At 42.9% G+C, this 141,444-nt stretch overlaps 1 protein-coding gene and 1 pseudogene across 1 annotated transcript; one reads left to right on the top strand and one right to left on the bottom strand.

The window, feature by feature from the left end:
- Window positions 1–56,243: 56,243 nt before the first annotated feature.
- On the top strand, window positions 56,244–117,512 carry RAB7A (RAB7A, member RAS oncogene family). The gene is made up of 6 exons (XM_063114109.1): window positions 56,244–56,469; window positions 101,695–101,755; window positions 103,449–103,575; window positions 111,191–111,409; window positions 112,577–112,705; window positions 116,074–117,512. The coding sequence occupies exons 2-6, from the start codon at window positions 101,703–101,705 to the stop codon at window positions 116,167–116,169; spliced, it is 624 nt and encodes a 207-aa protein (XP_062970179.1). The 5' UTR covers window positions 56,244–56,469; window positions 101,695–101,702; the 3' UTR covers window positions 116,170–117,512.
- On the bottom strand, window positions 104,282–108,454 carry LOC134390864 (small ribosomal subunit protein uS8-like; annotated as a pseudogene).
- Window positions 117,513–141,444: the final 23,932 nt, after the last annotated feature.

The raw sequence follows: 141,444 nt of genomic DNA, 5'->3' as shown, positions 1-141,444 counted from the left end.
GAGACGGTAAAATTTAGCACAGAGAAAGTAAAAGTCTGCCTTCTCCACCATCCACAGATGGATGCTAAAATTAGTAAGCACAAGTTTAAGCAGAAACAAGACATCTGCAGAGTCTCAAAGTATTTCCGCTAAAATATTTAGTAATTACAAAGGGGAAAACAGTGAGTGTTAAAATGAAGAATATTGGCAGGCACCACCTTTCGAGTGATCAAAGATCCGCAGGTACAAGATACAGTGACATCAGGCACGTACTGATAGGATCCGCTAAGAAGAGTACATCACTTATGTGGTATTGCCAAACTTGCCAAAGATGCATAACCTAAATCTAATTATAAATATCAGACAAACCAAAATAGAGGGACATTCTACAAAACAATTGATGCTTCAAGTATTAATCTCTCTTAACTCTGTGTCCCCTTGTAAGTTGTCTGTGCACCTGCCTTTCTTTATGGAAAAGGGAAACACCAAGGTTTGATTCATTCCTTCCCCATAATGACTCCCAGAGTGCCTGGGTGTTTCAGGTCCTCAGTAAAAAGGTGTGGAAAAGTGATTCCACTTGGTAAAGTAAGTGTGAGAAATACCTCTTCTGCACATTAGCAGCTCAATATGAAACCTGATTATTCCCCTATTTTGGAAAGACAGAACTAGCCAGGTATCACAGGAAACAAAATCAAACACTGAGCCCATCAATCGCCCATACAAGAATGTTCAAAACAGTTCTTTATTTCACACACCGAATTCCTATTGTTATCTATATTAGTCAAAGCTCTTTTGGCGGCAAGCGACAGAAACACAACTCAAACTAGACATAGTAGCATGCAGTATAAGCTGCTATTACAAAACCCCAAAACATGGATCCCCACACCAGCCAACCGCAAAAATAACAACAAAAAAGCCCAAAACGATGATGAATTAAACAAGAATGATGTTTATTTCTTTCTCATGTCAAAATCCCGTGGAACCCAGGAAGCAGGTTCCTTCAATAACTGCTCTCCCATCCTTAGCATGTGGCTTCCATGTTGTGATCCAAGAAGCTGCTCCTGCTTCCTCCATAATGTCTATGTTCCAGCTGTCTTAATGTGCTGCTATAACAAAACACCTGAGACTAGGTGATATATATATATATATATACATATATATATATTTTTTTTTTTTTTTAGTGACTGGTAAGGGGATCTTAACTCTTGACTTGGTGTTGTCAGCACCACGCTCACCCAGTGAGCCAACCAGCCATCCCTATATGTGATCCGAACCTGTGACCTTGGTGCTATCAGCACCACACTCTCCCGAGTGAGCCACAGGCCAGCCCGAGACTGGGTGATTTATAAAGAACAGAAATATAGTTCTCATGGTTCTGGAGGCTGGGAAGTCCAAGATCAATGCACCAGGGGATGGGACTGTCTAGTGAGGGCTACTCTCTGTTTCCAAGGTGGCACCCTCCAGGGGTAAGAACGCTGTGTCCTCACATGGCAGGACAAAAAAGAGATGAACTTCATCCGTCAAGCAGTTTTATAAGTGCACCTAATCCCATTCATAAGGGCAAAGCCCTTATGACTCAACCAATTCCTAAAGGCCACACCTCCCAATACTGTTGAATTAGAGATTAAGTTTCAACATGAATGTTTACAGGGGACAAATACATTCAAACCATAGCACCAGCTAACGGAAAGAGAGAAAAATTAAAAGGAGGGCATGCTTCTTCCCTGCAAAGCAGGAGTTGGAAAATTACCACCTGCAGGCCAGTCACCTATTTCTGTAAATGAAGTTTTATTGGGACACAGTCACACCCATCCATTTACAAATGGTTTATGACTGTTGCCACACTACAAAAGCAGAGTTGTGTAACTGCTTGTAGGGAAAGTGAAGATAAATGGTCAGGGTCCCTGGGGGTTCAGAATCTTGCTGAGCATTTGATGTAAATATGCACGCACGTCCAGGTGCTCCTTGGTTGTCTAATGTAATTGCGCATGTGCACCCAGGTGTCCTGAGCTATCGGATTTAACTATAAAGGATGAGAGGCTCTGATCCACAGAGCTCCCCTCCTCGCTCCCTTTTACTTTCCCTTTCCCATGGGGAGGCCACTACTGCTGCTGGATCTGTAAGCTGCTGCTGGCATAGCTGAGGACTGCGCTCCTGTTGTCTGCCAACACCTCTAGGGATCTTTCCCAATCACCTAGTATGGATCTGCATGTGAGGGGTCTGGTGACCCAGTCTATACAATGGGTTTGAAGAGTCTGAGAGCCATAACCTGACAATACAATTGGAAAACTTAGTGTAACTAAAATAATGAAACATTTTGGCTTTAGTTATGAATTTGCCTAACCATACAAGTGGCATAGTCACCTAGCAATACACTGCAGAGACTGTATGGCCCACAAAGTGTATTTACTATTTGGACCTTTAAAAAAAATATGACCACTACTATTCTATCATGTAAGATGTTCACATAAGGCACAGCTGGGTGAAGGGTGAAAACTGGCAGATGCGCGCACTGACTGTCCACTATCAGACGGGAATTCTCTCTACTGTTTTTCAACTCTCCTATAAATCCAAAACTAAAAAGATGAAAGAATAAAAGACACCATATTAAGAAAGTGGTAGGGCTGGCAGGTTAACTGAGCTGCTTAGAGCATGATGTTATAACACCAAGGGCAAGGGCTCAGATCCCCATACTGGCATGCCACCAAAAAAGAAAAAAAAAGAGCAAGGTAGAGAGTGGAAAGTAAGCCTCAGAGGGGGAGAAGATCATTGGAATATTTAACAGATGACTCTTATCCAAAATATATACAAAACTACACATTAATTAGAAAAAGATGACACAGAAAAATGAAAAGAATTTCATGAGGCACTTCCAAAAGAAGAATATACAAATGGCTAGTAAGGATGAAAAGGCATACAATGTCATTAATAATTAGGGAAATACATATTAAAACCACAATAAGACACCATTATATGCTCACTGATTGACAAAACTTTTAGTCTCACAATACCAACTGTTGGTGAGAATGTGAATCCAGAGGAACTCTCTCACTCCCTGCTGTAAGTGGGTGTCACCACTTAGGAAAACAGTTTGACACAGTCTACCAGAGATATGCAAACCCTATGGCCTAGCAATTCCACTCCTAAACATATACCCTATGGAAATACAAGCACATATGACCCCAGCTACATAAACAAAAATGTCCATAGAAGCTTTGCTTTTAATGACCAAAAACTGAAAACAGCCTTTGAGATCCCATATTAAGAGAAGAAAAGTAGATTTCTGTAAACATTATATAAGACAACATCACCAGGAATGGCAAAGTAAGGACCTATAAAAATCCTCTCCTCCATAAATGCAATGAGAATACTGGCAGAAATGATCAAAATCGATGTTTTCAAAACTCTGAAAATTAGCTAAAAGATTTTAACCACCCAGGATTGTTTCTTCAAGAAAAACAGCTGAATCTCATTAAGAACAATGAGCCTGATGGCCTTTTGACTTGCCTTAGTCTGATGCCTCTTTCCAACCCTGTGGTAGCCTTGAAAACCAAGAGACACATAATCAAGGTGGAAACCAGCCTAGCAACCTTGGAGAGGAAAGAACAGGGATAGAGCTCTTCCAAAGCTCAATTCCCAGATAACTATCATCATTTGACTGGCTAGCAGTTCCCAAAAAATTCCACTCACAAGGCTTGTCTTTATTTGACCTGACTCAGAGCCCCCCAATGTGAACAGCTTTTTCCCCAGGGGCATTTGTTGAAAACAATCATTCAAAATTTTTAAGAGACACAGCTCCCTGAGGTGGTGATAACCATTGGGACAAACATGGTGACCAAAAAAAATCTTAAAAGGAAAAACAGGGAATTCTTGGGATCTAAAAGTCTACGCACATGTGTAGAGCTTTGCACATGCTCAGGAAACACCTGAAAAGGGTCTAGGCTCTCACCTCTGGCTGACTTTGAGGCTCTGAGCAAATAAGGGAAGGATAAGGAGATGCTGTAAACTAAACTACCTGCCTGAGCATTGAGGGCATGTCCCAAAATGCACACAGAACCCCTCAGCAAAGGTCAAGAAATTTAATGGTTCCAGACATTTAAGGAAATCTGTACTATAATTAGCTGACCACTAAGCAAACTGATCAGAGACTTCAGTGACATGACAAAGAATATAGACTTTACACAATTAATTCAAGAAAGTCACTGCTATGGTTTGAATGTGTGTGGAATATACTATAAAGCAAATGTACTTCACAGGGCCTGGTTTTCCAAAGCCTTGCAGTTTCAAATATTGACCTTACAAAAAACAGGAAATTTTCCCCAGGCTATTGAGTCTCTGTTGTAAGATAAAGAGTTGTAACACATCAAGGCTGCTGGTTCAAAGACAGACAAGTTACTGATTGATATGTAAAGATACTGGGAAATTGCTGTAAGAAGAGAATGTTTGCTAAGAGCAAGCTTTTGTTGGTGGATCACTTAATTGCCTAATAGAATGTCATGTGACTTGTTTTTACTGAATGTTACCAGCTTCTATTGTTAAACTTGTTAAAACTTTAAGCCCACCTATGTCTCTTCCTGTAACTTCCGGGGCTGGAGAATAAATGCAGGAATAGAATCCCAATTCGGGGTTAATTTCCCAAATGAAAGAAATGCCTCTTTCTTGAGGGTTTGGGGAAATTAACCACTTTGGGGCTTCTCACTGCTCAGATGCGATGGGCTTTGAGTAATCCTTTGCGGCTCCGTCACCCAGGGGAAGAGGGGTGACAAATCCATGGGGGGGCAAAGCAACAAATGTGTCCCCTGAATTTCATGTGTTGGAACCTTGATCCCCAAATTCATATGTTGATCGGAGGTGGGGCCTTTGGGAGGTAAGTAGGATTAAGTAAGGTCATCAGGCTGGGGCCCCATGATGGGACTGGTGGCTTCGTGAGAAGAGGAAGAGAGACCTAAGCCGACATGCATGCTATCGCTCTCTCTTCACGTGATGCCTTCCACCAGGTTATGATGCAAAAAGAAGGCCCTCACCAGATGCCGGCCCCTTGATCTTGGACTTCTCAGCCTTGAGAACTATAAGAAATAAATTTATTTTCTTTATAAATTACCCAATCTGTGGTATTCTCTTATAGCAATGCAAAACAAACAAACAAAGAGCCAGCTGGCTTGATACTAAAATCTACTAATGGGGTCCCTAGACAAGGAAGAAGGGACTGGTCCTGTCGTTGGCTCCTGTCTCCCTCTCCTGCAACACTTCTTCACCCCTGCAGTGCCCAGCCTTCTTGCAGCAATAGCAAAACAGACTAAGATCTGTGTCCCAACCCCAGCATCACAAAGCAGATACTAGAAGGTGGGTGTGAAGCCCAGAAGTAACCAGTTAATACCTGGCCTGAGAGGTCCTGGGAGCCTCTGTGGCTGCTTTAAGGCCTTCACTTGGCTCTGGCCACCTGAATTCTGCCCAGGGCAGGACAGTGATGACTTCTGAGCTCAGTGTGTGTGTGTCCTTCTGCCTGCCCATATCAGAGATGGCTGTGTGCCCATATCAGGGACAGACTTCTGTACTGTCCTAATCGCATCTTCCTCCTTCTCTTTCCTCATGTCCATCACTTCACTCATGCCTGGCTTTATCCATATCATGACTGTACAGCTAACATTTTCTGTTTCAAAGACTATTTTTTTAGAGAAGTTTTAAGTTCAAAGCAAAATTGAGAGAAAGGTACAGACATTTCCCATGTAGTCCCTGCCCTCACACATGCACTGACATGTGTCCTCACACATCCCCAGTATCTCTCTTTTTTTTTTTTTTTTTGATAGCTGGCCACTTCAAGAATCCAAACCCATGACCTTGAGTGTTACAAGGCTGCACTCTAAACAACTGAGATAACTGGCCAGCCCTCTCCCATTATCAACATCCCCCATCAGAGTGGTACATTAGTTACAATGAATGATTTTACATTGATACATCATTGTCACCCAGAGCCCATAGTTTACATGAGGGCTCACTCTTGGTATTGTACATTCTATAGGTTTGAACAAATGTATAATGACATGTATCCACCATTACAGTATCATACACAGTATTTTCACTGCCCAAAAATTCTTGTGTGCTCCACCTTTCATTACTCCCTCCCCCACCAACACCTAGCAACCACTGATCTTTTTACTGGCTCCATAATTTTGCCTTTTCCAGAATGTCATATAGTTGGAAACATACGGTATGTGGCTGTTTCCAAATGTCTTCTTTCATTTAATAATACACATTTAAGTTTCCTCCATGACTTTTCATGGCTTGATAACATTTTTTTCTAGCACTCAATAATAATCCATTGTCTGGCTGGCCAGTTAGCTCACTCGGTAGACCACAGTGCTGATTAAACAAGGTGAAGGGTTCCAATCCCCATATCGGCCTGGTTGCTGAAAATAAATAAATAAATAATGATAATATTCCATTGTCTGGATGCACCAGTTTATTTATCCAATCACCTACCGAAGGACCTCTTGGTTGCTTTCTACTTTTGGCAATTATGAATAAAGCTGCTATAAACACCCATGTACAGGTTTTCATGTGGCATAAGTCTTTGACTCCTTTAAGTAAATACTAAGGAGCACAATTACAGGATTGCATGGTAAGGGTATGTTTAGTTTTATAAGAAACTGCCAAACTGCCTTACAAAGTGGCTGCACCATTTTGCATTCTCACTAGCAATGAATGAAGTTCCTGTTGCTCCACATTTGTTGCTGTCACTGTTCTGGATTTTGGCCATTCTGTTTTATCTTTTTTTTTTTTTTTTAATCCACTGCTAAGAGTTGTAGAATTTGGTCATTTAATAGGTATGCAGTGTTATTTCATTGTTGTTTTAATTTGCATTTTCCTGATGACATATAATGTGGAACATCTTTTCATATGCATTACTTGCCATCTGTATTCTTTGGTGAGGTTTTTGTTAAGGTCCTTGGCACATTTTTTAATTGGGTTGTTTGTGTTCTTATTGTTGATTTTTAAGACTTGTTTGTATACTTTAGATAACAGTCCCTTATCACTTGTGTCTTTTGCAAATATTTTCTCCTAGTCTGTAGTTTGTCTTCTCATTCTCTTGATACAGCTAACATTTTATCAGTTTTTAGACTAGAAGAAAAATAAATGTTTTAGGTTTTTTTGGAAAAAAAGTATCATTTCAATAAATGGTTCTGGGTCAAGTGGATAATCATATGGAAAAAAAAAAAAGGAATCTGATCCCTTACACAAAAGTTACTTCCAGAGGGGCTGCGGATCTAAAGTTTAAAGGTAAAACAACAAAGTTTTTAAAAAGATAGAAGTACTTCAAACCTTGTCATGTGCAAATATTTTCAAAACAGGATAGAGTTTGCCTTAGGGAAGGAGGGAGTAAGACTGGGAGGAAACAAGCAGGGACTTCAGGGACTGGTAATGTTCTCTTTCCAGATCTGAGTGGTGGCTACACAGGTGTGTTCACTTTGTGACAACTCAAACTGCACACTTAGGATTTTGGCACTTTTCTGAATGTGATATATAAAAACGAAAAAAAAGACAAATATTGCGTAGGGGAAGCAAAAATAAAAGAATACATACTATATGAGACTATGTATTTATGCAATTTCAAACATACCCAGAGAAACTATACTGTATTGTTCATGGATATACACTTAGGTGGCATGTTATATGAAGTAGTGGTTCTCAAATTTGAGCATGCATAAGGATTATCTGCAAGCCTTGTTAAAACCACAGATGGCTGGGCCCCTCCCCTGAGTTTCCAGCTCAGTACTGTTGGAAAGAGGCCCAGAAATTTTCATTTCCACCAAGTTCCCAGGTTGATGCTGACATGGCTGATTCAGAGACACCATTTTGAGACTGCTATAGAGAAAAGCAAGGAAGCTTTTGCCATACATTTCAGAATAGTGGTTACCTCTAGGGGGTGGGAGGAGTTAATGGTAAAGGAGCACATAAGGGAGCCTCTGGAGTGCTACGCACATTCTCCTTCTTAACTGAATGGTTACACAGATATTTACATTACAATAATGTATTAAACTGAACATCTGTGTTTTATGCACATTTTTTTTTTTTTGGCAGTTGGCCCGTAAGGGGATCTGAACCCTTGACCTTGGTTGTTACAACACCATGCTCTAACCAACTGAGCAAATTGGCCAGTCCCACTTTTCTTTTTATATGACTCACAATGAAAAAGAGCTTTTAAATTTTTAAAAAGAAAAGGAAAAGAGTCTGTGTCCCTGATGACACACCATGCCACATAGCTCTGACAACCCTTGGACTACATACTGTATAAGATAGATTAACCATTGTTTAAACCACTATAGAAGGGTATTTTGTTATTGCAGCCAAATACAATCATAATTATATGTGATAAATCTTGGAGCTTGCTGCATAATAGCACTGCTTTTTTCTTTTTGGGGGCTGTATAATACTCCTATTACGTAGATGTATCATATTTTTAAAACCAAATCGGTCCCCTTTTGATGAACAATTAGGTTGCTTCCAGGCTTCTGCTATTCAAACAACCCTCGATTGTATCTCCTTGTGCACATGAGGGAGTACACCTGTAAGACAGTTTCCGAGGGCCCTAAGTACTTAAAGAATTGGTCCAAAGATTAATTCTGTTAACAGATACTGCCAGCATGGCTTCTAATGAGTTTGTAAAAACGTACACTCAGGGCTGGCTGGTTTGCTTACTTGGGAGAGGGTGGTGCTGATAACACCAAGGTCAAGGGTTCGAATCCCCAATACCGGCCGCTGGCCAAAGAAGAAAAGAAAAAAAAATGTACACTCCCACTGGTAGGTCACAGCCTGTTTTTCCCAGACAGAAGAGCCACACCGAATGATAGTGCAGGACACCAAATCTCTCTCTCGGCCTGATAACCTGGCTAGGTAGCCAAGACAAGGATTCCTATTACTCATTTTTATACCTAAGTAAACAGATTCCCGAGGATAGGGGCCCCCTTTTCCCAACTTCAGCCTTATTTTCTGGGATTGAATACCTTCTAAGAGTAGATATGCCCCTCCCACCAGGCCTGCCCTGACAAGCCCTACTGCATATCACAAGATCCTGCAAGAACTATGATGACTGGTCCATTTCTTTACAACGGCTGGAAGACAGAACACGCTTCGGGCAGGGTCTTATTACCAGAGACAGTGTGTAGCGGTTAAAGCCAGGGCCTCCCACCTCAAACAGCCGGGCATCGCTGCTAGCTGTCCTGTGGCCTCGGCCACCCTTGATCTGTCCATTGGGAATGCTAACATTACCTGCTCAGAGTTGTAGTGGGGGTAAAGACAGCACAAGTCTTGCACGTGGTTGTTGCTATTATTACTATCGTCAATGGAGAGGAAGCTGGTATTGACTGTAATCTGAAACCGCACTCAGCCCTGCAATGATCCCCCACAGTAGATGTTATTTCATCTTACGAAGACAAGGGGCCTCTAATCCCATCTCTACCAGGATTTAGCGGAGTAGGGAAGGGGATGAGCTTCAGTTTCCTCTCCTGTAAATGGGAACAATAACGCGTACCTCACTGGGCCACGGAGAGGAATGGCAGGGACCACGCGGACTTCCCAGCAAGCGCGGGTTTCCTTACTGTTTCCATCTCCACGCCCACCGGCCCCGCCCCGCCGCGCCCCCACCCAGACCCAGCCCCGCCGCGCCCCCCCGACCCAGCCCCCCCCCCCCCACAGCTCACTACGCAGGCTCAGTTCAGCCCCAGGAGGCGAGCCCAAACCTCGCCCACGCTCGGCAGTCACAGCCTTTCGAGGAGACCCGGAAGCGAATACCCAACGGGTCAAAGCCGGCGCCGCAGCTCCAGCACCGCCGCCAGAGGGCGAGGCAGTAGCCATGTGGGCGCGCACCGCCCTCGTCACGTGAGCTGGTCGGCTCCGGAGACAGAGAAGTTCACGGTAGGAGATGACTGCTTCCCTCGTGTTTGGACGAAAGGCGGAGAGGCCTTCCTGCTCCTGGGAATCGCGGCGATCTGAGCGCAGCGATGGTAGCTCAGGCTCCTCGTGAAAGATGGCAGCCGCACGCAGGCATCCCCTGCCTCTCCCGCCCGGCCCCCGTTCCGGAGCTCGGGGTGGGATCAGCGCCCCGGTGTAGGCATAAGGCGACGCCCCAGCTCCTTACGGGCTGGGCAGCACGGGATCCTGCTCACCTCGAGCTGACTGGCACGGACAGGCGTCCTTTCTGTTGTCCCCTCACGATGGCGGGCACTGGTGAAATGGACTATAGAGGAATCATCTGCCATCGTTTATGTAACAACGTGGAACCAAATCCGAGATACATTAAGTAAAAGAAAGCAGAGTGCAGGAAAATATGTACAGATTGCCTTTGTTTTTGTTTTTAAGCAAAAAGGCCCACTTAGGTAAAGATGTATAATAAGCTTATATAGGCGTAGAATATTTTGAGAAGGACCAAGAAAGTGGCCACAGTGACTGCCTCGTCTAGCAAAGGAATGAAGAGGAAGCTGCGTCAGGCTGGAGGGAACCCTGGACTTGGTGTCAGCACCACACTCCGACCTAGTGAGCTAACCCACCAGCCCAAAACAGTTTTCATCTAAGACGGTCTGGGTCTTCCGACGTTTGTACCGTAGACAAGTTTTATAAATTTTGTAAATGTTTAAATTATCATTTAAGGACACTAGTTCTCTTATAAGGTTATCATAAAGGCAAAATAGTACATAGAAAAAATAGTAGACTTTTTTCATCTAGAACCAAGACATTTAATAAAGAGTCATGAGGTCAAATTTGCAGGGATAAAAATTTCATGGTCAGTACTAGTACTTGCAGCAAAGATTGCAAATCCGTGGGACAACCTGAGCTCTCTTGAAATGTGGATGGGGGGGATGGGGGGTGGACAGAGGGTTTGGCCTGGAAACAGAAGGTACTCAAGACCTGTTCGTTGGGGCTGGCCCATTATGTCAGTTGGTTAGAACATGGTGTTATAACCCCAAGGTGAAGGGTTCGGATCCCGGTACCAGCCAGCACCCCGCCCAAAAAGAAAAACCCTGTATTTTGGCGTAAGGAATACCTTTCTACCACAGGCACACATATTCTCAGTGGCCTCTTCTGTTGTTGGTATATCTTACTCCTTTAGTGTTAGTATCATGGAAAACAATAGGAACATTGAGTTAGTGTTTGAGCCACGTTCTGCCTTAGAATCATCCAGAAAGGTGTTTCCAACGCTTAAAAAATAAAGTCATAGCAGTTTCAGAATTGTCACTGATCTTGGGAGTCACAAGTTTGTTTGCTATTTTTAGTGGCTGGCTGGTATGGGGATCCGAACCCTTGACCTTGGTGTTACAACAGCATGCCCTAACCAACTGAGTTAACCTGTCAGCCCAGGAGTTACATATTTTTATATGAAAGAAGTGTCAGTCCTCTATCCTGAAGCAGCTGACCACAGTGAGCCTTTACTAGTGTGCCAGGCACTGGCCAAATGGGCACTCTTACATGGGATAATGACACGTACCACTTTGGGTTGTAGGAGGTATTAAATATGGTAGTGTAATCAGAGTTTAGCCAAGTTCCTTACCTGTAGTACTAAATGCTCAATAAATATTAGCCATTGTTGGTTTATTAAAGCATGAAATGAAAGGTTGAATATCATGCATTCAGGTTCTTTTCTAGTTTTTGTTCTGACCGTGCATGTCTTTGAAAGCATGCATAAACAAGATTAACACAAGTCAAGAAATGCAGAGAAACATTTGTAGATGTACAGCACTGGTTATTGTGTTTTTATAGTGTTTATACCTGGGTGTTGCTTCTAACCCTGCAAATCTTTGTCCCCCTCCCCCAACCCCCAATTCTCCCCAGGTTTCTTAACAATCAGTGAGTACATACATTGTTTGGTGATCAAAGTCTTAAAAGTTAATTTTAATGTATTAATAGTATTCCTAATTTGTGCTGCAAAAATGGCTATAACCCTTTTTTTTCTTAAAATTACATTTTCCGGGCCAAACCTGTGGCTCACTCGGGGGAGTGCGGCACCCTTTTTTTTCTTAAAATTACATTTTCCGGGCCGAACCTGTGGCTCACTCGGGGGAGTGCGGCACTGGAGGGATGGCCAGTGCGCTCACTGGCTGAGCGCGGTGCAGACGACACCAAGCCAAGGGTTACGATCCCCTTACCGGTCACACAAAAAAAAAGAAAAAAAGAAAAAAAAATTACATTTTTGGTAACTTAAAGATAGTTTTAGAAAGGAGTACAAATTGGCTTCCATCTTGCAAGCAATCTTTTTTTTACATCATTATCTTAATTTGCTGTGTCACTCATAAATAGGAAACCATACTTGAGTTGTAAACTAAACAATAAGGAAAACACTTGAGGCTTCTGCCCTATGTTTTTTTGTTGTCTTTACCCAATAACTTGAATATTTTTTAATGAGTTGTAAGACATTGTAGAGTTTATTTCAAGCTGTTAAAAATGGTAATGGACAAGTGTGAATAGACACTTATCTATAATATGGGTAAGTTTTGTTTTGCCTATAACAGATGTTTATCAAAACAAAAACAAAAGACTACAAAAAGATATATTAGCTATTATTGTTTGGGGGCAACCCTGATATGGTGCATTTTTGCCTCTGAGACCTTATGGGGGCTTTAAAAATATGCTAGTTGCTGTAGAGATCCTATTATTTTTATCATTTTAAATGCCTCATGGTATAATGAGAAGAATTTAACTTCTTAATGTGGATCCTTGAGTAAATTATGTAACTTTTCTTGGCTTCAGTCTCCTCATGAGTAAGGTGAGAATCACAAAACCTCCTTCACAGGGTAACCATGAAAATAATAATTAGAAATAATGTATGTGAAGCACTTTGTTCAGGGTACACAGAAGGTACTCAGTAAGTGGTCTCCAATTCTGTAATATTTCAACCTCAGAGTTAAGGAACTAACACTGTACTCAGAGTCAGGAGAGCTTCCCTGGTCAAGAGGCAGGTAGGAGCAGGTGGCCATAGGGTGACAATTAACACAGGAAGCCTACAAGGAGAAGTTGAAGGGATGGCACGTTCCCTGGCTTCCAGGCCTCAGGCTTCCTGTCTCCACTGAGAAGATGGTGAGGCCTCCATAGAGGGGTATATGAGCAGGGCATTTGCAGAGGCGCCCTCTTGCCCATAGGCACCTGCACTTTTCCAGTTTATAGCCACCTCTCTAGAGCATCTTATAATGCCTCTTGGAGGCATCAGCCACTGTCCTGAAACTCACCTTCATACTTTATTATTACTTCTTTTTTTAAAAAATTTTTAATATATCTTCATATTTTAACATTTAATATGTAGTGCCTGCTGCATAAACTTTAAATTTTTAAATTTTTAATCGTGGTAAAATACACATAACATAAAATTTATCATTTTAACCATTTTTAAGTGTACAGTTCAGTAGTGTTAAGTACATTCATGTTGTGTGTAATCCCCAGAATTCTTCATCTTGCATAACTGAAACTCTGTACCCATTCTCCCATCCCCTGAGCTCCTGGCAACCACCCTTCTACTTTCTGTCTATGAATTTTCCTATTCTAAATGGCTCATGTAGATGGGATCATACAATATTTGTCTTTTTGTTTCTGGCTTATTTCAGTCAGCCTAATGTTTTCGAGGTTTATGTATGTTTTAGCGTATATCAGAGCTTCCTTCCTCTTTATGGCCAAATAATATTCCATTGTATGTATATGCCACATTTTGTTTATTCATTCATTCATCAATGAACATTTGGGTTGTTTCCACCTCTTGGCTGTTATGAGTAATGCTGTTATGAAAGTGGGTGGAATACATATTTTAATAAAAAGAAATATCCATTATAATTATGGAGGGTAGGGTATGTTTTATCTGTTTATATTTGACAAAATAATTCTGTCATCATAAAAGATGCAATATTACCAGGCTATTTATAAAGTCATTAAAAGATTTTATAATATAGTTATTCATTGTGCATATCACAGGCCATGACATGGCCCAGGAATGGGACACAGGTTTAAGGTTCTGTGGCAAATATGATCTTCCTTTCTGCCCTGTCAGTGTGTTTAGGGGACTTTGTGGATAATCTTATTTAGAGATGGCATTGAAAATCTAAGAACTAGGTGCACCAAATACTTTTTACAAAGGATGTTAAAGTGAAATATTGGAAGCACCTCGGCCTAATTATTCATATGTGAAATGTGGATAATAACAGCATTCATCTTAGAGGGTCATTGTGGAAGTAGTAGAAGTCATGGTGAGTAAAGGGTTCACCTAGCCAGCAGTAAATATTGCCTGAGATGATAAAGAATTCTGTGGACATGGCAAATAATATGTGCTGGGGTCTGAATGTTTGAATCCCCCCAAAATTCATATGTTGAGATTCCAACCCCCAAAGTGATGGTATTAGGAGGTGGGGTCTTGGAAGGTGATTAGATCAAGAGAACAGAGTCCTCATAATTGGAAATAGTTCCCTCATAAAAGAGACTGCAGAGAGCTAGCTAGCCCCTTCCACCATGTGAGGGCACAGCAAGGAGGTGAATCTATTTACTGGAGAGTGGGCCCTCACCAGAAACTAAATCTGCTGGCACCTTAATCTTGGACTTGCCAGCCTCCAGAATTGTAAGAAATAAATGTCTGTTTATAAAGCTCCCTGGTGTATGATGTTGTGTTATAGCAGCCTAACTGGACCAAGACAATATGCAATTGATTCTAAAGAGGAATATGGGCTGGCCGTTTAGCCCAGTTGATTAGAATATGGTGATAACACCAAGATCCAGGGTTATCAACCAAGATCCAGGGTTCCATCTCTGAAGTGGCCAGCCACAAAAGAAAAAAAAAAGGAATATGGTAAATCTGGGTGAAAAATATACAGGGATTCTTTATACTACTCTTACAAATTTTCTGTAAGTTTACGTTTGTATAAAAATGCGTTTTAAAAACACATCGAGGGCCGGCCCATGGCTCACTTGGGAGAGTGTGATGCTTATAGCACCAAGGTCACGGGTTTGCATCCCTATATAGGGATGGCCAGTTGGCTCACTTGGGAGAGCATGGTGCCAACAACACAAAGTCAAGGGTTAAGATCCCCTTACCGGTCATCTTTTTAAAATAAAAAACAAAAACACATTGAAGTGGCACATGAATACAACTTTGAAGAAAAATTTGTGCATACAAAAAGACTTTTTTTTTAGCAGCTGGCCAGTATGGGGATCTGAACCCTTGACCTTGGTGTTATAACACCATGCTCTAACCAACTAAGCTAACTGGCCAGCCAGACATAATCATTTTATATAAAAAATATTAATTGTGGTTATCTCTGGGAGGTAGGATTACATATTTTCCCCTCCCTTGGTGTTTTCTTGAATTCACCAAGTTTTTTTGTGGTTGTTTTAGTTTAGTAAGTATGTAAAAAAGCATTAATAGTTAAAAAAAAAAAATTAAAATCTTGAGTCTGATAATTATCAAGAAAAACAAATGACTTTTTTTGAAATTGAGTCTGTCTAAATGGCCCCTGGGCTCCAGAAAAGAGCGTGGCAGGCACCAGAGCAAGAATGGGGATAACAGCAGGGAGGAATTGTCATCTCAATGTTGAATGGGTCTTTTTTTACAAGGATGACAACATCACACTTCAGAACCAAATTATATGCCTAGTATATTAGCAGCTCTAGGTTTGAAAGATCTTTAACGGTCATTGAATCTAACTTCCCCGTATTCTGGACATTCTCTATCCCACCACTTGAGTGTCCAGTCTCTGCTTGTATTGCTCCAGGAGCAAAGCACCCTTTTCACAGAGCACCTGTCTCTTTGTTGGGGAGCTCTGGCTGTAGGATGGTCTTCCCCCATTTAGCATCCAAATCTGACCTCTTTTTCTCTTCCTCAGAGAGATACGGATTGTCTATGCCCAGACCAAGAAAGGCATTTGGGGACTTTAAAAGTGTCCAGCATGAATCCTTAGTGATGGAGTTTGGGTGTTTTGTCCTCCCAGAACTCATGTGGACATTTGATCCCCAATGTGGCAGTGTTGGAAACTGGTTGAGTCATGGGAGAAGATCCCTTATGAATAGATTAGTGCTCTCCCTAGGTTGGGGGAGTAATGAGTGAGTTTTTGCTCTATTAGTTCCCATGAGAGCTGGTTGTTTAAAAGACTCTGGCACCTCCCCTCTCTCTCTCTTGCTTCCTCTCGCCATGTGATCTGCTTGTACCCGCCATCTGCCTGCCGCTTTCCACCATGAGTAGAGCAGCCTAAGGCCCCTACAAGATGCAGCTGTCCCAGAATCATAAGCCAAACAAACCTCTGTTCTTCATAAATTACCCAGTCTCAGGTATTTCTGTTATAGCAACAGAAAACAGACTAATACACTTAGGGCCTGTTTTTTTCTACCTCAGATCTATTTCCCAAGCTTCAGACTCCTACATCCTGCTCCAACGGGTACCTCAGACTCAGCATTTTCATAGCATGACTTACTCTCTACTCCTTCCTTATCCAAAACCCAAGTGTAGTGAACACTGTTACTTGTATCCAGTACAAATGACAAAGAAGGCTTTATTCTTCTGTTTTGTAAAAGAAATTTGATTTGTTGCTGGTGTGGCAGTCCCATGATACCATCAAGAAACCAGAATCCTATCTTTTGATAGAAAATTCAACCATAATGCCTTAGCCAAGCATAGATTTCATTTTTCTCATGGATCAAGAAGTCCAGAGAAAGGCAATTACTCAATGGAGCCATCAGGTGCCAATGCTATTTTTATTCTTTTGCTCAGTCATTCTTACCCTGTGGCTTTCTTGCCTGTCATCTCAGGGTCACAAGATGACTGTGCCACCTCCTCTATCATACCCATATTTCAGACAGGATGAAAGGGCAGAGAAAATGGCAAACTGTACTGACCAGCACAGTCAGCCCTTCTTTTTATGAGCTTTTCAGGAAGCCCCACCCAGCAACATCCACTTTTACCTTATCACCTAGAATCATGTCACCTGGCCAACTCTCCCTGCAAGGAATGCTCAGAAATGTAGTTCTTTGTCTGGGTATTAAAAGAGCAAATCATAGAATAAATACATGAGCAGTAGTATCTGTCACAACAAAGATTCATCAAGCAATATTAACCACACTTACTGATTGCAGGATTTCTTTTCCTCTTTTGCGGCTGGCCAGTATGAGGATCTGAACCCTTGACCTTGGTGTTATAAGGCTGCACGTTAACCAGCTGAGCTAACCTTCCAGCCCTTAACTGTGGGGTTTCTCAGAGCCTTTAAAATTCCAATGATCAATGGGAATCTTCAAGGGAAAGATACAATCTGCATGCACAGAGCCCTTTTTACAATGGTTATGTCTCAGAAATAGTGTTTCATGGCACACATTTCAGGAAACACAGAATGAGCCACAATCTCTCTTTAATTCTTTCAATGAGAAATTTTATCTGAATTCAAGGTGGGTTAGTTAATGTATTTATGTTACTGTTAAGAAATAAGAGCAACATCTATAATGACTTTCATTATAACAGCATCATTATTCTCTGAACTTTCCAATCTAGAAAGCTTCTGGTCATTTTTAGCATTTATTTCATTCTTTTTTATTATACTTTATGTTTTTTCCTGGACTCTGGCAATAGAACCCTCACACTTAACATTTTGAAATGTTTCCTTCTAGCCTTTTTTCTATGCATAGGTTAGATATATTTTTAAATATTGAGATTATATACATATATGCAGCAGCAAGCATGATGTTTTTCTCTTCCCATTCCTCTTTTTGGGACCAGGCATACACTGAGGTTAATACAACAGGGAGTCTTTACTCTGTTGGTTGACATTCCGTACTACTACCAACACATACCGGATGTGTGTCTTAACCTAGAATTGCTCATCCACTGTTGAACACCTAAGGCTTTATTCTGAGCATCTATATATTCAGATGAAAACTGAGGTTCTTATTACAATAAAAGGGAGGTTAAGACCTTTACCTTCCTGGAGTTTATATACTCCTGGGGTGATGCAATGAACAAACAAATAATATGTCAGGTGGTAATAAGTGTTAAGAAGAAAATAAAAGCAGGACAAGGAGCAGAGATGAAGATGGTACTTTAGAAAAAGGTGGTCAGGAAAGACCTCATGAGATGGTGATATATAACCAGGGACCTGAAGAGAAGAGTGCTCCTGACAAAAAGGACAGCAAGTAGAAATTCCCTGAGGTGAGAATGTGTTTGCTATGCTTGAGAGCAGCATGGCATGGCCAGGTGTCCAGAATTGGATGAAATCAGAGAAAGAGTGTGAATTAGATTATGTTGAACCCAGTAGGGTAGGATAAGGACAATGATTTTTGAGAGATAAGAAAACTTTGCAAACTTCTAAGCAGAGAGTGACATGTTTGGATTTACACTTCTTAAAGATCACTGCAGAGACCTGTGGAGCAACCAAAGTGAAACACCAGACTAGGAGAGCTGAAGTGTGGCTTGAGACCAGGAGAGTGATAGCCATGGAGCTGCCTAAGGACTTGGGGACCCAACCCCTGCACCACTGTGCAGAGGACGGGGGACATGGAGTCAGGTTTTGTAGGGGTACCATAACAATGAACCATAAACTGAGTGCTTTAAAACAACACAAATTGAGGTTTCCAGTCAAGATGGCAGAATAGAGGGTCCCAGCATCACTTTCTCCCACAAATCAACCAATTTACAACTATAAAAAAGCAACAACAGCCAAGCTGGGGCTGCTAGAGCTCAGGGGAAGATGAGGAGAGACCTGCGAAGTGCACGAAGGTGGGAGAAGCCACAATGAGAGAAAGAAAAAAACACTCTGGCCATTTTGTGCTGCAGCCGCTTTAAGCCTGGAGCTGCTGAGCACACAGAGCAGGAGCCAGCAAAAGCTGCAGCTGTGCCCTTCAGATGGAGTTGCTTGAAGGTGGCAGGGGAGAAGAGGGCCTTGGTGGCACCCAGGCCAGCAAGACCACTAATAGGGTTCCAGTGGACCCACACAGGAGTGAGGAGCCACAACAACTGAAAAAAAGGAGCCATTCAGAGGCCAGTGAGTCATCACAAGGGACCAGTGTATGGCCTGTCCTATGGGAAGTGTTTACAGCATCGGCAGTGGGGGAAACAGGCCCACTGGGGGAACACTGGGGCACAGCAAGGACAACTGATCTGCCCCCCAATCAGCAAAGGACCAATCAAAAGAGACTGGTCAGGAATATAGAATTGCATGGGGTGCAGTTCACTGAAAAGACTCAGGCCCAGACCAGAGTTTCTACACAACCCAGGTGTACCGGGTCGCTGGAGAGCCGGAAGTACCTATAAAGTTAACCATTAAAACCTGAGCTGCACAAAAAGCCTTCCATAGGGAATCAGCAGCAAAGTAGCAGTTTAGCTAAACCACACAGCTCAAGTACTGGTCCCCACAGGAAGTTCCCCCATTTTAGAAGTAAAGGACAAAAAATCAGTTCCAGCCCAGGCACACGACCTGTGTCTTGGGGCCCACCCTGGGTCCTGAGGTAATGGATCTGAGGACCGGACCCCCTCCCACAACCAGGAACACTGCCAGCACCTTGGGGCCCACCCAGGGTCCTGAGATATGGAGTGGGGACCAGATCCCCCCCACAACCAGGCACACCACCAGTACCAAGGAGCATGCCAAAAACATCACCTCCATGTGGATAGCCTACCACAGCCACCACAGTAAACACGGCTGCTGCAAAAGCAGCTAGATGCACAACCACCATGCAGATGGCCCGCCAGCTACTGGAATGCATTGACACGGGAGAGTCACCAGCAGAGACCAAAGAAAAGAAGAGGATGTCTCTCTCCACAAAGCCCATTCCAGAGTGACAGAAGAAGCATCTGCTCTATGATAATATTGGGGGACCTGGACACACCTGTCAGCATTGGACAGATCATCTAGGCAACAAATCAACAGAGTAACCATTACTCTTTCAGAAGGAGAGAAGAAATCTAGGGTAATTAGAGGGGGAAGGGGGGAGGAAGAAGGGGATTGGGAGAGATTGGACAAAGGGCATAAAGAATAAGTATGGTTTGTAACAATATATATACTAGTAATATTGATTTGATCAACATATGTCAACATTGAACCCCAAAATATGCATAATCAATCATGATTCAATAAAAATTAGAAAGTTTCAAAAAAAAATCACCGCAATTTAACAAGTAATAAAATCTATATATTACCAAAAACCTAAATGTAAGAGCTAAAACTGTAAAACTCACAGAAGAAAACATAGAGAAAAAGTTTTATGACTTTGGATTTGGCAATGATTTTGTGTATATAATACCACAGGCATAGGCAACAGAAGAAAAATAGAATAATTGGACTTCATCAAAATTAAAAACTTTTGTGCATCAAAGGAAACTATAACAGAGTAAATGGGCAATTGTTAAATAAAATTTATTGGAGGCCATTGATTTGGACTGAGCTTCTGCACTTGGCCCCATCAGACCAACCCAAAATGGAGTTACTCATGCTAAGGTTCCATTTCATCAAACTGAAACCTAAGCTGTTTATAAGATCTGACCTGCCAAGAAATCAGGAGAGAGATGATAATCAAACCTCCAAACAGGTCAGTTTTCTGAAAAAATAGATTTACAGCAAGTGATCAAAAGAGGCCCTGTCAACCTAAGCTGGCATGATAAGGAAATCCCCTCTGAACTAACCCATACAAGGAAAATAACTGAAAGCAGCCTAATATTAACCAAACCACTTTTTGCGCTATGCCGTTTCCTTGTTTCTGCTCAAGCTGCCTTACAGAAACCTACTGTTCTGCCATGCTCATTGGAGCTCCTATTTGGAAATTGGTCGCTGTCCAGTTCATGATGTTTACTAGTTTATTATAAAGGATATTACAAAGGATACAGATGAACAGCCAGATGGAAGAGATGCATATGGCAAGGATTGGGGGAAGGGACATGGAGCTTCCATGCCTTCTCCAGGCGTGCCACCCTCCAGGAACCTCCACATGATAAGCTATCCAGACACTCTCTGAACTCCGTACTTCTGCGCTTTTATGATGGTTTTGTTAAATAGGCATGATTGATTACATTATTGGCCATTGGGGATCAACTCAACCTTCAGTTCCTCTCCCCTCCCTGGAGGTTTAGAGGTGGGGCTGAAAATTCCAACCCTCTAATCACATAGTTGGATCCCCTGGGAGCCAGCCCCTATCCTGAGGCTATCCAGGAGCCCACAGGAGTTGCCTCAGTGGAACAAAAGATGCTCCTGTCACCCAGGAAATTCCAAAGGATTTAGGAGCTCTGTGCCAGGGACTAGGAGCAGAGACCAATGTGTATATTTTATATTATTTCACAATGTAATTGAATGGTACACTTATAAATGGTTAAAATGGTAAATTTTGTTATGTGTATTTTACCACAGTTTAAAAAAAAATTTTTTAAGCCAGCTGCCAAAAAAAAAAAAAAAAGAAAGAAAAATTTAAAAAGTATAGGCAAAGGACTTGAATACATATTTCTCCAAAGAAGACATATAAATGGACAATACACACATGGAAAGATACTCAACATCATTAATCATTAGGGAACTGCAAATCAAAACCACAATGAGATATCACTGCACACTCATTAGGATGACTATTATTGAAAAAAAAAAAGAAAAAGAAAACAACAAGTGTTGGCAAGGATGTGGAGAAATTGGAACACTTGTGCTGTGCTGGTGGTAATGTAAAATGGTGCAGCTGCTGTGGAGAACTTTATGGTGGCTCCTCATAAAAACAAACATAGGATTACCATATATATGTATACAAACATCACATTGTACACCTTAAATATATACTATTTTTATTTGTCAATTATACTTCAATAAAGCTGAGAAAAATAAAATAAAAAGAACTACCATATGATCCAAGAATTTCACTTCTTGGTATATTCTCAAAGGAATTAAATGCAGGGACTCAAATAGATATTTGTACACCCATGTTCATAAAAAGCATTATGTGCAATAGCCAAAAGGTAAAAACAGACTAAATGTCGATCAGTGGATGAATGGATAAACAAGTTGTGGTATAGACATACACTAGAATATTATAAAGCCTTTAAAAGGAAAGAAATTCTGATAGATGATATAACATGGATGAACCTTGAGGATATTAAGTTAAGTGAAATAAGCCAAAAGGACAAATATTATATGACTCCATTTGTATGAGGTACCTAGAGTAGTTGAATTCATAGAAAAAGTACAACAGTGGTACAAGGGGATCGGGGGTGAGTGATAAGAAATTTCTGGAGATGGGATAGTAGTAACGCTCCCACAGCAATGTGAATGTACTTAATACCAGTGAACTGTACACTTCAAAATGGCAAATTTTACGTTATGTGTGTTTTACTACAATAAAAATAAGTTTAATTTAATTTAATTTTAAAATCTACATACTAGGATTACCGTATGGTTATTTGAAAAAATGTGAAGACTTTTGATATACTGTTAAATAAAAGAAGTAAGTTGAATATAAGGAAAATCAAAGACTGCCCAAGAGAGGAAATACAACCACAGTAAACTGCTTGGTTATGCAGAGAACACTATTTACATGGTCCTAATCATATTTATTGATTTTTCAACTTTTGGAATTCACCTATAGCCTGAGCAAGGAAGATAATTATGGTTACGAAACAAAACACAAGTATTATCAAGTTTGACAATGTAAAAGTAAAATCACAGATAACAAGTAGAGAGGTGGGGGAATGAGGTGAAGGGAAGAGCAGGCATGTTACAAAATTGGGACCTGAGACACTGTCTAGAATTGATAGAAACATGAGAAATGAAACCATAAGACCTAAAGTGACAAGAACAACTATTAAAATTGATAAAAAACTCTTTTGGAAAGAGTGAGGGAGGGCAGGGTATAAGTGAATTTTTAAATCCTCACACACAGCAGGAAGTCAATTGTCCTCTAAAATTGATATAACCAGAAATAGCAAGATAAGCACATTCTTTAGAGCTGTAGAGGGAACGACCAGGAAAACAAACAACAACAGCAACAAGCAGCTGAAAGAGCAGCTATTCTCAGCAGCAGTCCTGGGGTCAGTAAAGGTGGGGCTTTTATTAAAGCCCTTTGGTATTATTTCATTTTCTAACCAAATGTGTTACTGTGGATTGATTGATTCATGTCACCGAAGTTCATATATTAGAAGCTTAATCCCCACTGTAACTGTTGAGGGTGGAAAATCCTATGATGGTAATTGAAAGGCAGGGCTTTGAAGAGGTGATTAGATTGTAGCTCCATGCTGTAGTGAATGGATTAAAAATGGTGGTCAGGGGCATGGTTCTGAGGCTTTAAAAGGAGAGCACATGAGAGGTTAGTCTCTCTCTGCTCTGCTATTTACTGCCACGTGAGACCCCTGGGTCACTGTCACCACGACCAAAACCCACCAGATGTGTTCCCTGGATGTTGGAATTCCCATCCTCCAAAACTGTAAGCAATAAAATTGATTTCCTTTATAAATTACCCAATTCCAAATATTTTGTTGTAAGCAACAGAAACAGACTAATACACCTGTGTAGTACTTTGATTTTAAAAAAATAAAACTTAAAAAACTATCTTAAAAATCAAATTGCAGAGTAACATGTACTCTCACACTCCCTTTAGAAAAAGAGACCAAAGCCCAAAAAACCATACATCTGTGTATACTTGTTTGATGTCTTTATTTGTTTGAGCATAGAGAAAGGTGGAAAAGATTGCATTTATGTCCGGGAGGTGGCAATGGAAGATGTGGCGGAGATTTTTACTTTTTCATTACACTCTCTATTGCTTGAGTAGAGCATGTATTATTTGTGTAAAATTTTTCTCTATGTCGTTCCATCATTCTCTCTCCTCCTGAGCCACTTAAGAGGAAATGACATCTTTTTGCTTAACCCTTAACTTCAGGGTTTATTTCCTAAGAACGAAGGAGTTCAATTACAAAACAAAAGTACGGTTATCAAAGTCAGGAAATTTAACATTAACACAATATGTTATATAATTCACAGTCCATATTTAGGTTTTCTGAGTTGTCCCTATAATATCATTTGTGGCTTTTTCCTCCTGGTCCAAGATTCGAACCAGGAGCGTGCATTGCATTTTGTTGTCATTTCCCTCTGGTTTCTTATTATCTGGGATAGTTTCTCTTTTCTTTTTTGACCTTGACATTTTTTAAGAGCATGGGCCAATTATTTTGAGGACTTTCCCTCAGTTTGAATCTACCTGATGTTTCCTTCTTCTTTTTTTTTTTTCTTTTGGGAGCTGGCTGGTACGGGGATCAAAACCCTTGACCTTGTGTTGTCAACACTGAGCTCTAACCAAGTGACCCAACCGGCCAGCCTTAAGGTTCCTTCTTATTAGATCCAGGCTATGCATTTTTGGCAGTAATACTTACATGATAATGTGTCCTTCTCTGTGCATCTTATCAGGAGGTCTACAATGTTACTTTAACCCAATATTACTAATGTTAAGTGTGATCATTTGGTTAAGGTGGGGTCCACCAGATTTTTCCACTGTAAAGTTAGTTTTGTAATTAATAAGTAATTGTAGAAAGATGCTTTGAAATCAGTGTGTTTTGGGGTTTTTGTTGTTGTGGTTCTCTTTTTCACTAGGTAGAGGAATGAAGAGGAGGCACTTTGGAGAAGGGTTTGGTAAAGGTACACTTCTGGGACCCCCATCCTTCTTGCTCTCCTGGTTTCTGGGTCCCCCATGGCACTTAGTTCCTCCCCTCCTCCATCCCATGATATCTCCAGGGCCAATGGCTGACTGAGGCCTTGGGGTGCATTTCTTCAAATCTGAGGCCTAGAAAATGCTAGGAAATGGTTCTCAAACTTTTTTTAGTATCTAAAACCAATAAAACAGAAGTTGTTTTGGCTGGAGCAAGAACACTGGGCTGCAGCCATGCCCAGAAGACCTTCTCCTTCCCTGCTGGTTAGCCACTGAGGGCCGCCATCCCATGCCCCAGAACAGTGTGGAAACCTCTGGTCCACCAGGCATACCAGTGGCCACTAGCTGCTCAGGAAGGCTGGCTTACACCTTACCCCCTCCCATTTGCTACCTTACACAGCTCTGGCCCTGGATCTTGGGGCCATGTGAGCCATTGGCTTTTGACAAGGAACTCTCATCCTGTGCTCAGGCAACACCCAACCCCTGTGCCACCTCAGCTGCACATTCTCTTTTGTTTTTCTGGAATGTAGACTGCAGCCCAGAGACTGGACAATAAAAAGTAGCAGAGACCTAGCCAGGCTCATCTCCCCTCTCTGCCCTGAACCTGAAGGCTGTTGCTTCCCGCCAGCCTGCACCCTAGAGAGGAGGCAGCCAGGTTGGATGCCCAGGCCAAGGGCCTGGGAGATCTCCTGAGTGTTCTCTGCAAAAGACCGGCCCCACTAGAGGGGAACCGGGATCTGGTGAATGATCACAGTCACCAGGAGGAAGTGGACTGGAAGAGTTTTTCACTTCTCCAAAGATATTCTTACTGATGGTTTTCAGAGTCTGTATCTAAGATAAATAATGTAGGGGTGGGGGTGGTGAGAAGAAGATACTGGCCAGGACTGAATCTTAAGTTTCTCACTAACCAATAGCAGCCATATGACCCTGACAGGTCATTTCAACCTCTGACTCTCAGTTTCCATTCTAAAGCGGGGGCAAAATAAGCAGTTTCTACAGTTGTCACAGGACTAAACAAGATGCTACAGTGGGCTTTCTAAATGTCAAGAATTGGCATGGGACCTGTATGACTTCATGCCAGTTCTACTACTATTTACTTAATATTCCTCCCTAATTGGTTTGTTTTTTAAACATAGCCATGTCCTGAAGCAATACTACTCCCCAAATTGGGTTTATTTCATAGGTTATAATTTCCTACCGTGTTAGTCTATTTTATGTTACTATAACAGAAATGTCACCGACCAGGTAATTTATAAAGAAAAGAAATGTATTTGGCTCACAATTCTGGAGGCTGGAAAGTCCAAGAGCATGGCACCAGCATCTGTCAAGGGCCCTCCTACTGTGTCATCTCATGACAGAAGGCATAACAAGGCAAGAGAAAGAGAGAAATGGAATTGGGGGGACGGAGAGGAAGGGGACGGAACTCATCCTTTCATTAGGAACCCACTTACGTTAGTCCATTTCTGTGGCTTATAACAAAATACCTGGAACTGGGTAATTTATAAGAAAATGAAATTTATTGCTTACAGTTTGGGAGAATGGAAAGTCCAAAGTCTGAGGAACACATCTGATGAAGGCCTTGGTGGCAGTGACAGTGACCCAGGGACCTCATGGGCAGAGCAGAGAGAGACTAAGCTCTCATGTGCTCTTCTTTTAAAGCCCTCAGAACCACACCCCTGACCACCATTATTAATCCATTCACTGCTGCATGGTCCTACAATCTAATCAGCTCTTCAAGGCCCCATCTTTCAATTACCATGATCTGATTTCCTACCCTTGACAGTTACAGCGTAATTAACCTAATATATGTACTCTCTGGGGGGGGGGGGGACACAATTCAATCAATTCACAGCATTCTGCCCCTGACCACCAAAGTTCATGTCCTTCTCACAGGTAAATACATTCATTCCATCCCCAAAGTCTTAACTTGTTTCAACTCAAAAGTCCAAAGTTCAAAATCCCCAAAAGTTCAAATTGTTTGTTTTGAAATCAAAACAAGTTATCTACTTCCAAGATACAGCAATGAGACAAGTATAGGGTACATTCAAAAAGGAGAAATAGGCCAAAAGAAAGGGGTAACAGCTCCTAAGCAAGTCCAAAACCTAGCAGGGCAGGCATTAAATCTCAAAGCTGACAAATCATGTACCTTAACTCCATGTTTGACGTCCTCTGCACGTTGGTGTGGGGGTTGGATCCCCAAGTCCTCAGGCAGCTCTACTCCTGCGGCTTTCCTGGTCTTAGGCCATGCTTCAGCTTTCCCAGGCTTGGACTACATGCTGGTAGCTCCATAGGTCTGGGGTCTCCATGGTGGTCTTGCTGTCACTGTTCTCCTAGGCATCGCACTGTTGGGGTTTTTTTTGGTGCAACTCCCACCCCATGTTTCCACTCAGCATTGCTCTAGCCAAGGCTCTATGTGATGACTCCACCCCTGAAACAAGTCTCTTCCTGGCCCCCCGGGCTTTTCCATACATCCTTTGAAATTGGGGTGGAGGTTCCCAAGCCTCCAAAGCTCTGGTATTGTATAAGCCTGCAAACTTAACACCACGTGGATGCTACCAAAGCTTCTGGCTTACATTGTCCAAAGCTGCAGGTCCAGCCACAACTGGGGCCAATTTAGCCATGCAGCTTCCTGAATATTTTGCTGCTTCAAAATTTCTTCTGCCAGATACACCAGTTCAGCATCTTTAACTTCCACATTTCATTAAACTTTTGGGCATGAACAGAATGTCGTAAAGTTCCTTGCCAGTTCATAGCAAGGGTGATCTTTGCCCCCGTTTCCAATAAGTCCCTTCTCATTTACATCTGAGACCTCCTTAGAGTGGTCTTCATAGTCCATATTTCCATAAGCATTCTGGTCACCACCATTTAACCAGTCTCTAAAATATTCCAAACTTTCCCTGGTTTTCTTGTCTTCTTCTGAGTGCTCCAAAGTCCTCCAACCATTGCCAAACACCCAGTTCTAAACTTGCTTCCACATTTTCAAGTATTTGTTATAAGCAACACCCCACTTCTCTGGTACCAATTTTCTATATTAGTCCATTTCTGTTGCTTATAACAAAATACTTGAAACTTGGTGATTTCTAAAGAAAACTAAATTTATTGTTTATAGTTTTGGAGTCTGGGAGGTCCAAAGTCCAGGGAACACATCTGGTGAAGGCCTTGGTAGTGGTGATGGTGACCCAGGGGTCTCACATGGCAGAAAATGGCAGAGCAGAGAGACACTAACCTCTCATGTGCTCTTTTAAAGCCCTCAGAACCACACCCCCTGAACTCCATTATTAATCCATTCACTATGACATGGTCCTAAAATCTAATCACCTTTACAAGGCCCCACCTTTCAGTTACAATAATAGGACTTCACACCCTCAACAGTTACGGTGGGAATTAAGATGCTAATACATGAACTTTGGGGGACACAATTCAATCAATCCACAGCACCACTCCCACAGTAACTCCTGCAATAATGTTGCTAATCCATACATGAGGGTAGAGCTCTCATGACCTAATCACCTCTTAAAGGTTCCACCTCTTAACACTCTTGCACTGGGGATTAAGTTTTGAACACATAGATTTTCGGGGACACATTCAAACCGTAGCACCTACTCTACCTTAAAATACTTAGACAATGATTAAATTTAAAACGCTCATCTATGTACCACAGAAGAGTGGTAGATGCAAAGTGGTCACTCCCTTTTCTGTGCTTCCACACCCCCACTCCTACCCCCACCCCTCACCTACAGTATCTGATTGAACCTCCATGGCTTTGTTTGTAGGAAAGGAAAGAGGCCTAAAATCTCTGAGCTGATAGCTATCTTAATTCATTTAGTATGTTGTTGCAGACACTTAATTGACCTGAGTCATGGCCAGGATTGTACAACCCTCACCTTTAGATGTGTAAGGAAGAACCAATGTGTCATACAAGCAGGATCTCTACAGAGAAGGCTGTGTTTATCCTTGTCCTAACTTGCCCTCAGACATGACTTATACTCCATCTGCAGCAGGGCAAGCCAGGGGAGCTTCCTAGTGGGGGTGTCCACATTGCCTCATGCACAAACAGCAATAGGCTCTCCAGAACACGAGCCAGAGCCTGAATTAGAGCCATATTTTAGGTAGAATGCACTTGTGCAGTCAGTTCAAACTGCATAGCCTCTGCTTTAATTAGGGCTCAGAGAACAGAATGGATCACCTCCAGAGGCACAGAATGATGATGTTGGCCTACACCCCTTGCCCTATAAAGGACTCTGAACAGCTCCCCTTACAGAGCCACCTTCCCTTTAGCTGTCTCCCTTATGCATAAGCTCTCTTCTCTCTAAATAAAGCATCGCTTGCTTCAACACTCAGTGCCTTTGTTCAAGTTGTTCCCTTTGCCTAGGACATTCTTTTTCTTTTCGGTGGCTGGCCGGTGTGGGGATCCGAAACTTTGACCTTGGTGTTACCAGCACCACACTTTCCCAAAAAGAACCTAGGATGTTCTTTTTTGCTTTTTCCACCACAGGAATTCAGATTGCCTCATCTTAGACTCTTTTCCTTACATTCTGGGAAAAAAGTCGTCTTCTAAGTTCCTATTGCTTTTTGTATGTACCATTTTTAATGATTTATTTACAAGTTTATCTCCTACACGTGGCCAAGAGGGCAGAGAGCATGTATCATCTCTCTTTGTTATCATAGCTGAGCAAGGTCTGTGCCCATTCCTGAAGCTCCTGGCATATTAAAAAAAGATGATTGAAACAGAGTAGAAATTTTCTGGTACAGTTTAAAGGTTTAAGTTTGCCAATGTAATGCCCTTAACACAAAAATGATAATGCAATATAACTGGAGTATTTTCAAAATAAATACAGGAAAAATTTTAAAATATATAAATTCTTAAATTAAAAGTATTAATTTTTTAAATATATTGGAAATTGCGGGAAAGAATGCTAAATTCACCCTAAATCAGTTCTCTTCTACTTTTTGTATTACCATGACCCCCAATTTTTAGCTGCATACATGGTGAACCAGATCAAATACTACATTTCCCAGACTACCTTGCAGCTACGGGTGGCCATATAATTAAGATCTGGCTATTGGATGTGGGACCACATGATATGCGCAATGTAGGTGCTCTAAAAGGAAAGAGGTGATTTTTTTTTTTTTTTTTTTTAACTTCCCATAGGCAGCAAGCCATATTGAGCTATGCAGACCTAGGGACAGCTGAGCAACAATATCATAAGAGCCAAGCTCCTTGATACTGCAAAATTGGGCTACTAAAGATGAGGAAGAAAGAAACTCCTTTCTAACGCGTGAGTATTTTGGTTCTCAACTGAACATACTAGGGGTTTTCAAAAAGTTCGTGGAAAGATTTGTATTATCTTTTAGTTCCGCTTTTCCACAAACCTTTTGAGGTACTATCTTATACCCTGATTAATCCTGATTTGGAACTATGGAATTATATGATAAACACTGTTGTCTTGCAGGCATAATCTCTTTTGGAGATAGCGTTAAAATTATAAATGTGGGACCTTTTTTTATGAATGAGGCCGAGACCCATGTTCTTTTTGGATCCCTATAACAGGTGATAGACTCAGTCATAGAACAGATGCTCACTAGGTAAAGGAATTAATGATCTAGCAGTTCGTATGTGTTTTTTTATTCTTTCTCAACTACTCTTTCGGCAAGGTAGCCTGTTCCCAGCTTTAAAGTAGTTCCAGCATGACACAGAAATCTCATTACACAGAAATGTTTATTACTGTGAAATATCGGAAATAGCCTAACAGTAAGTCAGCATGGGAGGGGTTAAAGAACTAATGACTCATTCGTTCAAAGGAAAATTGCAGCCATTAAAATAATGACAACTATGTGTCACTGTATAGTAAGCTTTGAAGTAATGCCAAATCAAGAAACACTATAAAATGATACTCAGACTGGGAATCCAACTATGTCAAGAAGCAGGTACACAAAAAGAACAAAAGATCCTGATCACCTACTATGTGCTAGGCCTTCTGCTGCATCTTAAGGATACAAAATGAATAAGTGTGGTCTTGATGTGTCTCTCTGTTATGGCGCCTGCTCAAAAACTCTTTTACTGGGAACAAACCACTGGTGTGCAGTTAAATGTGCAACAGTCACCTGTTGCTGGGGGTGGGGAGGAATGTTTTGTAGGTTTTGCCAATTTCTGTGGCTTAAACACTCTAACAGGCTGATTTCAAGCTACCAATGGAATTCCCCTGCACATGTAGTTGGGAAAAAGCTGCACACAAGTGGCTCTTGAGAGTTGGTGCAAGCTGGCTCCAGCAAGTCCCTGGAGACTTCCACCACCCAATGTCTAACATTTGGGAGGTAGTTGTTAAATAAACAATAACTTATTCATGAATGGGATGCTCCTCAGTCATGGAAAGATCATACTTTATAATAATCATATTTGAAAAAGTTCAGGGTTTATTTTCAGGTTTGAAAGGCAAGTAATGGTGAGTGAGTTCAGTGAAAACGCAGTATAAAGATTCCAAAAATTGTCTTCTCCATAAAATCAACCAGAAACTAGCAAAAATTGTCAGAATCAACATTCTGAGAATTGTGGAAATTAGCCAAAGGCTTGCAACAACCTGGGGAACATTATTCAAGAATGCAGGTGAATCTCAGTAAGAAGAGCAGGCTTTGCGACATTTTAACCTGCCCCAAACTCGTCTTCTGTTCTCCGGGTCCACAGTAGCCTTTAGAAATGGAAGCCTGCTCTCCTGGCACACCATCGCAGCCACCGGAGGAGACGAATGGAGCCAGAACTTTTTCAAAGGCTTATTCCCAAGTGATTGTCACTATTTGACCTGTCTGGTGGTTCCACAAACAACCAAGAAAAAATAGATGAATCAGACTTCACCAAAACTTAACACTTTTGCACATCAAAGAACACTAAAGAAAGTGAAAAGACAACCCATAGAATGGAAGAAAATATTTGCAGACCATGTATCTGATAAAGGTCTATTACCCAGAATATACAAAGAACACTTACAACTCAACAGTAAAAAGAAAAATAACCCAACTTTTAAACGTGCAAAGGATTTGAATAGGCATTTCTCCAAAGAAGGTGTGCAAACGGCCAGTAAGTACACGAAAAAAATGCTCTACTTCATTAGTCACTAAGAAAATGCAAATCAAAACCACAGGTTCTCACAGATGGCTGTGCAGCCCAGCAGGCTGGCCAGGGTTGCCATAGTGCTGGATGGGACTGGCTTGCAGGGACGGTGCATGCAGGCCTCTGTGGAATTTATTGCCAACACAAGCGGCTCTATCATATGCGACGTGAAAGGCCCGGTGCACCAGGGCAACCTCATTGCCCTGCTGGAGTCAGAGCAAGAAGCTTAGGCTGCGCTGGACTTGGCTGCTGGGTCCTGGATGTTGGGTGGACAACTTGGCCCATGGGGATGATCTGCGGCTCTAAAATAAAGCATTTGTGGGCTGGTCAGTTAGCTCAGTGGGTAAGAGCACAGCCTTATGACACCAAGGTCACCAGTTTGGATTCCTCATACCAGCCAGCCACACACACAAAAAAAAGCATATTAAAAAAAAATAAAAATAAAAACCACAATAAGATACTATTTCACACCCACTAGGATGACCACAGTAAAAAAATGGACAATAACCTGTTTGGCCAGGTATCGAGAAATCAGAATTCTCCTACATCGCTGGTGAGAATGTAAAATGGGGCCGTGGCTTTGAAAAACAGTTTGGCAGTTCCTCAAACATAGCTAAACACAGAGTTACCATTTGAGCAGCCAGGTTTATACCCGAGAGAATTGAAAACATACGTTCACAAAAAACCCATACATGTATTCCATAGCAACATGATTTGTAACAGCCAAAAAAGATAATCCAAATGTTCATCTACTGATAAATGGATAAATAAAATGTGGTATATCCACGCAATGGATATTTATTGGCCATAAAAAGGAATGAAGTACTGACACATGCTGCAATGTGGATGAACCCTGAAACCGTTATGCTGAGAAGCCAGAAACAAAAGGCTACATATTGTATGACTCTGTTTATATGAAATATCTAGAACAGACAAATCCATAGAGACAGAAAATAGATTAATGGTTGCCAGGAGCTGGGGGAGAACGGAATGGGCAGTGAGTGCTAATGGGCATAGAATTTCTTTGTGGGATGAGGAAAGTGTTCTGGAATAAGACAGCAGTGGTGTTTCCATAACTTTGTGATTATACTGAAAACAACTGAACTATGCACTTTAAAATGGTGAATTTTGTGGTATGTGACTTATATCTTAATAAATAAACAAAAAACAAGTAGGTTACAAATATGTTTTGTACATGTGATAGGCGGCAGCCCCTAAAATGACCCTTCGTGTTTCTCACCTCCTGGTGTTCACGCCCTGTGTAAGCCCCTCTCGGTGTGGGCCAGATTTAGTGCCTCGCTTCTAACAAATAGAACACGGCAGTAGTAGGGCTGGCAAGTTAGCTCAGCCTAATAACACCCAGGCCACAGGTTCAGATCCCCATGCCAGCCAGCCACCAGAGAAAAAATTTTAAGACAAAGGAAAAAAAAGAATACAGCAGAAGTAATGAATGTCACCACTGATATTAAGTTATAGAAAAACTGTGGCTTCCGTACTGAAGACTCCATCTCTCTTCCCTTCCCTCACTTGCATGCCTCACAGGTGACAAGAAGCTAACATCTCCAGACGTGAACCAGTTCCCACCTGAGGCCTGCCTTAATCGCAGAGAACCTGAGCGTGGTACATGAAGCCGAGTTGCTCCCAGATTCCTGACCCACAGAAATCATGAGATAGTAAAGGTTTGTTGTTTTTAGCCATTACATATTGAGGTGATTTGATATTTGCTAAAGTTAGGTAATATAGTATGTTGAATCAAGCTTAGACAAAGGACACAAGTGATATATTCCACATACCAAATCACTCGTTACCTGCAGGTCACGTGATTGTCAGTGCCTTATTTTCCTATTCACAGATTCCTGATTTTTCCAAAATGTTCAATAGTGAACATACATTATTTACATAGGGGAGAAAATGAAAGTGATATCTACTTTCAGGATGCCTAGGGACTATTTGGTAACATAATAAATGCATTTGATATAACATTAGGTAAAAACAAGCAACATAAAAATTGTATGTATGCTATTATCATTGTTGCATAAAAATTCTGCTTCCATTGGGCAAGGTCTGGAGAGGAAAAATCAGTTAATTCTTCAGAGTTTCCCTTTTGTATATCTAATTCACTATGGTCATGATGTTTATTTATCTATTTATTATTTGCAGTTGGCCAGTACAGGGATTGAACCCTGGACTTTGGTGCATGATGTTTAATTACTTAGTTACACCTGGCTGGAATATTAAAGATAAAGAAACGTCACTCTGGCAGATATTGGAGGGAGGCAGAGTAGAGTCCAGGTCTTGGGAGGAGAGTGGGATAGTGGTCCTGTCTGGGATTCAGATGAGGAGGGATGAACCCAGGAGAGATTAGGAGGCTAGATGGGTAGATCCTAGTGCCTGGTATAATAAAAGGGGATAGAGAAAAATGACTGAAATAACTGTCCTACACTTTGAAATAGTCTCCAGAGAACTCTGAGAAAGAAAATTGGGCTACTCTCTCATGGTGGAGCATTATTAATATTAGGTTATTTTGAAAGCTTTTACATAGCTCTTTGTATTCTATTTGCCTAGTTTACCACGTAAATGGATCAGAGACCTGGCCTTCCAGAGAGTTCATCAACACATGGTGGGAGAGAAATGTGTTAATGGTGCAATATTTAAGTCATCAGGGCTATTCGTTACTGTTTGAATTCTCTTCCTTCCAGGGACATAGTAGGATCATGCTTCCCCACCTCATTGAAGGTAGGTATGATAGGCTTTGTCTAACAAAACATGAGTGGAGGTGACATGTATCACATCTGGGTGGAGGCCTTTAAGAGCCAGAGTATGAGTTTCCGTACTCACACCCCCATGACACAGAGGCACGTGATATGCCAAATAGTGGAGGCTGGCTCCATCAGCCCAGGATTCTCAGTGAGGATGACGTGAAGCAAGACATAGCACTAAAACACACAGAGCCTGCGGTGGACACGCAAGCCTATACAGGTGATAAAATCGTATGGAACTCAGTACGCGCGCACACTCCTACGTACACACAAATGAGTGTATGTAAAACTAAAGAAATCTGAATAAGATTATTGAATTGTATCAATGTTAATATCCAATAGTATACCATAGTTTTGCAAATGTCACCATTGGGGGAAACTGGGCAAAGTATACAAGGGATCTCTAAATGAGTATTATTTCTTAACAACTGTATGCGAATCTATAATTATCTCAAAAAAAGTGAGAAAAGTATTTCTTTTTCAGTTGTTTTCCAATCTTTCTGGTTTCCTCAAGGATAAAGTCTAAATATAACAGCAATGTACATTATCTTTTTTTTTTTTTGATAGCTGGCCGGTATAGGTACCTGAACCCTTGACCTTGGTGTTATCAGCACCACCCTCTAACTGAGTGAGCTAACAAGCCAGCCCGTGATGTACAATATCTTTAACACTTCTCTGAAACTTCAAAGTATCCCTTTTGAACAAAGAAAGAGCCAGCTTCATTCTCAAAGCCTTCAGCAGACAATATTTAGTTATAATTCAATAATGCTCATTTTCATTTTTTATTTTGAGTTATCTTCTATATACGAGAGAGACTCATTATGTATGCATATATTATGGTGATGCAAAGTTTTCTTTTAAAAAAATAAGTTAAGAAACTTTAAATCAATTTCGTTTTAGTAAATAACACTGCTGATGGTATGGGCTATGTTGAAAATAATGAAGGTGGCATGCAGGTAAGGGAATTTGAGGGAACACGGGGCCCCCACTGAGAAAAAGTTGCAAATTTTTTTTGGAAATTTAGTGTTAGTTGGTTGAAGGATCTCAATGTCTTATAATACAAACATGACATATGCTCTGACTCAAATAAAAAATTATTCACAGAAAGGCAGACTTCAGGTATAGGGACCAGTGCTATAGGGTATTGCAGTGGGGGAGAGAGATTGGGCTCATCTCCAAATACAGCATGGGCAAGTGGGAATTTATAGCCCAGGAGCAGGTGGGGGTCGGTGGATGGGGATTCTTGCTGAAGACAGGCCACAGTGATCAGACGTCACCTGGGGGATGGTGGAGGATGACCAGATACTGAGGAAGGGGATGGTTCTGGCTAAACTGACTCAGCAGGGTTCTTTGCTAAAATTGGATTTTACAAGGAAATGCACAGAGGGGCCTTGCAGAAGATTCAGAAGCCTGACTACAGTTTGGCCAAGCTAAGAACCTCTGTCAATTGTAACATACATAGAGGAAAGTGTTGAAGTCATAAATGCACAATTTGATAAAATTCCGCCCACCCAAAAAAATAGATCTATAAATGCTATGCAGTTCCAGTCAGTATTCTAGCACGATTTTTTTGTGGAAATTAAGTAGATCTTAAAATTCGTATGGAAATGCAAGAGGACAACGATAGCAAAGGCGACCCGGCAGAGGAGGAAGAAAGTCAGAGGACCTATACCACCAGTGTTCGGACCTACTGTGTAAGTACAGTAATTAATACAGTGTAGTATTGGCATAAAGATAGGCAAACAGATCAACGGAATAGGACAGAGCCTAGAAATAAACCCATAAATATACAGTCATCTGACTTACGACAAAGGTGACACTGGAGGGTGGTTGGGAACGAATGGACTTCAAATAGATAATTCAAGGTCACAGCTGCTCCTCTGCCAATGCTCACTGGTCGCTGTCGTCCTCTGTCTGGCCTGGAGACCCACATAGGGCCCATGTGCGTTAACCACAGAAGCCTGTGAGGCCTTCCCACAGCACAGAGCCATAACGAGGGAGCCCTGCCTCAGACTTGAAGGCTTCCTAGCTCCTCAGCTCCCCTCAAGGTCTCCCCCTTCCCTGGCCAGCAGGATGGACGTGGTATTCAGCCTCCAAGCTGGCCCTGTTGATAATTACCTCCTCATGTCCATGTCCATCTGTAGTCTCCTCTCACGCTGAATCAAAACTGACCTCCTGCGTGACTAGTAAAATTCTACAGAAGTGAGGGCAGGCGTCCTCTGGGGCTTGGTCATATCAGAGACAACAGACTCTGCCTTGGTCCTTTGGAATGTTCTCTGAGAGGGTCATGAGCCATGCACTCAGTTTGCCAGCAATGTGAGTGAGCCTCTTGAAGCAGATTCCCCAGTCCCAGGCAAGCCTTCACACAGTTCTAGGCCCCAGTCCTTGAGTCTTTCAGCTGAGGCCCCGGGCACCATGGGGTAGAGATACGTCATTCATGCCATGCTCTGTCTGAACTCCTGACCCACAGAAGTCGTGGAATAATAAATGACTGTTGTATTATGGCACTAAATTGTTTTTTGGTTTTTTGTGGTAGCTGGCTGGTACAGGGATCCGAATCCTTGACCTTGATCTAACCAACTGAGTTAACCAGCCATCTGGCACTAAGTTTCAAGGTGGTTTTTTTTGCAGCAATGGCTTAAGCCCACTGCCCTTCTCGACCAATGCCTAGACTTTGTAAGTCCCACACTTTAGCCTCCCCCATGGCGGTCCACAGGCAGCCCTCCTGCAGCCTACTCTCTGTCCTTCCCCCTCCAGGGAGGCAGACAGCAGGAAAAACTTATCTGTTGCCTAATCAGACGATCCACTGGGAAATGAGATGCCCATCTCCTCTGCTTGTAGTCCCCCACCAGGCTTTAAGAGTAAGAATCAGAATCCCCCTCACTTTGGCAATGGTTGGGAAGGAAAAATAGAACCAGTACTCTGTAGTGGGCAATGACTGACATGGATGCCCTCTCACCTCTTCTCACAGTTTTGCTCACGTTGGGGGGTGGGGAGGGATGAGTGATTGTGGTAGGGCTGGTTCTGCCACCTCACTGTATATTCCTGGGGCCTGTTCTTGCCCCAATCTTAGCAGATGTCCTTAAATCATCCTTAAATGTGAGGTCCACAGCACTCTTTGTCCTCATTTTTGGATCCTGATTGTAATACCAGGAAAATGGGAAAAGTCCATCTCAACATCCAAATAAAGACTTCCACAACCCACCATGACCTGGTCTTTCAGTATGGGTTTCCTCACTGCTCCTGCTTCCTTCTTTTTTCTAACTGTGTTCCCTCAGCAATGAATATACCAGCAATTTCTAGAATGAGTTCTGACATGCTCTCTTTTCTCCAAACCCCTACACACAGTTGTCCTTCTGCTGGCAATAACCTTCCTCTTCCTTCACCCAGGAGATTCTTACTCACCCTTCATGAGTCACCTCAGCAGTGCCTCCTCTAGGAAGCCTTCTTTGACTACTGGGTCTCCCAGGCTACCTTAGGTGCCTCTCCTGGGTCACCCTATCTCCTTGGCTTCTTTTGCCTAGCATTTATCACTTTGTGTTTATGGCAGAGGTAGAAAGCTGTCCACCTAAATTTATTCTCCCTCTTCCATAACATACGATTATTGCTGCAAAGCAGCTGCCCAAACTGGTATCCCATTTCCCACCCTTCTTGCATCTGGGTGTGGTCATGTAACTAGCTTTTGCCAAAGGAATGTGAGCAGAAGTGATGTGCGTTACTTCTACACCAAGGCTTTTAAGACATGGGTGTGCCAACTCCGCACTGTCATCTACTATCAGCTGTATTTAGACAATGACAAGACTGTCGGGAATGGTACTGCCATGAGGTGGAAAGAGGCCAGTACACCGAATCAGTGTATGGACGAAAGCCACCTGCTTCTATCTTGTCTGAGAGGTAATTCCTTCAGAGGGCTATTTGTTGTAGAAGCTACTGTTAAATAACTTAGTACAGTAATGTAGTGTTTACTTGTGTCTCCTTGCCAGGCTAGACTTAAAGGAAAGGTAGGAGTTCTTTAGGTGGAAGGAGAGAAGGGGAACAGAAGAACAATTAGTATATCAGTAATTCAATAAATACTCATTGAGTACCTATCATGTCCCACGCCCTGTCCCAGGCATTGGGATGACAGCTATGAATCAGACAGATAAGGTCCCTGCTCTCATGGAGCTAAAATTCTAGGAGGAAAAAGACTAAACACGTGACCGCGTATATACAGGAATTCCAGGGGGAGGACAACAGAACACGTGAACGCATACATACATGAATTCTAGGGGAGGAAGACTGAACACATGAACACATACATTTCTGAGAGTGGGGAAATGGAGAAAATGTAACACTACAAGGTAATGAGATAAAAGGTAACCGGGAAATGCATTTGACAGAGTGTTCAAGGAAGGCCTCCCTGTAGTGTCAACTGAGCTGAAGATCAAAAGGTAAGAAGGATACAGCCATGTAATGACCTTTGCAGGGGGAAGGGGAAAGGAAGGGACTGTCCTAGACAGCAGAACTGGAAGGGCAAAGGCCTCAAGGTGGGAACGAGCTTACGTACTAGAGAACAGGAAGGAATCCAGTGTGGTGGGATGGCTCGATCAAGAGAGAGTGGGACTAGCTGAGAGCCGGGTGGTCCCTACCCCAGGTACCAGCTTCAGTTTTCTCCATCACACTTACCATCTTCTAACATACAACACATTTCACTTGTTCCTGTGCTTTACATTCTGCCTCTCCCACTAGAACCTAAGTTCCATGTGGGCAGGAGTTTTTGTCTGTCTTATTCACTGCTGTCTCCTGGTAAACATGCCTAAACAGTGCCTGCCACACAGTAAATGCTCAAGCTATGTTTATTGAACGAATAAAGATGGACAAAGGCCAGACAGTGTAAGGGATCCGGGTGCACACAGGGAGGAGTGTGTGTCAGTTAGCTAAAGGCAGGACAAACCACACACAGCCCTGTTAGGATGGGGCCAGATGAGGGCTTCCACCCACATTGCAGAAAGAATGGCTGGATGAAAGTAGTGCTCTCTGGTCCCATTGGTGCATGTTAATCTGAAGTGCAAAGTCAGGAACAGACAGGTGTGATAGTCCAATGAAGGAGAGCTAGGGGTGGGCTGGCCAGTTAGCCCAGCTGATTAGAGTGCAGCCTTATAACACAAAGGTCAGGGGTTCAGATCCCCAGACCAGCCCGCCCCCAAAAAACAAAAGTGGAGCCAGGAGATACTCAGCCATGTGAGAGGATGCGGAAGGAACTCACAACTCCCAGCCCCATTAGCTCAGTGTGACACTAGCTCACTGCAGTGGCACATTGGCCCTGGTGTTACCATCCTGCCCTTCGTAAGGTTATTTGATCTTCCTGCTCGTCCAAGGCTGTCATGAAGTCGTCATCCTCATCCCATAGAAGAGGGAACTGAGGTTGTGTTCGTTTTAAGGATTATTTTGGATACAAATAACAGAAATCCTGCTTTGCTTGTCTTAGCTTGGCTCCCTAGAAAATAGAACCTGAGACCAAGTTTAACATGCTGTCACTTTATCGTGGGGTTCAATCCAGGGGCAGCGGGAGTAAAAGAAAAAGGGAAGTGAGTGAAGAACGGAGAGAAGGAAGAAGAGCAAATAAGGGGTGTACACCAAACCGCCCCAGACTCTCAGCACACACAGCTGGTTACTGAGCTCCACGCAGGCCAGCAGATGGAACATAGGATGCTTGGTTATATTTGGATTTCAGATGAATACAAATGTTTTAGTACAAGTATTTGTATTTGCTAATTCTGATAACCCTAGTCCCATGTGATGTCTCCAGGGAGGACATACAGAACAGTCTATGGGGAGAGGGCAAGCAGAGACTTTACCTCGGTTTCTCTCCAAGTCCTGTGTCTCACTGCTCAGAATTTGTCCATGGGCACGGTCACTCCCCCATACTTCCGGGTCATATCGCCTGGCTCTTCTGGGCAGTCACTGGGGAAGCCAAAGCCTCCAAGAGCCCATTCAGGTAGGACTGGGCACTGATGCTGCTGCAGCTCCTGCTGAGACCAGTCCCTAGGTGTGGCTGTGCCTTTCATTAAGCAGGTGGTAAAGGCCTGAAAGTGGGGGTGGGGATCAAGAGGGAGAGGGAGGGGAGCAGGTGTATTCCAGCATGGCTGCATGCAGGTGCCCAGAATTTTATCACTAAGAGAAGTTCCTCTCTGTCTTTTTGTTTTCCTCTGTTTTGACTTTGACTTCTGTTGTGCTCTGAATGCTGGTCCCCTCCACCGCCCAATTCATATGCTGTTACTTAACCCCCAAGGTGATGGTATTAAGAGATGGGGCCTTTGGGAGTTAATTAGGTCATGAGGCCTCTACCCCCATGAATGGGATAGGCCTTATAAAAGGGCTTGAAGGAGCCTGATTGTTCCTTCCACCTCTTTTGCCATGTGAAGACTCAGCAAAAAAAATGCCATCTTGGAAGCAAAGAACAGCCCTCACCCGACACCGAATCTGCCAGTTCCTCCATCTTGGATTTCCCAGCCTACAGAACTGTGAGAAATAAACTTCTACTCTTTATAAGTTACCCTAAGATATTTTGTATGTTTTTTTTGTTTTGTTTTGTTTTGTTTTGTTTTTGGTGGCTGGCCAGTACAGGGATCCAAACCCATGACCTAACCAGCTGAGCTAACCGGCCAGACCCTGAGATATTTTGTTACAGCATCAGGAACAGACTGAGATAGCTTCACTCTCAGGCAGTTTCTCTCAAGGTGATGAGAAGTCCCTCAGCAATTCCATACATGTCTTATTCTTCATATGGTAAAAGTCTTCTTTCTTCCAACAGACCTGCCTCCCTCCACCCCAAAGACCCAGACTTGAGAGTTATTATCCTTGATTTTTCTGGATGTGGTCCAGAGCCCACCCCTAAAAGACTCACTATGGGCAGCAGGGTCTAGGCTCTAGGAAGCATCTGTGGCTCGGGTGTCACAAGGACGAGGAAGAAGGGACAGGAGATTACAAACTAGTGTGATATGTGGTTGTTGTTTTGTGGGTATTCCCCCAGCCACACACATACAAAGAACTGGGAGCTCCTGGAGCACAGGGACTGTGGCTGGCTTGTCTCTGTGTCTGTAGGGTCACACCCTGGAACCTGGGAACTGATTACTTTTGAATGAATGAATGAATGAATGAAACTTTGTTTCCTTTATAGTGCCTGGTAGAAAAGTGCATGAAGCCACCACCTGAGATTTAACTCATCTGCAACTGACATGTAACTTCAGTTGTCCCCTTGCAATGTGACAATGCACTTTATAAATCACTTTCAGTAAAACTTCTATCCCATCAAATTTTCATTTCAAATGTCTGAAACCGATCCTCCTCCCCCCGCCCCCTTACAGATCTATTACTAAGGTCATAAGCGTACTGCTGCCACCACTGCTGAACACTGGATGCTGCCACTTATACAGCCACCACCTCTGGCAGCAGCGTGAGACTCCTGAGTAACTGTTGCCACCATCAGATGGACTTTGGACTTCCCAGCCTTAGAAACTGATATCGGGCAAGATGGTGGTCTGAAGGCAGCGGTGGAAACTCAAGACTCGGGGGCCCCAGGGACTGGAAGAAATCACAGTGCCTACTTGGAAAGAAGAAAAGGTAGCGACTTGCCCCAGCCCAACCCCAGAGCGGGCCCCTAGAAAGGTTGGAGCTGCCGCCGCTTGCAGTTGGTGACCGTGCGACTCTGTACCTGCCCAAGGAAGCGGCAGTGGCAGCAGCGGAGGAACCAGCAGCAGCGGAGCCGGGGGCAGTGGCAGCAGCAGAGGAGCCAGCGGCAGCGGCAGCAGCGGCAGCGGCACCCTCAACAGCAGCAGAAGCAGCGCCAGCAGTAGCGGCGGCAGTGAGAGCGGCAGCAGCAGAGGAACCAGCAGCAGCGGCAGCAGCAGCAGCAGCAGCGTAAGCGGCACCAGTGGTACTGGCAGCAGTGGTGTGAGCAGGGAAGTGGCGGCAGCGGAGCCGGTGGCAGCAGAGCGAGCGGCAGCGGAGCCGGCAGCAGTGGTGCCGGTGGCAGCGGCGTGAGCAGCGGTAGCGGCAGCAGCGGGGGGAAGAGGCAGTGGCAGGAGCAACACCCTGCGGTACCTCCCTGTCACCCAGCAGCCTGGCAGAGTCCCAGCTGACTAGAGAGGTGGCTCCCTGGAGAGGCCCAAGACCCGAGGCAACCACACACGCAAGGCACTAGTGGCCAACTGAGTAGTCACTGAGGTAGCCATACCAAATTGGCAACCACAGCAACATCTTAGTCAGTCAATAGTGTCAAACCTGTGGACTGCGAAACCCCCTGCCACAATGAATAAACATCAAAGAAAAGATACCAGAAATACAAAAAATCAAGAAAGTACACCACCAAAGTTAATAAATCTCAAACTCTAGATCCTATAGAACAAGAAGCCCTTGAAATGACTGACAAGGAATTTCAAGTGATAATTCTAAGGAAACTGAATGAGATACAAGAAAACTTAGCTAGACATCATGATGAAATGAGGAAAAGTATACAGGACCTGAAAGAAGAAATGTACAAGGAAATCAATGCCCGGAAAAAAAATGTAGCAGAACTTGCCGAACTGAAGAAGTTATTCAGCGAAATAAAAAGCACAATGGAGAGTTTAACCAGCAAGCTTGTGGAAGTTGAAGAGAGAACCTCTGAACTCGAAGATGGGCTGTTTGAAATAACACAAGCAGACAAAAAAAAAAAAGAAAAAAGAATCAAAGGCATTGAAGAAAATCTGATAGAGATATCAGACAACCTTAAGCACTCAAATATCCGAGTCATGGATATTCCAGAAGAGGAGGAAAAATGAGATTGCATTGAAAACATATTCAACAAAATAGTGGCAGAAAACTTCCCAGGTATAGGAAAAATCACAGATCTTCATTTCCAGGAAGCTCAACGATCTCCAAACGTATTCAACCCAAAAAGGTCTTCTCCAAGACATGTTATAGTCAAATTGGAAAAACTCAAAGACAAGGAGAGAATCTTAAAAGCTACAAGAGAGAAGCATCAAGTCACCTATAAGGGAGCCCCAATCAGGCTAACATCAGACTTTTCATCACAAACCCTAAAAGCCAGAAAGGAATGGGATGATATATTCAAAATACTAAAAGACAAAGATTGTCAGCCAAGAATACTCTACCCTGCAAGACTATCCGTCTGAAATGAAGGGCAAATAGTATATTTCTCAGACAAATAAAAACTGCGGAAGTTCACAACCACACGACCACCCTTACAAGAAATCCTCAAGGGAGTACTGGGTTTGGTTCCTGAAAAATAACTACCACTGCCATAAAAACACAAGAAAAATCTAAACCCACTAGTATAATAAAAATGGCATTCGTGAAGAGAAAACAAACAAACAAAAAGGCTATCTACAACCTAAGGAACCAACAAACACAGAAAACAAACAGTAAATCAGAAAACAAGGAACAAAAGACACCTAAGACAACCAAACAACAATCAATAAAATGCTAGGAATAAATCAACACTTTTCAATAACAACTCTTAATGTAAAAGGCTTAAATCCCCCAATTAAAAGACACAGACTGGCTGACTGGATTAAAAAGGAGGACCCAACTATATGCTGCCTTCAAGAGACACACCTCACCCATAAAGACTCACATAGACTAAGAGTGAAAGGATGGAAAAAGATTTACCATGCAAACAGAAAAGAAAAATGAGCTGGAGTAGCTATTCTTATATCTGACAAAATAGACTTTAAACTAAATACCATAAAAAGAGACAATGAGGGACACTACATAATGATAAAAGGACTGATCCATCAAGAAGACATAACAATCATAAATATGTATGCACCCAATGTTGGAGCAGCCAGATTTATAAAACAAACTCTATTAGACCTAAAGAAGGAAATAGACACTAATACCATAATAGCAGGGGACCTGAACACCCCATGGTCAATATTGGACAGATCATCTAGGCAAAGAATCAGCAGAGAAACACAAGATCTAAACAATACTCTAGACCAATTGGACATGGCAGGTATCTACAGAACATTCCATCCAACAACCTCAGAATATTCATTCTTCTCATCAGCACATGGATCATTCTCCAGGATAGATCACATATAAGGTCACAAATCAAGTCTCAACAAATTCAAAAAAATTGGAATTATCCCACGTATTTTCTCAGACCATAATGGATTAAAACTAGCAATCAATAACAAACGAAATTCTGGAAACGATACAAACACATGGAAATTAAACAGCATTCTACTTAATGACATATGGATCCAAGAAGAAATCAAGCAGGAAATCAAACAATTTATTGAAACTAATGAAAATAATGATACATCATACCGAAACCTGTGGGATACTGCAAAAGCAGTATTAAGAGGGAAATTTATTGCATTAAATGCTCACCTCAGAAGAATGGAAAGATGGCAAATGAACAACCTAACACTTCACCTTAAAGATCTAGAAAAACAAGAACAATCCAAACCTAAGGTGAGCAGACGGAAAGAAATCATTAAGATCAGAGCAGAACTTAATGAAATTGAAACCCAAAAAACAATACAAAAGATCAATGAATCAAAAAGTTGGTTTTTTGAAAAGATAAATAAAATTGACAAACCATTAGCATGGCTAACAAAAAAAAGAAGAGAGAAGACTTAAATAACAAAAATTAGAAATGAAAAAGGCGATATTACAACTGATTCATCTGAAATACAAAGAATCATTCGAGACTACTATAAACAACTATACGCCAAAAAGTTTGAAAATCTGGAGGAAATGGATAAATTTCTGGACACACACAAGCTCCCAAAACTGAGCCATGAAGATGTAGAAAATCTGAACAGACCAATAACAATAAAGGAGATTGAAGCTGTTATCAGAAGGCTCCCAACAAAGAAAAGCCCAGGACCAGATGGATTCACAGCAGAATTTTACCAAACATTCAAACAGGAATTGACGCCGATTCTTTACAAGCTATTCCAAAAGATTGAAACAGACGCAAATCTCCCAAACTCATTCTATGAAGCAATCATCATCCTGATACCAAAACCAGGTAAAGAAATAACCAAAAAAGAAAAGTACAGGCCGATATCCTTGATGAATATAGACGCAAAAATCCTCACTAAAATACTAGCAAACAGAATACAGCAACACATATGTAAAATTATTCACCACGATCAAGTGGGATTCATCCCAGGGATGCAAGGTTGGTTCAACATATGCAAATCAACAAATTTGATACACCATATTAATAAAGTCAAACACAAGGACCATATGATCATCTCTATAGATGCTGAAAAAGCATTTGATAAAATTCAACACTCATTCATGACAAAGACCCTCTATAAGTTAGGTATAGACGGAAAGTATCTCAACATAATTAAAGCCATATATGATAAACCCACTGCCAATATCATCCTGTATGGGGAAAAGCTGAAAGCTTTTCCTTTAAGAACAGGAACTAGACAAGGATGCCCACTCTCACCACTCCTATTCAACATAGTGTTGGAAGTACTAGCCAGAGCAATCAGAGAAGAGAAGGAAATAAAGGGCATCCAGATTGGAAAAGATGAAGTCAAACTGTCCCTGTTTGCAGATGACATGATCCTATATATCAAACAGCCTAAAGCCTCTACAAAAAAACTCTTGGAGTTGATAAATGATTTCAGCACAGTAGCAGGATACAAAATCAACACACAAAAATCAGTAGCATTTCTATTCTCCAATAGTGAACATGCAGAAAGAGAAATGAAGAAAGCCTGCCCATTTACAATAGCCACCAAAAAAATAAAATACTTAGGAACTGAGTTAACCAAGGAGGTGAAAAATCTCTAAAACGAGAACTACAAACCACTGCTGAGAGAAATTAGAGAGGATACAAGAAGATGGAAAGATATCCCATGCTCTTGGATTGGAAGAATCAACATAGTGAAAATGTCCATACTTCCCAAAGTGTTATACAAATTCAATGCAATCCCCATCAAAATTCCAATGACATTTTTCTCAGAAATGGAAAGAACTATCCAGACATTTACATGGAATAACAAAAGACCACGCATAGCCAAAGCAATGCTGAGCAAAAAAAATAAAGCTGGAGGCATAACACTACCTGACTTTAAACTATACTACAAAGCTATAATAACCAAAACAATATGGTACTGGCATAAAAACAGACACACTGATCAATGGAATAGAATAGAGAATCCAGAAATCAACCCACACACCTACAGCCATCTGATCTTTAACAAAGGCACCAAGCCTATACACTGGGGAAGAGACTGCCTCTTTAGCAAATGGTGCTGGGAGAATTGGATATCAATATGCAGGAGAATGAAACTAAACCCATACCTTTCACCATACACTAAACTCAACTCAAAATGGATTTAAGAATTAAATATACACACTGAAACAATAAAACTTCTGAAAGAAAACATAGGAGAGACACTTCAGGAAATAGGACTGGACACAGACTTCATGAATATGACCCCAAAAGTACGGGCAACCAAAGGAAAAATAAACAAATGGGATTATATCAAACTAAACAGCTTCTGCACAGCAAAAGAAACAATTAACAGAGTTAAAAGACAACCAACAGAGTGGGAGAAAATATTTGCAAAATATACATCTGACAAAGGATTAATATCCAGAATATACAAGGAACTTAAACAACTTTACAAGAAGAAAACAAGCAACCCAATTAAAAAATGGGCAAAAGAGCTAAGTAGGCATTTCTCTAAGGAAGATATACAAATGGCCAACAGACATATGAAAAAATGCTCAACATCACTCAGCATACGGGAAATGCAAATCAAAACTACACTGAGATACCATCTCACCCCAGTTAGGATGGCTAAAATCCAAAAGACTCTGAACGATAAATGCTGGCAAGGTTGCGGAGAAAAAGGAACTCTCATCCATTGTTGGTGGGACTGCAAAATGGTGCAGCCTCTATGGAAAATGGTATGGAGGTTCTTCAAACAATTGCAGATAGATCTACCATACGACCCAGCTATCCCACTGTTGGGAATATACCCAGAGGAATGGAAATCATCAAGTCGAAGGTATACCTGTTCCCCAATGTTCATCGCAGCACTCTTTACAATAGCCAAGAGTTGGAACCAGCCCAAATGTCCATCATCAGATGAGTGGATACAGAAAATGTGGTATATCTACACAATGGAATACTACTCAGCTATAAAAACGAATGAAATACTGCCATTTGCAACAACATGGATGGATCTTGAGAGAATTATATTAAGTGAAACAAGTCAGGCACAGAAAGAGAAATACTACATGTTCTCACTTATTGGTCGGAGCTAAAAATAAATAAATAAATTCACACACACAAAAAAAAAAACTGGAGGGAGGGGGAAGAAGACATAACAATTACAATTCCTTGAAGTTGATACGAGAAGCAAACAGAAAGGACAGTGTTGGGTGGGAGGGGAGAGCGGGAGGAGGGAGGGGGGTTTCGGTAATGGGCCACAATAATCAACCACATTGTATATCGACAAAATAAAATTTAAAAAAATAATAATAATAAATAAATAAATAAAAAATAAATCACTTTCACATCTGATTCTCACAATAACTCAGAGGTGGGGTTTATTACCACCATTTTAAATGGGAATGAGGATATTGAGGCCCAGAGAATAAATTGCTCAAGTGAATTCTTCAAAGACACAGGAGCTCAGACTGGGTGCTGGGGGGCATGGGAAGTAAGCAAGAATTGAAGACTAAGGTGGGGCATGTGGGGACAGCCAGCCAGTGACTCTTGGATTATCAAAAATGGCCAAGGAAAGAACCCTTGACTGACCATTTTAAAGTAGCAAAACCCAGAGAACTTCATAAATCATGCAAAGCTATGACAGAGAGAATAAGTTAACATTTGACTCTGCTTTGAATTGTTCAATCATGTGGTGAGGCTTGTCAGTGCCCAGTGGGGTGCTGGGGACATCAAGTCAGATCAGAGCAGGTGCTGGCCCTTGAGGAGCCCCTAGTTTAGACAAGGGGCAGACGAATAAACAGAGAATGAGCTGTGTCAGGAGCCCACCAGGGCTAGGGGCTCACTGTGGGAAAAGGGGAGGAGACAGTGGTGGCTCGGAAAGGCTTCACCCTGCAAGCGACCTGCGAAGGGAGACACATCTCACATTAGATATACACATACTCTCTCTGCTTAAAACCTTCCAGGGGCTCCTCATCACCCATGGTATAAATTCCAAAGGCCTTGCCCTGACCTGTGAGACTCCTGGAATCTGGCTCTGCCCATTTGTGACACCTTGCCACTTTCCACTCTCTCCCTTGCTCACTCTGCTCCAACCAAACTGACCTCTTTGTTGTTCCTTGAATAGGACACCTGGTTTCTGCCCAAAGCTTTTGCCCTTGCTGTTTCTCCTACCTGTAACATGTTCTGCTCGGGTATTCTCAACAGGCTGGCTCCGTGTATCAGCAGGTCTCTGCTCAAATGTCACTCTGTAGAAAGGTCTTTTTAACCACCTGTGTCTAATATTACCTCTTGTTCAACCCCCATCACTGTTCCATAAGACCGTTTTATCCCCTGCATCTCATTTATCAGTTTATGGATTTCTTTTTAAAATTTTAAGTATTTGATAGTTAATTCAATCTCATGGTTAAAATTTAAAGATCATATAAAAGATATGCACTGAAAAGCTAGCTCCCACCCCTGTCCCATTCATCAGGAACAGTGGCTTTATAATGCATCAACTAAGCTGGAGCTACATTTCCCAGAATTCTCTTCTCTAGATAGATCTGTATTTGCATTGGTTATAACAGACATTTTGCATGAGATTTGGAAGGCGACAGTGAAAAAGTAGTCATATTGCTTACACTCTGAAGGTTGTGGAACATGCCAGTACTGGGGCAGATTCTGCATAGTGTCACTAGTCTGTTGGTAATGCTGGCACAGGACAGCTCCCAGACCTCCATCTCCTCCAGCGCATACAAGATCTCCTCCTTCAGCTTCTCAAAATCCTGGGCCAAGAATGTGTACAGCTCTGTGTGAAGCGGGGTCAGGATCTCTTGCAAGAGATCACCCACTCATGGCACTGAAGTGAGAGATGATGAGAGACAGACATGGGTTTCAGTTGGTCCCCATGGATGGTTCTAGTTGCCTCATTGGGTCCAGTGTGTCATTATTTTCATCCATGTCCAGCTTTGCTTCCTGACTGCTGGTCTAATTGACCTGCAGTGACTGATGTTGGACTCAACACTAGACACAGTAACAACAGCTTGTAGACTTTCTACCAGCTCCCACAATTGTGTAAGGTCTAACCCCTACCTACCATTAATTCCTATTCTAGTTACTCTCAGTGGTTCTACTTCTCTAATTAAATATTAAATTTAATTAATTAATTAATTAATTAATTAATTAATTAAGGCAGCTGGCCGGTACAGGATCAAACCCTGGACCTTGGTGTTATCAGCACCATACTCTAACCAACTGAGCTAACCAGTCAGCCCTCTGATTAAATTTTAATTGATATACCTGATAATCCTTTCATTAGTTGGTGATGTTCTTATTCTACCCCCACTTTTTTTTTTACAAGAAAGATAACATGATATACAGTCTTTTGCATCTTGCTTTATTATGCAGTAATACCTCTTAGAGATCTTTCTGCACCAATACATTGAGAATTCCTTCATTCTTTTTTACAGTTCCATAGTATTCCATTGTCTGGATACTTTACCAATTCCCCACTAATGGAAATATGAGTGAAATTTTCATTTGTGTGTTTGTGTGTGTGTGTGTGTGCACTTTACATTGTCTACCACGCTAAGTAGAAAGGACATTGACAGCAGGGGCCTTGTTTTCCTCAGCACCTGACCACACTTAGCACATGATAGATCCTCAGTAAAGAGTTTGTTGAATGATGGACACCTTTCTACACTTCTCCATGGGTGATCTTGTTCACACCCATTACTTTCATTTCCATCTACTCTCTATTTTCAGCCCAGGCTACCCTGAGGGACCCAGAAACCCAACTACCCCATCTTTGCCTCAGCCCAATAGATATAACTGCCTTCTCCAAATCTCCATTTGGAAGTTCCATGGAGGTCCTCTGTCTCAGTGTGTCCAAAACTGAACTCCTCCCGTCTGACCTTCTCCAACATATACCTCCTTCTAGGCTCCAATTTCTTTCTCCCTCTGATCTCTCAAGCTCATCCAAATAGCACCAGGTCCAACAATGTCCCACTAATATGACAAACTTTCTTGAGTGGGTTGTATGCATGGATTAATGTCATAACCTTTGACTTTCCCTCACCCCCCAACCCCTCCTACAGCCCTGCCTTAGGCTTCTTCTTCTCTCACATAGTCTCTGAACCTCCAGCCTGACCTTCTGCAAGACACCAAGTTACTAGAGGACTCTTACAGCAGCTGTGGTCATGTCCTTTCCTAACCAAGAACTCTGTGAGATCTGTTCCCACCCTCCAACCTATTCCACTAAAGGTCTTTTATACAACTCTCCCCTTCCCCTTCATTTTGTATAGGTCTTATTCTGGTTATGTATTGCTATGTAACAAAGCACCCCAATACATAGTTGCTTAAAACAAAAATTTATAGCATCTCATGGTTCTGTAGGTTGGTTGGGCTCAATTGGGTAGTTCTTACTTGGGGCTGCTTGCATGGTTGCGGTTAGCTTTTGGTTAGGACTGCAATCATTTGAAGGTCAACACGGCTGGACATCCCAAATGGCTCAGTCATATAGCTGACAGATGATACTGGCTGCTGATGGGGAGCTCAGCTGGGGCTATTGACAGGAGTGCCTGTACATGGCTTGGGCTTCTGACGGCATGGCGGCTGGTTTCTGAGAAGAAGCTTCTACTGCTTAAGCATTTTACAAGTTCTGGGCAAAGCTGTAGGGCTTCTTATGATCTAGCCTTGAAAGTCACAGGATGTCTCTTCTGCTACATTATATTGGTCAAACAAGTCACTAAGGCCAACCCAGAATCAAAAAGAGGGGAAGTAGACTCTGCCTTTTAAAGGAAGAAAGAGCAAAGAATTTGCTGCCATCTTTAATCTACCATAGTCCCCCTCTGGACACAAATTATTTCTATTTCTCCCATGTGCAAATTATACTTACCTTCTCCCAAGGACCACTCCAATATATCATTGGCTCAAAATGGATCTTGTCATGTAAATCATATCCAGGTACAGATGAGGCTTCTTAGGCATAATTCCTCAAGAACAGCTCTTTGAGTACTGTTCCTCTGAAGACCTGTGAGCTAGAGACATGTTATCTGCTCCCCACAAACCCAGCATACAGAGTTGTCAAGCATAGGATAATCAGAATAGATACTTCTGTTTTAAAAGAAGAACAGGAGTGACATACCTGACACTGGGTCATAGCAATTCTGAAACTCATCCAGGCAAATATTGCAAGTTCCTTGATTTGTGTCCAGTCCTGCTCCTTGGAAACAATTCCCTGCAGCTCCTGACTCCACCTTCTTGGCTCAAGGGTTTCTTCTAAGTCATTTTTTCTTTTCTGTAAGTAATAGCCTATGTTTGCATCTGACTGGCCTTTTCAGTTTGCTTCTTAAAGGCTGGGGGCCCACAGGTCTCTATTTTTGTGCTCTGTCTTTTTCTATATTCCCTAGTTACTGCTTTATCTTCAAACTTAGCATTTTGAGTGGCTGCAGAATGTGGTGGAATTACCATAATTCTTAGTCTTTGAAACTATTTTCAATTTCCATTCCCCCAAATGCTCTGTACATTGTACTCATCGAGCACCTACTGTACCCCACACCCCAGCACTGTTTTAGGCATCAGGGATATAACAATGAGTGAAGCAGGCAAAACCCCCTTCCCATATGGAGCTGCCATTATGGTGGAGGAGACAGACAATAAGCAAATAAGTGAGTAACATAAAGGGGAAAAACAAGAAAAGAGATAGCAGGTGGGAGCTTCTGTGTGTGCAGTGGTGATAGAGAGGGGACTCAGTTCTGACAGGCAAGGCTGCCCCACTGTGAAGGTAACATTTAAGTTAAGAACTGAGGAGAGTGAAGAGCAGCCATGCAGGTATGTGGAGAAAGATCTTTCCACACAGAAAAAATAAAACTTCAAAGGTCCAAGCTAGTGTGCCCTTTAGATGGAATTACTTGGAGGTGGAAGGGGAGAAGGACTTTTGTGGCCCTCAGGACAGCAAGACCACTAACAGGGTTCCTGTGGACCCACGCAGGAGCGAAGAGCCAGAACAGCTGAAAAAGGGGAGCCACTCAGAGGCTGGTAAGTCATCACAAGGGACCGGCGCAGGGCCTTTCCCATGGGAAGTGTTTGGAGCAGGGGTGGTGGGGAAGATGGACCCACTGGGAGAACACTGGGACACAGCAAGGACAGCCAATCCGCCCCCCAATCAGCGCAGGACCACTCAGAGGAGACTGGTCGGGAATGCAGAATTGCATGGGGTGCTGTTTGATGAAAAACTCAGGCCCAGATCAGAGTTTCTACACAACCCAGGTGCCCTGAGTATCTGGAGAGCTGGAAGTACCTATAAGGTCAACCATTAAACCCTGAGCTGCACAAAAAGTCTTCCCTAGGGAAACAGCAGCAAAACAGTAATTTACCTCAACCACACAGCTCAAGTACTGGTTTCCACAGGAAGTTCCCCCATTTTAGAAGCAAGCAAAGGACAAAAACTTAGTTCCAGCCCAGGCACACCATGAATGCCTTGGGGTCCACCAGGGGACATGAGGCATGGAGCCAGGGGCAGGACCCCTGCCCACAACCACTCACACTACCAGCACCTCAGGGCCCCACCAAGGAACCCGAGGATTGGAGCCAAGGACCGGACCCCACTCCCACATACAAGCACACCACCAATGCCTAGGGGCCTGCCCGGGGACCAGACCCCCTTCCCACAGCCAGGCATGCTGTGACAGTGCCTCAGGGCCCCACCTGGGGGCCCCACACATGGAGAAGGGGACCAGACCCAACTCCCACAACCAGGCACACCATGCCAGCACCTCGGGGTCCACCCGAGGACCCAAGGCATGGAGAAGGGGACTGGACTCCCTTCCCACAACCAGGCACACAGCACCAGCGCATTGGAGCTGACCTGGGGACCCAAGGCATGGAGAAGAGGATCAGATCCCCCTCCTACCACCAGGCACACCGCACTAGTGCCTCAGGTCTGCCTGTGGACCCGAGGCATGGAGAAGGGGACCAGACTTCCCTACCACAACCAGGCACCCTGCACCAGCACCTCAGGGCCCACCCGGGGACCCACTGTATGGAGTCTGGGACCAGAGCACCCTCCCACAACCAGGCACACTGTGCCAGTGCCTTGGGACCCACTCAGCAACTCAGGGCATGGAACTGGGGATTAGACACTCTCCACAACCAGGCACATTGCCAGCACCACAGAGCAGGCCAAAAACATCTCCTCCATGTGGGTGGGCCACCATAGCTACCACAATAACCATGGCTGCTGCAAAGGTGGCTAGATGCCACAACCACCATGCAGATGGTCCGCCAGCCGCTGGAGTGAGTTGACACAAGGAGAGTCACCAGCAGAGATAAAGAAAGGAGAAGGATGTCTGTCTTCACAGAGCCCATTTCATAGTGACAGAAGAGACATCTGCTCTATGATAGTATTGGGGGACCTGATCTGGCCTCTCAATATTGAACAGATCATTTGGGCAGCAAATCAATAGAGTAACCATTATTCTTTCAGAGGGAGAGAAGAAATCTAGGGTGATTAGAGGGGGGAGGGGGGAGAGAAAGGGGGACGAGGAGGGATTGGACAAAGGCCATAAAGAATAATTACAATTTGTTACAATATATATGCTAGTAATATTGATTTGATCAACATATCTCAATGTTGAAACCAAAAAATATGTATAATCAATTTTGATTCAATAAAAATTAAAATAAAAAATAAAAATAAAATAAAAATCCCTCAATTAAATTTAAACAAATCAGGATTAACCAACCTATATATGAAGACTATTATTATACAAATTCTGACTAAATTATAGCCCATGAAGAATTTTCTAGGTAACTCCTAATTACATATGATAAATAAATGGTAGGCCTTACTTGGGAAAAAACAAAAACAAACAAAAAAAAACCCCAAAGGTCCAAGCTAGATGTGTGCCTTCTCTTCTTAAACTATTAGAGTTTGAGCAGAGTTATCAGAAGGGACATTAGTAGGAGATGAGGTCAGAGAGGTATTTGGGGTCAGGAGAGGTAGGACCTTTTCAGTGAAAAGCCTTTTAGTTTTTACTCTGAACTGTGGGAAAAGTCTGAGTGGGAGAATGACATGGTTACATTCTGGATATATTTTAAAGGCTGAGGATGAGGAGTATAGGAAATAGAAAGGAGTGTTAAATTAGTTTCCGAGGGCAGCTGTAACAAATTACCACAAATTTTGGTCGCTTAAAACAACAGAAATTCATTCTGTCACATTTCTGGAGGCCAGAAGTTCTTAATAAAGCTGTCTTTTTTTCCCCCGCCTCTTCCACCTTCTAGTGGCTGTCGGCATTCTTTGCCTTACTCACTGCAGTCTTCGACTGCATCTTCTCAGTGTCTCTTCTCTGTGTTTCTTATAAGGATACTTGTCATTGAATTTAGGGCCCACCTAGATAATCCAGGATCTCATTTCAAGATCCTTACATCTGCAAAGACCCTTTTTCCAAATCAGGTCACGTTCATAGGTACCAGGACATGGAACATATCTTTTGAGGGGGTCACTATTCAATTCACTACTGGACTTACGAATGATTCTAAGGTTTTTGGACAGAACAACCAAAAGAATGGAATTTGCATCAACCAAGATAGGAAAAAACCATGAAAAGAATATGCTGCTGAAGATGGAGATAAAAGTTCTGAGCTGATCTTGATGTGTTCATATGGGGCTGGTGTTTGGGAGGGTGCTCCACACTCCTAAGAGCTTCACCAGGTCCATCTTTATTGAGTCTCTTTTAATAGTAAGTTCAGAGAGCATTCAGCTCTTTTTCCATTTTCTTGAGCTATCTCCTCTGCCAAAGTGTTCTGGTAATGTCTAATTCACCCATCTCTATCACCCAGCTACACAATTTGTGCAGTCATTTGCAGTCTACTGGAAAGATCACACATGGCTGGTAGTTGAGCTCACTTGGGAGAGTGGTGCTGATAACACCACGGTCAAGGTCAAGGTTCAGATCCCCGTACCAGCCAGCTGCCCAAAACAAACAAAGTAACAAACAAACAAACAAAGATCACACACATTGGCATCAGACAGACCTTGGTGGTTCACGTTCACCTTCTACCACTCACTGTGCATGCTAGGTCAAGTGACATTTTGCACTGGGTCTCAGTTCCTTATTTGTAAAGTGGGGATAATAATCTTTCCTTAAGTGGTTAAAGTAAGGACAAATGGAGACAATCCAAAGGTATATTACAGGTGCACAGTGGGTACTCAGTAAATGTAACTGCCCTTCCTCACCCCTCTGTCAGTCTGTCAAATAACACTGCCTTGCACTACTCATAGATTTCTGCTTGGGAAAGTCCTTTCCTGGAGCATGTTTTACTGATCCTGCAGAGCTCGGGGAACACAACAGTACTACTTGGTTGACTTATAAGGGCCTTCCAGACAGGGACTACTGAAAGAGCCTGTTTACTCTCTTCCTGTCTCCAGCATTCTTTATTCTGCTGTAATAGGCTTGCGGCTCCAACATGGCGCCGTCCTGATTCCTGTTCGAGCTTCAAAGATGGCGACGCCCACAGGGGGCGGACATGTTGGTTCCACGTGACCGTGCCTCAGCTCCAGACCGCCGGAACGGAGGGGAGGATGAGGCGGCTCCTCCCCCGCACCCCGGCGTCCGGCGTCCCGTGACAGGTACTTCCGCTCGGGGCGGCGGCGGTGGCGGAAGTGGGAGCGAAGCCGGAGTCTGGCCATAAAGCCCAAAGGCGGCGGTGGCGCTGGAGGTTTGGAAAACGCAGAGGTTCCTGCTAGCGCCGGAACTTAGCCTTCTCTGCCCTCATCCCCCGTTAAGTCTCCTCCTCGGCGGCAGCTTTCGCGACGTGCCCGGCCCGGAGTCCCCAGCGTAGCGGCCGCGGTAAGCAGCGGGCCCAGCCGAGCCGGCGGCCTGGCCCCATCCCCCCCAGCCCCTCGGTCGCCGGGGCCTCGCATCCTCCCGTCCGGGGCGGGCTCCGGGCCCGGGCCCAGGCCTCGAGGGGAAACGGCGCCGCTCAGGCCCCAGAGGAAGGCCGGACCGCGCCCGTCCGGGAGAGGTCAGAGGTCGCCGGGTGTGACCTCTGGCTGGGTTGCCGACCCCGGGGCGCTTGTTTACGGGTGGCGTCAGGACCGGAGATCCTGGAGGGTCTCCTGACGTGGGCAGCGCTGCGCCGCTGCGGGACGCGGTGGCCGGAGGGCGACCCGCCCGCTGCCTGCCTGGGACGCCGGGGCTGAGTCGCGTCCCTTCTGTCTCTCCAGGGGAGCAGCCTGACCCCGTTGGTGGGAGAGGTTCCCCGACAGCCACTGAGTCAGGGCAGTGAGTCAAGTCACGTGCTCTGGGCTCGCCTCTAAAACTGTGCCCATGTGAGATGCTTCTGGTTCGCGGAGACAGGCACCTTTTTGTCATTAGCACGTTACAGTAAATCCTGAAAGAAGTTTTCAGACATACTGGGATGTGTGGCTGTAGAGCTGTGTTTGAATTCCGACCGTGTTGTTGGCCTCTTACTGCATTCAGCTCCGGCTTCATACCTACTGGTTCGGAAAAATAGAGTATTGGGAAAAATAGTAGCAAACATTTTAACGTTTATTGTATGCTGGGCCTCATGGCAAGAACTTTACACAGATTATTGTGTTTAATTGTCTGAACAACCCACAGGTACCACTCTTGTGCTCGCTTATAGATAGGGAATTGAAGAACAGAGAGGTTAAGTCATTTGTCCAAGGTCACAGAGCTAAGAGTAGAGATTTAAGACCAGACAGTAAGACTCCAGGGCACTGTACCCATCTGCTAGATTGTACTGCTTTTAGGTGTCCCCAAAGCTTGAGATGTATCTTTTGTCACCCGTTGTCTGTCTTTCATTGCCTGCCTCCGCTTCCTTTCTAGTGAAGTCGTTTAAAAGCCTCTCTTGTAGCTTTAGTTCTACCTTAAAGCTATAAGATATGACATTTGTAGTTGTGACTTGTAAAGCATATTATGGTCGTGTAGTGTCACTAAAGTAAGAGCTGTTGAATTTTGGCAAGGTATTTAATTGATGCTTGAAAAATTTTGCTGCCTAAATTTTTTTGTCAGTTGAGTTAGGCCTGGCAAACCTGCTACTTGACGCTCTTCTTGCAACCTAAGTGGATGGGTGTCTGGTCACTTGGTTCTCCCCTACTGAAAAGACTGCATCTTTGGATTCCAAAAGAACAGGCCCTTGTCCCTTCCTTGTGACTTAGCACAGCTGATTAGCCACATGACTTCTCATCTATGGATTAATAAAGTCTCATGTTAGTATTCTTTCTCTTCAAACTTGGGAGGTTTTGTTCAGATTTGAGTCTAAGAACTGGAAAGTGAGTTAAGAGTACACCTTCTCCGGAAAATACTGTCCAAATTAAAATTTAGTGCCCACAACCCTGTTGTGTTCTAATATGCCCTTTTTTTTTTGGTTTGTTTGTTTTTTGCTACCCATCCCAATATATGTAAGTAATAAGTACTGTAGCCTCATGAAATGTTTGAGTTTAGAGGAGAGTAATGATGACCACCTTTTCATTCATTCATGAAATGTTTTGAGTATCTACCATGTGTCAGGCATTGCTGAATATTGGCTTAGGGAGATAGACATGGTTACTGTCCTCAAGGAATTTTAAAATGGTAAGTGATCATGGCCAGGACTTCTGTTGTGGAATGTCTTGGTGGTAGAACATGAGGCCTTTGGAAATAGGAATTATTTCTTATCTCTGCAAGTAATAGTAATCCAAACAGTTTGGTGTTCTGGCTAACTTTGTTAATTTTAACAACAGCATTTATGTGGTTTGCTCTTGAAGGAGTGCGGAAGATAATCTAACAGTTTTTCATTGATCATGTCTTCTGAAGAGTGACCTTCAACACTAAACTTGTTTCTGCTTTTGCCCTAGTGGCATTTTTTGTTCACTCAAGAGAGAGTCCATACATGTCACTGCCATTACATTGCACTGCAGTGTCTTTGAGCTAAGGAACATTTGGCACACTGGATTTTTTTTTTTTTTGTCAGCTGACAAAGTTTATAATGTAGCACCTACCAGTCATAACATCAATACCATTCTAAGTAAAAACCCTATGCCCTGGATCCCCTTTTCTAAAAGGGGATTTAGGTTTTAAATTTGTGATAGAACTGCATGAGTAAACAAACAGAAAGGTGGAATGTGGGAGAAAGCCCTCTAAAAATAGTTTTATTACAAACCTCCAGGTAATTGTTAGCGAGCACCTGGGGCAATTTTTTTTCTTTCTTTCTTTTTTTTTTTTTTTTGCCAACTGTGCTTAAGCCCCCAAACCCATACTTAAAGACCATTGCTTTATAGTGAAGTGTGGCTTTGAATCAGTTTTCTGATCCTACCACCAAGTGAGGCGAAGAAGTTTTTGTTATTAGATAAGCTGTTAATAAGTCTTCAAAGAGATCTGCGCTAATAACATTTTTGGCCCTGCACTTGGCATTAACCTTTCTATGCAAAGATCTAGCAAACCCAGACCATATGTGAGATATGTGAGAGTAGCCTTATGCACCATTCCTCTCTGGTATTTGAAGTAAATATTTCATCATTTTCCTATGATAAATTGTCCAACTTTCCATCCATATAATTCAACAAATATGGCTGAGATAGATTTGAGCAGATATTGGGTTGGGAGCTGCAGGTGAGGTTTTCCTGGGGAAGTAAGGAGTAGGAGGAGTCCTCCTGAGGAAGGTGCTTCCCCTGGCACTGATGTCATCTTCTGAAGGGACTGCAGATTCTTATTTCCTGTATGAGGTTGCCATTGTATTCTCAGGCATCCATTCCTTTGTGTTATCAGTCCCTTATCTATTAATGCTGTCTAATCGATCACTGTGCTTCTGTGTGTGTTTGCTGCAGAAACATTTTGCCATGTGTTGATCTCTCAGTTATTTGTTCTCACATATTCCCTCTATTCTGATTTTCTTTCACGTATATAGCATTAAAGACAAAAAATAGTTTGTATATATGTTTTAAAACTTGTTTTTTAAAATCTTTTAATGGTGGTTGTGGTCAGTGTGATTTGTGAATCAAAAGGTAAAAGTGATGTGGGTGAAATCAAAACAGGCTTTTACAGTGTATCTGACTGGTTTCAATTTTAGTACTCCAGGCTGTGATTTCAAAAACAAATTTAAGAATAGCTACTTGCAGAATGTCTCCTTGCGGGAGGAAGAAAGCTTGGGAGTTGGTTCCAGCAGTGACTTACGGAATTGGCCTAATCCATTTGCCTGAAGATTCAGTACTTAACGCGTGGGGCCTGGAGTCTCGCCTGGGGCTCTCTGTTTTGGTGATGTCATCACTGCTGTGGAGATCAGTCTGCCTGAATCTGTTGTCCATTTCCTGGTCGTGTAGGACTGCCTGCCGCAGAGACAGAGCAAATCTGAGGAAGCATAGAAGGGAAGCCTGAGGACCTGGGCAGTATTAGGAACTCTGCAGCTTTGTTTGTCTTTAAGATAGTCTTGCTGGTGTGACTGCTGCCAGATAGAGTGAAGGACGTTCTTTGTTCAGCCCAGCCTTTCAAATAAAGATGATTTTCTTCTTACTACTTGCTTTCTTCTGGGGGTTACCCATCTCACTTCAGGAGTTCTTTGAAAATTACTTAGTGAAGTAAATAGTTACATCATTGGTTTCAAGTATTTGTGTGTAAGTGTAATAAAAAAAGTTGATTTCCATTTGGTAAACTTTTTAGTTTGAATTGTTTGAGAGTACATGATGTCCAAACTACTATTAATTAAACTTAAAAAAACCCAGCATAGACTTTATGAAAAATAGTGCCTGTTACATATGGTATTTAGTCAACCTACCAACAATACTATCTGCATTTAGAGATCTGGGGACCACTGACATAACTCTGGGTCATCTGAGCAGCCCAGAGGTTAAAAGCCACTCTCAAATCCTCCGACCCGCATCATTATGGTTGTTAAAAGAGCATTAATGTTTTGTGGAAATCTTCCTACACAATGTTTTTCTTTAAATTGTTTTTGTTTTGGGGTTTTGGGGTTTTTTTGGTGGCTGGCTGGTATGTGGATCTGAACCCTTAAATGCTTTTTAATATTTGTGTGGTATTTACAGTTTACATATTTCATTTGGTGCTCACAACAGCTCTGTTTCTGCCTGAGGTAGCCACGGCAGGTGCTCAGGTAGCCCAGATGGAAAGCTTATCTAGGTCTACTGAAACCCAGCTCAGTGCTCTTTCCAGTGCACTGTCCTGCCTTTTCCATTATACACTAGTGCCCAAAAGGCCTCAACATTTGACCTCTTATGAAGAAGTATCTTTCTCTCACTACATTTTTTTTAATGACATGTCCTTTTGCTGATTATTAAACTAGTCAGTTCTTTTTTTTATTTTAAAGGAAAATACAGATATATGAAGGATAAAAATTTGTGATTTATTACCCAGAGGAAGACCAGAGTGTTAACTGGTTATTTATTTCCTTTGAATGTATACTTTATACCTTACTTTAATGAAATTGAATCCCCCAAAACATGGTGTGAGAATTCAACTGTGGAGGAGACTGGACAGTCTTGGATCCTTTGGCCTGTGGTCCTTTCCTAATAAACACTCAGTGATGAGAAGCTGGGATCATGGGACAAGCTGTATTTTCAAACGTTTAATAACAACAGGTGAAGAAACTGATGCGTCCAGCTCAAGAAAAAGGTGTATTTGCCATGGTAACACTGGAGAAGTAAAGTGTTGCATTTATTTTTAAGTAATTTGTCATCTATCTATCTATCTAATCTATCTAATCTACCTAGCAGCCGACTGGTATGAGGATCTGAATCTGTGATTTTGGTATTAAGAGGCTGTGCTCTAACCGTTTCTATATTTTACTAATACAGTAAAGTGCACAGATGAGTGAACAGCTTGGAGTTTTCATAAACTCAGAAGCCCTCTTATGCCTCCTTCAAGTCATTATCATCCCCTTACCCCTGGGTAATCAGTCTGCTGATTTCTAACACTATAGACTAATTTTGCCTCGTTTGGACTTTGTGTAAATGGAATCATACACTATGTGTTCTTCTGTATCTAGTTTCTTCTCAGTGTTGTTTGTGAGACTTTGTTGTTAAGTCGAGTTGTACCTTTGTTTTCATTGCCCAATAGTATTTCATTGTATGATGTATCATAATGTACTTATTAATTAGAAAAGCTGAGTTTTAGGGTATGTATCTGTATTTGTTTGTTAGGGCTGCCTTAACAAATGCCACAGCCTGGGTAGCTTAAACAACAGAAATGTATTTTCTTGCAATTCTGGAGGCTGGAAGTCTCCAGTCAAGGTGTTGGCAGGATTGGTTTCTTCTGAAGCCTCTCTTCTTGGCTTGTAGGTGACTGACTTCTCTTCCCTGTATATTCACGTGGTCTTTCCTCTGTATGTATCTGTATCCTAATCTCCTCTTCTTATAGGCCTACCGTGATGACCTCATTTAATTTTAATTACCTTTGTAAAGTCCCTATCTCCAAATAAGTCACATTCTGACATGGGGGTTAGGATTTCAACATATGAATTTTGGGGGGACACAATTCAGCCCATAACAATATCTGTTTTGCTTTAGCAGATACGCCCAGTTTTCAAAAGTTCATGTACCAGTTTACACTCCTATCAGCAGTATATGAGAGTTCCATATGTTCCACATCCTTTTTAACACTTTTTATTTTCTTTTTCATTTTAGCCACTCTGATGGGAGCCTGTTTCGTTATGGCCTCATAGCACAGCCTGTTTCCTTACTAGTGCAGGGAAACCTTGAGGGGTGGGGGGAAGGTTGTTCCTGAAGCAAAATGTGTCATAGTTTGAGACTACCTCTTGTAAATAGGACTTAAATCTGTTGGTGTTAAATATGCAGAATGGCTTCAATCTAGTGAGTAAGCAGATAGCCCTCCATAGTTGCCCTTGTGGATTAGTTTGCTTTTATAATCTGCACCCATTCCTGGTGGTGGAATTCGCCCCAAAGAATCATCTGTGGGGTATAAATCTAGCCATAGTAGGTGGTGCTTTTGTTCAGAACTCTTCTTCGGGCTGCCACTTGACGCCTTAAGATATCAGATTCCCTCATATGTGTGCCAGAATTAGGTCTCTTTTGCATGTTCTGATTGACCATTTAGATATCAGCTGGAGTTTGACCACCAGCTTTTTGGCTGAGTGTTCTTGAGCTTTGTACGTCTACTTTGGACCTTAATTTGATGGAGTATATTTGAATGAAATTATATTATGTGACTTTGTCCCTCCCCAACTTTAAGCCCCTTGAGGGCAGAGATGAATCGTTATTCTGGAATGGATCTTGAAATATACTTAAACTTTTGTTTTAAATTTTTCCGGTTCTAACTTAGCAGAGTAAGTTACTGTTAATAGCATGTAAGTTATGCTTCTGTGCCATTGGTTAATATCTATAGCTTTCCTGAGTGATAAACTACATGTTCTGTGTTCATTTGACAGATTTTTATTGTCTGCTATAAGAAAACACTACTGGCAGCTGTGGGGAATGTAAAATAAGAGCCCTGGAGGTTCAAGAATAGTAAAAACAGGGCAGATGAGAGTCATAACAATAGCTTAAAGAAAATACTAGAGTTGTTCAGTGGCTGGGGTGGTTAGGGAGGTGCTGAGTGGATTTTTGGATAAATTGATAAAGTGGGAGACTTGGGAAAACCATTATCATAGTGGGAGGGAATGGCATAAGCAAGTAAATGGATTCAGGGACTGCAGTCTCTCCAATTTGGGAATGATTGTATATATGGAGACCAGATCTTGATAGGGAAGGCAGTCACTGCAGTGCCATGTTGAAGGATTTGTGCTGGACAAAGTGATGCTTCACTTGATTAATGCCAGAATAGACCGGGCGTAATCCTCTCATGTGAACCTCACAACCCTATTGAGTAAGGCAGGTGGTACCCCACTGATGAAGTTTGGATGTGTTGTCCCCTCCAAAACTCATGTGGAAATGTAATCTCCAATGTGGCAGTGTTGGAAACTGAGTCATGGGGACAGATCCCTCATGAATGGATTAATGCTCTCCCCAGGGGAGGAGGGGTAGTGAGTGAATTTTTGCTCTATTAGTTCCCATGAGAGCTGATTGTTTAAAGGACCCTCGTACCTTCTCTCTCCCTCCCCTCCCTCCCCTCCCTCCCCTCCCTCCCCTCCCTCTCCCTCCCTCCCCTCCCTCCCCCTCCCTCCCCCTCCCTCTCCCTCCCTCTCCCTCCCTCTCTTTCCCTCTCTCCTTGTACCCACCGGCAGCCTGCCACTTTCTGCCATGAGTAGAAGCAGCCTGAGGCCCATGCCAGATGCAGCTGTCCCAGAGTTGTAAGCCAAATAAACCTCTCTTCTTTATAAATTACCCAGTCTCAGGTAATTCTGTTATAACAACACAAAATGGACTAAAACACCCAGTTATGGATAAGGAATGACTTTGATGCTGTAATTTGCCTAAAGAAACAAACATTAAGAGATAGTGGGACCAGATCTGAAATACAAGTGTTGTGCTTAAACCTTCAGAGAGGTGCTTGCTTAGAAGTGTCTTTTACATCAGGTTAAATGTAGGAGCTTGTTTTGGGGAATGCAGCAGAGGAAGAGAGCAGTTAATTTGGTTTTCCTCTTAGGCAGCCAGCCCATTGTGGCTCCTTTTGGCAATTTATGGGCAGTCTGTTCTACTGGTTAAATAAATGCCTGACATAGTGTATGGTTGATATCAAAAGCTTTGAACTATTGCAAAATGGTTTTTATGTAACCATCTGCTTTACTGTTTTCCAGTCTGTCTTGTCAAAAAGATAAGAAAGTTACCATCATCCTGGTCTCTTATTAAAGACTCTTAACTCTTGGTGTGGTACCTGGATTTAGAAAGCTTGAAAACAGTGGGAGCATCGTATTCAAGAATCTACCGATCTGGGAGGCAAAGTCCTCTTAAGAAAAATTGCTTTCCAAGGAACTTGTTTCTTTGTGAAAGTTGCCTTTGTTTTTTACCTCCCCAAGGAAATGTGACACTTGGAATAATTATATATATGAACGATCTCTTTATATTTTATAGAGCTTAACTGTTACTTTGTTTAAGCTTCATAAGTTCAAACTAAACAGCATTTGACTTGTCACCATCTTTTTTTCAGATGAGGAAACAGACTAAAAGGATATGCTCAGTATCATGGAGCCATCAAGTAGTGTGACTGGCACTAGCAGCCAGTTGGCAGATGATTCTTTAACCCTAATAATGGTAGGAGGAAGAATAGCATCTAATGTGGAAGAACAGCCTTTGTAAACTTTGTCATTCAGTTTTATTTAAGTGTTTCTTTTGAAATACGAGTTTTCATGTGGTGAATTTTCAAGCAGTATCAGGCAGAATAGGGTATGCTGTAGTAACAAATAACCTCCAGGAGGTAAAAACCAACATAGGTTTATTTTCTGCTCATGCTACATGTTCAGCATGAGTTTTCTATAGGCGCTGCATCATTCTTACTCTAGCTGAAGGAGCAGCCACGATGTGGAATATTGCTGTCTGTCTTGGCAAAGGGAATTGCTTCTACAGTTAAAGGTTCCAGCACAGAAATGACATGTCACTTCTGCTTACAACTCATTGGCCAGAATGAGTCACACCACACAAGGAATCAAGAGGTGTAATTCTACTGTGGACTTGGAAGGCACAGAGTTGAAAATATTTGGGACTTAGTACTAGTATCATACTTAGCTTGTGCTATGTATTAGCTGTTGGAGGAAAGAACTCCTCGTTTGTAGATTCTTGTTCCAGTTAGCTGGTGATTTAAATGCTAAAAAAGAGCTTAGTTCTGGGGCTGGCCAGTGAACTCAGTTGATTAGAGTGCAGTGTTGTTAACACCAAGGTCAATGGTTTGATCCCCATACCAGCCAGTCCCCACCCCCCATAAAAAAGAAAAAGAACTTAGTTCTAAATACCAAGTTGCCCATCATCTTTACTCACTAATAACCTTCTTATCCTAAGAAATTTGTTTCTTTTAAGTGATAAGTGTGGTAACCTCAATTCACACGCCTTGAAATTTGCGTGAAGGTAGGTATGAAAGAAAAATTGAGTCTGGGCCCTCCCTTGTCTTCCACAATTTCAATGTTGGAATTCTGTAGACTTACACTGAGTATCTTTCCACTGATTCCTACCACCACCACCACCCAGCTGCCCCCTCTCGTCCACAAATCCTTCTTGTAAAGTACTGCCAGATAGTTGTGAAGTGTTCCTTAGGTCCTATTCCTTTCCTGTCGTTAGAACCCTGTGTTTTTCCATTGCCCTTGGTTGAGGCCCCCACACACTGTCTCCAGCTTGCCTTCCTAGCTTTGTCCTTCTTTTGAAGCAGACCTCATGTTGCTCTGAGCTGCGTTACTTACCTTTGCCACTTCCCTTCATCTCTGTATTCCATCTCCAGGACTCTTTACCTCTTGGCATCTTGTCTGACTCATATATACAAGCTCCATTTAAAAAAAATTTTTTTTTTTAATTTTATGTACAAAGAGCTAGCATGATTTCTTTCGTTGGGTGGATGCCTTGGATAATCCATTCAAGGAAGATCACTTTGTCCAACTTGATGAAGCCTATATCTTTCACGTACTGATGGAAACACTGGCAACACATATTAAGGCCGTTATTTCTGTATCTGGTGGCGCTGGTTTGAGCAGACACAGCAAGAGCAAGAACCCTGGCCAGATTTTCTCAGGTGGCTCCAGTAGATCTGCTGGGGACCTATATTGCTTTCAGGAGTGCAGCAAGGCAAAAGGGCCCAGCTCCATTTTTAAGGCTTTTCCTGACCATTTCAGCACATGCTATTCTTTACCTTTTACTGAATACCTGTGACTTGCAACAGATTATTTTGTTACTGTGGATTTTGTATGTGTGTCTTATCTACCCTAGGAGAGGGCCTTAAGTGTGGGTCCCAGACTGATTTATCTGTTTTCGCCAAAGATTAACCATTCGAATAATAAAAAAAAAAAAACTAAAGGGATTACCCAAGTAGCTTTTGATAGACACATATACATTTGTTGTGATCCTTGGCTGAAAAAAAGAAATACCTGTAAACTCTTCATGTTTTTTGAAATCAGTGGGTTTCATATTTTGACATTCTCTGGCTCTTGGTCATACTGCAGTGGCTTTTGCAATATCCTAACTGGCAAGATGACACCATCAGAAATTTAAAAGAACCCTGTTAACCATTTTAAAAATTATCACCTACCGGAGCCTTGCCATTCATTTCTTTGTGAGAGGCAAGGATGACCTCATTGCTAGGTGGTTAGATTTTTCTTTGAAAATGCACTTATTTCTACAGTTGGTTAGAGCGTGGCCTTGTAACACCAAGGTCAAAGGTTCAGATCCCCGCAAAAAAAAAAAAACAAAAAAAAGACTTGTTTCTAAATTACAGTAGGAGCTTAGATGTCTTAAAGTGAATAGTTTTCTCTGTTATCCTTCTGGATAATTTGGCGACTATAATTCAAAACTTGTGTTTTTTATAAAATTTAAGTAGGATTATACAGTACTCAATGTTCTGCAGCTAGCTTTTTAAAAATTCAGTTATATGTAGTAGACACCTTTTCTTGTAAGTATATTGTTTTTAGTGACTGTAGTTTTGCATTTACCATGGTTTAATCATCCTCTATTTAATGTTTGTTTTTTCCCACTTATCCAGTCATTTCCTTAAGGTATAGGTTATACATACTTAAAATTTTTCATTGCCATACTACCTCCAGGAAAGTTGTATATGAGGATATTTCAAAAAGTTCATGGAAGGGCCGGCTCATGGCTCACTTGGGAGAGTGAGGTGCTGATAACACCAGGGCCTTGGGTTCGGATCCCATATAGGGATGGCCGGTTCACTTACTGGCTGAGCATGGTGCTGACAACACCAAGCCAAGGGTTAAGATCCCCTTACCAGTCATCTTTAAAAAAAAAAAAAAAGTTCATGGAAGATTCATATTATCTTCTAATTCTATTTTTTCATCAACTTTTTGAAGTTCCCTTGTACTTAATATTTGTAGTTTGAGAATTCCATTTGTATAGTTGCCAGTTGTCAGTTTTCTTATTCTTTGACAGTTTAATGAGTGGGAAAAATTTAAATGATGCCTAATTGTTTAAGACTTGGCATTTCTTTGTTGGTTAGATTAAGCTTTTTAAAAAATACTTATTAGCTATTTATGTTTTTTTGTGAATTGGTTCTTGTTTTGTAAAGCTCAGGTGAGGTCCTCCTTGCCCCCATTTATAAACCTCGTTTGTTTTGGTGGCTGGCTGGTACCGGGAATAAACTTTTCATATGGCAAGAATTTTGATCCTTTTTCTTGTTGCAAACATTGTTCCTAGCTTGTATCCCTTGGTTTGGTTTGGTTTGGCTGATGTCATGTTTTTGTTGTACAGAAAATTTTCTGTAGTCAAATCTGTTGATTTGTTTTGTTTTCTGGGTTTTATATTGTATGTAGGCCTTCCCCAACTTGAGGACAATAAAAACAATGTTTTCTTCTAGCCCATTTAGAATTTTTCCATATGATACGATGTCAGGTTCTTTTTCAGGATGCGTAGTTGTCCCAGTGTTTTATTGTATTGTCTGTTATCCCTTCCTCACTGACTAGAATTTTTTTTTTTTTTATCACACAATAATTTCCCACCTACCTGTGTCTTTTTTTAACTCTTTTCCGTTATTTGCTTCCGGGACAGTACTGCGGTCTTATTTGCTTCTGCTTCATAACATATTTTGATAAACTAGGAAGATTTCCGTAGAACTCTGCTGAAGGTAGGCTCACATACGTTTACTTCTGATTCAATAGGTGCCCTTTCTACCCCTTGTCCTCGCCCCTTGGTCACTTTGACTGGCAGGCTCATTCATCAGGAAATTTAGAGAAAGCCTTTCCTAAGATGCTCCAGCAGAGTGAAGAAGCTGAATTTCTCCCCCTCCCACAGTGTATCTGGGACAAATACTGTATAAATTGCTTTTTCAGTTGATAGGTTTTTTTTGAGCACCTACTATGTCCCAGGCCTTGTGCAAGGCAGTAGCTGTGGGACAGAGGTACATATCTTTGCTTTATCTAATGGGTTGAAAAAAGACCTTGGCAAGCAAGTGTTAGATTTTAAGTTATGTTCATGAAGCTTCTAAGCATTTCATGTTTTGCCTTCTCTGGTCTTTCTTGCAGAATTTCAACCTATACAGTTACTTCATAATCTGCAATCTAGATGGATTTTTACTGATAACTGTTATGTGGTCTAACTTGACAAATTTGATTCCTGGAGGAGGGTTTTTAATGGCAGATTCCATAGGAATGTCCCAGGATTTGCATACATTAAAAATGTTTCTTTTTTGCCTTATGCATTATCTATTTTAACAGATAAAGAGTGGTTTAATTAGTTTTCACAGATAAAGAGTAGACCATTGATCCTGACTTTTGCTTTTGAAGAAATATTAGCAGTCGGAATTGGGAAAAATGATTGCCTTTTAGGCAGGAAAAAAGTACTGGGTCATCCAAGTCTTTCTTTTTTTCTCTTATCTTCTGAAAGCATAGCCAATAATTTCTGGATGTTATATGAAATCCTGTCTGTATGCAGCTGTCTAGATGTTCCTGCCAAATGGCTGTCTTTTGTGACTTGCAATTTTGTGAGCCCATAAAGTAGTGTGGAGTTGTAGAGTACCCACTATCTGGTGGGAGGAGGATAGGGGAGCTGTCTCTGTGAAAGGTGAAACCTTGTGGTCAGGTTTCTTTTAGCCAGGTGGGGAGATAAGGCAGTATTAGAAAGATGCCCCATGTGACTATGTGTGTGAGAAGGAGGGGCATGTGTGGGGCAGCCCTTCAATGCCTCTCAGACCCCCCCAGATGATATACACAGTTTTGGAATAATGTTACCTGTTCAGAGGCCAAAATCAAACAATTCCTGTCAGAATCTGAGAAGTAAGTTGGCTTTTCTGCTTCCCACTGCAGTGGTAGGGAACACCAGGTTCTGCCTGGGGAAGGGGAGTGTGTAGTCACCATGCAAGCACCTAGAGGATGCATTGTGCCACCTGCCATGCCAGGGAAATGCCAAAGGATGAGACAGCTCCTGTCCTGGAAGAATTTTTCTGCTTGGCTGTTTGACATGTGCAGCGCCACCTATAAAAGAGGATGATGTAGTATGAAAAAAGTTAAGATGTGGTAGTAGGCTACAGGATAATTTTTAATTTTTTTGTGAATAGGCAATAATATATTTGATAAAACCAGTTGTACAAAAGGAAACCTTGAAAAAAGTCGTCCCACTTGAATTCCTACCTACCTAGAGGCAGTGTTGAACCACATAAAACTGTTTTTTGAACTACAAAAAAAGTTTTATAGGATAATAAACACAAATGGGAACATAGCTTGTTCTGTACCCTACTTTAAAAATATGTATGAGCACACCTTAGAATGTTCACTGATAATACATGTGAATCTGCCTCACCTGGAATATGTATTTTGAATTGATGTGGGGGCAAAGTTTTTTCCCCCACTTGGGTTTTCTTGACTGAGAGGGATGCATCCAGGGAAGAGGAGGAGAAGTGGACCTGTGACTTTCCAAATATGTCAATGTGGCAGCACAGGGAAGTGGGCTGTCCAGGTAAGCAAATGTCCTTGGGCAGGGATTTAAGATATGGTAGGAATGGACAGTGAGGGGAAGAACTGAGGCTGAACGTGTTAAGAAAGGAAGCATGCTCAGCGGTGCTGCTCAGATGATCAGGTGGGTTTTCTAGTTTTCAGGTGTGTTAATGTTCAACAGCTCATGTAGGAAATACTGTGATGTGGCTAAAAACAAAGGCTTCATGGGACTCATTTTCACATTAGCCACATTTTGGTCATGGTGATCTATTTATGTTTACATTTTAGAAGGGAATGTCAGGATTGCAATAGAAGGGATTTGCTGGTGGAATAGCATAGGCATGATGTAGGCAAGCCTAGTCTAAGATGGTGTCTGTCTGACAGGCTTCGCACAGATGAGGGGTGGGCACGGCAAGCGCAGCAGTCAGTGAAGGAGAAGCAGATTAATCCTGAAAAGCGGATTAACTGTAGATGCCTGGCAGTTCAGGTGTGGTGTGGTGCCCAGGCTGGTACCAGTTCCTGGTGATACAGAATAGAAGCCCTCACCTTCTCCTATTGTAGCTCACCAGTGATCACGTCATATGTATGCCACTGGCTGGTTAGCTGCTCATGTAGTTTTGGCTGTTTTGAAAGAAGAACTTGTTTAGTGGGAATTGCTGACCAACTTTTTGAACATCAGTTTCCTAAGCATTCTAAGTCCTGGCTTACCCTATAGATAAAAATTAATTGCCTCAAAAAAGGCATGTTTTAGAAAGAGGAGGTTAGAGATTTCCACTTCTAGAATGAGAGCTAAGAACTTTCCCTGTGTAGAGCATTATTTGTATCCTTTCTCAAAGTGTACTTCAAATAGTTGATGGAAAGATTGGTATTCTTTTAATTCTATTTTTCCATGAACTTTTTGAAGTGTCCTTGTACATGCTTCCATTAAGACAAAGGGAGCTAAATATTTCAGAAATATTCAAATTTTTATGTGTACTCAGCCCAGGGTTAGAAGTATTAACTCCAGCTGCAGCTTCAGGGCATTGAGCATTTGTTTCCAGAGTAAAGACCCTTGATGTAAAATATCATCAAGGGTCTTAACTATGTCGTGCTCCTTCTTAACTTCTTAATACTGCGTTTCACTTCTAGTGTTTTGAACAGTGCTTAAACCCAAGATCCACTAGCTTGATGTTTTGAGTCTGCTTTTGTATTGGGTTGTCTTTATTTTCTTCTGCCGCATGCATATCAGATCCTTTCCTGTGGTGGTATTCTTTGGTCACAAGAAATTTGAGTAAGGAGTTACATGGGTGACACATCACTATCCTTTACTACAATTGGAAAACAGATCATGTCTGTGTGTTCAATAGAGCATACGCATAACTGGCTTTTTTGCTGAGACAATTAGCAGCAGTTCAGGGATTGAATGAGTTTGTCCAAGGTCTAAAAATTGTACTTGGCCATTGCTGTTTGAATTAAAAGACCACTCACTGGGAGTGATGTCATGCAAAACAGCAGAGTGAAGCTCTAAGGGTCAGTCCTTCCACCAAGTCAGCCATTGGTCTGGAAGGAGTGATTGGAATAAACTATTTTAGAACTCTGGAACCTGAACTGGGTACTTATAACAACCAGGGCAGTGCTTCATGAAGGAGAGGCTGTTGATCTTTCTTAAGTGAGCAGCATGCTCACAGATGGAGAGTTCTAGCTCTCAACAAGCAATACTGAGCAATCTCTGAAGAGGGTAAAATCAGATTTCCAGAGTCTCACATTATGATACTCAGAATGTCAATTTCTCAACAAAAACGTATGACACGTAGAAGGAAAGAGGAAAGTATGGCCCATCCACAGGGAAAAAAAAAAAGAATTCAACAGAAACTGTCCCTGCAAAAGCCCAGAAATTGCAATTACTAGTCAAAAACATTAAACCAGCTGTCTTCAGTATGCTTAAAGAACTAAAGGAAAGCACGGACAAAGCACTAAAGGAGATCGGGAATACAATCTTTGAACAAAATAAGATATAAAGAAAGAGGTAGACATTATGAGAAGAAACCAAACAAAATTTCTGGAGCAGAAAAGTACAATAACCAAAATGAAAAATGTATTGGAAGGGCTCAACAACAGATTTGAGCAAGCAGAAGAAAGGATCAGCAAACTTGTAGGTAAGATAATTGAAATTATTCACTCTCAGGGATAGAAAGAAAAAAGAATGAAAAATTAACACAGCCTGAGGTACCTGAGAAGTAACATCAAGCAAGCCAATGTACACATCATAATTCCAGAAGGAGAATAAAAAGAGAAAGGGACAAAACATTTTTGAAAAATTAATGGCTAAAAACTTCCCAGATCTGATGAAAGACAAATCTATACATCCGAGAAGGACTACAACTACAAGGACGAGTTCACTCAGAGATCAACTCTTAGACACAATATATTTAAATTATAAAAACTCTCAAAACAACCAACTGTACACCATAAACATGTACAATGGAGAAAAATAAAATTAGAAAACAAAACAAACAAAAGCTTGCCACAGATTTTGAGCTTTAAAAAAAAAAAAGATAAAAACCCAAGACAAACTTGAAAGCAGCAAGAGAATTGACTCATATACAAAGGATCCTTGGTAGGATTTTGATAGCTGGTTTCTCTTAAGAAATCATGGAGGCCAGAAGGCACCAGGATGACATGTTTGTTTATTTTTTTGGCGCTGGCCAGTACAGGAATCCAAACCCTTGACCTTGGCATTAACAGCACTGTGCTCTAACTTTGAGCTAACCAGCCAGCCTGGATGACATATTTAAAGTCCTGAAAGAAAAAAACTGTCAACCAAGAATTCTGTATCCAGCAAAATGAAATATATACTTCAAAAATGAAGGACAAATTAAGATATTTCTAGATATGCAAATGTTGAGGGAGTTCTTCAGGCTAAAATGAAAAGACTAGACACTAGAAGCCATAGGAAGAAATAGGGAAATCTGATAAAGGTAACTACATAGATAAATGTAAAAGCCGGTATTATTGTCCTTTTGGTATCTCCTCTTTCTTTCCTATGTGTTTTAAAAGGCAAAAACATAAAACAGTTATAAATTTATCTTAATAGGCACACAATATATACAGATGTAATCTGTGACAATATCAACATAAAGGGAGAAGGACAGATATGTATAGAAGCAGAGTGTTTGTATACAATTGAAATTAAATTGGTATTATTTAAACTAGGTTGTTATAAGTTTAAGATAGTAATCGTAATCAGTAATCGCTATGGAAATAACTAAATATACAGAAAAGGAAAGAAGGGAATCAAAATGGTACTTCAAGTGTAAATGGATTAAATTCTCCTATTATAGCATGACCTAATGAGAGAGATGACAGGCAGCCACTGGCCCAGCCAGCCAAGGCCTAAAGCTCACATAAATAAAAGAGAAAGTCTCATTAGCACAGTGTTCAGCCGTGGGAGCTAACAGCTTTCTGGGCCCTGAGCTGTGGGGCATTTAAGTGTGGACCTAGAGTAACAGGCACCGGTTGGGGCTTGTCCTGGAAACAAGGGGGCTGGTGCACCCCTTACTCCCCAGCCTTGTGCCCCACCTCTGTCCTGTGTGCTCCTGTGAATCCGTCCACCCAGAATGTCTCCTTTCCGTCTCCTGTGGTCACATACACGCACGGCCCCGCTAGAGCCACCTCCTTCAGAAGCTGCCCCAATACTTCCAGCAGCAGGTGGGTGTGCCCTGTGCAATGCTGTCCTTCCTTTGTACCTGTGAGCCAGCGACTGTGTTCTGTAGATAGTCAGATCCCTGTCTCATCTTCCCAGCTGACCGTGAGGTCTACATGGATCTGTGTCTGATCCCTCTCGGGGAGTCCAGTGAAGCTTGTCCAGGTGCCTGGCACGTGGGCTTCCCAGAGGGGAAACAGCATGTGCAAAGGCACAGAGGTGCGATAGTATCTGTGGCAAATTGAGCAGTTTGGTGTGTGTAGTAGAAATTGCAGGGTAAGAGAGGGTGAAAAGGTCTGTAGGGGACAGGTCACGGAGGGTCCTGAAAGTCCACTAAGTAACTGGGACTTGCCCTGAAGGGGATCAGAGCCAAGGATGCGTTTTAAGGAGAGCAACACTGGGTGACCACACATTGGGCTGCTGGGCATAAAGAAAACCAACACTGGGGAACAAAGGGGGAGCAAGAAGCCTCCCACCCTGTCCCCAGCCCTCTTCTTGCTTCCCTTGGTCCTGCTGTTTTGGGATAAAAGACTTTTGGGGGGGGCCCTACCCAGTATGGGGACCCAGACCCTTGACCTTGGTGTTACAGGGCTATGCTCTAACCAACTGAGCTAATTGGCCTGTCCCCAGAGTGAAAGACATTTTTATCTAGTCAGACTCAAGGACTGTCCCTGGCCACCATTACCAGTGGGCAGGGTCACCAAAAGCTAAAGACTAGACACAGTGCGGCTTTGGCATGCATGAGGGCTGGGGTCCTTGCTGGACATTCCTTAGGCTCCTTAGGAACCCTCGAGAAAGCTCCCTGATGGCTTTCTGAAACAAATTTGCTGCCTAACGTGAAAATACCAGGTACCTGGGAACTTGCAACTTGCCCCACGAAAGCCACTTTCCTGCCACCCCTCCATCCCTCTGGGCTGTTGTCTTTTGCCATAAACCTCCCCTGACCCCCAGGACATCTGGCTTGCCCCAGATCACCCCATGGAAGCTCAGGCTGGCTGAAGGGCCCACAGCTTGGTCAGGCCTCTCAGAGGGACTACTCCACACCACTGTTACAAGCAGGAGAAAACGTCACAGCAGAAAGGCCACACTCCTACATCGTACAGTCAGGAAACTCAGCAGCACTCCAGTGACCCCCAGTGACTTTGGGGACATCACCCCTGCCACTTCCCTGACTCCCAACACTGGCTGGTTCACAGGACTTCGTTATCCTATTGGGGACCTCTCGGCCACAATTTACATAGGCCGGCAGGACCTAACATTCCTGTTGCTCCTTCTGAACATGTTAGCCAGGGAATGTCAGTGTGGAGAAGGCAGATGCAATGCCTATGTTTCTGCCCAGCACACAGCTCAGAGCCTTTGTTCTTAGGAAACCACTTTTAAGAATTTGTTGCTTTTGGGGTTGATAATTCCCTGAAGTCACTTTTCTATTTAGTTTGTCTGATTAATTCCAGGTACGGCATTGCTACACGCTGCTCAAACTAAACTGTGCACAGCCCCAATTCCATGAAGGGGAGGATGCACAACAACAAAATATCTGTGTTCCATTTTTCTGGAGCATCAATTTTTATCTTTATCTCATTTTATTTATAAAGAAGTACAATTTATTTCTTACAGTTTTAGAGGCTGGGAAGATCAAGGTCCTGGGGGCACATCTGGTGAGGGCCTTTTTCTTGATGGTGGCTCTCCACAGAGATGCAGGTTGTCACATGGTGAGAATGGGCTAAGCAAGAGGAGCATCACTTTTATTATAAGATTTGGAAGAAAGTAATTTACTAAGTACCATCTGGCCCCACCCAAACACAGAAGAAAAGGCAGAGAAGAGAGGGGGAGGGGAGAAGTACCCAGGAAAACAGTCCAGTCTCTGATGACTCTACAGGCGGGGGTGGAGGGACTCTCCTGTTTCCAGGTAGCTGCAGGATGTCCCTTCACCTCATCTCTTTTTCTTCTTTTAAAAAAGATGACCGGTAAGGGGATCTTAACCCTTGACTTGGTGTTGTCAGCACCATGCTCACCCAGTGAGCGAACCGGTCATCCGTATATGGGATCTGAACCCGTGTCCTTAGTGTTATCAGCGCCATACTCTCCTGAGTGAGCTACGGGCCTGTCCCTTCACCTCGTCTCTTATTCTGCATACAACGCTTTTGAAGGCGGCAGTTTGCACACCTTCCTGGAGCAGGACGAAAGCCTCTGGATCGGCCTTCCCGGGCACCCTTATGCGTGGACTTCCTGCCCAGCTCTCACTGCAGCTGGCAGAGTCCACACCTAGCTGTCTCCTACATGGCAGAGTCAGGATCCAGGTAGCTCAGCATCTTCTTGTTCTCCATGAAAATGCAGGAAGACATTTGAAATTGACCTCTTAGGTGTTTTGAAATATACAATCCATCATTATTGACTGTAATCACTCTACCATGCAGTAGATCTCAAAACTTTTTCCTGTCGTCTGTCTGAAACTTTGTGCTATTTGACCAACAACTCCCCATTCTTTTCACCCCATTCTCTGGTAACCATTCTGTTCTCAACTTCTGTGAGTTCAAGTTTACTAGATTCCACGTGAAAGTGCAATCGTGGTATTTGTCTTTCTGAGGTGATGAATATATTAATTAGCTTGATTTAATAATCTCACATTGTATCCATGCATTAAAACATCACATTGTACCCATCAATGTATACAGTTATGATGTTTCAATTAAAAATAATATTAATGATAAAAGGCAAGGAGTGCTGCCTGACCACCCCACATACTACATACCCACATACCTGGTTTGTGTCTCTGCCTCAGGTGTGTACAGGTCTCACTGGAGCCACTTTATTTTGACTTCCAAGGTGGGTCTTCTGGGCCAGAAGAAAGCAAAATGTTCTTAGCAGAAAGTTGATAAACCTCCTTATGGTCCCCTGCTGGTCGTGGATCCTGCCATGGGGAGATGCTGAGGTCACACTATGGGGCTGCCCAGCATGGAGGGAGTCTTCTTCTGATGATGTTCTCTAGGAGCAGGGGGCTCTGTCTGGGTCTCCACCCCTGCTGCTATGGGTGCTGGGCATGCAGGGGGAGCCTGCAGGGCCATGGTAGGGGGCTGTGCTGGGAGTAGAGGTCCTCGTGTGCAGGCCAGGTAGGGGACTGGTGGGCACGGTGGCAGTTCTGTGGGTTGTCTGCCCAGGCTCCTGGTCCTCCTCAGGCTGCTGACTTGCAGAGGCAAAGGTAAAGGTGAGAAGGACAGAGAAGGTGGATTGACACCGTAAGTTACATTATTAGTATCTCTAGACCTGAGAGGAAGAGAGCTTTCATCATAATTTCTCCATGAAATCATCATCACATTTCTCATCAGAAAACTTGGAGGCCGGAAAGCAGTGGATTGATATATTCAAAGGGTTGGGCAGGCCAGTTAGCTCAGTTGGCTAGAGCACAGTGTTATAACACCAAGGTGAAAGGGTTCAGATCTCTGTACCAGCCAGTCACCAAATTTTAAAAAAAAGAGAGAAAAAAGAAAAATGCAAAGGGTTGAAGAAAAATACTGTCAACCAAGAAAACTATATCCAGCAAAACTATCCTCCAGAAATGGGTAGAAATTAAGACATTTACAGATAAAACCTGAGAGAGTTTGTTACCACTAGACCTGCCCTGCATAAAGGGAGTCCTTCAGGTTGAAATGAAGGGACACTAGACAGGAAATTAATATTGTATGAAGAAATGAAGATCTCTGATAAAGGTAAATACATAGACAGTTGTAAATGTTAGTACTATTTGTTTGCATAAAGGGAGTCCTTCAGGTTGAAATGAAGGGACACTAGACAGGAACTTAATATTGTATGAAGAAATAGAGATCTGTGATAAAGGTAAATATATGGACAGTTGTAAATACTAGTTCTATTTTTGTTTTCTGCATGATTTAAGAGAATAATGTATCAAAGAAAAGCAATTACGTGTTTTTGATCACAGTGCATACAGATATAGTTTAGTGACATCAATAACTGAAAGAGGGTGCATTTGGAGCTGTACAGGAGCAATGTTTTTGTGTGTGTTTGACATTAAGCTGGTACAAATTCACACCAGAGTAGTATTACTTTAGGATATTAAACGTAATCACCATGGTAACCACAAAGAAAATAGCTATAGAATATACATAAAAGAAAATGAGAAAGACATTCAAATATTTTATTACAAAAAAATCAAACACCAAAGAAGAGAGTAATGCAGAATATGAGGGACAAAACAGTTATAAGGTATATAGGACACAAATAGCAAAATAACAGAAGCAAGTCTGTATCAGTAATTAATGTAAATGAATTAAACTGCCCATGCAAAAGACAGATACTGGCAGAATGTATAGCTGGCTGGTACAGGGATTGAACCCTGGACCTTGGTGTTATCAGCACTGCACTTTAGCCAACTGAGCTAACTGGTCTGCTTAAACACAGTCCAATTATATGTTTTCTACAAGAGACTCACTTTAGATCCAAAAACAAAAAAAATTGAAAATGAAAGTATGAAATAAAGATACTCCATGCCATATGTAACTGAAAGAGAACAGTGGTGGCTATCATAATATCAGACAAGATAGATTTTAAATCAAGAAAAGGTTACAGGTGACCAAGAAGGATATTGTAATTAATAAAATGTTCAATACAGTAAGAAGATATAGCAAGTATAAACATTTATATACCTAATACTACATCATCAAAATACATGAAGCAAAAATTGGTTGAACTTAAGGGAGAAGTAGACATTTCTACAGTAAGAGTTGGGTGCTTTAGTAACCCACTCTCCAAAATGGATAGGACAATGAGATAGAAGATAAGTAAGGTAATTGAATAGAGTACTTGAAGAACGTAAGAAACCAACTAAAGCTAGCAGACTTATGCAGGACATTCTACCCAGCAACAGGATACACATTCTCTTCAAGTGTACATAAGATATTTTCTGGGTGTAGACTTTATATTGTCCACAATTTATATCTCAGATTTTAAAATAAGGTAAATCTTACAGAGTTTCTTCTCTGACCACATCAGGATAAAGTTTGAAATCAACAACAGAAAGAAAACTGGAATATTCACAAATTTGTGGAAACTAAATAACACATTCTTAAAGAACCAGTGGGTCAGAGAAAAAATCACAAAAGTAATTAGAGAAGAAAAATACAATTAGAAAAAAAACATTACAAAACATATGGGATGCTGTGAATGCAGTGGTAAGGGGGAAATTTATACCTACAAATACTTACATTAAAAAAGAAGAGGGCTGACTGGTTAGCTGTTGGTTATAATGGTGTTATAACAGTAACAACATCAAGTGTTCAGATCTCTGTAAAAGCCAGCTGCAAAAAAAAACCCAAAAAACAAAAAACTTTACAACTTAAGGGCCTAAAAAAAGTGAAAAGAACAAAATAAACCCAAAGCTAGCAGAAGGAAGGAAGTAAGGATTAAAGATAAATAAAATAGAGAAAATCAAGAAATCCAAAATTTGATTCTTTGAAAAGACTAACGAGATTGAAAATCTATTACCTAGACTGACTAATGAAAAAAGAGAGCTACTCAACTAAAATCAGAAGTAAAAGTTGAGGACACTGCTACTGACTTTATAGAAATAAAAAGGATCATAAGAGAGTACTGTGAACAGTTGTATGCCAGTAAATTGGATAACCTAGATGATATGGACAAATTCCTAGAAACACCAAATCTACCAAGATTGAATCACAAAGAAATAGAAAATCTAAATAGACTTATAACTAGTAAGGAGATTGAATCAGTTATCAAAAAATTCACAACAAAGAAAAGCCCTGGACCTGATGGCTTCACTGGGGTGATTTCTGCCAAACATTTAAAGAACTTACATCCATCCTTCTCAAAGTCTTCCAAAAACTTCAACAGAAGGGAATGTTTCCTAATTCATTCCATGAGGCTGGCATTGCCTCAATATCAAAGCCAGACAAAGACACTGCAAGAAAAGAAAGCTACAGACTAATATTCCTTGTGAATATTGGTGCAGAAATCCTCAACAAAATACCAGCAAATCACATTCAGCAGCATATTGAAAGGGTTATACAGGATGACCAATTGGGATTTATTTCTGGAATGCAAGGATGGCTCAACATTCATATATAGTTCAGAATAATTTTTTAACAGAGTGAAGGGAAAATAAACTACATGGTCATCTTAATTGATGTAGAAAATGCATTTGTCAAAGTTCAGCACACCCTTTATGATAAAAACATCCAAAAAACTAAGAATAGAAGGAAACTATCTCAACATAATAAAGGCCATATATGAAAAACCCACAGCTAACATCATACTCTAGCGTGAAAGACTGCAGGCTTTCCCTCTTAAGATCAGGAACAAGGCAAGAATACCCACTTTTGCCACTTCTATTCAGCATACTACCGGAAGTTCTAGTTAGAGCAATTAGGCAAGAAAAAGAAATAAAAGGCATCCAAATGGGAAAAGAAGAAGTGAAATTATCTCTGTAGGTGACATGATCTTATATGTAGAAAAATCTAAAGATTTCACACACAAAATAAGTCTTTTAGATCTAATCAACTAATTTAGTAAAGTTGCAGGATACAAAACCAATACACAAAAATCAGTTGCATTTATACACACTAACAAAGAACAATCTGAAAAGGAAATTAAGAAAACAATTCCATTTACAATAGCATGGGAAACAATAAAATACTTAGGAATAAATTTAACCAGTTAGGCAAAAGACTTAAACAAAAATTACAAAACATTGCTGAAAGAAATTAAGGAAGACCTAAATAAATGGGAAGACGTTCCATGTTCATGGATTAGAAAACTTACAGTTGTTAAAATCACAATACTATCCAAAGTAACAGATCCAATGCAGTCCTTATCAAAACACCAGTGATGTTTTTTGCAGAATAGAAAAACCTATCTTAAAATTCATATTGAAAACATAGGACCCTTAATAGCCAAAATTGTCTTGCAAGCTTAGAGCCAAGTTGGAGGCTTCACACTTCGTGATTTCAAAACTTACTGCAGAGCTACACTAATGAAAACTGTGTGGTAATTGCATAGAGGATCAGATTTGGTCTCTTGTCATTTTTCTCCTTAACTAATATTAATTTAGTAGCTATTGATAATAGTAGTAACATAAGAAAATGCCAGGCACAGTTTTTTCAATTCTTTTTTTGTGATAATGTGTGTGTGTGTGTGTGTGTGTGTGTGTGTGTGTGTGTGTGTGTGTGTGTATAACATAAAATTTGCCATTTTAACCAATTTTGGTTTTGTTTTGCTTTGCTGAAGGTACAGAGATTGAACCTTGGACCTTGGTGTTCCCAGCACTGTGCTCTAACCAACTGAGCTAACATGCCAGCCTCCTTTTTAACCAATTTTAAGTGTGCAATTCAGCAAAATTAAAAACAATCCTAACTTTGTGCAGCCATTACCACTATTTCCAGGACTTTTTCATCCTTCCAAACAGAAACTATGCAAATTAAGCAGTTATTACCATGGTCAAGGGTTTGTATCCTTGTACCAGCCAGCTGCCAAAAAAAAGGAAAAGTAGGATGTGCTTAGCAGGGTCAAAGCAAAGGTAGAAAATGGGGAGGGGCAGAGGTGTGAGATGATATATATATATATATATTTTTTTTTTTTTTTTTAACAAAGATGCACATTTATTTGTTCAAATAACATATGTAAACTGAATAACAGATGAATAATGAAATACTGTGTAGAAAGTAGAGCTTCAAATTTTCACAAAAACTGGAGATGTAAAACATTAAAATTTACATATTGCATTTTATAATCTCTACAGTTATTTGAAATAGTTCTCTAAAGTCTTCCAAAAGCCATGCAAATACCAAATTAATTTCAACAGAGGAAGATGAATAAACTTTTCAAAGGCAAATTAATTTCTAAGCAAATCAAGTCCACTTAATAAAAAGAAATCAACAGAAATTGTATGTCTAAGTTTAGCAATATGAGTTGCATAAAAACCCAATAAAAACATAAACACAAGGGCACTTCAAAAAGTTCATGGAGGGCCGGCCCCGTGGCGCACTCGGGAGAGTGCAGCACTTGGGAGCGCAGTGGCGATCCTGCTGTGGGTTCGGATCCTATATAGGACTGGCCGGTGCGCTCACTGGCTGAGCGCGGTGCAGGCGACACCACACCAAGGGTTGCGATCCCCTTACTGGTCACAAAAAAAGACAAAAAAAAAAAAAAAAAAAAAAAGTTCATGGAAAAATAGAATTGAAAGATAACGGAAATCTTTCAATGAACTTTTTATTTGTTTACATTTTTCTTCAAAAGAAAAAAAATGAAGATCATAGAAAATATGTTCTCTGACCACAATAACAGAAGGAAATTTAGAAAACTCACAAATGTGTGGAAATTAAACAACATTCTCCTAAATTAACAATGGGTAAGGTGAAAAACCACAGAGAAATCAGAGAGTACTTTGAGATAAAGATCCAAGTGCAGCACGTCAAAATTTATAGGGTGCAGGGCTCATGCAGTGCTTAGAGGAAAATTTATACTTGTAAACACCTGTGTTAAAAATAAGAAAAATCTCAAATCAGTAATGTAAACTTCTACCTTAAGAAAATAGAAAAAGAGCAAACTAAACCAAAAGCAAATATAAGTAGGAAATAACAAAGATTTCAACAGAAATATAAGAAATAGGGAATTTAAAAACAATTAGAACATCAACAAAACCAAAAGTTGGTTCTTTAAAAAGATCAACAAAATTTGCAAACCTTTATCTAGACTGACCAAGAAAAAAGAAGACTAAAATTACTAAAGTCAGAAATAAAGTAGGGGCATTGTTACATTGTCATTATGGCTTTTTATGATGGTAAGACTTAGTTTCTTTCTCTTTCTCATTTGCATTTTTGTTTTTCCAGTGGGTTTTGTTCTTGTATATTCATTCACGGTAGTGACTATCATTTTTCAGATTCCAGAAGCAGGACTTCCTTGAGGATTTCTTGTAGGGCTTATCATATGGTAGTGAACTCCCACAGCTTTTGTTTGTCTGGAAAATACACTATTTCTCCCTCATTTTGAAGGATAGCCTTGCCAGATATAGTATTCTTGGCTGGCAGTTTTTTTCTTTTAGTATTTTGAATATATCATCCCATTTTCTTCTGGCCTGTAGAGTTTCTGTTGAGAAGTCTGCCATTAATCTGATAGGGGCTCCCTTCTAGGTGACTTGATGCTTTTCTCTTGCTGCTTTTAGAATTCTTTGTCTTTCAGCTTTGCCAGTTTGACTGTAATGTGTCTTGGAGAGGATTTTTTTGGGTTGAATCTGGCGATCTTTGAGCCTCCTGGATTTGAAAGTCCGTGTCTCTCCTTGTATCTGGGAAGTTTTCCATTATTATTTCTTTGAATAGGTTTTCCATGCCTTTTCCTTTCTCCTCCCCTTTGTGTTTTTTATTTCATTGAGTGAATCTTTCAGTTCCATGAGTTCTGCTATGTTCTTTTTTAAGGTATTAATCTCTTTGTAAATTTCCTTCATATTCTGGATTTTTTTTCTTGTTTCATTATGTTGTCTGAGTCTTCTCACGTCTTGGTGAGTTTCCTTAAGATTGTTGCTTGGAATTCCTTTTCAGTCATTTCAAGGGTTTCCTGTTCTATAGGGTCTGGTATTTGAGAATTACTGTATTCTTTTGGTGGTGTTGTATTTTCTTGGGTTTTAGTATTTCTGGTATCTCTACATTGATGTCTAGTCATCTGGTAGAGCATCTGCTGCTTCTGTTACTCTGGAGTGGGCTTTGAGGAGAGAGACTTCCTTTTTCTGGTCTCCACTGGTGACTCTCCTTGTGTCAATGTAGTCAAGTATCCGGTGGGCCACCTGTATGATGGCTGTGGCTACTGCTATAGTATCAAGTCCCTTTCTTGGTAGCCGTGGCTGTGGAGGTGGCTATGGTGGATCACCTGCACAGAAGTGGTGTTTTCGGTGTGCTGTCTTGCCTGCTTTTGGGCAGGGGGTGTTGCTTTTGGCTCCTTGCCTAGGATTCTGGGCATGCTTTCTTGCCTCCTCCTGGGTGAAGAGGGCTGCGGCTGTCGGCTCCTTCCCTAAGATTCTGGGCGTGCTCTCTTGTCTGCTTCCAGGTGGAGGGGACTCTGTCTTGGTTTTTAATTCTGTTTGCAGAGATGTTCCTCAAGAATGAATGACTTTAAAAAAAATCTTCAGGGATGTTTACTGTTGGGCAAGTATGATCTGTCTCTGAGCATTATTTTACTCATTTATCAAATAAAAGAGCTTGTAGATCAGTGACAGTCTGATTGTGGATAGAACTTGACGGTTTCCTGAACATGAAATTTTGGTGTTAGGTCATTGGATTACTCTTGCCCACCCTAAGAAGAGTTCTGCTTTATCTGTTTTTAATTAAGATTTTACGTAAGAGTTCATTTGAAATGAGTTTCTGTGTCTACAAAGAAACAAAATCGAGGGGTCAGAGGTTTAAGAGGCTTTCTGGTTCTAAATGTCAGGCTTTGGTTAAGAAGTAAACCAACTAGAACTTGATTTCTGCCTTGAAGATCAGTGAAGGAAATCTTCAACCTGCAGCTTCTTTGTTTTACAAATGAGAAAATTAAGATCAGTATCTTTTCTTCAAATTCTTCCTCCAGAGGAAAGCCAAAGTCCATCATCAATTGACCAGTCTCTGACTATGAAATTTGGTTTCATGTGGTTATTGAGTAGCTTCAGGGAAACTGAGAATTTACATTCTAAAGCAAATGTGCTAACCCAAGAGAAGTAAGATTGAGTAAGCCGTCTGTTAGCTCTTCATAGTGTGCTCAGGAATTCAGTTTTATGGTGGAAAAGCCATAGGAGCCTAACATACAGTAGGTAAGAAATGTTAGTCCTTTTTCTTTATTATCGTGGTTATTGTGGGTTGCCATCTTGAGTCAGTATTTAGCAGTGACATCCTTAAATGTTGTGTGTGGGAGGCAGTGAATTGGTGATCTTGTGAGGTAGACGGATCTTTATTTTGCCAAAATCTTGCAGGCCTAGTTTGAGAATGATTTTTAAGCCTGAGTCCCTTTAAACCTACTTTGCAGTAATGTGCTTTTGAAGTAGAAGCAAAGCATTGTGAAGCTTTCAACATTCTGCTTTTTAGCACTTCCTCCTCAGTTTAAAGATTTCAGCTTGTGCTTCAGCATCATAGCACCTCATATCACCAGAAACCTGAAGAGGGTGAGCTCTGTTAGGTTTTCATGTGTGTCTGGCTGTGATAGTTAATTTTATGTGTCAACTTGACTGGTTGTCAGGTGCCTAAATATTTGGCTAACCCTTATTCTGGTTGTTTCTCTGAGGGCGTTTCTGGATGAGGTGAGCATTTGAATCGTAGACCAAGGAAAGCACTTGTCCTCCCCAGTATGGGCAGGCCTCATCCAACAGAGGCCTGAGTAGGATGAAAGGCTGAGGAGGAGAGAATTTGTTTTCTCTGCCTGGCAAGGCTTTGAGCTGGCGCATTGTGTTCTCCTTCCTTTGGACTCTCAACTCCAAACTGAAACTTACACTGTTGGCTCTCCTGGATCTCAGTCCTTTGTTCTGTAGATTGTGGGACTTAACTCCATAATCCTGTGAGTCGATTTGTTACAATAAATCTTTCTATATAATAAATCTCTTTATATGTAATCTCCTATTGGTTCTCGTTCTCTGAAGAACCCTAATACGCCCAGCATTAATCTTTCCCAAAGATGGGTTTTGTCCTGCACTGTTCTTTGTATCGATCCTTTTCATACTTCTGCTTCACAAATACTTCCTACAATTTAGAGTACTAATGTCTGGTTTGTGAGTACCCAGACATACTCTGGAAAAAAGGTTAGCTCCGTCACCTAACAGGCTTTTGACTGTTAAGCCTTTGTGTGAAAGTGAAGAAGTCCATCCGACAGCCACAACAGAAGTGGAACATGGAAGTGACGGATGGAGACGTTTTTGGCTAATGAGAGCTACGGAAAAACACAGCCTCTACATTAAACTGAGTTATAAAAATATGAGACAAGAAGTAACCTTGGCATCTTTTCTGGTCTCATCGTCATTGTAGGGGGAGCTAGGCAAAATCATGTCATTCTCTACTGCCGGTCCCATAGCGACTTCAGGAACGGTAAGGACCTTTGTGAAGCGTTTTATCATTTATGAGGCTTCTTCACCTGTTTGCCTATGGAACCTTCCTACAACCCTCAGAGATGAGCAGGAAGCCTCTCACTAACGAGGAAGGAAGTTGAGGTGCGGATGTGCAAATATATTTTTAAAGCTAGTAAGTAGAGAACCCAGAAGACAGATTTTTCCAGCCCCCAAATCTGTTATGTGAGAGTATATAACAAGTAAATACAGCTGTTCCTGAGATTTCTTGCCCTATTGCTCTTCCCCATTTTTAAATTCCAGCTTCTGTTCTTTGCTTAGAAGACCTTGTCTATACCCAGTTGAGGATTCAGTATATAAATAATACTCTATTTGGGGAGGGTTTCTCTAAGTCCACACCCAAGGTTGGGTTAGATTCCCAGTCATCTCTAGACTTCCCCCCACCCCCTTTTTTTTGGAGACTAGCCGGTACAGGGATCTGAACCATTGACTTTGGTGTTAGAACACCATCCTCTAACCAACTGAACTAACTGGTCAGCCCTCCAGCCCCTAATTTTGTGTCAAGGGTTTCTTTTGTTTTCAAAGTAATGCATGTTCATTGTCTTAAAATTTCAAATATGGCGTGCACATGTGTGCTCTCTCACTCGCTCACTCTCTCTCTCTCTCTCTGTACACATACACATATATATATATCTAAAAAGTCAAAATCCTCTATACTTCCCACATCTCACCCTTAAGAAGAAGTCTTGACTAGATTCCTACAACATCACACACATATCACTATGTTCCTGTCTGCTCGCTTGGTGTCTCCTTAAACCAGGCTTGAAGCAGGGAGAATGTCTTAGTTAATTTTGCATCTCTAGCAGTTGGCCCAGTGGAGGTTTGTGGGAAATCTGTTCTAAGGTCATCAGCCTCTGAACAGGCCATATATACCAAGGCCTGTCTCTCCAAATTGGCATGACCTCTGAGCTAACAGTCCTGTATTTAGATCTTCAAGTCTTAGTTCTATAAAACAGATTCCTATTCTGGAAAAATGAGTCACGTCTACTCAACAGCTGTCTACCTATAAATCTTGTTTTAAAAAATAACTGGAATTTTAGTTAAACTATAGGGACAGGGTCTGATTGTACAGATCTCAGTATACTGAAATAATGATCTGAATAAAACTGTTTTAGGCATTGCCAAAAAGCAATTGGGCTTTTAATATTTTCATTTATGTCCATGCCTGCTGACCTATGGCCTCAACCTCATCAACAGACATTTATGTACACTTTCTGCACAGAAAAATTTATTTAATCATATTTAATTCTGTGTTTTACCAGTTACCTTAAAGTGAAATTTAAAATCTGTTGTAAAATAAAAATAAACTTCATGGTACTTAATGCCACTGAATTGTACACTAAAAAATGGTTAGAATGGTAAACGTTATATATATTTTACCATAGTAAATTATATATAAAGTAAGAATACTTCCTGTAACTTTGTGCTAATAAAGTGGAAAACCTGTCAAGTTTTCCTGGCAGTGTTGAGCTAAAAATGATGGGTCAGTTTGTTCTAGGCAACAGGTAGACTTTGCTTGTGTGAAGACTACAGATGAAAAAGTGTGAGGAGGAGAGACAAGGGAAAGAAAAAATGGAAACTTTAAGGGATCTGCTAACTCTTCTCAAGAATTGGAAAGAACGTTTTGTCCCCTTTTCAGCTCCCTGCCCTCCAAACCCTCTCCACTCACCCTCCCCACTACAATGAAAACCGGGAAGGAGTTACATAAAGACGTGAAGGGTTACTTCAGTCTCAGTGAACACTGAGTTCCTTCTGGTCTCCTAAACAGTGGCAGGGACATCAGGGGTGGGGAGGTAGGGGTGAGTGCATTCCTGGTTAATCACACCTGAAGTACTTTGGAAGGTTTGGTTTAGGCATTTCTACTTTGTTGAAGTTACCTGTACCAGGTCTAACAGCCCAACACTGCGCGCGCGCACGCACGCACGCACGCACGCGCACACACACACACACACACACACACACCCCTACACAACTGCCTAATTTCAGTGGTTAACATTTTATCTATTTGCTTTATCTGCCCTTTTGGTTGAACTACTACAAAATAAGTTAGACATCATGATACTTCACCCATAAATACTTTCCTCTTCCTTGGGTAGATATTTTGGAAGGGAATGGTGGGGGGCATATGATAGGTGTATGTTTAACATTGTTTAAAAAATCGAAATAATTTGTATGCCATAAAATTCACCCATTTAAAGCATTCAATTGAGTGCTTTTTAGTATATTCAGGTTACACAACCATCACCACTTTCTAATTACAGAATGTTTTCATCATCCCAAAATGTATGTCTGACTTTTTGAATGGGTTTACCATTTCACATCCCCATCAGCAGCATGTGAGAGTTCCAGTCGCTCTGTATCCTTGTCAACACTCGAGATGGTCATTTAAAATTTTTTTTACTTTTTATTTTTTAAAAGATGACCAGTAAGGTGATCTTAACCCTTGACTTGGTGTTGTCAGCACCACGCTCTCCCAAGTGAGCCACAGGCTGGCCTTAAAAATTTTTTAACCATTTCTAATAGGTGTATGGTGATATCTTATTATGGTTTAATTTGCATTTCCCTAATAATAATGTTGAACATCTTTTCACCTGCTTATTATTCTTTGGTGAAGTATCAGTTAAATCTTTTAATTGGGTTTTTTTTTTTCTTGAGTTTGAGAGTTCTTTATATATTCTTAATACAAGTCTTTGTTAGATATGTGATTTGCAAATATTTTTTCTCAGTCTGTCTTTCTATTAATATCATATTTGGAAGAGAAGTTCTTAATTTTGAAGAAGTCCAGTTTGTCAGTCCTATTGATTGTGGTTTTGGTGAAAAATCTGTCAAAAGACAAAATTACAACAAATTTAGTTTAAAGATCTTAATTGGCTTTTATTTGCTATTCATGAATCAGGCAGTCTCCTTTCTACAAAGTAGAATGAATGCCCTCACCAGGCAGTAGCAGAACAGTGGGTATTGTAAGATGGGAGGGAACAAGGACACAGAACAATAGGAAAATAACCAATTGGCTAACTTCAAGTTACAGTCACCCCTCAGTATTCTTGGGGGATTGGTTCCAGGACCCCCCAGAATACCAAAATCCACAGATGTTCAAGTCCCTTCTATGAAATGATGTAGTATTTGCTTATAACCTACACAGATCCTCCCGTGTACCTTAGGTCATCTCAAGAGTACTTACAATACCCGATGCAGTGTAAATGCCATGTAAATAGAGAAAAATATGCCATGTATTATACCTGTTCAACATAGATGTAACTATTTTTTTGCATGATTGTTCGAATCCGCAAATATGGAACCCACGGATATAGAGGGTCTGAGGGTTAAAAGCAGAGGGGACTTTCTTATCTTGCCATCTAAAACTGACCTGTTTGGCTGTTAACCTCTCTCTCTCCTGATTTCTTAGAATGTCAGATAAACTTAGTTTCTGTTTGGTGACTGGAACTTTGATCATTTCATTTTGGTTTGGTCTGGTCTGGGGGCCTAGTGCAGGAGCTCAATCCAAAACAATGGCCTTCCATAATTTTTGTTTAACTTATCTAAGAAATCTTTGCCTAACCCATGGTTCTGGCAATCTTTTGAAAAAGAACTGGATTTTAAACTAAGCTAAATTCTCAGGTACCCAGAGGGCGTTTACATTTATGACCTGTCTCATCGGTTGCACTGGAGAGTCAAATCATGAGGGAGGGGAATAAAGAAGCTGGTTATAAAAGTAGTCACATGCTCAGTCATCTGTTAGTTTATGAGCCTCTTGTTTACCAGCTCTATAATGATATAGGGTTCCCCATTTCCCCATCTGTCTCCATGATTTCTAGTTCTTTCTGCTGTCAAATAAATGTGTAAAGGAAAAGAACCATTGTTAACAACTTAAGAAAAACATAATTAAGAAGGCAAATTTTCCATCTTTCTCTTCCTGAAAAAAATGCAAGTAGAAATTCCTTTATTTATTTTTACATAAACAAAGCAAATACAGTCATGCGCTGCATAACAACATTTCGGTCAGTGATGGACCACATATATGACAGTGGTCCCATAAGATAATAATGCCATATTTTTATTGTACTTTTCCTGTGTTTAGATATGTTTAGATACGTAGATACTTAACGCTGTGTTACAATTGCCTACAGTGTTCAGTACAGTAATATGCTGTACAGATTTGTAGCCTAGGAACAGTAGGCCTAGGTGTGTAGTAGACTGTACCATACAGGTTTGTGTAAGTACCCATATGATTGCACAACAATTAAATCACCTGTGGATGCATTTCTCAGAATGCTTCCCTGCCTGTAATTATACTATTCCTCTTTCCCAGGAAATACTTGAGAGCTGACTCCTTGTTATGGGAACCTGAAAGCTCTACCACTGTTTCTTCAAATCTTTAAATGTTAAGAAAGGAAACGTGACAGTTTTAAGTTCCATATTTGGTGGAAATTTTCCTCAGTCAAGGGGCTCATGTTCAACAAGAGGAGTGGAGATTAAAGTAGGTTCTGTAATTGCTCTGGTTATCGGACAGTGAATCCTACAGCACTGAGTTGGAGAATGTTGTACAGGATTAATAAGGGGCTCACTCCCTTTCACCAGTAACCAGTAGTGGCTCCAAGAATTCAAGAGGTAGGGAGGTGCTGTGCACTTGCTGATGTACCAGATATTGGTCTCTGGCTCCTTTACATCTTTGTTCTCCTGTCTTCCGGGGAGCACAAGAAGATTAAACCATCTTTCACAGATGTAGGAATTCAGTGTAAGGCCCAAGGAGGTCAAATTACTCAACCTTCACTTGCACAGCTAATAAGAAGTCTCAGAGACCTGGTTTGAACCAGATCCTCTTAGGTCCCAAGACCTTAATTGGTCTGTTATACTGAAGTTTTTCTTGTATCTGAGTAAGGAACAGATCTGTCTGCCTTTTGAGGAAGAGTGTTGGGATCAGCCCTGATGCCCCCTCATTCTGACCAGACTTTGGCCAGCAATAGACTATCAAGGCTCCCCTCACTTCATAAATTCTCCCCTCAGAGTATGGCATTTTGCTTCTGAAGGTGATCCAAATGCACTTAAAACTTGGGAAATGTTAGTTGTTAAATCTAGGTGATGAGTATTGTTAAAAGATACATTTTCAAAAACGGTAAGACCATGACTCATTTAAATATTAAATGAACATGTCAAAGATTTTATCTTATTAAATGAGGGAAGCAGAAAAAAAAAGTTACAACCAGTTCAAAAAACCGAATACAAAAAAAAAAAAAAAAAACGAAGAACAGACATGCTTATAGATCAGTACTGTAGAAATGAACACAAAACCGGCTTTTCCACAGGGGAAGATTATCCTGACGGAATTCATTTATATATCCATAGACGAATCACTTGCATTTCCATCAGTTTTGTATAACTTGTAGTTTCTCAAGGGCAATGACGGGCTAGAATCAAATAACCCAGAAGGGCATGCTCCAAAGTCTAAATCAAAATAATTCATAATTTCTCATTGGAGACATTCCATGTCTTTTTTACTTCAAATTTCCTTACAGAATAATACTATTCTCCCTCTTTTTTTCTTGCTCATAATAAGCTTTTTAAACTCTTGTTTAAAAATGTTTTTGATGGGGCGCTTTTGAATTTAAGTCCTAGTGTTTACATGTTAGGCTTAATCTGTTAGTGTACTTTGGTGATATTTGAAAGCTGATATACTTGGAAGAGTTTTATGCTCTGGGTATCTGGTGAGGATGATAACCACAAAATTAACTTCAGTCCTTGTGACAGATTGTCAGACTTGGAGTAGTTGTCCTTCGTTCCTAGTGTCTGATTTGGAAAAAAGAATTAAGAGTTTAGAAGCCTGTAGACCCTTACACTGTTAGGTCAGATTTTGCTGCTCTAACGCGCATTTCCCCTAGGGATAACTACCCCCTCTGCTGTCAGAGAGAGATAAATGCTGTATGGCCAAAGTTTTTAATTTCTTCGATCTTATTCTTTGTGTGTTGCGGGGAGTGGTGAGTAATTGGGGTGGTGTGATGGCACTAAAGTTCATCTTTCTGAAGAAACAAACCAGTCTTCTAGCTGGACTGTCTTTTGAACTGAAGGGTTCTTGGATATGCTGGAGACCCAGCAGCCAATGACAGCCTTTCTTTTGCCCTCCAGTTAAATATGTGAGGACTGAGCCACTGTGCACGGAAAGCCCTGGTTGGGGCCCTTTGATTAGAGAATAGCAGGAGACTGGGGAGGAGAGGCGGAGCAAGTGCAGCCTGGACATCTGTAGCCGGGCCTCTGGCCACAGCTGTGTTAAGATAAACTGGTAGACTGCCTGGCTGTCGTCAACCTCCAGTAGTCTCCACCCCCCTCCACTAGAAGGGAAGAGGACACATTGCCCTTTAATCTGTTACATCCCCAGCCTCTTCCACTTCTCTCCTCCTTTCTTTGTGGCAGAGCTGTAGTACATTGTCTGGGCTTCCCTATTTGAGAACTCTGGGTCATGCATCCCATGGATGGTAGGAGTTGAGTTTTTGTCATCTGACCTGCATTTAGCATTATTTGTTATGCTTGTTTTAGACATTTAAAAAATTCCAGGGGTGCTGTACCAGCCAGCTGCCCCCAAAAAACCAATTCCAAGTGTGGAGACAGATCATTTATCTGACAGTTTATTTTACTGTGGGATGTTGTACAGGGAGAAATCGTTTTGAGATATAAATCTAACTGCTCTTTTTTGTTAATGTATTTTTTTAATTAACCAGTAAAAATTATGTATATTCAGAGCTAGCCGGTTAGCTCAGTTGGTTAGAGTGCAGTGTTGATAACACCATAGTCAAGGGTTCGGGTCCCCATACTGTCTAGCCACCAAAAGAAAAAAAAAAACTATATATTTATGGTGTGCAGCATTATGTTTTTGGTGTATGTATACATTGTAGAATGGCTATATCAAGCTATTTTAACATTGTATATTACCTCACGCATTTATTTTTTTGTGGTAAAAACACTCAAAATCTACTCTCCTAGCAATTTTCAAGTACATGTTGCTTTCACAATAGTCACCATAATGTACAACCGTTCTATTGGGCTTATTCCTCTTGTCTACCTGAAATTTTGTGTTCTCTGACCAATATCTCCCCAATCCACCCATCTCCAGCCTCTGGTAACCACCATCTACTCTCCACTTCTATGCACTTGACTTGTTTAGCTCCCACACGTAAGTGAGGTCCTGCTGTCTTTGTCTTTCTGTGCCTGGCTTATTCACTTAACATTCATCCATGTTGTTGCAAATGACAGAATTTCCTTCCTTTGTAAGGCTGAAGAGTACTTCACTGTGTATATATACCACATTTTCGTTATCCGTTCATCCATTGATCCATGCTTACGTTGATTTCATGTCTTGACTATTGTGAATTGTGCTGCAGTGAACATGGAAGTGCAGACATCTGTTCAACACTCTGATTTCATTTTCTTTGGATATATACCCATTAACAGGATTGCTGGATCATATGGTAGTTCTATTTTTAATTTTTTGAGGAACCTCCATAGTGTTTTCTATAATGGCTGTATTAATTTATATTTCCATCATCATTGTGCAAGGATTCCCTTTTCTCCACAACCTCTGTCACACTTATCATTTATCTTTTTGATAACAGATATTCTAACAGGTGCGAGGTAATATCTCACTGTGGTTTTAATTTGCATTTCCCTGATGAGTAGTTATACTGAGTATTTTTCATATACAGTAATCCCTCTTTATCCTTGGGGGATATGTTCCAAGACTCCCAGGGATGCCCAAAACAACAAGATAGCAACAGACCCAATGTATACTACACTATGTCTTTTCCTGTATGTACATATTTCTGATAAAAGTTTAACTTATAATTTAGGCACAGTAGAAGATTAACAACAATAATAATAAATAGAAGAATAATAACAATATGCCAGCATCACTACTCTTGCACGTTGGGATCATTATTAAGCGGAATAAGGTTTACTTTGAACCACAAGCACTGTGATACCGGGACGGTTGATTAGATCCCAGATGGCTACTAAGTGACTGATGGACGGGGAGTGTCTACAGCATAGATCTGCTGAACAAAGGGATGATTCACATTCCATTAACTCAGCTAAATAATATGAATATATTAAAGGTCCTTGAAAGGTACTGACATACTATTTTCCAGGGCAGCTGCTTTTCACCCTCACCAGCAGTGTACTAGTATTCCCATTTCACCACACCCCAGCTACCATGAGCAAAAATTGTTAATCAGATAGCCAGAGAAGAGGGTCACTTGCATTTCTTGGATCAGCAGAGTACATTTCAACCATTTATCTCTCAGTTTGCTGATGGGCTTTGTGAATCATCCAGGAAGGTTTGAGTCTGTTTTGAGCACTGTGGAGGTCAGAAGAGGCTTCTCGGTGAAGGCAGAATTTAACCTGAAAGGGGGATGGCGGGGAGGAAACAGCTACAGACAAACCCTGGTGCCATTGGAGTACAGAACCTAGACCTAGGGTATTTAGCATTATTCTGAAACATTTGTGTTGAATGAGAGAAAATTAGGGATTGGCCAGTGGCAGGGCATGGGAGGTGCTTGAGGCCAGGAGGTGACTTGGGAGAGTTTTGAGCAACACAAACAAGGCAAAGGCTAGTTAAAAGGTACAGGTGGCTAAATTGCCAAAACACCTGTTGTGCATTCAGAGGTAGATGTGATCATCCTGACCACTTGCTAATTTCTGCCTTCCAGTCGGTCCTGAGCTCCCCCAAAGTGACTTCATTATTTCACAGAAATGGCTTGGCCAAAGCCGTCCACCCCTCCTGTTCCTTCCTCTTCACCAGACTGTGTTCTTTTCTCTCCTGCCTCTCTGGAGGCTTTTGTCCCTTCCTCTTGGTGTTCCTGGAAGTGTATGGCTGTGGCCTCCTACATTTTCCCTCCTTCACTTTCTTGTACCTCTATTTGGTTCCTGTACCATCTGATCATGAGATTTCCAAACATGTCCAGTTTGCCTTTCCCATTTTTTTGATCAGTGGGGCATTTTTGCTACTGTTTGAAATTATGACTTCAATTTTAATTCTGTAGCTTTTCATTGTTTATTGATGCTGTTTCTTTTGCCTCTTCCCTGGGCTTAGAACTTTTAAGCCATTTTTATATTCAACTCAAGCCAGTCTGTCATGCTCCTGCCGCTTTTTCTCTTCCCTGTAATACAGTATTTCCTGTATTTGCTAACCCTTGGGCTGTTCCAGTGGCCACTCTTCAACCCCACAGCCAAAGGATATACTTAACACCCTTAAACTAACCCATATATAGTGCTAAGTTGTCTTAACCTTCATGCTTCTCCAGGTGAGGTGATATAGATAAAAATCCTCAGCCTGGAGACAAACAATATGGCTGTTTGAACTTGGGCCTTAGTGTTCCCTCACTTATTTGTTATCTTTGTTCCTTGTGCTCATCAAGCAAACCTACTTTCTGCAACCAACATAACTTCCTTTTACAAAAACTCCGGGTTTGTAGGTACTGGCTTTTTATTTACCTAATGACATTTTATGGTCATTACTATGGTCCTGCTATTTAACAACCCTTTGGCAGTGCCTTTTGGCCATTGGAACTGGAATTGGCTGAGTGCTATCATTTGTTGAAAAATCTGCTCTTGTTCTGACTTTTCTCTTTCCATCTTAAGCTCCTCTGGGGTGGGAATCCAAATTTATACTTATATTATCTCTTTCTCCCATTCTCTAACTGATCTTAGAAGAAATTACCTGTGCTTATCAAAACCATTAATATAACTTTTAATTTAGGCCTCCTGTTTAGAAGGTATATGCTGGATATCTCTAACCTCAGATTTCTGTGGCAGCAAAACTGTCTCTCTTGTCTTCTAACCAGAAGCTGATTGTCAGAGATAGCAAAAGATGATTATCAAACCTTAATCTGGGATAAGTTTACCATAGAAGTTTGTCAAAGTATTTTTATTACTGAAAATAAATTTATACATTCTTAATTTTTCTTAACAAATATTCCTATTTTGTTAAAAGTATAAGTTACATTTAAAATTTTTATTATGGAAATTTCAAATATGTACAAGAGTAGTGGAAATGGTGTTATGAATCCCCCTGCACTTGTTGATCTGCCTATTATCAACTCACACCAGTCTAATTGGTGCACTTCAGCTCATGCTCTGGATTATTCTAAAGCATGAAATGCATTTTTGATCTTGGTGATCAGCCCATTGTATTGACTGAGATAAAGGACTTTGTAATGAATTCCAGGTTCCAGTCTCACATCTGAGTATTTTTAGAAACCCATTGACCACCTGTGAGCTTTCATTTCTTCATCTGTTAAATGGGAATTTCTAGTGTCTACCTTGTAGGCTTTGTTGTGAGGATTAAATGAATTACCTCAGTAAAGTCTGCTGTAGAGTGCCCATAGTACAGTGCCTGGCATAGAGCATGTTCAGTGGTGGTAATTTCTTTTTGTTTCATGGGCTGTAGTCCTGTTTAGGCCCTAATTTGATTCCTCAGTGTGCGAGGAGGGGATTAAAGTATAATGCCTTTCAAATTGAGAAAGTACTTTGAGACTGAAGAAGAAAGCAGGCAAATCAATAAGATATATGAAGATATTTATTACAGGGGTGACTTACATACCGGAATGTTGCATGCAGCAAAGAATCAGATGTCTACAGCAAATGAGAGCTCTCGCTGTCTATATGCAACATTTGTATAGCAAAAGATCTGTTACTAAGAATAACTTCAAGGAAACAGGTTAAGAAAAATAAGTTGATAACATAATTTGCCAGGTGTCTTGTGCTCCATAAGTCAGGAAGTCTTGTGATGTTAGTGCTGAGACCACTGACACCATCTGTAGTAATAAATCATTCACTCTCCGAAATTTATGTTTCCTTTACATTTGCTTTAAGGTTGATGTATAACTGGTTGATTAAACAAAGGAATGAGGCTCAACAGGAGTCAGCATGGTGGGTGGGACACAAAATGGCATTAGTTTTATTTACCCTCTAATACTCAATTTGGAAAGTTAAAAAGATCTGTCAACAACAGACACTACTGTTCAGCTTGATGACCAGTGCAGTAGTATCGTGTGACTTCAGCTGCCTTTTTGGTCTCTCCCTGTGACCTTCTCCAAAACCTTATAAGCAAATGTTGCTTGCCTACTTTACTGTGACCCCTGAAGTCCATCAGTTTTGAGGGCAGGATGACTGCTGGGCCTTCTCTCATAGTCAGGTACAGAGCATAGAGTCTTGGAAGAAAACAGATGGGGAAAGACATGAGTGTTTCATGCTGGTTAAAGTTTTGGGGGTTTTTTGTTTTGTTTGTTTTTGTTTTTTATTTATTTTTTGACAGTTGGCTGGTACAGGAATCCAAACCTTGACCTTGATGTGGTTAAAGTTTAGAAAGGATTACGAATCTGCTCAGAAGCCTGCTACTTCTGAAATCCGTGTTCCCATGGTGCTTCCTTCCCAGTGCTATATTTCGATCATGTACACAATAAATCATATTTTAGTAGGTAAATTCACAAAGCCCATCAGCAAACTGAGAGATAAATGGTTGAAATGTACTCTGCTGATCCAAGAAATGCAAGTGACCCTCTTCTCTGGCTATCAGATTAACAATTTTTGCTCATGGTAGCTGGGGTGTGGTGAAATGGGAATACTAGTACACTGCTGGTGAGGGTGAAAAGCAGCTTCCCTGGAAAATAGTATGTCAGTACCTTTCAAGGACCTTTAATATATTCATATTATTTAGCTGAGTTAATCACATTTGTGAGTTTGATCAGATTATAGACTTATATACATTGGCTCATCTCATCATAATTGAAAACAACCGTGTGCTTAACATCAAGGGAAGAGAAGGATTGGGATTATCCATATACCGACTATCATGTAATCTTAATCTTGATAACATGGGAAGATAATATAGAAAAAAAAAACAGGATGCAGAGTTGTGCACAGTATAATCTCAGCCATTTGAAGAAAAATTGGGAGGACACATGCCTTATAGTAACAGTTGTTGCCTGTAGGAGATGGAGTTGTCAGTACTTTTTGTCTTTGTTTCATTCATTTGTACCTTCCTGAATTATCTGCAGTTCCATGCTTTATTTAGTGTGGGGTGGGTGGGTATGCAGGAGCCTAGCAACTTGGAAACACCAAGCAGGTAAAAATGTCAATGAACTGTAGAGCATTGATTGATTTGAGTGTCTTGGCCTTGTTGAACCTCTAGCATTTGTTCACATATCTGGTGCCATCGTTACAATCTTGTATCAGACACATGTAAATCAGAACAGTAGTTGTAGGCTGTGGTTTCCAAACCTGGTGTGTGTGCCTTGGTCGCCAGAGGTCCAGGACTTTTTTAAAGCCCCAGCCCTTGTGCACCAAAATGCTCTTTGTGGTGAGAGCTGGTATTGCAGAATGGCCTGTTGGGGCCTGCACTGACGTGCCTGATAATACCAGCACTGCCACTTCATTGCTGTTTGACTCTGGACATGATAACACCAGCTTCAGTTTCATTCCCTGCATTTTACACTGTTGTCTCGATGGCTTTGTGGACACTGTGCTTTCACTTCCTTGACACTGCAAAGCCATGGAACCTTCACCTGCACATTGAGCCTTTACCTCCACTTGAGTGCATTTCTGGTCATCACGCAATTTTTCTACCTCCATGAATTCCAACTTTGAAGTTGTCCACTGCACCCCACCTTGCTGCCTCTTCCTGCCGTTCTCATTTTTACCATGCCAGTTCTTTGTTCTCATGCCCTTCCTTATGCACCCCTTTCTGACTGCACTGACCCCTGCCCAACCAGACCCTTGAACAGTATTGTCCCTGACCTTTTTAGTCACTGGTGTTTGCTTATTCTGTTTGCCTATATGGCCAGTGGCTTCTCTGCTTCAGATATGGAGATGATAACTCCAGACTATTGGAGGAAAATTCTAGCTTTTGATTTATTACATGAGAAACGTTGTACTTGAAAGAAAGAATTTTTTCAGTATATGGAATACTGTTGATGTTCATTCCAAAAAATGAACATTCTCCCGAGGAACTCCTTCCAAAGCACACTGATGGGATTTGGTTTGATAGCAGAAGGAAGGAAATGTGTTCTGAATAAACCTTATTCTAGAAAGGTTTTAGAGGATATTCGTATGTAAATAGGTAATGGATGTTATCTAAAGTTTTTCCTTTCTACTCTGCCTGCTGCACATTATCCCACAAGAGAAAGTGGTGTGCTTTAGCGAACAGTTTTCCAGTTAGAAATTTCAAACTTTGTAGGATGTAAAAAAATAATTTCATTCCTCAGAGTCCATGAAGGTGGTGATGGGAATGGGTTAACAGAAGCAGAAGTTGCCAGTGGACGGTTTGAAGCCACCTCTGCTTGGGCAGCTTCTTGTGGCAAGTTGTGTTTGAGTTTGTTTTGTGTTTTCTTAGCTCTTTTCTAGAAACAAGTCCCATTCTTGATTCTGGAGAACATTAAGTAGAAAAATATAGCCCTTAACTTTTGCCAACTTAAAGCTATCAATATCCTGGTATAAACAGATGTGGGATTACTTTGGGTCAGCTGTTGAATACTGTTGCAACAACTCTTAAATGCCCGGCGAGCCCTGAGTGAAGATGACCATCTACACTCACATGTGGTTTGTCTTCCATGATGAATAAGGAAGGTTTGTGTAATCAGAAGACGTATTTGAAAAAATCATCAGATTAACATTTTTTTCTCCAAAATGGAGATAGCTTTTTGAGGGCAAAGGTGATATGCCTCTCTCAAAGTCACAGTAAGTATAAGGAGACAGAGCCACTTGTGATCCCGTCACCCAGAAAAACTTGCTAATATTTGTGTCTACCCCTTTCAGCTTTATGTATAACCATCTTCACATTTAAATCTTTACTCCTCTGGGAATCTCTTTTTGGAAGATGATGTGTAGGGATCTTAATTCTCACCAGAGTTTTTCTGGCTCTCACCATTTAGTGAATTGTTCATCTTTTGCCACGGAATTTTAGAATACAATATTTGTCTAAATTGTTGGCGTCTGGAGTGTCACTGATCCAGTTAGTCCTGTTCCAGCCCCACACTGTTAATACTTTCTTTTTATACCATACTTAATAAGACTGTTAGAGCAAGTCCCTTGTCATTACTACATTACTGTTTTGGCGGGGGGAGGAAAGGAGGGACTTTTTTTTTTTTCAAAGCAGCTGAGCCAACCAACCAGCCAGTCCCTGGCAGGAAGGCAAGGGATGGGGTGCTCCACATACAATGGATGGTTTGGGGTGTACCTCTCGTAGCTGATCTTAAAAATCCTAAATATGATGGAAGACGGAAGGAAACAAGTGTTCAGAACTCCAGCTCTTCATATACTTCCCCTAATTAGCACAAGTAGGAGCTTTCTAGACGAATTCTGGTGGGCTGAGATATGGTGTCTTGGTAGTCCAGCCATGGGCATGAGGCTTTGGGCAGTGAGTAGCTTGACCCTCGGAGTAGGTCATGGGCCTGGGGTAGTGCCTAGCAAACTGTCTTCTGGTCTGGCTCCAACTCCTACACTGTTCCTTAGCCAGAGACAGAAATAGACTCTGAAGCCATGGAAAATAGTCACTTTCAAGAACACAGGGCTCGTTGGCTAATCTTATCCTATGGGAAAGTAGTCAAATCTAATTTACTTTTAGCCTGTGGTCATCAGTGCAGTATACCTGTTGAGAAAGAGAACAATGGCGGGCATCTGGAGATTACCTTGCCTAGGCGCTGTGACCTACTGCTTCTCTTTGCCTTTCGGACCTTGTGATTCTGTTATTTATCCATCTTGTGTTTGGCACACATTAAAATGGTAACAGGCCGTGTTTACTAACAACTTACTATATTCTAGTCACTGTCCCGAGTGTTTTACTCATTCAGTCTTCACAGCATCCTTAGGACGCAAGAACTATGATCTCTGTATCCCTATCCCAACAGAGAAATTAAATAACTTGCTGAAGGTTATGAAGCTAATTAATAAGCGGCAAAACCAGAATAAAAATCCATGTAGTCTGGGTTCAATATTTGCACACTTAAGTCCCTCCCACTGCAGGCACTACTGTCAGCCTTAGCCTTCAAGAAGGTAGCTGGTTAAAGGTGAAATTAAGTAGTTTTCTGAGACCTGCTCATGTTCTGAGAGTCACAGAGTCAGGCTGTGACAACCGAGAGGTAATTCAAACAGAAGCCCTGTCTTAAGTGAAAAGACTGTGCAGGCACTGGAAGAGAGGTGAGCAAAGATCAGGTGCTTTACATATTGTCTCGTCAGGGATAGGCAAGCCTGCCTGAAAGGTTTTCTGGAAAAAGATGGTCTCTAGAGCTGTAAACCCAAGTATTGTTCACACACTAACCCAACGTTTGATGATAATTCTCTACTTGGCATGGAGTACATAGTAGGAAATAAAGCTGTCTTCATGGAGATTATTAAAAGACAGACAAATACGATCCACAAAAATGTCAAGTAGTGATAAGTGCTCTGAAGAATAAAGGGGAGTAAGGAGATAGAGAGCAAATAGGGAGGGGGTGGTACTTTAAATAAAGTGGTCACCCCTCTGAGAAAGTGATATTTAAGCAGTGACCTGAGCTGTTGGGAGCATTAATCCAAATTCCAGAACCAACAAGTTGATCCAGCACCTAAGCAAGAGAATATGTTATGTTTTGCCTAGCTTTTGGGTCCATAGTTCTGATGACTGATACTCTTCTTTACCAGGGACCCCTGGGTGGTAGGGAAGTAACCAGCAGGAAGGCTTAGGTCCTGGTCCTCTTGGGGCTGCTTAGACGTTTGTGGTTTGTGCCGGAGGAGGCATTCTGCCTCGGTGTTGACATCACACTCACAGTGCTTTCTCCTTTCCTCCTTTAGTTTGAAGGATGACCTCTAGGAAGAAAGTGTTGCTGAAGGTTATCATCCTGGGAGATTCTGGGTAAGTGTTTCTCATGAATTTGAGCTGACAGATGGTATTGGCGGAGCCCACACCTCCATGCTGCCACTTCCTGCTCTCACAGCAGCAGTGCAGGGCCTTATGTCTCCTGTGATCTGGAGCACTGCTGAAATTTGCATGATCCCTTCCTGCCCTGATTTTTAGCATGATTTGGGAGGCAAGGGGTGGCTGTTTGGACTTATGTGATGATGGCCATTTTCATGGAACCCTTTTTCTCTAAGCTGGCCAGACTAGGGAGCCCTGCTTATATAGATCTGTTGACAATGGCATCCTACCTACCAGTGTGGGTCTTGAGTGCACTGTGCAGTGGCCTCCTGCTATGCCTGTTTCAGGCCTGTATGCAAAAAAGCCTGGGGTAGGGGCACTGGCTTCTGATTTTAGATCTGCCACTAACCGTGTAACTAACTCTTTCGGACTCTTAAGATTCTGTGGTAGGCTTTTCAGACTTGGCATCTGAAGTGACCCATGAAAGCTTTGAGTCATTGGAGGCTTACGTATTTTTTAAAACAACAATAATAAATGAGGGTGAGCCTCTTTATTCCAAAGTTCCCTGTCCTTCCTTTAAGAAAAGCCAGTGATTTTTCTATCTTGGCTGGCTTATTTGAATCACCTGAGGCACCTTTTATAAGCTAACACTTGCCAAGCCCCAGGCCAGCAGGGTAGGGCCTCGGTGTGGCTCTCTGCTGCCCCTCTCTGCTGCTCCCCACCCCTCTTTGGTGTCCTGTCAAGATTGAAAGATTTGCTTTTAGGCATGCATTACCCAAACTTGCCAGGCCCTTGTTTGATTGCAGATTTTACCACTTCTCACCTGGAAATTCTAGTTCAGGTGGTCTGGGCTAGAGAGCACTGCCTTAGGCTGCATGTGCACTTCCAGGTCCTCTCATATGGAAATAAGCATGTTTCTTTGTGGGAAAGGAAGGTGATATTATTCGCTATGGGGAAGGCTTTTGCATTATCCTTAGCCTGCCTGAACCTCATCACAGAAAATTCACATTGTCTCTTGCTGAGTTTTCTTACTGAAAAATACCTTTGGAGGAGCATACTTTGAGGTAGATTCTGGTTTGGTGACATGTAGGTGCTTTCTGTGCTTCAGATTTTAAATGTTGAAGCAGTAAGTTGACTGAGTGGCATATTTGTCTGCTTGAAGCCAATGATTTCCTCCTGCTATTACTTCATCAAGCTGAATAGCAACCACTAAATGGAGAAATATTCGAGACTGCCGTTGATATTTTTGGAATAGTAGAGCGATCTTATTACTGAATCTTCTTTTAGAAGGAGTATATTTGCTGGCATCCTTCTAGAATGGAAAAAATAATACTAGGTTCTACCATGTGAGATGCCTATACCAGAGCTTATAAGCAGCTTTTCATTGTCTGGCCACATCTGTACCCTATATTTTTATCCAAGGAGAAAGCACAAAACTTCAAATGTGTCATGCTGGGAGGCTTGCTGGCCTTGTCCTCTGTTATGAGGGGAGTTCCTTTCTCCTTCAAGACATCCAAATTCCTTTTAAAGCTGCAGGTATCATTGGTTAGAGCACAGCCTTGTAAAACCAAGGTCAAGGGTTTGGTTCGTACTGGCCAGCTGCAAAAAAAAAAAAAAATCTTGCAAGAATCAGAGTTGGTTTCAGTCCCATCCTATTTGACTTACACTTGTGGTTTTTCTCCAATTTCAGAGTCGGTAAGACATCGCTCATGAACCAGTATGTGAACAAGAAATTTAGTAATCAGTACAAAGCCACAATAGGAGCTGACTTTCTGACCAAGGAGGTGATGGTGGATGACAGACTAGTCACAATGCAGGTGAGCACACACCTTGGCTGTGCAAACCCAGCCTTGTTAGCTCCTTTAGTTGTAACCCCTTTTTTATGCCTGGGCATTTTCTTTCCCTGTTCTTCAAATCCTATTATTATGATTGTGGATAATTGGCTACCAGTAGGATTGCCAGGTAAAATGTAAGACACCCAGTTAAATTTGAATTTCAGATAAATAGCAAATAATTTTTTAATGTATGTCTGTCTCAAATATTGAATGATAAGGCAAGCTAAAAATTCTTCATGGTTTTTGTGAAGTTCAAATTTAATAGGACTTCCTTTTTTTTATTTATTTTGGGTTTTGGTTTTTGCTAAATTTGACAACCTGCAGGTCCCTGTTTTGTGTCTCCAAAATGTCTAACTCGTCCCTTTCTTAACGTCCTTGCCCAGTGCTTTAAGGTCAGAAATCTTTGTTTGTCTTCTAGGTTTTTATAGCAGCCATTAAAATCGTTTACTTATTTTTCTGACTTTTTTTAATCTACCCAATCTATAGCCTCAGAAGTTGTGTTTCTGTCAAGCCAATCTGTTTTTTTGGTTGTATCAGCTTAATCTTTCAAGGGTTTCCCTTTCAGCAGTTCAGGTATACATTCCTTCGAATGGCTTTCTGAAAGCCTTTACATTCTGGCTATATCTATTACTTGCTTTTTTTTTTTTGTTCCATTGAGGTACTTTATTTGTATATATGTGTTACATCCCTAGAAAAAGAATCCCAGGATTTTCCTTCTTGTGTGTTTCCACCTTGCTTCTTTGTGGTCCATGATGCCAGCAGCTGTTGTCAGTACAATGGAATCAAACTGATGGGATGGGAGCAGATTATTCTGCCATTTTTCTAGATATTTGCATTGCACATTAAACCTGGGGCCAGTTACTCTGCATTTTTTGAACCTGCCTGTGAGGTTCACAGTAATATTCCCAGCTCTGTGATCATCAGTGATTTGAAATTCGCCAGTGTAACCGTTCTTCATCATCACAGTTAGAAACTGGACCATAACTTTGGGGCACAGCCTGATAAGAACCTGACATTTTTGCCTCTCTTTTCAGCATTGTCGGTGCTGTTGAGAGCATCAGCCAGCACCTACGTGGGCACTGTTATGGTGGCAAAGAAAGATGGCAGAAAGAGCTGTTGTTTGCTTTTTTGTCTACGGCCAGTCCCTCTAAGTCATGTGCTGCTCTTACAAGCCTGTCTTGCTTGTGTCTGTACTTCCCACAAGGCCCTTTTGTCACATCCACACCCATCCTGAAGTCTCAGATGTTGTCTCTTAAAACTCCTACCTCCACGGCAGTTGTTCCTTCCTGTATTACGTACTTGACGTCCCCAGGAGACTAAGCTCTAGAGGCAAATGCAATCCTTATCCCACTGTAGTTGTAGCAAGAACCTAGCGAACAGTAGGGGCTCGTTGAAATGTGTGGATGATATAGGTTAATGGTAGAAGTTTTTACACATGTTGACCTCAAGCTGTGGCTCCTAGAGGATGAGGACTCTCACCACTTAATTGACTTACACTTCTAGGGCAGTGCTAATGTGGGTCTCTGCTCCCCACCTCACCTACACATATGCCTAGAGAATTTCCAGATATCACTGAAGTTTAAATAAGCCAAGCTTGCAAGAAAAGGAAACTTCCAGATTACAGGAACAGAAGGAACTGAAGCTATCAGTCATGCAGGGGCAGGAGATATGAATGAACAAGGTAGGGGAGCTGAGAGTCCTGTTACATACACACACGCGCGCGCACACACACCACACACACACGCACACACACACACCCGGATCTTGGAAGGATATAAAAGCAGGACCGGAAAACTGCAGCCCAAGGAAGTGGCAAAGCTTGTTTCTGGTGTATAGGTTTGGAGCTTTGCCTCCATGTTGGAGAATCTCAGTCCAACAATCCACATGTGAGGATTCTAAGTTTATCTTCTACATGGTACAGAAATCTTTGTCTTGAAGAATTGAACATAAACCTGTCACTCCTGGCAAAAACAAAGGTAAGACCACTCTGTACAGAGACACTTGGAACCTTAGGAGAGAAGATAAGCTCATGGACACATGAGGAAATAACGTGCCACAAGAAATGTTCACAATGACTGGAGATTTTTTAAAAAGGAATAGAAACCATAATGGAAAAGAACACTATAAAAAATGAGGATATGGAAAGTTTAGAACTTCAAGAAGTGAAAAAATTATATTGAAATAAACTAAATGAACAGTTTAAACTAGATTAAACAGCTGAAGAAAACAGTAAACTGTAAGAGCTGAGCAAGTTTCTAAAAGATAACTTAAAATTGCAGAAGCCTGAAATAAAATTAAATAAAAATAAATAAATAAATAAATAAATAAAATTGCAGAAGCCTGAAAAAACAAAGTCATACAAGTAGCTAGAGAGAAAAGACAGGTGACTTACAGTGGAGCAACAGTGAGACTGACGAGTTCCCAGCAGAAGGCAGTAGGGAGTGGAGTAACTTCAGGGTGCTGGAGTAAAGCACTTTGGAAGATTCTGTGTGTGCACCAGCAGGACTCAAAGTTACCTCCTGTTCCAGGAGAAACAACTTGTTGAACTGAGCTGTGGTTTTGATAACCACGTGGGCAGAGGAGTTCAGAAGTCAGAACCCAGCCCTGTGGGGTCAGGGGCCATTATAGTAGAGCCCCCCTGCCCCTACTCAGCTGGAGCCCTGGAGTGCTGCACTCCCAGAGAAAACCCCATCTGGAGAATCACAGGGCACTGGGTGGAGTCTGGAAAGAGTGGAAAAAGACAACAGGTTCCTGAAAGGCAGAAATGAAAGGCTGGCCCCAGTGCTTTTGCAGCCAGTTCAAAGATTAGAAGCAAATGAAAAGCAGCATATCTGGACAAAGGCATTATTATCCTAGATCTGTGGAATCCCCGTGTATTTTTCAAATCTTTAGCAGCTTATAGTAAAAGATAGTCAAAATAAGAAAACAAGGTATGAGAAAGAACCAATGGAAACCTCCCTGCTAATTCCAGAGTGTTTTTATATTTAGAAAAATAAGGAGGGTAGAGTTTCATTTATATAAAATGAATAAATCCTAGAGATCTGTGTAGCACAGTTACGATTTAACAATACTGTATCAAATACTTAAGAATTTGCTAAGAGGGTGAATCTTACATTAAGTGTTCTTATCACAAATAATAATAATAATAATGAGGGAAGGAGGAATATTTCTGAAGGATAGGTTTATGGCACAGACTGTGGTAATGGTTTCACAGTATGTACATATCTCCAAACTCCTCAAATAGTATGCATTAGTTGTGTACAGCTTTTTGTATGTCAATCATGGCTCAGTAAAGTTTTTGGTTTTTTTAGAAAAGGCAATCCTATATCTGCAGAGAAGAAACTAAACAGAAGGCTGGCCCGTGGCTCACTTGAGAGAGTGTGGTGCTGATAACACCAAGTCAAGGGTTAAGATCCCCTCACTGGTCATCTTTTTAAAAATAAATAAGTAAACAGGTGATGTAGATTTGGTGAGAAAAAGACAAGTAATACAGCCTCTAAAAATGAAGTACAATAACCAAAACTTGGAAATTCAGAGAATGGTTTTAGCAGCAGATTGGACACACCAGAAAAGGGCTGGAAGAAAGAAAAATGGTGGGAAATATGAAAGAGATGTAAAAACAAGATTGAAAACAAGAAGTTGGACTTACTTTTAATCAGCTTCTGAGAAGGAATAAAGAAGTATAGAGGGAATAGATCAAAGATAATATTTGCTAAGAATTTTCGAGAACTCATGTAGCACCATTCACAGATTCAGGAAGAGAAGCCCAAATTCCAAGACGGATGAATAAAAAGAAATCTACATGAAAAATAAATATCAGTTTCTAAAAAAAAAAAAGAAATCTACATGAATTATAATGGAACTTGGGGGAAAAAAAAAGACCTAAAAGCTTGAAAGGAGCAGAAGTTCTAGAGGATATATACCTCAGGCAGAAGGAAAGTGCTTTCATGTAGAAAGGTCTGCGATTGGAAGTAAACTTTAACAGTATGCATGTATCTGTGTTTACAATAATGACTCTAATATGAAGAGTAGGTAACTTCCAAACTGCTACCGTATTACAGAAACCAGGATTGGAACTATGTAATTTAGTTTGTAGGGGAAGATTAGTGACTGTTGTCTTTTTTAAGTTTCTGATATTGTTCAGAAAGAAGCTAGAAATTGATTAGTATTAAGTAATAGAAAGAATCAAGGATGCATGAAAAATGTAAGGGGAAATTATCATGAAGCCATAGTAATTTAAACAGTAATATCGACACAGATATAGACAGACAGACCACGGGAACAGAGGACACAGACACAGGGCTCACCTGGCTGGGAGTAAGGTGGAACAGCAGGGAAGGAAGAGCTGTGTAGTAAACGGGGCTGGGACAGGCCTTTCCATTCACTGAGGGGTAGCCAGAGGAGTCAGGACCCAAAAGTGGAAAAAATGCAGTGAAAACTTTGAAAATGAAAATAGAGGACATTTTGACCTTTGGCATTTAAAACAGAGAAAGCACAAACCATAAATGGTTGAAGATTGATAGTAGGCCACATTAAATTAAACATGTGAATAACAAGATTCCCAAATAACAAGAGCAAGCCATAGAGCAGGAGAAAATGTTGGTAATGCATAATAGTGTCCAAACGACAGATAGATAAACCGGCAAAAGATATCAGGAGGCAACTCACATTAGCAGCCTTGATGGCGGTGGCTTGATTTCAGGGAACTGCAGGTATAAAAGGCTGCCAGAATCAAGTTTGGGCTGTAATACAGGAGCAGAGCATGCTTTGGTTGATGGTGGGAGTGTGTTAGGCAGCCTTTTTAATCGAGACTGCCATTCTGCTTCCCAGTGTTGGGCATGCACTCACCTTGCAGTCTCATGGTTCTGTGTCTAGGTATGTGGGCACACGGAGAGAAGCGTGATAAGCATGCACATTGCAGCCTTGCATGTGGTAGTGAAACACTGCAAGGAACTCAGATTTCCAGGGAAATCAAGTGAAGTGTAGGAAAGCAATGGAGTAGTGTTAACTTTGGAAAATGAAAAAAAGTAGGTTGTGAAAAGATGTACAGGATGATACTGTGAGTATTTATGTAAGGTATTTCTTCAGGTGTCATTTACTTCTGGGGAGGAAGGAAAGAAAGAATGCTATGGGGAAAGGTTAACTCTACTCCTTTTTTTTTTTTAACTGGTATGAAAAAGGCAGTGTTAACATTTGTCACATTAGGGCTGGCCCAATTAGCTCAGTTGGTTAGAGCGTGGTGTCGGAAAACCAAGGTCAAGGGTTCAGATCCCCATACCAGCCAACCACAAAAAATACATAAATATATATTTGTTGGGCCAGCCGGTGGCTCACTCGGGAGAGCGTGGTGCTGCTAACACCAAGGCCACGGGTTCGGATCCCTATATAGGGATGGCTGGTTAGCTCACTGGCTGAGCGTGGTGCTGACAACACCAAGCCAAGGGTTAAGACCCCCTTACCGGTCATCTTTTTGAAAAAGAAAATGTATATATTATATATATTTGTCACATGAGAGTAGTGGGTAGATAGATATATGCTTATAATTTTGAGTGTAGAAAATAAAATAATTAAAATATTAAAAAAATTTAAAAGATCGCCATAAGGGGTCGGCCCTTGGCTCACTTGGGAGATTGTGGTGCTGATAACACCAAGGCCCTGGGTTCAGATCCCTGTATAGGGATGGCTGGTTAGCTCACTTGTGAGAGTGTAGTGCTAATACCACCAAGCCAAGGGTTAAGATCCCCTCATCAGTCTTCTTTAAAAAAAAAAAAAAGATCACCGTAAGACTACTTTTTTTGTTTTTTGGCTGCTGGCCGGTATGGGGATCTGAACCCTTGACCTTGGTGGTATTAACACTCAGTTTAACCAACTGAGCTAACTGGCCAACCCTGTACTTTATTTTTTTAATTAATAAGTATGAACTGTATTTTTATAAGTTCAGACTTAATTTTGGAAACTTGCTAGGAATAACCCCCAGTTTTTCAACTTTTCTTTTAATTCATTATTTTGCCTTCTCTGTGTATTTGAGTTTATTACACCTAAGAGTAACATTTCTTATGTAATTTCACTTTGGGGAGTCTTATCTGAAAGAAGCCACTTGAATTACAGAAAATGCTCTACATGCTAATATTCCTTGCTGAGTTATTTATAATTATGGAAAATTGGCAGCATTATTTTTCTATAAACAGGAACAAGTGGTTCACTGAGTTTATTTTCCAAGTTTGTTGGGCAGCAGTAAAGCTGTGAGCTGTTGGCGGACGGAGTGCTGTGGTGGTTTGCGGGGCGGAGAGGAGGGATGTGAGAGTCATGGAGAGTGATGTGCGCTCTGAGGTTTTAGTTGCAGAATACCCCACAACATGGAGCAAGATGGGAGCTCATGAGGGCCCCATGAGGCAGGAGGCCAGGTGTGTTTTTTTGTTTATGCTTTTGCTTATTTTCCAAATGTTTGCATAATAACGGTGTTATTTCCCTGATAGGAACTTTTTTTTTTTTTTTTTTTTACTTTGTCCAAGCCTAGATTTGAGTTCTGTTTTTGCAACTTTCTTTTCTACTTTCTCTTTGTAGGAGTAATTGTCAGTTTCTACTTGACTTACTGTTTGACCCAGTTCTTGATTACCCCTACAACTTAGTCACCTTGTAGGAGAAAAGAGTTATTTTTCCATTCAGAGTTCATTGAATTCACATATTCAGTGTAGAACGCTGGAAAACCAGAAGAGCACCAAGGTGAGCGCGGCACAGCCCCCACCTGGTCACACACTGTTGCTGCAGACCCTGTTCTGTCGCCATGTGCGGGCTTTGCTTATTGTATTGGGGTGCAGAAGTGTTTAGTCCTACCCTGCTGAGAGGCAGTGGAATAATTGGATTTAAATTTGTTTTTACTGCCCTTCATCCTCCTAACTAAGCCATCATCACGTCTGTCTGGTTCTGACTAAGTGGCTGTTAGGCATCTGGGGCAGCGAGGAAATCCAGCCTAGCGTGGCAGTGAATGATGAATGGTCTTTAGCTGGCCAGTAGTACCTGGTTTAGTCTTTGCTCTTCTGTGTGTTATCGTCTTCCTGTCAGTCGCTTTCTGTCAGAGTTTTTTCTTTTGTTTTGCTTTTTAATTGAGATATAGTGTAAATAAAATAAAACATATTGTTCTTTTTGTTTAGGTAAACTTTACATGCAGTAAAATGCATAGATTTAACTGTACAATTCAGTGAGTAATCACCTTCCTCTGTTTCCATCACCTCCAGAAAGTTCCCAGAGTACATAAATCTTAAGTTTATAGCTCAAATTTTACATACATATCTACCCATGTGACCCCTACCTAGATCAAGATATAAAAAATTTTTAGGGATCAGACTCAGTATCATTTCCTCATAGACACACACATACTTACACACGCTATTAGTCAGGGTTGTTTTGGATATTCTAGTATTAAATCTGCTTCCTGAATTCTGAAGTCACTTGTCATTGTGGGTAGCCCTGCAATCCAGCCCATTTCCTCTGGTACTACACACACACACGCACACGCACACATGCACACACACATACTCACATACTCTTGCTGCTCTGCAAGTATCCCCCAAGGAATAAATTGTTTTGTCTCTCATAGATCTGGGACACAGCGGGACAGGAACGGTTCCAGTCTCTCGGTGTGGCCTTCTACCGGGGCGCAGACTGCTGCGTTCTGGTATTTGATGTGACTGCCCCCAACACATTCAAAACTCTTGATAGCTGGAGAGATGAGTTTCTCATCCAGGCCAGTCCCCGGGATCCTGAAAACTTCCCTTTTGTTGTGCTGGGAAACAAGATTGACCTTGAAAATAGACAAGTAAGTGCTGAAGATGGAGGGAATGATCCCGGACACCTGCTCCTGGGGCCTTGTGAACTTGGAGGGTTCTTTTGTTTGTTTTGTTTTGTTTTGTTTTGTTTTTTTGTGACCGGTAAGGGGATCATAACCCTTGGCGTGGTGTCGCCCACACCACGCTCAGCCAGTGAGCGCACCGGCCATTCCTATATGGGATCCGAACCCGCGGCCTCGGCGCTCCCAGCGCCGCACTCTCCCGAGTGAACAAGAGGGTCGGCCCTGAACTTGTAGGGTTCTGTGCTAAGCCACAGTGGCTCTGGAAGGTGTTGGTGTACTTCGCCCAGCCCAAAGACTAGCCAGCTTTGAGGACCAGGACCCAGACCACCTGACTGGGTCCCTTTACTGCCCCCAGCCTCCTGCGACTTTCAGCCATTGTCTTTGCTCTCAGAGCCTTAGTTCCCTTTCTGCAGTTTGAAGGAAGGAATTAGATTTTGTCACTCGGTGCCCTCCTAGTGCCTCAAGGGGCTGCTTGGATCTCCGTGTGTGCAGAACACTGCTTTTAAGTAAAATTGCTCTGGTGTATTTTCAGATAACATTTCTGTTAGAAACATAGACTCTCACTAACTATAGCTAGGTGTATTTCTGCACATTGATCCCTTTTCTGGCCTTCCCAAGTGACTTATTCCTTGTGTCATGGCTGGAAATGGGCTAGAGGTTGGGGAAGGAATGAGGATCTGTGGGAGGCAGGGGTGTTGGTGAGAGCTGCAGAATTCCATGGCACTTGAGTGTGTGGCACAGGTGAATGACGTTAGCGGTAGTGGGGAAGAGACCACAAACCTTAAGACCAAGCTGCTGGGCACTTCCCATGCTCGAATCTCTGAGGTCCCAGGAGAGAGAATTCATTTCTTCCTGGCCTAGCTGCTTATTGCCTTCACACACTGCTTTTATGTTGAACTGAGGGTCAGAAGGTGTGGGTTGTGGACAGAGGGAGGTGTTGAGTTTGAATCCTAGCCTTACTAAGCATAGCCAGCAGAGTGGCCTTGGGTGGGCAGCAGGTCTCCCCCACACCCTCATTCCCCACATCTGTTCCTTCACATGCGCCACCTGTAGACGAGGGCGATAATCCTGGAGGATTGAGTCAGTGCTTGCTGCTTCTGTTATGAGCACACGTGCCCTGCTTCCTCTTCCCAGGTGGCCACGAAGCGGGCACAGGCCTGGTGCTACAGCAAAAACAACATTCCCTACTTCGAGACCAGTGCCAAGGAGGCCATCAATGTGGAGCAGGCTTTCCAGACGATTGCACGGAATGCACTTAAACAGGTGGGTCTCCAGCAGCTGTCTGGCTCCCTCTGGTGATTGCCTGAACACTGACCCACCTCCTACCTGCACTCCTTGTCCTTAACCTTCTTCCTGATTCTTTCTTCCACGTAGCCAGAAAAACCTGTGTGTTTATCTGGAAAGATAATGACATGTTTTGCTTAAGCTTCCAGAAATTCCACTTTCTTGTCAACAATCTAAAAGATGGAGGGCAGTGAAGACTTTGGCTGAGGCCACCTTTGTCTGACTGGGCTTGTTCCTATTTTGTTTGTATGCTAGTAGGAGCTCAGGCCACTAGGAGGCCCCTAATCAGATTGCTGCTTCTATTTGAGGAGGAGATGGCTAGCTACCAAAAAAAAGAAAAAAAAAAGGCTGGCCTGTTAGCTCAGATGGTTAGAGGGTGGTGCTCTAACACCAAGGTCAGGGGTGTTTGATCCCTGTACCAACCAGCCACCCCCAAAAAAGGAGATAAACTTGAATTTGAATCCCAGCTCTGCTACCAGTCATTAGAGCTAAGTTTTTTTTTTTTTTAAGGAGTTTTTTAATTGAAATGTATTTAATTTGTACATATTTATGGGGTATAGGGTTATATTTCAATTCATATATATAATGTGCAATGATCAAATCAGGGAAGTTTGGGTTTTTAAAATCATATCTGAGCTTCTATCCCCTCACCTGTAAAATGGGAGTACCTACTTTGCAGAGTGATGGTGAAGATTAAATGAGATGGATTCTTTCAACTCCCAACATACCAGTGACCAGTAACTTTTTTTTTCTTTCTGGGAACAGTTAAGTACACAACAGAAACAATAAAGAAAATGCAGGAAACCTTTATTCAGGAATTCAATTTTCTAGACCTCTAGTTAACCTTTCTTATGATCAGATATACTTACATGTGACTTGAGACTGTTCGAGCACCTCTGTGAGGGCCAGTAGTGAGTTAAGGCAGGTCCCGAGGCATCCTCCGACGCTGGAGTGGAGCGGGATGCAGAGAGCACTGAAGGAAGCAAGTAGTGGCAGTGAAGGGCGGTGCAGGTTCTGCAGCTCCAGGAAGCTGGGTGTGTCAAAGGTGGTGGTGCTCAGCAGGACAGGGCACCTGGACATGCAGGCAGAGAGATATTTGGAGTAGGTTGTTCCAAGGACAGGGGAAATCCTGGCATGGGTGGGGGCTGCACTAAGTGTTCCACAATGAAATGAACAGTCCTACCCCATGAGGAATTGTTCCACCCAAAGTGCCAGGAGAGCCCCTGCTAAGAAACAGATATAGTGTAAGGAACTGAGCAGGATGCAGACTTGGGGTCTTTTTTGCCCTCCTCTCCCAACCCCACCCTCACCCTCACACCTAGATTAAGGATGTATTGTTTTTTTCTTAATGTTCATACAGTTGCATGGGAATTGAGACACGTGTAGGGACACGTTTTCCACTTGTTCCCTGTTGACCGGCCTCGCTGTTGGAGTTTTACTCTCTGATCGTTGCTGTCCCTGTTGCTTTAGAGTAATGCTTTTATTTCTTCAAGCTAGCCCATTAGGAGAAAGAGTGTTAGACTGAAGGATATGTTTTACTATTAAGAGATGTTGCCAGATGGCTTTCCCCGGAGGAATACTTAAGCTCCCTCCAGCAATGTGAGTTTTCTTTCCCTTACCTCCCACCAGCAACTGCTGACACTGTGCCAGTCTTTGAGTGTGTAAATTGCTACCTTCATAGCTACTGGTCCCTCTGAGCCCTGTTTGGGTTTTCTCTGCTGAGGATGGCTGGTACATTAGCACTGCATTGCAAGTGATTTTTCCAACAGTCTTTTTGTATCCTTTGGCCATAGAAAAAATAGTAATTTTTTAGTCAGGTATGTCATTTTAAATTTCTAGATTTCTAGAAATGTGTCTATAGATTTTCTCCCATGCAGCTTGAATTTATTTGGCTTATGGCAAGAAATCAAGGCTTGCCCTTTCTGAAAGTTCCAAGCACTAGTAGCCCGTTGTCAAACAAACCGTTCCCTGCTGAATGGAGTCATGACCTTTGTTGTAGTAAGTGCTCATGTGTGTTGGGATCCATTTCTGATCTCTCTTCATCTGTTCTGGCAATGACCACATTTCTTTGCTTGTACCATCTTGATTTGACTGCCTTTGTGGTACAGTTTGACCCCGATAAAGTAAGTTCACTATTTTTTGTATTTTTCCTTGGATATTTTGGGGCATTTTCCATTTAAATTAATAATTTTGTTCCACTTCCACCTTTTTCCTCCCTCCTCTTCCCCCCGCCCGAAATAAAACCCTATTGAGATTATGATTGAAATTGTATTAGTTTGCTTAGGCTGCCATAATAAATACACAAACTGGGTGGCTTAAACAAGGGACATTTTGTTTTCTCACAGTTCTGCAGGCTGGAAGTCCATGATCAAGGTGTTGGCAAATTCAGTTTTTGGTGAGGGCTGTCTTCCTGGCTTAGAGACTGCCATCTTCTCACTGTGTCCTCACATGGCCTTTCCTCTGTGCGCAGAGAGAGAGAGCACGCGTGACCAAACTCTCTGGTATTGTCTCTCCTTAATAAGGACACTAATCCTGTTGGATCAGAGCCCTACCCGTGTGACCTCATTTAACCTTATTTCAAATTCAGCCCTACTGGGGGTTAGGATTTCAACATATGAATTTTGGGACACAAACATTTCAGTTCATAATAGATATTATTTTAGGTTTGTTTTATATCCTTCAGTAAGATTTTATAATTTTTCAGATCCTTTGCCTTCATATTCAATGAATTCCTAGTACTGGTGGGAATGTAAAATGTTGCTATTCATTATTATGAGTTTCACAAAGTAGAAACAACCCAAATGTCCATCATCTGATGAGTGAATAAACAACAGGTGGTTTATCTGTGAATTAACTTGAAGAGTGTTCAGCAGTGAAAAGGAATGAAGTCCTGATATACGCTAGTGAAAGAAGCCAGTTGCAAATGATTCCATGTTGTATGGTTCCATGTAAGTGAAACATTCAGAGCAGGCAAATCTATTGGGCCAGAAAGTAGATGAGCTGCATGTGGTCCATGAGTCTGCTCAGATCTCATCTGTGATCTGATCAAGAGCATCAGTCAGCTTCTGTCCTCACTGCTCAGTGCAGACTGCTGCTCCTCCAGCAGAATTTCTCTTCACATTGACCTGGATATATCACATAATCTGTTTTCCTCTTGTTCGTCCTTTGAAAGTTGAGCATATTCAGCCGGAGCACTTCTCTCACTGCTTGGTCATGTTCCGCTTTCCAGCTCCCTACCCACTATGCCCACGTAGATGTTTGCCATTCCTGGACAGAAAGGGCCAGAGCTTAGAAGTGGGATTTCCCTGTGCCCTGAGTAACCAGCCTCTTTCTCTCTCCATGTCCAGGAAACGGAGGTGGAGCTGTACAATGAATTCCCCGAACCCATCAAACTGGACAAGAATGACCGGGCCAAGACCTCAGCAGAAAGCTGCAGTTGCTGAAGGGGCAGTGAGAGTAGAGCACAGAGTCCTTCACAGACCAAGAACACACTTAGGCCTTCAAACACAAGCCCTCTCCTCTTCCAAACAAAACATAAATTGATCTCTCACATCCAGCTGCCAAAAGAAACCCCACCAAACACAGTTGCACCCCGACACATAACAGACACACACACAGGTCTTATGCAACAGACCAACAGCCCATGCCTGTGATGGCTCCTTGGGGTCTGCCCGCGTACTCCCCCACCCCCAGCCCTTGTGTATGGCAGCAGAACAGGCCGGCTGTAGAAATCACTCTCATGTGGAGTCGGCATTGGAAGCTTACTCTTTTTGTCCACTGGAGAGAGAGAACTGTTTACAGTTAATCTGTATCTAATTAGTTATCTGATTTTTTTTAACGGTCTTGTGGTCTTTTTACCCCCACCCCTCCCTCTTTGAAGGCTACCCCTTGAGAAGGCTGGTGCCCCACGCTTCATTACAGGCTCACACCCAGTCTGATCAGGCTGAGTTTTGTATGTATCTGTTAATGCTTGTTACTTTTAACTAATCAGATCTTTTTACAGTATCCATTTATTATGTAATGCTTCTTAGAAAAGAATCTTATAGTACATGTTAATATATGCAACCAATTAAAAATGTATAAATTAGTGTAAGAAATTCTTGGGTTATGTGTAAGTCCTGTAATGCAGGTGTGTAAGATGGAGGGTTGAACCCTGTCTGGACTGCAGATGTTAGTGACTCAGAATTCGGAAATTCAGCTAGCGACAGTATTCTGTACAGTAGACACAAGGATTATGTATGCCTTTTATCAAAGACTTAAGAGCCAAAAAGCTTTTTATCTCTCCAGGGGGGAAACTGTATAGTTCCCTTCTGTGTCTGAATTTTCCAAAAGGTTGATTTGCATAATACAGTAGTATGTGCAATGGATAAATGGCTGTTATTTCAGAAATTAAAATTCTCATTTTCCCTTTTTTCCCCCCTGCTTCACACTTCAAAACTCCCCTGTTAGATCAGCATCTTATTATAAGAGGGAAAGGAAAAGCCCAACAGATCTGTCGTAGTGATTTTACCTTTGTTCTAGAAGGCGCTCCTTTCAGGGTTGTGGTATCCTTAGGTTAGCAGACCTTTTTTCCTTCTCCCCACCCATTTCCCCAGTGTTGCCTATTATTAACCGCTTTTTTGGTTGGAACCTTGGCGGTTCTGCTCCCTTCCTAGGACCTGCCCTGCATTGTAGCTTGCTTCACGGAGCTCTTCCCCTTTTTTCCAAAGGTCTACATTCTAGGGTGTGGGCTGAGTTCTTCTGTAAAGAGATGAACGTGATGCCAATAAAATTTAACAAGAACAAAGATCATTTGCCTTTGACCTGTCTTTTTTTCCCTCTTCCAGAACCTTGGCTCAGTAGAGAGCACATTAGTTGATCATGGCCAATGCTTGATCAAGCAACAGAGACTTTCTTAGCTGGGCACGTGGGTGCTTTGAGGCTGACAGGCCTTCTCATATGCAACCCTGTATTATCTATCCCTAGTTTTTTGGGGTTTTTGTTTTTAATCACAGTATTTGGGTGTGTGGGGACCCTGAATGAAAAAAGCATTGTGTCCCTTTAGAGGAGCAGCCACAAACTCCTAGTGACCCGTGGGCCATGCACAGCTTGTAGGTATAACTATAACCTAGCCATGTGTTGTGTATTTTATTTCTTTAATTGACTTAGTTGCTAATAACACTTAGATATCACATAAATGTGCATTTTTTTTACAAGAGAGGAAGATTTGGCAGCAGGACCCCTGTATTCCAACATATATAAGTCATCAGCTGGAACTGAATAGATGGCACCTAGAAGCAATTTTATAAAATAGTAGTGGGTCAGTTTAGGTTTGGAAAAAGTGCCCCACTGACTTAGATCTTGAATTTTACTTTGCTGTGCTTTTCTACATTTCCACTTTTCAAGCTTGTCAGTTGCTTTCTTTCCTCATGCCTCTTCTTGGCACATACTTCATGTGTTAAGAATAGCATTCTTGGAAGCTCAGATGCTGTGAGTAGATCATCCACAACTACAACTCCATCCTGGTTGATGGAGCATGCCTTTCATCTTTCTCTGGTTCTGTATTTTGTGCTATGCCTTATTTGGGTGTTATTTGGCCTCTAGAGGAGCAGAGGCCTCTCCAGCTTTGGGCCCAGTGATGCTCACCTCTATAGATCAGTCTACTGTTTCTGTGGTTGTGTTCCTTTGGCCCTGACCTTGAACGTGACATTGAAATGGACCTTGACCTCTGACCTCGACCCTCATCCTAAAACTGGTGATCATTCTGACATTGACTTTAGCTTGATGTGACCTTGAATGTAACCTTTTAAATGATCCAGATCCCAAACATTGTCCTTGCCATATTTCACCCTAATTTTTTAATTTATTTTTTTTGGTGGCTGGCCAGTAAAGGGATCAAACCCTAGACTGATATTATCAGCAACATGCTCTAACCAAATGAGTTAACTAGCCATCCTTGTTCAGCCTAATTTTAACTGTGGCCTTGAACTGGTCTTGACCCTGATCTTTACCCTCACCTTGTCACTGATAATCATCCTAAACATGATTCCTGTTAAAACGACCTTGGATTTGACCCTCCTCTTGACCCTAATCATCACCCTGACCTTGAAGTTAACATTGAATCCTACCATGACAATGAGCCTTACTCTCCCACCTGGGACTAAACAGTCTAATGTCACATCAGCCTGATGTCTTTGGTTGAGTTTGATTTAATATTATATTCCTAAATTACACACTATGTTCATCTAGATTTGATTTAACCACAGTAAGAAGTAATAGCTGAGGCTCAACTCTGCACTAATACAGTATCTTTCTCCGTATTCCCACTTAGACTCACCATAAGCATGTGCTTTTGAGAGAAATATGTCAATTTGCTCCAATAAGCACTACAAATTTACTTTTGATGAGAAAATCTGGGATTGAGTTTGTTTGCATTAATAAAGATTTTTTGAGTTCATTTGAATTTGATCTAACAGCAGGAATGTGAATTGAGGTGAGTGTGAATTGCTGTGTTTATCTTCATCTCAGTTTGCTCTAACAAGCAGTAAGAAGTTACTTTTGAGAAGAATCTCTGGGAATGAATTTGTTGCACTAATACAAATTCATTTCAGTAGTACTCCTTAGTTTGATCCACACTCGCTCTGTCTGTGTGAATATGTGTTGCTGTGCTTACTTTTATTTGTTTGCTCCGATAAGGTATAAGGAGTTGATTTTGAGAAAAATGCCTGAGTTTGTTGTACTAATAGGAATTCTCATCCAAACTCAGATTCATTCTAATACAGATGTGAATATGCCTTTGAGATCAGTGTACTGCACTGCGTACACTCATGTTGGTTAACGCTAACCAGCAATAAGGTTTTACTTTTTGAGATGGTTGTCTGAGACTGAGCTGCTTTGCACTAAAAATGATGCCTTCTAGTACCACTAAGTAGACTCATCCTAATTTACCATACCTTGCAGTAAGAATACGTCATAAAAATGAATATATGTTGCACTGCTTATGTTTATCTTGGTTTACACTAACATGAATGGAATGATTGAGACTGAACTTGCAGTGATATGAAATCTTTTCATTACCGCTAATTAGACTCATCTTAATTGACTCAAACTTTCAGTAAGAGCTTGCTTTGAGGTTCTTGTATATTGCTGCATTTATGTTCCATCTTGGTTCACTCATTCTGACCCAGACTGTGACGCTCAGTCAGACACTCTAAAGGACCCATGACTGTGCCCTTAGTCAGACTCTGCGCATGAACCTGACTCTTACCTTCATGACTATGAACTTAATTGAGACCTAATGATCTTGACCCTGAAACTGATCCTCATCCTCACACTGACCCTATCTCCTTTTTTTTTTTTTTTTTTTTGGCAGCTGGCTGGTACAGGGATCAGCCTATCTCCTAACTTTAAACTAACTTGCACTTTACGTTAAATCAACCTGTATCATGAACCTTACGTTGACCTGCCCTGGTTTTGAAATGACCTTGGGCTTGATGATCTTAGCCTTGAAATTTAACTTAATCCTGACCCTTAGTCCCTAACCCTGTGAATGTCCTATTAATCATGAATTTCCCTAATTTTGAACTTGACCTTAACTTTGACCTGAATTTAAAACTTAAATATCATGCCAATGTTCATCACAACCTTGGAATAAACTTTAACTTCACCTTGAGGCTGACCTTCAACCTGATGCTGGCATGTTGACCAAAGTCAGTGCTTAACTTGGCCTCGAACTTGATTATTGTCTTGAATTTGACCCTTATCCTGACCCTGTACATCCTGCCACCATCTCACAGATTCTATCCTTTAACTTCTTAACCTTAATCTTTCTTTTTTTTTTTTTTTTTTTTTTCTTTTTTCTTTTTGACCGGTAAGGGGAGTGTAACCCTTGGCTCGGTGTTGTCCACACCATGCTCAGCCAGTGAGCACACTGGCTATCCCTATATAGGATCCAAACCCACAGCCTCGGCACTACCAGCACTGCACTCTGAGTGAGCCACAGGGCCAGCCCTTAATCTGTCTTTCTTATAGTAATGATTATCCTCACCATGATCCCCTTGAAGTGACTTTGGATTAACTTTGACTCACATGTGACCCAATCTTGACCATCATCCTGACTATATCTTACCCTTTTTGATCTTTATCTCAAACTTGACCTTGAACACGACTTGACCCTGATCTTGAATCTCATACACTGATAATCATTCTGACCTTAACCTGAAATAATCGTGAACTTGACCTTGAATATGAATCTGACTCTGACCCTCATCCTCATCCTAACCATTGCTGTGACAGTAGCCCTCATTTTTAACTTGTCCTTGAAACTGACTTTGACTGATATTGAACTCAATACACACACTGATGTTTTTTGTGGCCCTCAACCTGAAAGTGCCCCTTAACATTGTCCTGGCCATGTCTTGCCCTAAGTTTGTGCTTGACCTTGAATGTGTCCTTAACTATTCTTAGTCATTAACCTTAGCCATCCTGTCATTGAAGACAGTCCTGCTTTTGAGCTGCTCTGACCTTTAAAGTGACCTTGACCATGACCCTAATCTTTAGCCTTGCTGTGACCTTGGTCCTGACCCTGATCTTAATACTGACCAGCATTCTGACATCTCACCCTAAGTTTTGGCTTAGTTACTTTGAACTTGAGTTCTTCCTTGAAAGTTATGTTGACACTGACCCTGATCCTGACCTTGAACATCATTCTGATCATGTTGTGGTTTCATTTTGAACTTGTTTTTGAACCTGACCTTGATACTTTCCTCTGCCTGACCTTGAAATAACCTAACTTATTAATCCTGCCCTTGTACTGACAGTGACCTCCTTTGACCTTATCCCTGAACTTAACCATCCTTTGGACACAGACCATCATCCATACTTTGGCCCACCCCAATGCTGAAATGATCTTATCTTTAAAATTGACCTTGATACTGTGTTTCTTATTCTCACTCTTACCTTCACTGTGGCCCTGATGATCATCAACCTTACCTTGACCCTGATTCTGACCATGACTGAAACTACCAGCATCTCCCAGATGCCACTTTATTCTTTTGCATTGCCTCATCTCATGTATGTCCTGTATCCGTTTGCTAGGACTGTCACAACAAATATCAGACTGTATGGCTTAAGAAGCGGAAATGACTTTTCAAGTTGTCAACAAAGTTGTTTCTTTTTAGGCCTCTCTTCTCCCAGTGTCTTTACATGGTCTTCCCTTTTGTACCTTTCTATGTCCTAATCTCCGCTTAGAAGGAGAACAGTCATGAGATTCGGGCCCCACCCATATGACCTCATTTTACATGAATTATCTCTTTAATGGCCCTATCTCCAACTATAGTCCCATGCTGAAGTACTGGGGTTTAGGACTTCAATATATGAATTTAGGGGCTGGGAGACACAGTTCAGCCCATTACATACCGTATTTACATATTAGCTCATATCTGTTATTCTCACTCGTCAACTTTACTCCTTAAAGCTGGCTTCATCCCAGGTTTCCCATCTCCTGACTTGTTTTAATTCTTAACAACCTTGTGAGGTATGACCTACCTTCTGTAAATACGAGAAAACAGCAAGTTAAGTACGTTCCTGAGGTTGGCTGGGAGAAGGTTCTTTTCTCCCAAGCCTGGCTGTGTATTAGAATCACCTGGAGGCCTGGGCCCCACCCAATTTGCTGCACTTTACAGCACACAATTTGCTGCACTTTACAGCACTTGAGTTGGGCCCAGGTATCCTTTTAAACTCTCCAGGTGATTCTAATGTGTAGCCAGAGTTGAAGTAATATACAAATATTTCCCTAAATATTTTATAAAAGTTACAGTTATACACATGTAAGACTCATTGCTGGTTCCTAAGAGACAGAAGGAGGTTTGACTTTTTTAAAAAAATTTAAGACCTCAAATGTGTGCTCTAGTCCTCACCACCACCACTAATTTGCAAACCTGCACATACTTTGACTCATTTTCCCTACATATATCCAACCAATATTTTTACTTTATTTATTTTTTGGTGGCTGGCCAGTATGGGGATCCAAATCCTCGACCTTGGTGTTATAACACTGCACTCTAATCACCTGAGCTAACCGGCTAGCACTCCAACCAATATTTTTAAGTTGGAAGATTTCACACAAAATGCAACTTTCTAGCTTTTCTTAAAAATGAAAGAAAATGCAACACTGTGATCACATTCTTGAATTTCTCATAGTGATCTCTAATTGATCAGACCCCCCCCATTTAAACTTGCCTGCCTGGCTCCTGGGTTCAAAAACCAACTGATGTCTGTGAGCACTGGTTGAGAAGCACCCGAGTGGAATAAGCGTGCTCCAAGAGCCCTAGTTTGTGGGTGTGGTAAGGGGCTCATAATATGTGATGCCAAGTGAGCTCAGCGTATTTCACTGGGCCAACGGGTTTCCATCTCCTGGGTTTCTTGGCCAGCTGGAAGATATTTGAAGTCTGGAGGACATCCCAAGAGTGCTGGTATGGCACTTCCTGTTTCTCCCTCTTCCCTTTAAGGAGAGGAACAGTGTATCTTCATGTTACCTTCCTGGGCCACTTTCCTCTGGCAGAACTCCTGCCAGAATTCACACTGCAGGACTAACAATGCCCCCCCCCCTTTTTTTTTTTTTTTGCTGGGGTAGGTGTATTTTTGCTGGAGTTCCATGGAAGAGAATTTGTCGTGGAATTTGGTTAACTTCTTAGGGTTCAGTCATGGCCTGTGGGAGAATTATTACTACCTACTTTAAGCCGGGGGGGGGGGGGGAATCCTTAGCTTTTAGAGCATAGCCAAAGTCACGGGCCAGCTGCAAAAGAATAAATAAATAAAAATCTTTAGCAAAGTTAAGGATTCAGCAAAGTTGTAGTATACAAAATCCACACACAAAAATTAGTTGTTACCAAAGTCAAGGTTTCAGATCCCCATACTGGCAACCCCCCCCCACACACACACAAGTCGCATTTCTATATGCTAACTGAGCAATCCAAAAAGTAAGTTAAGAAAAAAATCCCATTTACACCAGCATCAAAAGAATAAAATACTTAAGAATGTATTTAACCAACAAGGTAAAAAAACGTGTATACTGGAAACTACAAAACATTGCTAAAAGAAATTAAAGATCTAAATAAATGGAAAAACATCCTGTATGCATAGATTTGGAAGACTTAAGGTGACAGTGCTATCCAAAGCAGGCTTCAGATTCCATGCAATCCCTATCACAATCCCAATAGCATCTTTTACAACACTAGAAAAACCCACCCCAAAATTCACATGGGAAATATGGGACCCTGAACAACGAAATCAATCTGGAAAAAGAACAGCAAATTTAGAGGACTCACACTTCCTGATTCAAAACTTACTGCAAAGCTACAGTACGCAAAACAATACAGTACTGGCATAAGAACAGACATTTATAATCTAATGGAATAGAATAGGGAGCCCCAAAATAAACCCTCACATCAACGGCCAGTTGATTTTTGACAAGAGTGCTAACATTTAATGGGGAAAGGACAGTCCTTCCATCAAATTGCACTGGGAAGAAAGACTGCATATCCTTGGGCACAAGAGAAGTTAGACCCTTACCTTACACCATACACAAAAATGAACTTGTAATGATCAAAGACCTAAATGTCAGAACTAAAACTATAAAACCCTTAGAAGAGCGAAAAGCTTCATGACGTTGGCTTTGGCAAAGATTTCTTGGATATGACTGACACCAGAAGCACAAGCAACAAAAGAAATAAATCGGACTTCATCAAAATTAAAAACTTTTGTGAATCAAAGGACACTATCAAGAGAATAATGGGCTGGCTGGTTGGCTCGGTTGGTTAGAGCCTGGTGTTAATAACATCAAGGTCCAGGATTCGATCCCTGTACCAGCCAGCTGCCCCTCCCCCAAAAGTAAAAACAACCCATAGAATGGGAGAAAATATTCTTAAGTCAAACATATATCTATATACTATATGAAGAAGTCCTACAACTCAATAACAAAAAAATCAAACAGTTCAAAAACAGACAACGGACTTGAATAGACCTTTCTTCAAAGATAATTCTCAATGTCATTAGTCATTTGGAAAATGCAAATCAAAACCACAATGAGATACCATTTCACACTCATTAGGATAGCTATTTAAAAAAAAAAAAAACATTGAGGATGTGGAGACACTGGAACCCTGGTGCATTGCTGGTGAAAATGTAAAATGGTGCAGAAAATAGTTTGGTGATTCCTCAAAAAGCTAAACAGAATTACCGTGATCCAGTAATTCCACTGTCGGTATATAACCAAAAGAATTGAAAGCTGGGACTCAGAGAAATATTTGTACACCAGTAACATAAGGTGGAAACATAAGTGTCCATCAACAGATGAATACATATGGTATATACATATAATGGAATATTATTCAGCCACAAAAAGGAATAAAATTCTGAGTCATACTACAACATGGATGTACCTTGAAAACATTGTTCTAAGTGAAATAAGCCTGACACAGGGAGAAGTATTGCATGAGTTCACTCCTATGAAATACCTAAAATAGGAAAATTCATATAAACAAAGTAGAATAGACGCTGGGGTCAGGGGGCAGTGGAGAGTTACTATTTAATGCGTACAGAATTTCTGTTTGGGATGATGGAAAAGTTCTGGGAATAAATAGTGATGATTGCACAACAATGTGACTATATTTAATGTTGCTGAATTGTACACTTAAAAATTGTTAAAATGGTAAAATTTATGTTATGTACATTTTATAATCTTTTTAAAATAAGGAAACAGCCATGCTTAAAAAGCTCAAAGATAAATCAGTTCCTAAAGCCCATGAACCTCACAAAAAGCCCAGCTGCCTCTGCATCTGCCTGGCAAACCTCCTCCACTCCCTGTGCATCTCTGTGCGGCACCATGGTCACTCACTCTTGCTATCAGCCCTCCCAGCTGCAGTGCTGCCTGGCGTAGGTGCTCAAAGTCATACAGTGTGCCCAAGGCAGAGGGATGTCAACCCAGGTTTAGGTCCGGGTTGAGAGCTACTGAGTTCTGGCCACTTAGCCTTCTGCTGCAGACACATTTCTGCAACTCCTGTGTATGAACTGAGAGCATGAGATTTTCACAAGGTGTGGGAGGGAGAGGTGAGGCAGGACTAATTTCTCTTTGGCCACAATGCTTCAAGAGCGCCTACCAGCAACTCCTGCCAGCTTTACTGCCAAGGGAGGCTGTAAGCAGGGGAGTAGAGAGAATGCCACTCAGGCACTCTTCCTGTCCTGAGGAACAGGCCCAAGGAAGGCTTTTGTTTCCCCTTTCTCTCATCCTCAGTCACTGTCACCAACTGCAGCCAGCCTGAAAACTGGGATGCTGGGGAGCTTGCACCTTTGACCAACTGCAAGCCACAGGAGCTTACCTCCTTCTCAGCCTAAGCTGCCAAGGGATGTCTCCACATGCTCCAATGCAGTAAATCTCAATTCTGGCCATGCCTTAAACTCACTGGAAAGCTAGAACTTTAAAAATCTTCATGCCTAGGCCCTACCTTCAGTGCTTTTGATTTAATTGGTCTGGGAGAAAGTGCTGGTATTTTTAAAAGCTCACCTCGTGATTGGAGTGTGTAGCTGGGATTGAGAACCACATTTCTGGATGGTTGCAGCAGAGGCCTTGGGTTCAGGGCTTCTTACCAAACCAGGAAAGGAGCCCGGAGTTACTGCATTCCAGTGTCCGTGGCCCTGTAGGATGACAGGTTGGGCAAGAGAGACAAATACTAGTGGGCACAGGTTTATTTGTATTCCCACTTTGTGTGTTTGTGTAGGAAAAGAGGAACCCTTTCTCCTTTCCTATGAGGCCTGAAGCTCGCAGAACTGCTCTTCTGTATGGCCTTCATGTAAGTGTATGAATATGGTGACTGGAGGAAGTTGTGCCTTTACTGTCCCTTTGGGACACCACACCTAGGTCAAGGGCTCCCTGGAATGGTGGGGCCCCCGAGCTGATTGCTGGTGTGCCTCCATGGGGGCTGGGTAGTGGGTAGGTTGCTCGTTAGTGCATCAGCCATTTCTTCCATGCCCTCTAGATTCAGTGGTGCTGGGAGGAGCCTTCGGGATGGTTTGTTGCAGGACTGGGGGGGAAGTTAAGGGGAGAAGAGCGCTCTCTGGTGGCCAGCCTGGCAGTGGTGAGCAGTACACAGTGGGGAGAGGCCCAGAGACAAGGGAGCTGGGTTCCAGGAAGAGTTTGGCAAAGGATCTTTGGGCAGCTGTACTCCTAAGTGAGCAGGAGTTCTGCAGCGATCATGAAGGAAAACCATGTCAGGAAGCTAAGGACGGCAGAGGCCTGCTCCGAAGGAGCTCACAGACCCAGGGGGCAGACAGCCCTGGTAACATGGAGGGAGCTGTCAGTCGCGCGCAGAGGTGGGGTGTCCAGGGAGTCTGCACACAGGGCGTTAAACAGAGGTCATGGGTAGCATGGTTGAAACTGCGCTGAAGTCCAGGGTTGCTACACACACACACACACACACACACACACACACACACACACACACACACACACACACACACACACACACACACACACACACACACACACACACACACACACACACACACACACACACACACACACACACACACACACACACACACACACACACGGGTAGCATGGTTGAAACTGCGCTGAAGTCCAGGGTTGCTACACACACACACACACACACACACACACACACACACACACGAGATCACACGTAAGAAATGCCGATTTGTCACTCCTCTTCAGAACGTCTTGCGACCCCGGGCCTGCATGCAGTTTGGCACGGAGCTGGCGCCTCCGTTGCTCCCTCAAGCGGCCACCCCATAGCCACAGCGTCAGCCCCTGACGCTTGTATCGTCTGCCTGGCCAGGGAGGCCAGAGTTTGCCTGCCTGTGAGAGACTTAATAAACGCGTTTGTCTTTGCTTTGGTTTCGGTTTTCCGGTTCCCAGGCAGAGGTGGGGACGCATGGACAGGAAGGGCCCTGAGGTGTGGAGTGTGGTGGTTCTACTGTTAACGCTGCCCCTGTGGCTTCATGATCAGGCCAGCCCGGGAAGCACAGGTCCTGGCGTCCGTGTCACCACGGGGCTGACAGTATGGGTCTGGGTCCCAGAGATGGAGAGGCCTGGGGTGCCTTTTGCACACAGGCCTTGAGGGCACGTCGGGAACGGTGCCTTTATCCCGCTGTCAGTGGGGACCAGTGAAAGGTCACTGCGGAAGCCACCCTGCTAGGCGGCTCAGGCGTGTGGCGGCCTTCACTTCGCCAGGGCACCCTAGAAGTCAGAGTTCCGTTTGCCTGGCCCGTGTACAGACATTTTCTAACCCCCTGGGCCGGACCTCAGAGGGCTTCACCGCCGTCTTCGCCTCAGGGCCCTTCACTGCGGCCTCCGGGGCGAGCTGCCAGGGACCGCTCCCGTGGCCGCCTCAGGGGCTGACACAAGCCTCCGGAGAACCCTGTCTCAGGCAAACCAACTCTCGGGAGTCCTGGGCTACTAGCCACAGTCCCCGAGGGTCCACACTCTCCGGGCCTTGGGCCATCCCGTTCATTGTTCAGATTCCTACGCCCCTCCCTGGCCCTGTTCAGCGTCTCCTCAGAGAAGGGGCCCAGGGCTGACAAGGCTTGTGAACGGGCGGGCCCGGGACGCGCTGGCCCTCCCGGCGCAGACCAGACAACACGCGGGGCTTGGGTGCAGCCGCTGGGGCAGCCGATGGGCGGTGCCGGTCTCCGTGGAGACGAGGGGCGGTGCTCAGATGCAGCCGCGGGGGCGGCCGTTGGGAGGTGCTGGTCTCCATGGAGACGAGGGGCGGGGGCTCGGGTGCAGCCGTTAGGAGGTGCTGGTCTCCATGGAGACGAGGGGCGGGAGCACGGGCGCAGCCGTTGGGAGGTGCTGGTCTCCATGGAGACGAGGGGCGGGGGCTCGGGTGCAGCCGTTGGGAGGTGCTGGTCTCCATGGAGACGAGGGGCGGGGGCTCCGGCGCAGCCTTTGGGAGGCGCTGGTCTCCGTGGAGACGAGGGGCGGGGCGGGGCGCGCGCCTGTCGCGGGTGCTGGTGGCCCCAGACGAACGTCTGGTCCGGGTCCGCCTCGGTATTGCCTCGCTGTCGCTGGAGACGACCTGGGCTTAAGCAACCGGAACCGCAGTCGCTGGGGACCCTGCCGCTGCTTCCCCCGAGCGGAGGACCGCCGTCTTCTCACTGTCCACTGTCTCCTGGAGGCTCACAGGGACCTTCTTCGTTCCTGGTGTCCCCAACGGCCTCCAAAACTCGGGCGCCGAGCGCGGGCGCTCCTCAGCGAGCCACGCCGCATTCTCCCGGCTTTTGTAGCCTGGGCTGGAGAGCTGGCCCTTCGTGCTTCACTGGGTCACACAAATGTTTATTGAGCATCTGCTGTGTGCCAAGAATATACGAGACAGACAAGCCGACCTTGGGGTGGGCAAAAACTCCACGCAGTGATGAGTGCTATGAAGGAAAAGCGGCGGGGAAAGCCGGGGTGACCCTACTTCAGATGGGGTGTTCAGGGAGGGCTCCTCTCAAGAGGTGACATAATCGGCAAGAAGGGGACAGAGCCTGTGAAAGTCTTCAAAGAGACGGAACAGCAGTGTATAGTCCGAGGGACGGAAATAAGACCCCCAGTGAAGGGCAGCGGGGTAGAACGGGGTGTGCAAGGCAGGCAGGAACTTGTCGGCCATGGGCAGATGTCCGGATTTCTCTTCCATTTCCATGTGGTAATGAAGTACCCGGTGTGTAGCAGGGGCGGGCCGGTCCACGGAGGCTCCAAGAAGGCTCTTGGCCTCTGTGAAGATCTGGTAACAGAGGAAGACCCACATAGAGACCTTCTCAACCTTTTAGGGGCAGATGCTGCGAAAAGGGTCACTCTGGAATGCAGTTTAGATTTCAGAAGAGCACTCAGTCGCTCCTCACACTCTTCTTAAACAGCCCGCTCCTTGGGCTGTTCCTGGGGAGATATGGTCCTGAGGCCCCTCGTTCAATGGACAGCCTTCTGAAGGGTGTCTTCTGCCCCCAGCCCCGGAGGGCGCATGCTGCCACACTCCCAAGCTGTGGATCCTCGTCCGCCCTGCGCGCTGCGAGCACCCCTTCCTTGGCTTCTGGTTAACTGGGCAGATGAAAGGGTTCAGGTGGGGCAAGGACACTGGACTGAGAATTGGGGTATAATCCAAACGCCCTGGACGGGCAGCCTCTTCTCTGGACGTCACTTTCTTCATGTCACATGGGGGTAGGGGACAGGGATGGATGGATGAGACAGGTGCTAAAGACCCTTGCCATTCGACCCCCAGGGTAGTGCTAAAACGTTTCTCAAGGGCCACTTCTTTCAAGAATAATTATCTAGTTAAAGGGGTATAAAGGAAGGAAACATTGTTTGAGGGCCATTTATGTCCAGTTCTAGATTAGGTATTGGTTTGGTGGGGCCTGCTTTTTTTTTCGGAGTTCCTTCATAACATAAACCTGAGTCATGACTAGGGCCAGGAATTAGATTCCAATTTCTAGATGTTCACATTCCATGTTACACAAAATAAGGATCTGGGGGCAGGGGGACATAATTTAGCTGGAGAAAACTATGAGAAAAGGAATCAGGATGGTGGGGTTAGGAGTGGCAAAGGAGGAGCTGGTAGAGATGAAGAGTTGGGGGAGTCAGGGCTGGGTGGGCCTGAGGAGAGGAGGCTGGGAAGGGGGAGCCAGGGAGATAAAGTCGAAGAGGTCAGCAGGGACCAGAAGGTGGAGGCCTGGCAGAGGGGGTTTGAGCACGACAGCCACAAACTCAGATTTATCTTTTAAAAGGTACTCTGGCTGCCTCTAAGTGGAAAAAAGACTTCAGTGAACTGGGTGGGAAGGGGGATAGAATAGCAGGTGGGGTACAATGGCAGGCGGAGGGGCCTGGCAGCAGAAAAAGCTGGGCGTGGGTCATGTGGACAGCTGCGTCTGGTGGCAGACCTTTGGCTACCCCCTACCCAATGTAACAATGGTGCCCCACTCTTTCTGCCCTGCACCTTAGTAATAGATAATGGCAATTAAGGAGCAGAGTCTGATTTGAGGTTGCCAACAAATTCTCTGGGGTAGCTGTTAACTAGTTCTTGACTAGTAAGAGAGTTCAGAATCCCCAAGACTGCAAGAGCAAATAACTGCTTTTCAAATGGGGTGCATCCATGCGGAGCTGGGACCCAGGAGGGGCTGGTGCTGTGATGGAAGGGTTTGAATCCCATCTCATTTATTCCACAAATATTTATCAAGGGCCTACTATGTGCCTGGCCCTGTGCAGCAGCAAACGCAACAGGTCCCTGCTCTAGTGGGGATGACAGGCATAAAACAGGATAATTTCAGAAAGTGATAAGTGGTACAAAGCAAAGTAGTAGGAAGTAGCTGGGGACAGGCAAGGGGGGGCTACTTGAAATGGGGTAAACAGCAAATGCTTTGTCATCTTTTCCTGGCTGGATATTATTGGGGATATTGCCCAATCTCTCTTAAGCCTCAGATTCCACACCTGGACAGTGGAGCTATAAAGACCATCCCCACCCCTTGCAGTGCTCGATTCTGCTCTCTGAGCCCCCTTTTGTGCTCACCCTGCTCAGGCCCACCCCAGTGCCCAAGGCTTTCAGTTCCTCCCAAGAGGAAAGTCTCCCCACCCAAGGCCACTGGTGAGGAAGTGAGAGGGATAATCTGGGCCTCCCTATGTGTGCCTCAGGCAGCCGGCCAGGCCTATTCTGGAAGATGGTTTCTCTGTTTGTCAGGTTTTGTCCTGGTGCCTGCAGCCCCTTCTACAAAGTTCTCTCAGCTCCCTGGATCTCGCACCCTGGCTTCTGCAGAAGAGATGTCAAACCCTACCAAAGGTCGGAGGCTAGAAACAACTCTGGCCTTGCCGACCTGGAAGCCAGACTGGGGGAAGGCCCCCTCCCACAGAGTGTGGCATGGGGCAGAGGCAAGGCAGGGAGACAAACTCTGAGGGGTCCTTGGGGAGCTCAAGTGAGGCCAACAGGGGCCTTCTCTCCGAGGCTGTAAACCAGCATCAGGTGGGGAGGGCAGTATTTTGCCTGGGAAACCCTGGGCACCAAAGTAAAAGGAGATCCCCTGAGAAGGTTTTGGGGAGCCAGGTCCTCCACTCCTCTGGAGGCCTTTACTCGGCAGTAGGGGACCCTGAATGACTGAGCTCCTCTGAGCTGTTCTCTTCACTGTTTCCACCCAAGGGCAAAAATGGCAGGGAGCTTTTCTAACTAGAGTTCTTCTAGGGAGGGACCTTCAGATGCCATTTTCTGGTTTTGGCCTCTCATCCCCCAGGCAGCACAGGCTAGTGCCAGAGCACAGAAAACAGAAGCCCAAGCTGAGGCCCGCAGCAGGAGAGGTGGCCCGCCAGACAGCCGGGCAGCGGGCCCCTCGCCTGGCAGCAAACTGGCCAGGCACGGGGACCTCTGATGGGAGCAAAGAATGGAGATGAAGTTAGAAAAGCAGGCAGAAGCCAGACTGGGGCATGAAGTCGCCGTGTCAGTCCTTCTAAGAGCCCAGGGAAGTCTGGTGGCCAAGACCGTGCCCTGGTCCAGAAGAGAGGCAGTGGGGATGGAGGGGCAGCAGGAGGCTTCAGGGAGAGGAGTGGGATTTGGTCAGACGTGGGGAGGAAGACAGGAGGGGGAGGCGGGGACACACACACGCAGGCTGACATGAACGCGATGACAAATGAATCCTGAGACGCACGTGCTCCCGAGTGTGGTGTTGGTGTGCGTGTGGAGACAGGCATCTGATGGACTGGGTACCCCGGAGGAGATGCAAGACCACTGAGGGCAATCTGGTCACAGGCCATCAAAACGTAAAATTCTCTTTGACAGAGAAACTCCATCTCTAAGAATGGATCCTGCAGATATTTCCGCATGCGCAAGCAAAGGCTGATGGCCGCTGTGACAGCACACGGGGCCCGTTGGAGGCCGAGGGAGGAAGCGGCACGACCCAGCTCAGAAGGACACATGGGGCTTCCAGAAGAGCGTGGGCCAGGGCTAGGCGCCCCTTGGCAACCCCACCAAGCTGCCCACTGCCCTGCTCAGCTCGTGCACAGCTGATAGGGGTGTGCGCAGTTAGATGAGGATGAGGAGCTTGTTCAAGGCGATGGGCTCAGCCCCCAAATCCTAAACAATTCTTTCTGCTTTTCAGGCCCAACAATCCTCAGTGGAATTCTTACTCTGCCCCTACGGTCCTCAGGAGTCTCTGGAGCCAAGCCCTGTTGAGGCAGGACATGAATGCCTGCGTGTGGGCCTGGGGCAGCGTGAGCCGGGGCCAGGAGCCAATGTGTCTGTCCCTTAATGTGATCCCAAATAGAAGCAGCACTCTAGTCATGACTGTGAGGTCCAGCAAAGGTCTGGCTTTCCATCACGACTAAGTCCACTCATTAAAACACATCCTCAACACAGATGAGCCCTTTGGGGCGCTCCTGCTTTGCTGGCGCCTAAGCGCAGAGTGTGGGCTGTCTGCATTTGGAGCCATCAGGTTCTCTCCAAGCTGGCCCGCAGCAACTCAGTTACATGCATCTTCTCAGGCTCAGCAACTAATTTGTTGGGTCCTTTGATCTCCAGTGATCCACCCCTGTTTTCCTCAGACCCACAAGCCAACCTGGGGGGAGTGGGGGCAGTGAAAGGGCTGAGCCCTTAACAGTGTCCTCATTCAGAGTTTCACAATGCACATTTGCATGTTAAAGGCAACCTTCCCCACAGTCTTATCTAATGAATTTCTCTTTGTCTCCCCTTAAATGTTGAAAAACACTTAATGCCCCTCTATCTACATTTGAATCCCATACCTGGACCCTGCCACCTTCTCTCCCAGCCCAAACATAGGCTGGAGACAACCCGTCCATTAAGACATTTGGTGGGGACAGACTCCATGGCACTCCCTTCCTGTTACCCCACAGCAGCCTGGCCCCAAGCTGACTGGCTTTCTCCTCAGTCCAGGCCTCAGACCCCATCTCCTCCTCCCCAGTCCCCAGGGATGGTGACTCCTGAAGCATCTCTTAGCCCCCAGGGCTTGAGAAGCCCTTACAGGCCCTCCACTTTGACAGATGACAACACTGAGGTCCACAGAGGCACAGAAGCCCACTTAGAGCCCAAGGCTTTGGAATCCCAACCCTGAAATTCCCTCTCTCCCTCTGATTCCTTCTGTGTTTGGGTCTCCTCCAGCCAGGCTGTGAGCCTTTGTTTCTTGTGGGTCCCCATTTCTCTTGATGCCATCTCCTCTGTTCAGAAGCCCAGAATCAGACCATCAAAACCAGAAGGGTCATTTAAGCTCCACACATCCAGCCCCTTTTTACAAATTAGGATACTCAGTCTGGGCAGTGGAGGTACGAGATGGGTCGTACAGGGGTTTTATGGGATAGCCAGGGTCTGAGCCAAGCCAGTTGTCCTGAAGCAGGGACAGAATCCGGACATGTCCCAGGAAGGCTGCTCATAAATGGTCGGCACTGAAAGAAAGTGAGCTGAGATGCCGGTACCGTTCAAGCTTTATTAAAGAAAGAAATTTGCCAGGCTGTGCTCAGAGTGGCAGGCAGCCCAGAGCTGCCCTGAAAATGGTGGACAGCACCAGGTGTTGGGGTGGTAGAGCTTATATAGGTATGCTGGCGCCACCAAGAGCTGCGTGATGTAATCCCAGGGTGGGGATTGAGTTAGGTCATGGGAATGGAGAGTTCTGCACATGTGGAAATGCCAAAAGTTTCATTTTCTCTGAAACCATGAGGCTTCTTGTAAAAGAGAATGGGGGAGGGGAGGGGAGGAGGTGGACAGCACCATTTTGTACTTGGGCATGTCTGAGATGGTGCTGGTTATATTGCAGATCTATTATTCCTGACTTTTAAGTATGGAGAAAAGGGCAGAGGTCTCATTCTTCTGAGGCTACTTCCTGCTGGAGATGGGCAAAGATCTGGAAAAAATAAAAAATTTAGGTGGCATGGTATTGGTTTTGAATATGGAGGCTGTATTCCTCTGAGGAAGGGTCTGATTCTGAGGGGCTGATATCCTCCTTGCAGGAACAATTTGGCAACCTTTTGATTAGTGAAAGCCTGTATATATTCCTGCAAGAAAACCGAAAGAGACAGGGACCAAAAAGTAGGATGAGGCACAGTTAGGGGTCCTAGCAGGGACATGAGACAGGGTATCCAAGGGTTCAGTGAAATGGTTTAAGTTGTTTTGGATCACCTTTTGCCCTAAAACCCCGACTGCCAATCCTTGGGTTTTGGTGACATATAGGATAAAAGGATGAGATAGTTTTGGGAGAGAGAGAGCTGGGCCTGTGAGGAGTGTGGCTTTTAATTGCTGGAAGGGAGAATGAATGGGCTTTGTGGGATCTAAAGGGATGGCAGGATCCCCTTTGGCTGCCCCATAAAGTGGCTTTGCTAGCAGGACAAAATTGGGAATCCATAGGCAAAGATACCCTGCAAGCCCCAAGAAAGAAAGGATTTCACCCTTTGTGGTAGGAGTAGGAAGTTCAGAAATTAGACTCTTGAACTGAAGGAGAAGAAATTTGGGCTTTGCTGGGGACACTGGATATCCCCTGGAGGTCAGAAAATTAGGAGAGCAACAGTGTGGGCCTGTGAATCCTCATAGGAGGGGCTACAAAGGAGGAGGCCATCCACATATTGTATTAAAGTGCTGGGGGTAAGGGGAAGTTCGGATAAGTCTTGAGCTAAGGCCCGGCTGAAGCAGTGGGGACTATCATGAAATCCCTGGGGTAAAACTGTCCAAGTAAGTTGTTGGGAATGACGTGTGTCAGGATTAGTCCTGTATTAAATGGTATGATCCATTAGGCTTTATAACTGGAAGGATGCGTGTATTGATAGGCAAGTGGGTAGGCCGTGAGAGATGAGAAGAAAGGAGTTTGTGTATGACGGGTTTTAAGCCTATTAGGTGTTTGTTAGCAATGGGGTGTTGTGGGACAGGAGGGAACAAAGAGGGGTTTTGCAATTTAACAAGGATAGGGGAATGGCGCGTAAAAATGGAGGGAGAAGAAGCGTCACATATTAGGGATTAACCTTGTTCGATGGGGAGGGGAAGGTGGAAGCCCCAGGGGCCAGGTCTGGGGTGGCCTGTAGCAGGAGTATTGTAGCAGGAGTTAAAGTGTTTAGGGTAAGAGTAGCTTTGAATTTGAAAAAAAGTCCCATCCCAATAAGGGGGCCAGGAATTGAGGCATTATTAAGAATCTGTGTGTGAATTGGGTGTGATGTAGGGTGTAGGAAAGGGCTTGAGTGATCCGTGGGTGGTATTCTGATCCCGTGACCCCTACTATTGTGATAGAGGATGGGGTTGTTGGTCCTGCATACTTAGGAAGGATAAAGTAAATGGCCCCTGTATCAATGACAAAAGAGATTGGCTTATCTGCTACGAGGCAGGCGAGTTACCCTGGGCTCACATGTGGTGATCTCCGTGGGGGCCTCAGGCCTTGGGCATCATCAGTCCTCCTCCTGGGCAAAGCCGGAAAGCTCCGGTAGAGATGGCCATGAAGCCAAAGGCTGTAGGTTGGAGACTGGGCCACTCCCTCTCTGGCAAGTGGCACAATCAATCCCCCAGTGACCTGGCCGTTTGCAGTGAAGACAGGTTACAACAGGCCCATGCCCAGTGGCCCGGCTGACTGCTTTTGAAGCAGTTCTCAGGTGGCTTGCCCCTTGAGGCAGCCAGCTTTGGAGTATGTGAGCCTTGGATGGCTTTAGCCAGAAGCTGGTATTTAGCCTGATCTCTTTTATAGTTTTTTGAATATCAGGGGCTGATTGGGTAATGAAATGAGAGTGTAAGAGGGCTATGCCTGCAGGGGAGTTTGGATCTATACCAGTGTATTCATGTAAAGCCTCAGAGAGGTGGGTTAGGAACTCGCTGGGATTTTCAGTGGATCTCTGTGTGATTTCTCTAAGCTTGTCGTAATTGACTGACTTGTGAGTAGCCTTTTGGAGGCCGTAAAGTAGGTGTGTGATCATATTATCCTGGAGATCTCGATCCCTGTGGCCAGCCTGGTAGTTCTGATTTGGGTCCATGCAAGGAACAGCAATGGCTCCCACAGGCTGCCTATTATTTTGAGCATGTACCTGAGCTGCCATCCAGACCTGCTCCTGTACATGGACTTGGACAATTCCTTCCATCCCAGCCACTTCACGGAAGGATAATAAAAAGCCAGAGCTGTGATGGTGTTATTACCTGACGAAGGGGGAGAAGAGGAGGAGTTGGGCTGAGGATGAGCATCTGGAGGCCAGGGGTGGGGAAGAGAGAGAAATGTGGAGGGCTGACGGATCAGGAGATTGATCTGAGTCTGGAAAGAGAGGTTGAGCATGAGCTATGAGAATTTGAGACATAGAACAGTTTTGACAGGGAGAAGAATGTGTTCAGAGATAGGAGAAGGCCTGAACAAGGAAACTCTACAGGTTTTGCCATTTTGGTGAGTGTCTAAATCAAGTGCTATCTTGTGGCCACACTGGGATCCATTGTAACGAGGCGTTTGAGTTTTAATGTCTACCTGGAGGCCAAGAAATTGGCCAGGAGACAGCCCAGAGGCGTAGAGCATGGAGTACATTAGAAAACAGGACAGGATGTTTAGGTTCAGTGTCTCCCTGGAGGCCAAGAAATTGGCCAGGAGACAGCCCAAGGGCATAGAGGGTGGAGGTTTGGATTGTGGGGATCCCATGTAGAGGGTGAGAAAGGGCAGTTAGTCCTGGTAGAAGAAGAGTGCCAGCAAAGGGCATCCCCACCAGCTAGAGGAGCATCCTCCAATAGCTAGGGGGCACGAGAAGAGTTCTCTCAGCCAGGCGCCTGAGCTTCGTAGAGACCAAAGTCATAGAGAGAGTAGTTGGGGGAACTATAGAAGTAGGCAGGACAGACCCACTGAATCACCCTGAATTGAGGCTAGTGTCGGATGCTTTGGTCTGAAATGGCAAAAGTAGAGAGTCCTGGAGGCACCCGGTTTCGGCAGGCCTAGGAAGGGTGGCCGAGGGCCAATCACCCCAAGAGAGAGGGGATCGTTCACAACAGTGGCCAAAACCCTTCCCAGGTTTCGGCACCATAATGAAAGAAAGTGAGCCGAGATGCCGGGTACCATTCAAGCTTTATTAAAGAAAGAAATTTGCTGGTCTGTACTCAAAATGGAGGACAGCCCAGGGCTGCCCTGAAAATGGTGGACAGCACCAGGTGTGGGGGTGGTAGAGCTTATATAGGTATGTTGGAACCACCAGAGCTGGGTGATGTAATTCTGGGGTGGGGATTGAGTTAGGTCATGGGAATGGAGAGTTGTGCCCATGTGGAAAAGCTGAAAGTTTCATTTTCTCTGAAACCATGAGGCTTCTTGTAAAACAGAACGGGGGAGGGGAGGGGAGGAGGTGGACAGTGCCATTTTGTACTTGGGCTTGTCTGAGGTGGTGCTGCTTATGTTGCAGATGTATTAGGCACTGCCTGCCTCTTTGCCTGCCAGCTAATGGACTCATATTGCACTTGTAATAGCTGAATGCTGGCCACCACACCTGCACCCAGGAGGAACAAAAGTGCAAACACCCACCACTGTGACCGTCCCCTGTGCCAGACAGGGCAACGTGGACTTCAGAAACTCAGGGACGCGTGATGGGAATCTTGACAATGTTAGAAAATAATCTAAGTGACTCATTTTCAGAAATAATTCAGGCCCAGCTGAGAAGATGTCTGACTGGTCCAGCCCTTTCCTGGGGGGGTCCCTGAATAGATAAAGTTCTCCTTCAGATGCTAATGAGTTACCAGCCCTTAATTGTTTACTTCAAATGGATAAATTTCTCCTTGAGATGGTAATGAGTTAATAGCCCTTTATTGCTCTCTTCATTTCCTAATGTTTCTACTTTCAAGGATTTAGGTGGGCCACAGGCTTGTCCTGAGCCCTAAGACAAAGAAATTTCCTACAAGGGGGTAGTAAATTGGGGTACTCTTAGACATCAGCCAGGAAGATTGTGCACCCCAACCAATGAGGAGGCAGGGGCGGGGACTTGCACACTAGGGAATAAATTGCTTGCTATAGCCCTTTTCCATGTGCCTGCCCATCAGACACCCGAAACTTGCAAGGCCATAATTAAAGTCTCGCTTTGCTGTACCTTGTGTCTCTGTGTCCATCCTTTGGCCTTGGATGGGTGAGGGCGTTTTCACAATACTGCCTCATTAGGCTTTAATTCCCTTAGATCCTCCTCCATAGCCGAATATTCCCCTCTGCTTCATTAAGAAAGAGAAACACTCCGTCCCAGAGCAACACATAACTCCCCAGGACTCCAGGGACAGCTCTCCGCTTCCAAGGCCACACACTCGCATGTGGGTGCTGTTCTCTCTGCACAATAAATCCCTATTGTTTGCATATCTGTCAGTCTGTCTCTCTGCCTTTTTCTTTCACAGAGCATGCTCACCGTGTTGTGGGCTTTGGTTGGTCCTGGATAAGGTTCTCCTTACTTGGCTTGACCAAGGATCTAGACCCACCATCAGGTTTGTTTTGGCAAGCCCCTGCCCCTGGCCCCTGCTGATCCCTGGGGAACCCTGCCACAGCCAAGGCCATGCTCCCCATGTTCCCTCACACACTGCTGACATCCCCCCTCCCCCCATACTAGGCCTGGACTTCTAGGGGAGAGGGCAGCCTTCTGAACCTCCCGCCAAGAAGGACGGCTGCCTCACGACTTTAACCTCTGCTAGAGACATTTGGAACTACCTGTGTGGCTACTATGGCTAATGTTGGAATCCTCTTGACCTCACCAATTGTATGTAGCACTCTTAATCCTGTTCGTGATGCCAATTGTGTAGCTAGGCAACCATGCTAGTTGTCGAGCTCTTTTACCTGCCAGTAATCCTGCACCAACTGGGCTGATTGTTGCACTAGGGCTGGGTCTGGAGCTCCCAGACCCCTCAAACCTGTTCACAGACTGGGTCACAAACCCTTCACATGCCAGGCTGGGTCCCCAGACCCCTCACACACCAGGCTGGGTCACCAGACCCCTTACACGGAGATCTATGAGCCATAGGTTGGAAAGCATGGCTACACACACACACACACACACACACACACACACACACACACACACGCACGCACGCACGCACGCACGCACGCACGCACGCACTCATGCACGCTGCATGCATGCGCGCCACACACACACTTGCTTACAAAGGATCTGCTAAAACCACACCCAACGGGACCTGAGGCAAGGGCTCCGACCAAACTATTCTATTTTCCCAACAATCCACCCCTTCAGGGCCTCTCACCTTATAGTCTACACATTCAGAATCTTCCATTACATTCGCTTAGCGAGGATAAATAACCCTTACATTCACACATTACACATTCCATCCCAGTCCCAAAAATCTTTAGCTTGTTGCAGCACCAACTCAAAAGTCCAAAGACCAAAGCCTCCTCTGAAACCAAAAGCAAAAGTCCTTCCAGCCATGAACCTGTAAAGAGTCAAAAACAAGTTTATCTACTTCCAAGATACAGTGGAACAGACACTGGGTACACATTCCCATTCCAGAAGGGCGGAATAGAAAAGAAAAACAGTCCCCAAACAAATACAAAACCCAAACAGGACAAACATTAAGCACACTGGGGCACCTGGACCCCTAAAGCACTGGGCAACCTCGCTCCTACAGCTCCGCCAAGTGCAGACTATTGAGCTGCCCTGGTGCCTGCAGCTTTTCCAGGCTGGGGCTCCACACTGCCAGCAGCCCCATGGTTCTGGGCTCCTGGTGGCAGTCCCGCCATCCTGGCTCCACTAGACATTTCCTCAGTGGGGGTTTTCTGTGGGGGCTCTGACCCCACTTTTCTGCTCCACATTGCTCCACAGATGACCTCCACAGCGGCTCCACCCCTGCAGCAGGTCTCCACCTGAGTTCCCCAGCTTTTCCATACATCTTCCAAAATCTGGGTGGAGACTGCCACACCTCCACTGCTCTAACATACTTCTAGCCTGCAAACTTAACACAACGTGAACACCACCAAGGTTTTCGGCTTTTTTTCTTTGGAGGTGCTGTGAGGCAGGATTGCTCCAGCCAGAGCCGCTGGGATGCAGGGAGCAGTTTGCCGAGGGCAATGACACCTCAGGTCTGTCCTCCAGGACAACTCAGTTCTCCTATGATGGGAGAGGCGCTCTCTCAAACTTCTCAAACGCCCTCAGGGCCTGTGATGGGAGGGGCACCCTTCCAGACTGCTCAAATGCATTTAGGGTTTTTTCCCCATTGTCTTGGCTCTTAGCATCTGGCTGCTTCACCTCCAAGATAATGTCTTTAGCAAACAGTTTATCTGCTTCACCCTTGCATTTTTCTCCAGCTTTTGAATTACTTCAATCAGCTCAGCTTACACTGGCTACTCACTTAGTCCATCAAGGAGTGGCTGCCTCACCCTTGTGCATATCCATGGCCATTCTGCAGCCCCTGCCTCAGAGACAGTCACATAGTAACGGAGACTAACTTTTCTACCTTTTCACCAGGTGAAAACATACTTGGAATTCTGCAGTGGCACCGGTCCTCGGGTCTGAAAGAAAGTGAGCCAAGATGCCAGGTACTGGTCAAGCTTTATTAAAGGAAGAAAATCTGCTGGGCTGTGCTCAAAGTAGCAGGCAGCCCGGGGCTGCCCTGAAAAGGGGACAGCACCAGGTATAAGGGTGGTAGAGCTTATATAGTGCGCCAAGGGCTGGCTGATACCATCAAGGAGGGTCATTATGCTAATGTGGATGGGGTGGAGAACTGCGTCCTTGCAGAAGCAAAAGAGGTTTCTGTTTAAGACAGGAAGCTTCTCCTAAAGTGAAGAGGGGAGGA

Source organism: Cynocephalus volans, chromosome 11 (assembly GCF_027409185.1).
Source record: "Cynocephalus volans isolate mCynVol1 chromosome 11, mCynVol1.pri, whole genome shotgun sequence".
Lineage (NCBI taxonomy): Eukaryota > Metazoa > Chordata > Mammalia > Dermoptera > Cynocephalidae > Cynocephalus > Cynocephalus volans.
The sequence above is the reverse complement of the archived record's forward strand: the minus strand, read 5'-3'. Positions and strand labels throughout refer to the sequence as shown.

Bases quoted from the DNA above. Each gene is read 5' to 3' on its own strand.
- RAB7A (XM_063114109.1), top strand. From the start codon at position 101,703: ATGACCTCTAGGAAGAAAGTGTTGCTGAAGGTTATCATCCTGGGAGAT. The intron at 103,576-111,190 runs GTGAGCACACAC...TGTCTCTCATAG, and splicing joins ACAGACTAGTCACAATGCAG to ATCTGGGACACAGCGGGACA. The intron at 111,410-112,576 runs GTAAGTGCTGAA...TCCTCTTCCCAG, and splicing joins TTGACCTTGAAAATAGACAA to GTGGCCACGAAGCGGGCACA.